Here is a 120,238-nt window from a genome sequence, read left to right as displayed (position 1 = left end):
TTTCAATTTGAGCAAAGCATAGTGAGACAACCAAAGACACTAAATCATTGCATAAAAAAAAAAAGATATTTTACTGCGTAAAAATCCCTATAAACTAAGAACCCTGGTCATGACATGTCCAACACATATCAAATACAGGGAGTAAAACAATCGCACACAATCACACCTACTGACAAGTTCAAATCACAAAATACACATTTATTTGAGAAGGACCCAGACTATCACCACAGTCGTCAGGAAAACTCCACACAATCTCTGTGAAAACACAAACGCCAGTAATAACTTGAGTTGATGCTGACTGTATAACTTTAAATAAAACTCAATGTTCATGGTTCAAGTGTATTCTATGATTAGTTTATATACCTCTTAATGTTCACAAACTGTGTGTTCATAGGTTGTTGGATAACAATGTTTCCTTTACAGACAGACAAAAAATATCCACATGAAACAAAATGTGGAACGAGCTTGCGTCTAAATTTCTGTAAAAAAAACAAAAAGCAATACCACAGCATTCCCTGGTGGCGAGGAGAAGCTTAGTATCGGATCAAGGCTCAGTGATTGAAGTTCAGAACTCTTTCCAGACTGCTTTGCAATATTGCTGCTGTGAGACTCAGTGAAAGCAAGCAAATAGACTCCAGCGCCCTCTGGTGTTCAGTCAAGCAATTTAAAATAATTTCACTTCAGATTTAGATACATCGATATCTATCGGGTTATTTTTGTCGATAGAGAAACAGAGATTGTGAAACACCACTACTGTACAGTCCTGTTGTTTTGAAAGGTAACAAAATGCATCATATTTATTAAACCCAGTCAATGATCAGCTTTTAATCATGCAGGTATTCTTATTCTTATTCTTATTCTTATTCTTATTCTTATTCTTATTCTTATTCTTATTCTTATTTTTATTCTTATTCTTATTCTTATTCTTATTCTTATTCTTATTCTTATTCTTATTCTTATTCTTATTCTTATTCTTATTCTTATTCTTATTCTTATTGGTAAGCATTTCCAAAACCAAGATTGTAAATCTAATCAGGAGCCAACTGGCGCAGACCAGTAAATAGAAATGTCTTCAGAATGAGACAAGAGTTGGTTTTAATGCCCTCTCACCAGCAATAATTTCAAACAGAGAAGGCTAACAAGGTCTCTACTTTTAATATCAGTGCTGGTTCAAGTCACTCTGAACCAATTTCTATATACGTTGCTCTCAGTTTAAGTAGTTGGGGAAACCAGGCCTCTCCCGTCTTGCTCTCCATACATTAATATGCCACTATGGATATGACATGCGGATGTATGGGGAGTGAGATGATGACACCATTCCATGTCACTAACATTCTGCATCCTGCAGTCTGTGCTCTCTCCTCTCTATAATTGCTGCAGGATCTCTGACAGTGGAGCTACAAGTTTGTTATCTGTGCCTTCTGCCACCATCAAGTCTTCATGTAGTTAGCTTGCATTCCGGGGTCAACGTGTTTGTTTGTTTGTTTGTTGCTCTCTGTCCTACACTTTTCTGTCTTTCTCTCCACCAACACCAACCAAAGCAGCAGAAAGCCATCATCTCTGAGCCTGTTTCTATAGCATTTTCTTCCCAGTATAAGGTATTTCCTTTTCATCATTGCCTTGGTATGCTCATAGGATAGTTCTGAAACTAATAGGGCTGCGAGATTTCTCTACTGCATTACTAATGTTTTTTTGGGGGGGGGTTTTGCACTCAAGTATGGTCATTCTGCTGGCAGCATTGGACTGGTTGATGAGCCAGTTTGGGGCCCGGGGGCCATATGATATACTTGATCTAGGCCAGTAACGTGTAGAAAAAAATAGTCCAAATATCTCTATCAACGTATGTAGGTGTCATTAAACGATGGTTAGGCGATTCAAAAGTATAATCATGAACAAAAACCTATGTGTTGAAGTCAATGCGATTCCCCTATTGCTCTGAACTGGGTGCATAAATAAACTCATTGTGTATGAATATATCCTGCTAGGCAATATATTTGATCTGGAATAAACAAAACCTGAAGCAAATATAAAAAAGGTTGGGTGAGAGTGAGGTTATGATCACATCGGATTAGATTAAGTGGAAGGAATTAAAAGTTATAACATTTATTAGAAAAGATTGTGGGCACAAAGGTTTGTGTTTTCTCGAGCAGTTGTTGAGTTGTTTATGTGGCTTAGAGAGTTGATCTTTATGAAGTCCTAAAATCACTCTCACTTTCCTTTTGATTAAACACGCCTCCTTATATTTGGGAAGTTCAGTATTTAAACTCATTTTATTCAGGTTCAAGTTCAACCTGCTGTATAGTTCAAGGAGTAGATACTGTCAATTTGAGTGGAAACAGGGATATTGGAAAGCTTTCTGTTCTGAGAGTGAGAACTTATAGGCTACATGTGTTGATAACGCAACTAATATTGCTCTTTCTCTTTCTCGTTTCTCTTTATTTCATTACGTAGGTGGTGTTTTATTCTGTAGTGTTTCCTCTTGTTCACACAATTCACCTACTGTTATCACATGTAGTATTTGGAAGAAATACCAGTACACTCATCTCACAGCACCTTTTCAGAGAAATACCCAAATTACCCACATTAGCAAACACAGGAAATGGTGTAAAGGAAAAACTCCCTTTCATTAGGCAAAAGCTTCAGCAGAACTAAGCTCAGAGCTGGTGGCATTCTGCAGTTATGAGCAAGGTTAGCTGTCAAATAATTTGTTTGAAAGAATCTGTCAATTATGCAGCGTAATTCACTCATTTCAGTTATCTTAACCTTTCTTTACAACAGTTTCCTATTTATATCTGTGATCACAGTTTATGGATGTGACCTGGTGCAGATGATCATAAAGACAGTCTGGGGGATGAAATGTAATCTGTCTTCCTGATCACTGGTTTAGTTGTAGGCTTGCATCTTGTATTTTTCTTTTCTTGAACACTCTCATATACATTGTTCCCACAATGAGCCAAGTTAACAAGTGTCTGTGTGGCACCTGCACCCAGCACTAATTGTAAAGCTGCTGAAATGTTGGTGAATACAGAGAAACACCAACATTTATCTTGACAGCACTGAATGCTGGAGTGACATTGGGTGGAAATAAAAACAAATATAGATGGCAACAATGTCATTGCAGATGTGCTCCATATTCATAACGTGTTCTCAAACATGTTAGTCTTTATAGTACCATGGTTTGATCATAGGCATGGGGTTCCTACGTAGGTGTTGAAGTAATAGTTCATATTGAAAATACTTCAGATCAGGTGCCACGGTGGCACAGTGTAACGGTGGTTATTGTGGTTGTCTCATTGTAAGAACCTGCATGCATTGGCTTATCTGGGTCAAGCTTGTTTGTTCTTCCTTTAACCAGCATAGAAGACTCTGGTTTCCTCTGACAATGGACATATAGAAGGTAATGGCGGCATATAGATGACCGTGAGGTTCTGTTTTTATGGATATTCAAGTTGTTTTGGGCTTAGCCAGCTGTTTGCTCCCTGGACGGGTGGATGTATGGATGTATGTATGGATGGATGTATGTATGGATGTATGGATGGATGGATGGATGGATGGATGGATGGATGGATGGATGGAAGCATAGAATGAATAATGGAACGAAGTTATGGGTGGATGAATAGTTGAAAGTGGCCACATGTCAACTGAGGTGATTTTTAAGCTTTGACCATGTTTTGGGTTTTTTTTTCTGGACTAACCTGTGTATCACGTGACCTTTATTGAAACTGAGCAAGCGTCCCAGAGAACCACCATGCCGGAGTGTCCAGCATAGTACACCCATACCATCCATCCACCCGTCCACCCCGGGGCCTGCACATCATATAACTATTCCCTGGGGAGAGCAGAGCACTGGATGGATGCCAAAAGGGGGCGTTTGTATCGTGCAGCCCGAGGGGCGGGACCAGAGGTGGGTGTGTGTCTCTCAGCTGATGCGCGTATTAACCGACCGACTCCATCATCAGCATCCGACGCTGACAGCGGTCGAAGACAGCATCCCTGATATTGCCGACCCGCGGCGTCGGCGCGGACTAACAGAGAGCCACGGCCGACCGGGACTGACGTGGCTTGTCTTGTGACAATATTGTTTACTGGAGCTGCCATCTTACGAGCCGCCAAGCTGCAGAATAGTGAGTAGCCTTTGACGATGGACCGCCAGGATGCTACAATCGGTAAATCAAAGCTGCTGCATGATACGTCGTCAATGTCAATGGCGCTGTGCATTTCCATCTGGATGTGTTTGTTTCGGATCGGTGGGGATCGTGAGGGATCTTTTTTTTCCCCCTTTTCTTTTTCTTCTCTCTTTTTTTTTTTTATTATTATTTTGGGAGGAGGGGGGGCTCAGGCCTAGCGAGTAATTGTTTGGGAGCGCAGTCGATTCAGGGCTTGATGCGGATGCTGCTAAAGCCGCCCTTGCCGCCCAGGGATGCAGAGAAAAGGGAGAGAGAGGGAGTCGTGAGGGGAGGGGAATGAGGCAGAGGAGCACATAGCTAGCCAGTGGATTTTACTACTACTACTATTCACCCAAGTGGAAGTGAACCTCTAGTAAATGGGCTGAGGAGGGGAGGTGCACTGGCTTGACTGCGTCTCTGTCTATCTATCTATCTATCTATCTATCTATCTATCTATCTATCTATCTATCTATCTATCTATCTATCTATCTATCTATCTATCTATCTATCTATCTAACTATCTATCTATCTATCTATCTATCTATCTATCTATATGAAGGTAATACCTCTATATGAATTTGGTGACATTGATACGATTATGTGGGAACCAGCTGCAAATAGGTTACATGAATACAAATACAACACCATACATACTTGCACAGCATACATCTAAGCCTCCCACTGTCCTACATACATTGGCAGACTTTTCAATGAACAGAGCTCTGCATTATAACAGCCACTGTCATGAAGGCTTTGCATCTGGTTTCGGATTCAGGTTTTTTTTTTTTTTTTTTTTTTTTGTGGTTGCTTTCGTTTGCTTCGCTTTTAGTGATGTTGAACTGCCCCGTTGTGCTAAAGAGGAAAAGCTGGGTGACGTGCAGCACACAAACTTAAAGAGATGCTTGTGAAACCACAAGGAAATTTCCAAGTTGGGATTCAGATGGTGGTGTTGTTGTTTCCTCCACCGTCGGTGAGTCCATTCCTCACCGATATAGAAGAAACATAACAGAAGCAAAACAGTTCAATACATTGCAAGTGACAGCAGCTGTGCACACACACACACACACACACACACACACACACACACACACACACACACACACACACACACACACACACACACACACACACACACACACACACACACACACACACACTCCATATAGGTACTTGAGATTCCTTCCACAGCCCAAACAGGTACATATTTGATAAATTGGTGTCTCATAATTGAGGTGAAAGTAGTATGAATTCACTAGATAACAAACTATTTAGAAATCCACGTTTTTGAGCAGGGCTATATGAGCTATGGGACAAAGACTCCCGTTCTGGTATACCTCCAAATTTGCCTGCAATCATTATATGCACATTTTGTTTTGTTTCATGAAACACCCATTCACCTGAGAAAATACTCAAACAATAGTTGTGTCAAAATACATTTTGATGCAAGGCATCACTGAGAAGGTGTATCTGAACAGTCCCCTGTTTATTTGCTTGTTTAAATCAGGCTTTTATGAGAATATTGACCAACCAATTAGGATATAATCATATTATCACAGCCTTTGGTCTTTGCAGGTGCCAGCTTTGTCCAGCTGACAATAAAAACCAAAGCATACACATATAACGAAACGAAAAGAAACGAAACACCTCAAATGTAGACAGCAGTGCATAGGAATCAAGAATCAAAGGTAAGATAAAACCGAATAAATATGAATAGTAAGTACACGATATAAAATAATGTATAAAATAGCATTTAGTGCAAAATAGAGTGATTGCACATAAATGGTAGATCATTGTTTTGAGTAGATTTGTGGTTGAGATTTAGATTTTTCGAGTCAGTAACAAGGATGATGTGGATGCCCTTTGCTAAATTATTTACTGCTTTAGTTTATGCTGTGTTTTGGGAGTTTATGGTTTGTTGGGCACATTATGCTTGTGTTTCTGGCCTGAGCCATTTAAGTTACAATCCATCCATCCATCCTACCATTTTCGAAACAGCTTAACCCAAGTTAGAGATGTCAGTTCTAAAGTCAATCCAATGCATATATGGGTGAATGTTCTGGACAAGTTGCCATTCTGTCACAGGTCAATTACTGAATCACACAGTCACACGCAATCATCCAAGGCAAGTCAAAAACAGCTAATAACCAGAAACACATGTTTTTGGTCTGTGGGAGGAAGAGTACTGAAAGAAAACCCACAAACCGGGAGAACATGCAAACTCTTCATGAAATAGGCTCCTCAGTCCAGGTTCATACTGAGGTTATTCCCACTGTGAATCGGGAGTGCAAACCACTTCACCACCATGGGACCCAATATACTGTAAGTTACAAAAACTTAATTCTAAGTTCTGTGAAGGGAATTCTGACCCACTTCATCCAGTTCTTCATATTTGCACTTAATGTATTTGTGAGTACTGCTGTATTACTTCCAATCCAAATCTGGATGCAAGTACACATCAGCTGTTGAGCTGTAAAACATGAATCGATATAATGTTCTATGTTCTTTATCTGTGAATAGTGGATATAGCTTTTTATACCGCACTTCCATAATTCTAAATCTCTAATAGGTCATGCTATCTCCTCCTTTGGTAATTTTACTGACACGCATGTTGGAAGGGATGTACAGCATGTTGGCCTGTAGAATGAGGAAGTACTTGAGCAAAACAGAGGCGATAAAGCCAATCTATTGATAAATGTGTGAAAAATGAACTTAATTGATATGCTCTCTGCAAGAGTGATGTTTTGAGTTGCGCTCGATGTACAGTGTATTCCACCAAAGGAAAAACAAACAAATAATCTGCGTTTTCATATGGTAATGCAGCTTGTGTTTCATCCTTATAAAAAGTGAAAAAACTTTCTCATCCTCATTTTGAAGCTTGTCCAAACAAAATAGAGTTCCATATTAGTATTTTCGCAGTACACGTGTGTATACACAGTAAACAGACAGTAATTGTGTGATTCCTTCTCTCGTGGGAAGACCAAGTCTTATTTTCACATTTTATTTTATTTTATTTATTTCATCAGTTTATTCATAGTTGTCCAGATTTAGTGAACTGACCTTTTTTTTTTTTTAAATCTATTTATTTATTTATTAAATCATGGTGGAAGGATCACGCTGCCCCATATGTGGGTTGTCAACTATTCTGCATCTGTTATTGTATAACTAGTCATTATGCAATTACAATCTTGTATAACTTCTTTCATTTTTCTGTGTTCCTCTAGTGTGTGTGCCCCCACTACCTGCATTAGGTTGTGATGACCCACACTACTTCCAAATGTATCTGTGACCCTCCCCAATCCTGACTCCTAACCTCTAATCCCTGACCTTTGACCCCACTATGGGCAGTGTTGGCAGTGGGGTGGCAGGAGAGCAGGAATTTGCCATGAAGTCTGTGGGCACGAGGACCACCCTGCCCCGCGCACCTCCTCTCTCTCGCCGTTGCCCTGGCGACCGTAGCTGCAGTGCGGAGCGCCTGCCCCGTCCCCCGGCGACTATATCAGACGGGACGGCTTCTAGTGATGAACGTGGGAGTGTTAGTGTCGGGACTGGGACCTGTACCGGAACTGACCGGCCCACCGAAACAGCCTCCTCCACCAACACTGAATGTACCATGACGGCCCCCTCCAACAACAACCAGTTAGACTGTGGCAACGGAGCAGGTCGGAGGGAGAGGGAGTGGGAGAGGGAGAGGGAGAGGCAGCGTGAGAGGGGAAGAGACAGGGACCGGGACCGAGACTGGGACCGGGAGAGGCTGGAGAGGGAGCGAGAAAGGGAGAGAAACCGGGAGAGGGAGCGGGAACGAGTGGAGAGGGAAAGACTGGAGCGAGAGAGAGAACGGGAGAGGGAGAGAGCCAGGGAGAGGGAGAGAGAGAGAATTGAGAGGGAGAAGATAGAAAGGGAGCGAGAGCGAGAGAGAGAAAGAGAAAGGGAACGCGAGAGAGAGAGGCTGGAGAATGAGAGGATGGAGCGAGAGAGGGAGAGGGAAATGCAGGCCGCAGGTCTAGATGTCTGTGGGAACATTGTGGGTCGAGGAGCAGGTGAGAAGAACGGTGTTGGCATGACCCAGCACCAGCACAGAGAGATGGCAGCAGCGAGAACTGACAGCGAGAACAATCCGGTCGGCCACAACCCTCCAAACCACAACCCGCCAAAGATCCTGCCAGTGTCGGGAAAACTGGAGCAGGTACTTAAAGATTAAAGGCAGAGGGGGTCAGGACCATCACGAGGTGTTGTAAAATGCATCTGAAGAATCAGAGGGTGATTGGCATTGTGTGAAGCAGAGGAATGTTAGACATCAAAAAACTCTTGACACGGGTTCGTTACTTTAACTTCTCACAGCTCATAAATGTGCAGAACACAAACAGGTTACAAGCGGAAAAGTTTAGGACACTTCTGGGCTACACTTTAAATTCACACTCAAATAAGTACACGGAAATGTCTCTTTGCCACGGGTAGAGAAAGAGATGCCGACTGCTGTAATATGTCCATTCAAGTACATACATCTCACATAAATAAGCAGGGACACTATGGACAGAACAAAAAAGGCCAAACTGAATAAAAAACTCAGTTCAAATTCTGATGTTGAGTTATCATGGACCATCATGACCATTAGACTTATGCCTGTTTAATCTAAAATATCCTTTTTTATAGAAACAGTGGAGAAGGTGTCCAAACAAAAAGAAGGATTTCTATATGAAGGTATATAGCTCTTAGACTGTATGGTATAGCTTTACATTGCTATCTTTAAAAATTCCAAATGTGGTGGAAGAAAATCTCTATATTTCGCTCTCAGTGACGTTGTAACAAGCTGGTAACAGAAAGGACAGTTTTTCCACAAAAAAAATTATGAAGAGAGATACTTTTTTTCTGAGATTGTTAATGCTTCACAGTAAGCTTTGATGTATTGGTGTTATATAATAAGTTGATAACTGCTAACTTTTCTTGCCTTGCCCTACATGGCAGTCAGAGGTGATTAAAAAAAAAATTTTTTTTTTAATGATAACAATATGTTTTAAAGGGTTTATAATACTCATGAAATACTGACTGTTTCACTTAATATTAAAATTATAAGCTTCGATATTTTTGTGCCGCGCGTTTTCAGTAACAGTAATTCATGTATCTTTCTTACTGTTCTCTCTTCTCTCCGTCTCTTCTGCAGGCGATGCAGAACAACTCAGGCCTCGTTCGTCCCTCCGCCTTCAAGCCAGTGGTTCCCAAGAGCTTCCACTCCATGCAGAACCTGGTGGGCCAGGCAGGAGGGGCCGGGAGCGAGGGAAAGGCTGAGGCAAGGGGTGAAGGGTTCAGTGAGGGCAGAGTAGGCAGGAGAGGCAGGGATGGAGAATGTGGAGGAGAGTCAGGGGAGGTCCCAGAGGCCCTGCTGCTGGACCAGGACAGCCCAGTGAGAGTGAGCAGAAGTGATGGAGGGGGGAATGGTAATGAAGTGGTTCAGGGAGGGATGTCCGATTCAGGGAGAAACTCCTTGACCAGTCTGCCCACGTACACAGGCTCAGGTTCTGGTTGCGGGCCCCCAGCAGTTCTGGGGCCCCTTAGTGCCTCCACCAGCCACATTAACAGGTTGGGCATGGCTGGGGCAACTGCAGGCCTGGATAAACTGGAAAAGCCTGGCTACCAGGTGCAACCATTATCTATATTTACTTTGTTTAGGGATAATTTAGCTTCTCTCTTGTTTTCAACGAATGACAATGTTTTTTTATGTTTAAAAAAAAAAAACATTTTCAGAACGGGCTCAGCGCTTCAGACAGTGGGCGGTCCTCCTCAGGAAAGAGCTCCTCTTCCTATCAGAGGCTGAGCCACCTGAGTGATGCCCCTGCACCTCTACGTCCCTCCCCCTCCTCCGATGACATCATCCAAGACCTCGAGGACCGCTTGTGGGAGAAAGAGCAAGAGGTCAGTGGTCAGACAGGAAAAAACAGCTTTCAAAGGACCATTTTTGATTAATAAAAAAAAATCGAATTCTCGCCTCATAGTGGATTAAATTCTGAGGTGGACCTTTCTCTGTGGCGTTTGGAAGTTAGCCATGTGCATATGTTTCTTCCCACAGTCAATAAATAATAATTTGAGGTTAATTGTTGGGTCTAAATTTCTTGTATGTGTAAATTTGAGTCTGGGTTTGACTCTTTGAGATTGCCCTGTTGTATGCATCCTGACTACACCATGATTACACCCTGGGTTTCCATGGTGTAATCTGTCTTTGCCCAATGTTAACTGGAACAGCTCCAGTGTTATGAATCCCCAAATTGGATAAAGCATATTGCATATAGCGGAAGATGGATGAATAAATCTGCTGATTCTTCACAGGAATTGTGATTCCAATGTTGCTGCTGGTAATGCAGCATGACATGTGTGTCTACATTTTTTTGTCTGATATTTAGCATACTTTTTTTTTTTTTTTTAGACAATTGTGATACAAATGTCATAATAAAAAGCACTGATTGTATTTGTTATTACTGTAAAGAGACTCCTCATGAAAAGTGAAATTAGTTAATTCATTAAGGAATATACAGTAAGTGTCTGATCATGCAAGACTCTTCATTCGCTTAATTCATTCGTTACTCATCATAGTTTGGTGAAATGGCTTTGCAGGTGCCAGCTTTACTGCCTTTAATACCTAAAACTGTTTTATCTGCGTTGGAGAAGTACAAGTACAGTGGTCTGATACCATTCAGCACACAAACAAGACTTAAAACTCAGAGATGCCATAACAAGTATAAAGTAAACTATATTTCTCAAATATAGTTGAATAGAATATTAGCTTTTGATTCTGATATTTGATCATATATCTATGTTGTTGAATTTTTTTTTTTTTTTTTTAAACAAATATGAATTACTATTAAAAGAAGAATTAATGACAATTTCACAATTTCCGATGCAAACTGTAGTTAGTTGCATGTTGTTTATTTATTTATGTTTGCTGTGTTTTTTCCAGTTGTATCTATTTCGGTGGCTACTTTGTGTCCAGACTTCTGTTTTGTTTTCCCCACTAGGTGCAGCATATGCGCAGAAACCTGGACCAAAGTGAGGCAGCGATCATTCAGGTGTTTGAGGAGAAGCAGCGTGTCTGGGAGCGGCAGATGGATGAGCTGAGACAAAACTATGCTTCACGCCTGCAGCAGGTAAGCACTATGAGAAACTGCCGCACTTTGTTTTTTTCCCCGTGTAATGTCCAAAGTAAAGTGACGAGAAATTTTGAAAGGTTAAATGAATGCACTAAACTTTTCTATTTGAAGAAACTGGAAGTAAGTTATTGCACAAGTCAGTTGCAAAGTGGTATCTCGACCAAACAATTCCGATTAGTAAATCCTGGCTCATTGATGATGTGGTTTTGTGATGTGTAACATGTGGCATCATGGTGGTTATGTTGATTTGAACCTAGCTGATGTTGGATTTTTCTGTGGAGTTTTAACGTTGCCTGATACATTTTAAATCAAACAAATACATCACACATTATGGCAAGACTGGCAATAAGACTGAATAATACTGCTTTATCTGTACAACTATGTACCACATTTACCATATACAGATACTGGATGTCAAAGTTTTGCTGGACGTACGTTCTCTCTGCAGGTCACTCGTCGTGCTCAGCGTTCGCAAACGGCCCTGCAAGCACAGATAACCCGTCTGTCACAGGACAAGAGGAGGCTCCAGGAGGAGATGGCAGCCCTTTTAGCTCAAAGGGAGGAACTGGAAAGAAAGTGTCTGGATTACAGGAAGGAGCAGGCTGACATCTTACCACGTCTGGAGGAGACCAAGTGGGAGGTGAGGTTTGAGTACATGACTTGTCAAGCTGCACCCATTAAAAAAATGTCAGGTTAAGGAGAGCACTCAGTAGTGTGTGCACTTGTTTTGCTCTTTTTGCAAGGTCAGATGAATGAAGGACACAATGTTTACATGTTTTCAAGGGCAAAGATGTGACTTCAGGGCTAAGGTTACAGTCAGGCTCGAGTCAGGGTTGATAAAGGGATCAACCAGAAAAACGAGAAACTTAACTTATGCCATAACTTATCTTATCAGGGATTAGGTCAGGGAATGCCTTTTCTCAACAAGAAGTTCTGACAGAAACCGTGTGCGTGCGTGCATACCATTCAACCATTCACATGTTAACAAAAATCCAGGTTAAATGACAGCGGAGAGAAGGTGATCATCAATGTAACGATCAAATAGTGTTTGATTGGCCTTGACCCAGATCATATTTGTGACACATCACTTCATTGCTGTAAATTTCAACTTTAAGATAACAGTTTCATAGAAATTCAACGAGTGGCCTGCAGGGTGGAGCAGTGGTTAGTACTGCCGCCTCACAACAGGACACATGCAGTTTCAAATATGGCCTGGCCTAATTTGAATGTTGTCCCTGTGCATGAATGTGAGGTTATTTGATGTATGCAAATTGGCATCATTGCTCATGAACAAGATAAAGTGCTATATATGATGGATTGTCTTACTTTTGTATGAACATTTTAAGGAACAGTATGTATATCACGCTTTAAGTCAAATAATACTAATTAATCAGGCTTTTTCTGTACCTCTACAAGCCACAGTAACTCACTGCTCCACTTGTGTGTGTGTCAGGTGTGTCAAAAAGCAGGAGAGATCTCCCTGCTGAAGCAGCAGCTGAGGGAGAGTCAAGCTGAAGTGACGCAGCGAGCTGGAGAGATGGTGGCCCTGAGAGGCCAGCTGAAGGAGCTTAATGCCCAACTACGTGAGAGGGAGGAGATCATGCTGGGCCTCAAGGACTCCTACAGCACCAAGAGTCTGGAGCTGGAGAAGTGCGAGGGAGAACTGAGGAGAACCCTGTCTGAGGTAGGTTAAGTAATTACTCTAAATCAAACAATTTGTCAGATCATTAAACAGATATCTCACAATAGACAAAACACCTCAACTGATTACTTAAAACCATGTTTTATGCTTTTGACACATCAGAATAAGTACTACATATCATGTAATGAGAACGTATGATAGTCGCCAACCAAGTATTCCATGCTTTCATATTTTTACAAACATTTTATACTTTTGTGTCCACTGTGGGCTCAGAGGATTATAGAGGGTGACAGGAGCAGAATTAATTTAGTTTCCAACACAACATAAAAGCCTGGTCTTACATAAATATTCTGTAAGGTTTAGGATCATATGCTGTGATGCTGTCATATAAGTGAGATTGCAGGATTGGGATGTTTACCATAAAAACCTAGATTTTTGAACGTTTAATCCTGTAGAGGGATTTTTCGAACAGTCAGTGAGGAAACCTGGACAAATTGTGGATTGGGCAACATTATATATAGCATGTGCAATGATACTTTTTTCTTTTGTGCTAGTTTAGCCCATAAGCAACTTATAACCATGTAATGACTTTTTATACTAGATATTCAATTATTAAAGAGACAGCAAGTTTATTAACAGCATTTTTCAAATGAAATTTGATCAGAGGCTGTCATGTCACAACACAGTTACTGCTTCTAAAAGTGTGTTGCAGATTGTCTTATATATGTCCCTTTCTCTTTTACTGCAGGTGTCCATACTTCGAGAGAAGCTGGGAGTATTTGAGGCAGAGGTGCTAAGTCTAAAGCGAGCTTTAAGTGAAGTGAGCAGAGGTGCAGAAGTGGTTGTGAGCCCGAACTTAGCTGCTGCAGGGCTGTTGCCACCATGGGGAGCTGTCCACTGCCCTCGAAACCCAACTGAGCCCTCAACCAACTCCCTCACTCCCACAGCTGACACCCTGCTGAGTCTTCAGAGTGATGAAGCCAAAGCCCAAAGGCAGGAGGCTCAGAGACAAGAGAGGCAGCAACGTGAAGAAGCTCAGTGGCGGGACGTACAGCAGCGGCAGGATGCTCAAATGCACCAGGACATCCAAATGCGTCAGGATGCCCAGCTTCGTCCAGAGGCCCAACTTCGCCAGGAGGCTCACCTCCGTCATGAGGCCCAATTACGCCAAGAAGCACAGCTGCGTCAAGAAGTGCAGCTCCGCCAGGAGGCCCAGCTCCGCCACGAGGTCCAAATGCGGCAAGAGGCCCAGCTACGTCACGAGTCCCAACTCTGCCAGGATAACCATCAGCCGCAGCGGATCCAGGAGGGTCAATGGGATGAAGCAGGGGAGCTGCGACGGCAGCTGGAGCAGCTGCAGGCCGCACTACGCCTGGAGCGGCAGCAACGGGAACGGCAGGCCCTCAATTTTGACCAGGAGCGGCACACCTGGCAGGACGAGAAGGAGAGGGTTCTGAAGTACCAGGCACAGCTGCAGCTCAGTTACGTGGAAACACTGCAGAAAAACCAAGCTTTGGAAAAACGCATGAGCCAACTTGGAGCCAAACCAACAACAACCTCCCCCACCACCACTGTCACCACGACCACCACCACTTCCCCCACCTCCTCCAATTCTCCACCTCCTCCACCTGCTCTCTCACCTCTGTCTCCTCAGCAGCCAACCTCCCTCTCTGGCCCCATCGCCCTCACGCTCTCCCCACCCTGTGAAGACCAAAAGGGCCCCCCTTCCCTCCATCAGCTTGCCCCTCCGTGGGCTGGACCCTCACGACTGGAGAGGATAGAGTCCACGGAAATTTAAAGATAGCTCCATGAAGCTAATTTTTCATTATACCACATGCACAGTGACAAGGCCTCTCACTCTACACCACTTCAGCATACAGTGGGACAACACTCAGTCTACAATAGAATATATCGGTAAAGTCTGACATACTTTTCAATTCAACTGCGGGCAGCAACAGCAAAAAAGGCCGACTGAAAAATGCAACATCATCAGATAGTATATCATCTCAACAGGGGTTGATCGACATACATTCACAAAGATTTTTCAACCTCCTGAACAGCCTTTCTCACACTAGTTGCACATCTCTACATCCTACCTAATCAGTGTTTGTGAAAAGTGTGCCACACTGATGAATGGCAGAAAAACAAAATGTTGAATGACAATGTTTAGAAGACAGCACTAGTACATGAGTCATTTGATACCCAGGTTAGAAAAGGACCAAGACAATCAGGGATATTGTCAGAAATGATCAACAGGAAAAAAAAAAGCGATATTTATTCATTGTAAGTCTGTGTCACTGGTCATGTAAAAGTAGAATTAGTGGTCACAGTGTGTGATGTTATCTTGCATTTTTGGCCAGAGAGCGCCTTACTTCATGCCATCCAGCGTGTATAAAAGAAAAACAAATGCTGGAAATCGATTTTATTTGTTTTTTTAATCGAGAGTGTAATTATCATTTTGGGTGCTTTAAGTATGATATCAGCAACACGTTAGTACACATGGCAGGACTATTACATTGAAATCTGAGCAGATATTTGCATCAAAGAGAACACAGACTGTTTCTTAATTCAGTTTTGAAGTCATTTCATGCACAGGGTCTCACATACTTGACCCAATGAAACACATTATTAAGACCAACAGAGTTTATATTTTCTACAAATTGAATTTAAATAGATATGTTTAGCAGATAATCAATCCCAACTGAATATAGATTAAGATTTAGGACATAGGAGAACTAGGTTCTCCTTCACTTCAGATCTTCTGTGGTGACTAAATATGGACACTAGGGGTCAGTGGAGAGCTTTCACAACTCAAATTTCTTCTCATCGAACTGCAAAGAATGTGAATGGGAGCGCACAATTTGAATTTGGTTATTATGACAATTGTGTCATTCGCTTTATGCATTCACAGCCAAGTATCCGAGGAAGCAGTCAACATGCCCAAAGTGAAAACAATTTTATAGAATGTATTATATAATAGAGAAAGAAATACTTATAATAGTTATAGATTGTAAATGTGTGTGCGTGTGTGTGAGAGAGAGAGGGAGTATGCAAGTGAGTGTGTGCATGTGTGTGTATACATATGAAAAGCTTCAGCTTATGAGATTGAGGATAGAGGGACTAGTGGCAATACAGCAAGTGGAGTTATATTAAAAAACAAAGGGATTGTCTTTATGTACAGTAACATGTACATCAAAGCTTGTGGGATGGAAAATCAAACGGAGGGAGTGTGTATATCATGGAAAACTTTCACTTTCTTCTGTATAGTTCATATCCACAAAGCAGGAGAGACTGAAGTTTTTAAAGATCAGAAAAAGTGTTAAATCTGCCTCTTAAAAATGAGCATTCAGGCCAACTGCACTATGTAGGGTCCTACACACAAGTTATGATGTACAGTAGACTCAGATGTGAATATCATGGCTTTTATATGTGTTGTTTATGCCAGCATACAAAGATGTTGCTCAAGAATATTAACTTATCTCTAAGGTATTACATAGTATTATCATCTTTATTACTGTTATTATATTATAGCGAACTGACAGAGAAAAATAATGTGCCATTTGAGCTTTCCTTTATGTGTTTTTTTTCAATTGTGTAGATAGCCTATTGGCCGACCATAATGGTGCAATCATAGCAACCCTGTCCAAAAATGATGTTCCTTTTGATGTAGGTGATAAATGTAGTTCCAGTAATGCATTGTTTAGAGAACAAAATGCTACTGATTTTATACATGTTTCAAATCTATTGTTTGCATTTATGTTATTAGTACTGCTCTGGCTTGATTAAAACCACCCCTTTGTTAAAATTCAGCAGAAATAATAAAGATATGTGAATAATTCAGAATGTATAGTCTTTGAGCAGTTACTTTGTTTCTGTGGTTCTTTGTGACAAGATTTCACAGAAGGGTTTGCTTATTCTGCAGTTGTGAGTGAGATTTGCACGTCAGTAAAAACCAGACAAAGACAACGATCAGCCTCTCGACCACGCCTGGAAAACGGTCAGTTGCTTAAATTTTCTGTTGCGTGAGAGCGGGTGTTGAGGAATTTGAGGACTAGTTGTGCATGTGTGTGTGTGTGTGTGCATGTATGCATTTGTGCACGTTTGGGTTTATTGATACTGTTTATTTACTATAGATAATTATTTGTGTTTTGATTTTAACCATGTTCAAATCAATACAAGCCTCCAGAGGGTCACAAATACAGTCTGGAAAATCATCAGCGCCAGATGTCTGAAAAGGACCACTGCACTCCTCAAAGACAACTTCCAGCCACCCAGCTCATCGCCTGTTTGAACTGATGCCTTCTGGTAAGCACCATAGGTTGATGATGGCCTGCACATCCAGATTATCAGTAATAGTAATAGTAATAGTAATAGTAATAGTAATAGTATTAGCATCAACATCTCATCAGCAGGGTAGAACTAACTGAAGCAAGCATTGGATTGTTCACACACTAATAGGCGGTATGTGCAATTTGTTTAAGTTTCACAATTCATATTGATGCACAAAGGGAGCAGCACTTGTAATTTTGTTGTTTCATGCTGGGGCAGCAGGCTGAGGGTTGTTGACACCAACAGGCTCGACAAACACATCAGAAAGACATGTGCTGTGGTGGGAGTAAAGATGAGCTCTGTAAAAGTGGTCTCAGAGAGGAGAATGCCGTCCAAACTGAGGTTCATCACAATCAAAATACTTTCATCCCTCCATGATGTCCTGGTCATCAACAGGAGAAGAACATTCGGCAACAGACTCATACAGAGCACCCGATCTAGATTTATTGTACATATGAATAGGCATTTCCTTCTGAAATGAATTATATATTTCTATTCTATTCTATTCTATTCTATTCTATATCAACTGTGTTATGTCAGTTTATTGGCAACAACAGTAAACTCATATATTACACTTGTAATTAGAATAGGATAATACGTATTTAAATTTTTTATACGATTGTTTTTCTTGTAAGATTTCTGATGACCAGAGGCGCATTCAAGTACCTGCACTAATGTCCGCCCAAAAATGACCGCATAATCTATAAGTGACAAATGATTTAAAAATGCTTTAATTGTACCTCTCAATGTATCCTCTCATACTAATCAGCTGGTTGACTCTGGGAGATTACTTCGGACCTCCCTTCGACGTCGTGACCACGCTGACCTTCTTCTGTTATCACTGGTCTTTCCTGCAGGTAATGAACGCAGCAGGACAACGCCCTCTTATTCTGTAGACACGGTTTGATCGAAGCTGATTGGTCGAAACCAACGTCAATCAATGTCTTGTTTCGCTGTGTTCCAGTAATCCCGGCGGCTCGGCCCACTCGGGATCATTTGGGAATGGTGATGGTGAAACCGCGGAGGATGCGTGCGCGACCGTGAGGAAACCGACCTGTTAAAAATATTTACGACATTTTTAAGAAGCTGTTTTGACTGGATACACAGTCGTAAAGACACAGAGGACGGTTCACCACTAAAACAGAGGTAATTGTTGTGTTTCTTCTGTATTTTTGAAACTAGTTTCGATGAAGGGAGTTGGTGGATGGCACCACTCGAGCTAGCACTGTTTTTTTTCCAAACATTACTGGCCTGCCTTCGTGTGTTTGTGTGCTTACGACGGCTGTTCGGTGAATTTACAATACCCGTCATCTGTCTGTGTGACTGTTTCAAATAGTGACATGGCGCAGACAATTCACATTTAGTTAGCTCTCATGTCGTCGTATAGACCCGACTTTTCTGTAACGGTATCCTTCATGACGCTAATGCTAATGCTAATGATGAAAGTCGTCTTGTGATGATGCAGATTGTCATGGTTGCTGTAATAGACACGTTTTTCTCAGAAAAGCTGTCACAAACACTTAACAACAGCTGCACGGGGAATTATGAAAGGTGTGGAGAAGATGTGTGGTGTTTACGCATGTTTGATTGTATCTGCGTGTTGGGGACCCCAGGGTGGGATGTCATGCGCGTGACGTCATGATGGTTGTTTGTCCCACACTTTGAAGAAGGTCACATCAGCTTTTATTTCTTCTCCAATTTCTTCTTGAATTTAACAATTTACTCAACCAGTCTGTGTCTGTATGGATACATCTCATCTGTTCGATCTGTCACAAGGATATTTAAATCACACCGTTCCCATTTTTACACGAAGCTTCGAACGAATGTATATAAAAAAAGAGACTTTCTTCTTCTTGTAAAGACACTACATAATGTCACAAAATGCTCCTGCAGAATGTATGCAAATGCTTTTATTCAGAAATTATAACTACTGGTCCAAAATGACGTATTCCACTGAATAGCAGGTTAGTATCAAAGTGCATAATATAAACCTAGAAACTAGTATATTAAATGTAAAATAGACATGACCTATAAAGGAGACAGATGCTTATGACTGTTACAGTGTTTGCAACTGCAGGTGATCCTTCATGAACATGGTCTTTAAACCTTTTCAAATAGTGTGCCCCTTTATGAAAATCTTTTAAAAAATGGAAATCCTAAAAAAATACACTAGTGCATTGTAAATATGTCACTATATTCATTACAATTAATTTTTAAAATACAATACTCTCTAACAACATAACTTTGATCATTTTAATCAATGTGACTGATTTTCATTTTACTTGCAGTCTTCTTCTGTGATGTTGATGATAATCGTTGATATCAAACTGAGCTCAGTGAACTGACCTCACATTTTTCAAATATTTTATTGCATTGCAGTGTAATAAAACGATACCAGCACATCTGTTACAAACCTTTAGGTGTACCTCATGTATCTCATCTGTACTTTGTCTTGTCAGTAATATATTGGCTTTCTTAAATAACATTGAACTATAAAAACAGTTGGTTATTTTTCACAGTAAATTCTGTCATTCACTCTGAGAAGCACAGAACAGTAGTCACCATAAAGAGCTCGATAAATAAAGCACTACTTGTACCTGGCAGGACAGTAGCTGCCCTGTTGGTATGTTTTCTTTATAAATATCGTCTTTGACACAGTTTGTGCCAGGAAAGAAAGAGCTAATATGTGTATTTCAAATCAAGGGTTATAACACTAACTGCTGTGCTGTGTTACTGTGGGTGTTTATATTATTAAGAATTAAACTGAGACACAGACTTCTGAAAAGCTGTATATTTTTAAAGTGAGTTTTTCCTAGCTTCTTGTCGCTTCCAGTATTTGTATTTAGTGTTCATGGAAGATTACAGTGAGGAAAGGAAGGAAGAAAGGAAGGAAATGATATTTGGTTGAACGCCAACAGCTAGACACAGAGGACTGAATGTCCCCTCTCTAGTGAGGTCAGCGCACTGACTTTTCACACAGACACTGCCATTTTTATTTTTTTATTTTTTAAAGCTCCCTGATTTTTTTGCTTTTTCTTTTTGGAGCATCCGGTCCTCTCGTCGTGTTCAAAGGTCAGCCATAACTAGCTGCAACTTCAGCTCGCGTTTCAAAATGTCACCACACTTATGAAGTACACTAGAGAAGCTGTGTGCTTCTTTTTGTGGTCCTGGCGGTCATTGTATGACAGGGTAATGACAGCGTTGCAGAGCGTAGGCTGAGGACCGGCGCACCAGTTTTCCTGGATTTGAACTGCAAAAAAAGAAAAATCTGCAAGGATTCTGAATGTTGCTTTAAAGCGCGAGTGTAATTGTAACGTGCATCAGTATGTGCATACAAGTGGACAAACAGACGTGCTTTGATTAGATCAACAACAAAAAAAATGCATGATCTTTGCAGCTTTATATAGCTGTTTAGTTTTTACACATAATTTTCACACAATCCCCAGTCATTGTAGTGTTCAGGTTTTGCAGTTTAACATGCAATCTTCACAGCTTATGGAAGGTAGGGATTAGACACTTCTGAAACCATTTTGAAGTGTTTTCAACAAGAAGTTACTCGCTCTCCAAGCAATGCTTGTGGAGCGTAACTTTGGCTTTGGCTCCATTTCATTTTTATTTCTGTCCTGTTTTAAGTGGTTTCAGTGTGGTTAGCAGTTACTTTTATCCCTAAAAATCTTGAAACCAGCTACAGATGAGTAAATAGGCCAAATGTTACCCAATAAAATTGTGTGTGTGTAGATATATATATATATATATATAATATATATGTTTGATCAAAACAAACAAAAAAAAACCAAGCTCAATGACATCATTGACATGCCCCCCAACACACAAACACACACACACACACACACAGGAATTGGTGCATGATATGACGGTAAATCCTGCCTAATATTTGTTGAGTTGGTGCACTGAGAGCATTTTAAATGGTGCAATCCTAAATGTTTTCTTGTGAGGCTGCATCGTCAAACACAACGGTGGCAAAGTCTGGTGTGGACAAAGGTGGTAACCTGAGCGCTAATGCTGCGTTTTACTTAAGTCTATCCTTCCTTAAATAGTGCAGCTGCAGGCACTAAGACGGGATCTGTTTTTAGGTAACAATAATATCCTTGTGGTTTTTCCAGCTTATGGCCACATTCATTACAGCTGCTAGGACAGGGACCAGAGAGAGGTATTGATCTGTGTGTTGTGTGCATTTGTAGCTATCAGTTTCTTGATAAGATTTCCCAGAATGTACAGCTGTTTTTCCCATTTCCCATCAGTACTTTTTTTGTTTACTTTCTTTTTTTTCCCCTTCTGGTCCACAAGGAGGTGGAGGATATTTTAAACGTTGTAAAACATTACAGTTGGATGCCAACGTTTGAGAAAGGATCTTCGTTTGAATCAAGAGTCACTAAAACTGAGACATTTTCTCTTCACGTCTGAACCCACAAGGCTCAGAAAGATTTTTATTTTGGTAAGTGTGTGCAACTGCCACAGCACACAGCTGTATTTACATTGAGCCATGCCTCTGAATTTCACACAAAGGTGAGGTTTTTTTTTTTTTAAGCAGGAAGGTTGTTTTTTTTAAGTTGTAGCTGACTGTGAAAAGTGTCAGCGTTGCACAAAGTGTTCACAATTTCCTCTTAATTGATTTACACTCCAGAAACCCAATTTAATCTTGAAACATTTATAGTGTTTTTCTTTCTTTTTTTTACTGCAGAAGTGGCTTGTTTGAGATTCTGTCATCTTTCTAATTTTTTGTCGTTATCTTACCATGAACACACACAGGAAATATCAGCCGGTGTGCATACAAAACAAACCACTATGCCATGGCCTTGGTTCTATCCTTGTAGGCTCCGCATTTAAATGGCAGCACCATGAAAACATGTGTGAAACCACTTCAGGAGCCAGATGGAAACACACAGCTGAGATATGACTTTCTTCCTGCAGACGCAACATCATACAGATGAAGGAAAGACAGAGAATTCTTGATAAGTGAACATCAAGATGTTGTCTATTGATTGCTACACACTCAATAGCAGCAAGCATGATAAGCAATATATCAGATTAGAGTTTGCTTCACTTCCTTTATAGTCGTTTACTCCCATGCCAAAAGATGGATAGATTTGCTCCAATTTCCAGATGCTGCTTTGACTGTTTTACCGTTGTGAAAGCGAGAAAAAATATGTAATGTAAAAATTAAAGTGCGCTAAATAGCAGTTTACAAAGAAACACTGCACCAAACCTAAAACAATGTAGTAATGTGGTTTGTTCCTACTTTCTGGATGAATAAATACATTTTTGTGGAACAAATTATGTTTAAGTCCTACATTTTGCAGCAGTCACATCACCGATGGTAAATGGACGTCACATATATAGCAGATGAATTAAAAAAAAAAAAAAAAAAAAAAATCACACTATTGGGCTCTGCTGTCACGCTGGTTTGCCTTGTAGTTCGCCAAGCTGGTTTCACAATAATTCTTAGGGGTTGGGTTGTGACTCGTTGCCTGAAACTGGTTTATCTCGTGTGTTTGTGTCTCTGTGCAGTTTGTTTGGCTTGTGCTGTTGCCCCGTAATGGGCTCGGTAGATATTGACAGTACTGTTTTATCAGCCTGCCCAAGCTTGTCTCGAGGGAAACCAGAAGAACTGCTCTGCACTGTTACTGTGGCAGTTCCACACACAAAACCGAGATTTATTCACACACACTAGCAGGCCTATCAACACCAAGTTGCAACATCTTACGTTGTGCCTTGAGGTGTGCCTATCTGCTGTTTTTACAGAGTAACATTCACTTATTGCAGACACAGTGTTGAATTGTGCATTCCACATTTGGATATTTTTTTCAGATTGCCAATATTAAATATTTTCAGAACTTGGGTCAATTGCACCTGCGTTGTTATAATTGTGCAAAATTACTGATGTAGATTATGTTTTCCATTTGGGCCATTTATCCCAGTTTGTCTGTGAGAAAAGGTTGGTACAGTTTATTCACATTGTGAAATGCCAATGGACGGTCCAGTGGAGTGTAGAAAGAAAACGTTAAGAAAATGTCTCTTGGGCAGACATGGAGTAAGAACGAGTAATGAAAGTTCCTATAAGACATGTGTGAACCACTCCTCTATATACTCCTTCATAATCCCAATATGCTTTCCATCAATTGCATTTTACTTGTGAAACCTTTTGTAAAAGTTCGCTTGCAGAATTAATTAATTTACTTATCCAAGGAAGCACAAGGAAACCTTCCCCTTTCAGAAGAGGAAAACCGCATCTCATTTTATTTACATTTTCCTATTCTATCCTAAAATTCAGCTGCATAAACACTGAGAGGTCAATTTTAATCCTCTAGCAGAAAATGTAAATCTTTCCATTTCTGCCAGGTTATTATTCTCATATTTAGCCAAACAACTATATATGGATGTGGTGAGTAGCCTCTAAATAAGATGCTCATTTTGCCTTTACCCTGAATCTGGCCAGCTCTTGGTACTCAAATGTAGATTTCTTACTGTATGTGTCGCTGCTAAAACAAGGTGCTGAGACGTGTGAGACAAACGTATTTATATGGTGCCTTTTTATGCACAGATCCATTTACAGCTGTTGTATCTAAGGTTTCATTTGTGACTTCATCGTGTCAGTTCCGCAGCTGTCAGCTGTCTTTGTGTTCCAGCTTTACTGTACGGGGTAGATGGGCCTCCTCTCTGTCTGGCTATTCACAGCAGCACAAGATAGGAACATTGTTTATGGATAGGCAACAAAAACAAGCAGTCAGTGTTCAGAAGGTACACAAATGTCAACAGTCCATAAGCAGAGAACAGGTGAACTGGAATAGCAGATATTTTGGGCATTATAAAAACCATACTTATTTACACAAGCTTATGTTTATTTTCACATTGAATCTGAAAAGTAGCTTGTAGCAGTGAAGCATTGATGTAACATTAGTTTTTTTTTCTGGCTGTGGTAGTTCCCTGACATTGACGGTCAATCATGAGGGAATCATAGCAGAGCTTGAAAAAAGTTTTACACATTTACTTTTACCGTACACATGGGTAATGCCAGGAAACTTGATGAATACAACTATCATCAAGCACGCCGGCAAGAGAAAGTTCCTTCAAATATATGTAAAAACGTACTTTATTTTTGGTTGTGTATGCGTCTTTACAACTCCTAAAAGAAGTGACTCTTTCGTTAACCATTTGTTTCCCTCTCTGTCTCGGTCTCTCCACAGGATCCCCTCTGTTGGTTGCCTTTGAGGATGTGCAGCACGGTGGTGCTGTAGTGAGGACGAGCATCATTTCAAAGTCAACAGAGAGGCTTGGAGCGTTAATCATCATGTCTGGTTTAAGTGTCGGTACTCGGCCGAGGGCGAGCTGCAGCCTCGTGTGGCTCCTATGGGTTCTCCATGGTCTCTTGGCGACACGCGCTCATGCGACAATGGGTAAAAACAAGACTTTATCAAACCAGAGTTGTCTGCAATGTTAACTCTTCATCAGTCAGCCAATCTTCTCTATGTATCGATTTTCATAAAAATTTTAATGTCACGAAGTTCTTTACAAAATGAAAAAATTATACATGTATGTAATAATGATCAATATGAGTGTAGTGTAGAAAGACTGTAATGGGGAAATTCAATTTTTTTCCCCCCAAACATACTGTAATAGCTAAATGCTGATTACAATTTTTTGTTCTTTTTTTGGGTAGTTCTTACTGTACCTGACCAGGTGACTTTGTCAGGCAACACTGAAGTCCAACAACTTTCCATTTCCTGGCTGGGAGGAGCTGCCTCGACCTTTGACCTGATCATTCTTCGAACTGAATTCAACGAAACTGTCTTCTATGTAAGTGCACTTCTTTCTGAGGCTACGTTAACGTTGCCGGTCAATTCCGATTTCTTGCTGACATCTGATGTCGTTGCGTGATTGCTACATTTTAAACACCCTCCCATCGGACTGCAGTGTGAATGTTATCTGAGCTGAGTGACCCTCATGCACAGAATGAAGGCATGATGTCACCCCAAGCTCAATGTTTATGGAAATAAATATGGATGCTACACTGGTCAACACACCCTCTGACCCACATGGTCAGAGGGTTGCCAGATCTGACTCACTGTTTCCAGCTCAAACACATCGTTAAACCCAACCATCTCGATAAAAACCAGCCCAAATCCAGCCGACAAAATCCAGACAAAATGACAAGGAAAAGAAGGAGATTAAGAAAAAAGAGAGCACAATTTTTTACATTTTTACATTCCTCTGGCGCAGATTCGGGACTCAGTCTCGTATCAAAGACATGGAAGTTGCACGCATGCGTTCAGAATTGGGTGGCATTTGCCTGCTTAAGTCAGTTGTATATTTTTTCATGATAAAAGAGGTGTGTGGTGATGGCTTATGGATAATTAGCGGATTTAATAAAGCATACAGATGTATTGACTCAGTTTTATACACCTGGAGGAGGCATTGTTATTTTGTGAATGATTGCAGCAAATTGAAAAATGAGCCTTAGTATTTTATCATTACAATGTCCATGTTTCTTTCTTTTGCTGCAACATTCTGCAAGTTTGCTTTGGATTATTGCCACCACAAATTTTTTTCCCTCCCGTTTGTGTTGTCTTTAGGACACGGTGTCTCCAACAGTGAATGCGGTGAGCGGTCGACACCAGTGGAACTGGACCTCAGCTGAACCACTGGAGTGCACCTCGCTATCGGTTCAGATTCGCTCAAGATACGAACAGACGACAAGTGAATGGAGCAAGACTCAGATACTTAAAGGTCTAATACTTAGAATGATGATTTAGTAAAGCTGTAATGGAAATCATATTCTCCTTGACATCGCAGTTATTAAGACATTTTGCATTTTGTCATCGTTTTTTCTTTTTCTTTTTAGGAAAGGATATCCCTGGCACGAAGAGTGATGGGATGTACCCCATTGATAAAATAGTCCCCGTTGGGGCCAACACCACTTTCTGTTGCATCGTGGCCGAGGGAAAGGCCTTTGAAAGCATCTACTACAACGGCACACAGATGAATGTGAAGCGACTGAGTAGACGGACTTACGCAGCAACAGCATACAATCAGAGGCACTCTGAGACAAGTGGAACCAACATACCTTGCTACTCGAACTCGCCCAGAAGAGTGAACAGTGGAACAGTCGTGTTTGTTGGATGTAAGGAAAATGTAAAAAGAAAAATAATAAGAGTGTGATTGTCAATCCTCACTAATCACAGGTGCATCTAAAAAAAACTTGGAATTTAATGGCATTTTTTGGTTGATAAATGACTGATTGATAGTCCATCACATAGCAAACACGTAGACACAGACACACCTACAGGTTGTTTTGAGACTTCGTTTAACTTCAATTGTATGATTTTTGGAAAACAAAAGGAAACAAGTCCACAGACAAAACTTGGCAACTCTGCATAAAAAGACTCCAAAGCTCAGAGTAGAACCAGGGATGTTTCACTGTGAGACAAGAGTGCTGACCACTACACTGTGTTATCAAGTCGTGACAATCAGATTTTTACTTGTAGTCGGTTGTGATCATTTAGTTTATGTTATGATTTAGGAAGTGAACTTTTCAATAATATTTTAGTTATTAGAGATGTGCCTATGAAAGTGTGGAGTTGTTCAATAGACAAAATGAAGTGTCACATATTCTTCATCTTTACATTTATAGACCTTTACATTTATTATGAGATTGTTTCTTGGAAATTTTTCTTTAGATAATTGGTGAGATAATAGGTCAATTGGTGGTGAAATAGTTTTTTTTTCTGCTAATGCAGGGAAAGTGCATAGATTGCTCATGTGTATACTGTGGATAACCGGCATCCATGTCCCTACGTGTTTTGTCCTCTTCCCTTAGATGCACCTGGACCAAGTGACCTCGTGTGCGAGACTCACGACCTGACTTCAGCTGTTTGCCAGTGGAACGAAGGACGAGACACTCACTTATCTGGGAAACGGGCAACACGCTACTCATTAAACAAACGGTATGTTTAATATTATGTATATAAATCTATTCTGTGGTATTGGTATTTTAACTTCTATATATTTATTTTGTGTTGTTTTTTTGTGTGGAGCTATGTTATAAGAATTTCCCAGTGGGATTACTAAAACCATTCTATTCTATTACTGTGATGCCGGTCTCATCATTCAAGCAAAAATATGAGTTGAGAAAAACAATATGACGGCTCACAGTCATAGCTGAATTCTCTTTTAATTCGCTACTATTGCAACTAAATATTAATCTCAGTCCATGTTGACTCACACAGAAAGATTCACAACAAATGCCACTTTTGATGTTTTTGACATGGTTGTGTTATGACTCGTGTTCTCAGTGGTAGAGTGGGTCGTCCAACACCCGAAGGTTTGGCGGTTCGAATCTTGCTCTATCCAAGTCATTGTCGTCGTGTCCTTGGGCAAGGCACTTTACCCACATTGCGCGAAATGGCAGCCACACCTCTATCAGCATGGCCCGGGGCAGCTGTGGCCACAACCTAGCTTACCACCACTGGTGTGACCGAATAATGGTTTTTCTATGTGCGTTGAGTCACCTCGAAAAAAAGTGCTATATATATCTAAATTAATATTATAGATGTCATACTCACCCCCGCTGTACATCAACATGTTCTTGAGTGGTACACGATCTTCCAGCACGACTGACATACATGTGATAATCTTCAAAAATAACATCCTACGTCTGAACAGATTTTTTTTCAATTGTGTTAAATTTAAAGAAACTTGCAAATCTTGCTTGGATCTTGCATCATGTGTCTGTATCTTGTAACGTGCAGAAACAGAAGTGAAAATAAACGTTTTTCGTATTTTTTTTTGCCACCGTTACTGTATCTGAGATGATATTGCTGAATTATTTACGATAAGCCTATCTTCCTTTTTCAAAAAAGTGTTTTCTGTCCAGAAAAGCATAAACCAGCACAGGGAGAGATGAGAAAAAGCAACAAGAAGCACTTAGTCTAAGTAACCACTTGCCTCTATGTCCATTTGATAGTGGCTTGGCTGTCTTCCAGAGTCGTTACAGGAATGGTCAGAAGGCTGACCAGAATTCATATTCGAGGATGTGTCTTTTGTCTATTTGAGCATTTGAAGTGGTTATAGATTATCTTAATTGAGTTCGATCCCTTCGATTGTTGTGCTTTTGGCTAATCTGAAGTTGATTTTTGACTGCTTTTGCGTTGTTTGTAGGAACTGTCCTGGAAGCAGCGCAATGCAGAAAAAGCAGTGTGAGGTGGCGCAATGGGAAGGGAACTGGACTCTGGTGGCTGTGAACCTTCTTGGTCAGTACAGCCTCACTGACGCTGCTGAACTCGCACATAGAGGTGGGTGTCTCTTTACCGCACACCAGCGACAACTAAAACATTAAGAAAGGAAATCATAAATTGAAATTTCTATCCAATTTGCCAATGTAGATTTCTCCCCTCTTCCTTAGTGTCTCCCGTCGCACCGTACAAGCTGAGCTCTGTTGTGTACGCCTGGAATGCCACTGTGCTGTGGGAGTGGAAGTACGACGGTTTTTCCTCCCTTGCTCTTGTCTGCCAGGTTGAGCTGACTGCCGATGGGTACAAAACAAAGGTGTGTGTGTGTGTATTTATATTTTCATTGTTACTCAAGGCCTTAACATGCTCTCCGTAGTGTACGTGTGCACTATGACGTCAATGTCATCATCCATTTGTCTCCACCATACAGTGTGCAAGTTGATTTCTGTTTGTGTGGCTCATTAATATGCATTAAGTCTAATGTGTGTTTGTGTCCAGCGCATCTACTCTGGTGTGGGGCTGCGGTCTGTTACCATCCCGGGCCTGAATCCTGATGAGCATTACATTGTTCAAGTCCGCTGTGGTTCCCAAAAGAATTTCTGGAAATGGGGAAGTTGGAGTGAACCAATTGCCTTCAAAACCAACACTTATGGTAAAGCATGCCTTGTATGGCAACTCCTTTTAGCTAAAGCCTTCCCAGAAAGTGGGTTGGGGGTTTTTTTTTGCCACATCTTTTTTTTCTTAATTGTAATAGAGAATAGTGAAAATACTGAAAACTATCGTCACCAACTTTTACAGATTTTCACTAAAGGTAGAAGAATAGGCACTGAAATGTCTCAATGAAACATTGATGATATTTTTCTGTTCATTTGAACACGTTTCTCTTTTCAGTTCCAGATGCCCTTGATGTTTGGATGTGGATGAACGGGGACAACACGGCACAGGTGTTTTGGAAGGTGTGTTAGATATATATCATATACCATATTAAATTAGGTATTACTGGTACATTGTGCACCACCTGTTTTTTTCTTTAATCTCCTTCTTCCCATCTACTTTTATGATGCTTTTTTTTGTTCCTTGTCTTGTTTTGTTAAACTTAGACTCTGTAAGTGAAAAATCTGTTTAACATAATCTTTGTGGGTTTTTTTCCCCCCTTCCTCTCTTTGCCCTAAATTGCTTTTAGCCCCTCACACATGCACAAAGTCATGGTCAAATCACAAATTATGAAGTAACTCTGTGGAACCCTGAAGAAAACCGACAGCACACAGAAATCTTGCCCCCAACAGTCTACACGGTGTCAGTCAACCTCACACAAATGGCTTCGACCAGCAACGAGAGCAAGATCGTAGCGACTGTTCTTGCAAAGAATACTGACGGAGGGTCTCAACCTGCAAGCGTAACTCTGCATCACACAGGTTCGTAGAAATACAAAGGAATGTGAAAAAAAAATTGAGAGTGGCTGGATAAGTTTTCATTTTCCGATGGCTTTTTCTATTATGATATACTTTCCTCACTTCAAACACTCTTAAGCAGCCAGTCCAGACAGACAGATGCAAACCTGTGACGTTGCTGTGTGTTTGTGCTTTTCTTTCCAGATGTGGACTCTCTTGCTGTGTCCAGGACAGATTCTTCAGACGGAAGTTTCCCTCTATCCTGGCAGAGCAACACCACATGTAGTTTTGTGGTAGAATGGCATGATGCCACCTGTGTCCATGACTGCCCGGTAGAATGGATGAAAGTTGCTGCTGGAGGCACTAATGCCTCCATTGAATCAGGTACTGCAGTCTAGAAGGAACACGATTTCTGCCATCGGTGCTTTGCTAAAACCCTCAATAATCATTCCAGCTTATGTCATTATTTGTTGTGGGTACTCATTTCATTTGTAGGAGTTTACACTCCTTCATACTTAAATATAGGCCGCGGGATCTTACACAATGCCCTACTTTGTTTGTTAATAGCCAACTTCCAGCCGGGTGTGAGGTACAGCTTTTCCCTGTACAGCTGCCCTTCAGAGTTCCCCGAAGTGCTGCAGCGCTGGCAGGGCTACATTCAGGAGCTGGGTGAGGGCAATACTGCATTTGGAATGCTGCTCCCTTTACAAAAACTGTTTCCTTCGGAAAATGGACTCTGCATTATCGTTGCTGACTGGATGTTTTTTGCTCTGCCTGTTCTTTCTTCAATCTTTGCGGCATCCGCAGTTCCTTCCAGCTCCGTCCCTCTGTCAATCACACAGCAGCAGTCTGATGTTGTCCTCACCTGGGGAGAGATTCCCATGGCGTACAGAAGAGGCTTCCTCCTGGGCTACAATGTTTACATCAGTAATGGTTCCCAGCTTACCCTTCTCGGTAAATGTGACGACGTTCCGCATTTGTTGACGATGACACTCGTGTTTGGAACGCGAGAGTGTTTATGACCGGCTCACGCTATTTTACTGCTCTCACTTTTTTAATGTGCGACTCTTTGTTCTTTTCTCCCATCTCGTTGTATGAACAGCCAAGCTGTCAGACCAGAAGACGAGGAACTACACAGTAAAGGGCCTCTCTCAGGGCACCTATAAATTTACTGTGAGGGCCTACACTTCAGCAGGCGAGGACACGGGCACCACTGCTTCCATTATCTTCGAGCCATACAGTATGTGAATATTAGTACACAATTAAAGTTTATGTCTGTTGCCTCTCTGTTGGGCAGTATTCATGTATTCATAATTGCTTCCAAAAATAAGTATACACTTGAATTTAAAATGGATTACCCAAGATGTTTTTTTTTTGCAAATGTAGCATTCTTAACATTTGTATTTGTTCTCTCCTGACAGCTGATTGGCTAATCCTGGAACTCTTGGCTTCTTTGGGAATGGTTTTCTTGTTGCTGGTTGTTGTCACTTTCATTTGCTACAAGAAAAGGAAGTGGTAAGAGATATATTATTTTATTTTTGTGTATTTTCAGTCAGTTAAGCTGCATTGCAAAGATATCTGTAAAAAAACCAAACATTTGCAGACCTTTAAATTTGTTGTATAATATTTGCCTACGTTTCTTTTTGCAGGGTAAAAAAGGCATTCTATCCAGACATACCTGAGCCCAAGCTGCCTGGTGACTGGTCCAGGACACAGGTACGGCGTCATCTTCACCTGACTAAAGCCACTATCCATCGATCCACGATCCATGTGTTTATTTTTTGTTGAATCTTAACAGTTCACTGACTTAATTGAAATGGATGAAAGGCATTCACATCTCCGTGGCTCTTACAGGGACCGTTGGATGTAAAGCCATCGCCTCACAATATGGTCCATATTGTCGAAAAGCCCGAGTGGGATTCGAGTAAAGAAGCGCTTGTTGCCATTCCTGAAGAAGATGAGGATCACGATGGTCAGGGCATGGGCGATGAGCCTGTTGACGCAGACGAGCCAACGTCATTGCGGTATTACAACCAGGTCGTAGATGAGCGACCCATACGGCCGCGTTTTCCCGACTCAACATCTTCTGCATCCTCGTTGGACTCGGCACAGACAGATGTGACATACACAGGTATCCAAACCTCAGGGTCGTCCCTGGTCTTCCAGCTGGATCAGCAGGGTTCCTGTGAGGGCCACCAAATACAGGATGATCATCCTGTCAACTCTGGAGGAAGGGGCTACTGGCCTCAAATGCAACAAAGTGCAGCATGCAGTGAAGTAGGTCTGGCTTCACCAGAGCCTTTACTCGAGCCCCAGGCTGCAAATAGTGGAGGCTATAAACCTCAGACCTCCTGGCATTTGGACTCTCCTGGGGACGCGGTGGAAAGGGGCAGCCTGGCACCCTCTCTAGGATCCCCCACCTCTGTTGCGTCTACTCAGTTCCTCCTCCCTGAAGGAGAAGAGCAGGATGAGGAGAAACGACAGTCGTCAGCATCTACCTGGTTCACCAACCTGCTGTCATCTACAAAACAATAGTCTCTCACCCGCCCAAACAGCCAGACCAGAGGGGATTCACATAGCATCTTCTAAACCAATACTATAACAACAAACCTCACCCATGTAGAATAAATGAAAGTCCCCTTTGATCTAGCTTTACATTGTCATTGATGTATTTTGATCACAGGTCAGTAATACCTTGCAAGGTGCATAAGTAGTTATTTTTTCTGCCATGCAACTATCAAAAATTAAATTCCATATATATATATATATACACACACACACACACACACACACACCCTGTGGTCATATGATCGCTTTCACCACATTGTACCACTGGAACACTGGTGGCTGTTGGATCCCCTCACTGCCGCTTTTCTGATGCTCTTTCAAAACTGCATATCTTTAGGTCATGGCCGTCTGTTAGCTTTGTGATGTGAACAACACTACACCACAGGACACCACACATCATAAAAAGAACACCACAAAAGACAATTTCCACTGAATCGGTCTCTTCCAATACAGTATCAATGTCTTCTATTGGTCCGTCATTGGGGTTGTCTTGTTGCCTTTGTTACTGTTTTGTAACAGTTGATGAGCCACTGAAAGGAAACTTGATCTGTAACAGAAAGAACAATATGGTCTCCTCCATCTGTACCAAGGTAGCGTTCATTCTTTTTGACAGGATCTATATTTCAGTTTACTGTCCGAAAGATGCAACAGAAAAACAAGCGGTGCTTTCTCTCATGGTCTGGAAATATGTGGGAAATAAGCCCACTGGATATACACTGATATAAGCTAGGTTGTAAACTAATGTAATTTAAATGACGAACACTATCATCTTACGATTAAATGTATTTAGTTTTGTCTCCAATAGCCTGTAGAATTTATTTTTGTTTTGCCTTTTATTTTTTTAATACACTTTAAAGTCAGGCCAGTGCTTGTTTTAATGCTATGTTTCATCAAAGTGATGACGAATATTACACTCTGTAGTCAAAATTACCTGGATGGGTTTAATTACCTTGATAATTATAATGCTTTCAATAATTTGTGACGTATCACCTTTCACACACTGCCTTATTCCCAGAAATTAGCGTATCTTTCGGTAATGCAGCTCAGTCGTGATCAGGTGTGTTGTACTGGACTTCAGAAGCCACTAGCACTCGGTATAATGTACCAAGAACGTCTGTTTTTATCAGGTGGTTTGTTAGACTACATTATTATTGCTGCTCATCTCTCTGTGTGTTTGTGTGGATGTTAAAAATGTTTAGAGTTTTGTTTTAAGAAAATACAATTCTAAATACACTACTTTTTTTTATGTGACTACATTTCTAGTGTCTTTTCTTTTTTCTTTTTTTTTTGAAGCCATCTATTAGGATTGTCTAAGGGACCAAAGAGACGGCATATATTGTAAATGATTTTTAGAAAATCATTTTAATTTAAGTAAGAAAAAAAGGAGGGGTCATGTTTAATCTGATCACTTGGGTACTGCGTGTATGCGTGTGTCTGTGTGAGGTTACACCATTGGCTAGGCTTCCAAAAGCCTGGGTATGCAAAGTGTTTGCTTTGACCCCGTCATCCAGTAAACGGGATGTTTTATTTCAATGTATCTGTAGAGCCAGGCTCAGGGTTGCCTGTGTGGGTAGCCCCCCGTCTGTTATTGTGCCTCCAGCCAACAAGCTTTAAAGTACAACTACTGTGACAAGAATGATGACTTTAGATTTAACTATGATATATGTTTCTCACAGATGAACTGATAACAGACAGGCAGTCGTTCGGCTTTGACTACTGAGAAAAAAAACGTGTTCTCCTTTTCTTTGTCTTGCAAAGCAGATCTGAAAGACCCTTCATAAAAATCATCTAAACTCTGTAAAGATTGAACCACCTAATTTCCATTTTGTGAAGTCAGTCATTGCTCTAAGGCAGTTGAAAGGGTTGATGTAGTTTTTAAGTATTTAAGCATGACTGCAGACATTGTTTTCATTTGAAGTATCCCTTTTTTTCTTTAAAAAAAAGAGCAGGGCTTCAAAGATATTGTGTTACATGATTTGTGTTGATTGAGAACAAATTGCACCTTTTTACCTTGTTTTTATGCAACTAACTGTACATAATTGTTCTTTATCTAATTTTTCCTTTCCAATTTGCATTATGAAAGCATGTTGTTTTAAATGAGAATATATTGTATTATTTGTGCTATTCTACCATGCTGACTAATCAATTTTTGCCAGAGAAAAAGAGTGAAGAGTCCTGGTAAAATGTATTATTGTGTTCAAACACATTGTTTATGAATAACTATGTAAACTGATTAAAATTGTGATCTTACTGCCTTAGTTTAGCCTGCTTTGCAATTGCTATGATTACACAGCAGCGATGCTTCGCCCGAGACAATAGGAAGGAGAGAAAGATTAGTCACCTTGCATAAATGGCAACTGTTGACATGTAGTTTTCTTTATTTCATTGCTTTGTCCGTATGTCCACCAACATTTTCAATCGGAGCCTGTTTACTCTGTTAAAAATCACGTTTGTGGTTTATACACATGCATCTTCCTGCCCGGCAATGGGTGTTTTTCTCAAAATCATTGCATGTTACATACATACTATAGAAGGCTTGTAAACCCCCAAATTCGTATTTTTTTGTTTATTACTATGTGGCTTTAAAACACTAACACTGACTAATGTTGCGCATGATGGCACGACTGAAGAATTGTACATCCGAAAGGAAAAAAAAAAAGTCCTTCAGCTTTAAAATTCAGAATACTTTGCTGGTGGTTTGGTTATTGATTGACTTATTGAAGTGAATTGCCTCTTAAGTGAATAATGTTAACGCTAACAACACAAAGTGATATGCTACTTGTTTAAAGGCAATAAAGTTATTTGTCTGAAAGCGTCTCTGTGTTTTTGAGTCGTTCGTACATTTCCACCCGACACAAAGTCTTGATTAGGAGGTTTTGTTTTATTTTCCCGTGAAGTATGACAACAAGTGACGCTAAAAATACTCCCACCTCACACACCACGCGCCCTCTGGAGGGGTCTCGGGTAACCGTGGTGACGTGTCGCCATGGCAACCGGTCACCTCTGGGTTTACCGCCGCCGTGTGTTTTCCGGAGTCCCACCGTCCCGCGCCATGTATTAGCGTCCCAATTCCAATTCAGCAAAACCAGAGACATTATGTCTGATGTGTTGTGTCGGTGGCTCAACCAGGAGCTCCAGTTGTCCATAGCTGTCGGTAAGTGATTCTAGAATGACTGCATATGGCGGTTTCTCCTCGCCATGTCGAGCTAACAGCAACTGCTTTATTAAAACTACTTTAGGTCGCTGCTAAGCAAATTAGTCTTACTTTGTTTGGATAGGTGTTTTTTTTTTGTTTGTTTTTTTGCGACATAGTTATTAAAATGTAACGTTTTGCCTGACAAACTGGGTAATACATTAACTCGTACTCTCTCCAATCGTGCAATCGTTTTTAAACTAAATATACGTACGTGATATTGCAGTTAGCCAAATCCAAACATCTGAATCAGCTGTACAGCAAAACCAACAACCTTTTTAGAAGCTTTTTTTTTTCTTTAAATGGTAATGATGTAGTTATTCTGAGATTTCTGATGATAGTCATTAACTATAGGAAGCGTGTGTTTTGATGAATATAAGGGACTCTTAACTATTTGAATTGTTGAACAACATTAACTCTATAACAATGGCATTATTAGGTTTGATTAAAAAAAAAAAAAAAAGAAGTTGCATACCTTTCTTTACAGAGCCCACAAGCTTTGCCAAGGATTTCTCCAATGGTTATCTGATTGGAGAAGTGCTGCATAAATACCAGCTGCAGAAAGACTTCAGGCTGTTCCTGAAGAAAAAGTGAGTTGACACACTTTTATTTCACTGTCCTTGCTTCGATCGTGATCTTTGTTAAAAGCCTCGATGGCTATATGCTAATGTTGGGTCATAGATTTGACTGAAGAAATACAATTTAATGTTGTTTACTTAACCACGTGCAGCCAAAAACATGAAAGGTGAGCCAAAGAGATCTATGACTGGCAAACTGAAACAGACCGAAATCTCCTCAACACATCCCTTTAAATTAATCCCACATGGATGTGTTTGCTATTTTATGAGATCTGAACACTGTTTGTGTCCTCTCAGAGTGTTTATTATTTTAATGACTTTTTCTTTTGTCATAGCACCTCCATTTCCAAAGTAAATAATTGCATGCGTCTTGAGCCAACTCTCAAGCTACTGGGGATCTCCTTCGACTTAAATACAGCCCAAGCCTTGATGCAGGAGAAGCAGGGTGTTGCAACACACCTCGTTTACCAACTTTATCACTCACTTGAAAAGATGAAGAAAGCAGAACTCAGTGGAAAAATGATGGAAATCAGGCAGCCTGCTGCCATTGCAAATCTGCACAAGAAGGAACATGAGAACAACACTGATGTAAGGGAAATTGTATAGCTTTATGTGCTGTATGTGAAGGCTGAACAACATTTAAGTGATATTTGGCAACTCTCGTGTCTTTTAGTTGTTGTCATTGCCTCGGTGGCAAGGTGCAACGATTGCTATCAGAGGCAACTGTTTTTATGTTTGTTTGGTTGGGGTTTTTTTTTTTTCATTTTTTCTTCCATTGTTTTTTTGGTGCCTAACCTCTCCCACACTGTTAGGAGCGTGGACACAAAAAGCACAGAACTTAGGGAATTTCTGTGCTACATCTTTTGTTAATGATTCGGCTAACCATTTTCAAATAAATCACAAAAAAACATATTCCCAGAAATGTGTTATTCATTGATTTAATCGATTAGTTGATTGATTGTACTTTTATTTATCCCACAAAGGGGAAATTCACAATGTTATGTTAAAGCCTCACATCAAAAGTTGACCTAAGGCCAATACTGACCAAACTCGGTATTTTCAAGCATCTTTTCTTTTGCGCAGAGACTGCATCAAGAGGTGAGACATGTTGCAGATATTAAGTTTCCGAAAATATCTCTGCACAATCAAGAAAGATACCAGTTGAATGACAGGCCTGTGAACCACCCGATTCAGCAAAAGAGGACAAAAATCCAGGACGTGAAAGGAATGATGAACACTGACAAGGTACTGGAAAACAAGGAAAGTTACATTTTGTAAGGACACAGTTCTTTCTCAAGTCACTTGTGCATTGCTGTGCCACTGGATATGAATATTATTCAAGGTATCATATAATTATATGATTATTCAATATCATATAAGGTATCCTTGTTGGCAGTGTTAAACATTGGATGTATGTTGCAGGTGTATGTATCCTCTGAGGCACATCTGAGGATGATGCAATAAATTCATCAAAAGTAAATCCAGTGCAACATCCAGCACATTTTTGTGATGCATTTTGGCAATTTATTACTATTTAGCGTGTGCGTGTTGTTGTTTTTTTTTTATATGCATATTTTATTGTTTTGTTTTGAGGCACTTTTTAAAAGCCTTCAGTGTGAGCCTTTTGCAAATAAGTTTCATTCATGTATGGTGTATATTTTCTAAATGGCTAATAACTATCAGGGTCCAGAGTGTACCCTGCCCTCGCCCACAGTAGGCTGGGATTGGCTCCAGTGCCCCGCAACCCCAAACTGGATAAGCAGGATAGAAGATGGATTGATGGCTGGATAATAAGTATCATCATCTAATCTTGTACCCAGGCCACATATAGGCACGTGCCAAAGCCTCCTCCCTACCCTTCACATCTCAATCTGAAGAAGCGACAGCAACATAAGCAGCTCCACCGCAAAGAACAAGAAGCAAAGGTTTGACTTAGATTGAAGCGTTGCTGTGGTCATTTACCAATACCCAAAGGGAATTCAAGTTTACACTCGCTGACATTTCTAGTATTGTTTGACTTTTTAATATATATTTTAATCTATTTTGTTCCTACAGGTTGTCCAAGCTGAAATAGCCCATTTTGAGACAAACAGAAGGAAACTTGTGACTTCTAGTTTTGCTTCTTCTTTAAGGTGAACAAAGAAAACATTGAGGGAATTACTATTCCACCTGTGCTTATATTACTTGTTTGTTGGCTTTTTGCCATAACGTCATATGTAATTTGCACCTCTTCAGTGCTAGTGGTCAACCCATTTCTCTAAATGGTCCCTTTGGTGGCAGCAACCAGGGCTGCAAAGTCCCTGGAGGTGGAACTCAGCTGGTACTACAGTCCAACAGCAAGTACATACAGGAGATTCGACATAGGCTGGAGGAAAATGCTGCGACTCTTGAGCAAAGACGAAAAAGACGCGACAGATTCCTGGTGGAGCAACTCAAAGCCCATGAAACTCTGGAGGTGTAACTTTTAGCTCAAAAATTTTACCTGTAAAATTTGAACTTACACTGTCTCATAAAATTGCTCATTTTTAGGTTATTTTTTAAAGTGTCTATTCGTTTGTCAATAAGAAGTGTTCCCCAGCTTCTCACATTTAATTTTCTATCGTCCATAAACATAATTTGGAGAATGAATTAGAAAAAAACCTTACACATTTCCCTCACTTCATAATGTTTTCTGTTTTTTGTTTTCACATTTATGTATTTTATCCGCATTCAGTTACCTGACCAGCTACATATTTTCACCACCCCTTCAGGAAGCCAAGCGAGATGATCAGCTGGTGAAGCGTCTGACACGTCAGACTCGACAAGAGCAACGCTTGGCAGCTCAGCTTCTCCAGATACGTATGCAGAAGGAGGTGATTCGAAAGAACCGCCTGTTCAGAGAGCAGCAGTACCAGCAGCGCAGAGAGAGGGACTTCCAGGAGGCTCTGGACAGGGAGGCGGTGAGAACAGGATAACTCAAGACAACAAAGAATCTTTTTTGTTTTGTTTTGTTTTGTGTTAGGATTTTATTACGAGTGCTCATAGCTATAGACTAGAATTTCAGACTTTGGATGGCATGAAAAAGGTATTTGGTGTTGTACAAAAGAGGGCAACTTAGAATAATGTGCTATAAACACATTGTTTATTGTGGCGTGATCACATAGTGCAGTTTTCTAGAAGATCCTTAATTTGTATGTTGTATGTTGAATATAGATTAGCCAGGGTCATTGTGCTGTCCCTCTTTCTCTCATGTAAACTTCCGGCATGGTGCTTGGTATAGTCTTTGGCTCAGCAGGCGAAGTTGGAACGTGCAGAAGAGATCAAGATGGAGCTGGAGTTCTCCAACAGGATGGTCGCTGAGCGAGCACAATGCAGACACCAAAAGCACTTCAATAGCTGCAAGGACATTTTGGAGCAGATAGTGGACTTGGCAACCAAGATGGGAGAATATCGACTGCTCACTGGGAAGTATGTAACATAACTGCATCAGGATGCAGTAAAAACACGACAATGGTATTAGTCAGTCATTCATCATTAACCCATAATTCTCACACGTGTGTTTATTATCAGAAAATGTAAATATGCTTTGTAAAATATTTCATTCATGGCTTGATTTGTTTGAAAAATATCAGTGAAGAAATTAGAAGTCAAATCCACAGTTGTTTAATTTATGATCAATAAAGATAGAATTCAAATTAAAAAAATAGGCAGATCTTTTAAAGAAAGTGGAAAAAAAAGTCATTATGAATCATTATGTATTGTGTATTAGGAAAGTTTTTTTCGAGGTTATTTTACATGAAGACCTAAATGCTCTTTGTAACACTTACATTACAAATGTAAGCGTTGGGGTGCAGTGGCTCTTTGTCGTGGCAATAACCTGTGGGAAAGTCACAATATTGGGAACATACTTGTACAAGTGACCAGTGGTCAAATAAAATCAGGAGTTGTCAGTATTATGTCTGCTTCTTCTCATGATCAAATCCATCCTAACTGCATCTGTGTATATTGTATACAATGCCACCAGATCATTACAATTACATGTCCTCTATAATATCCTTCACACTCATGGACGGAGTCAAACTGAACAAACAAATGAACTTAGATTCAACTATTCTCAGATATATGGTCCAGTTTTGAATTCTTACTTAATGTCCACCCCTTAAGCGTGGCTTTCTCTAATTTTCTGCCTATGTGTCAAGTCTGATTCCAGAGAAGCAGATGAGGGATTGGAAGGAGTTGTTTTTCAGTGGTTTGCCGCTCTATGAGCCAGGAACAGACCACCAGCCAGGGTTTGACGGCTCGGCCACACTAGACCCTGTAGAGCTTGAGAAGCAGGAGATACTCAACAGCCTGGACTATGATCGATATACTGTGAGTTTAAAACAAAGAGTGCAGTGAGTTTTGAAATCTTTTTTTGTTTTTTTTTAATGGATTAACTTCATAAAAAGACAATTTGGCCTGAGGAATTATAACTGTGTGTCTTTTTTTATCCTGATGAAGTACGTATTGTCTATGAATGTAAGCCGCAAGCTTTGGAGAAAACCAGAAATTCCTTTCGTCTCAGCAATATGATGTGTGTGTCAGGATATGGTAGGTGAATGGGCATGGCAAGAGGATGCAGGGGAGATGAAGTTGCCTCTGACCAACAACAACATCCTTGGTCATGTTGTCCACCGACTGAAGAACATTCTGAATCCTCTCATCGAAAGGTCTTCACCTTTATTTCCCCCCTTCACCATCAAGGCCTGTACCCTGGGCAAACTGTGTGCTGTACAGACTACCTGCCTGTCCAAGACTGCTGAAGGCATGTGAACGCACAATGAAGCGCACGCACATATTATCATTATTCAAATTAAAGATTGAAAATGCATTTTTAGTAAGATTGCATGGCTCATGTGAGCATGTCTGCTGTTTTCTGATTCAGCACTTGGCATCTGTGTCTTAATGCTTGATATGTTGGTTAAGGAGGCACTGAACGCTTACAAGAATGAAGAGGTCAGTCAGACACAAGGAAATAGTATTATAACTTTTCTGCAGTCCACAAAAAACACACTTTATGAATCTCAACATTTTTGAATGTAAGGTGCAGGTCAGAGAGATGCGGGAAGATATAGACAGCCAGGAGCTGCTCCCATCCAACCCATCCCAAACACCTGGTGAGTTATTGAAGGCATCCTTGCTTTTTATGCTGTATGTTAGTGATAAAAAGTGAAAAAGTATGCTTCACAGCTTCCCGTTTGAACAAATATATCACTTGCATTGTATTTTAGATCCTGATACTGAAGGGAGAACGACACAAAGGGATGTTAAAGTAGGTGTGGCGTGTATTTAGGTGGAGACTACCAACAACATGTGGCTTTCTTAATGATAAATATGCAAATTGGGAAAGTATTTCCTGGTCAGTTGAGTGCCTATTAGAAACGAAGACTTTCTGATCCATTATCTCACTGTCCACTCAGGCCATGCTCGGAGCCAAAGCAGCAGAAGACCTCAGAAATGGAAAAACGATCTCTAATGAGCTTTTAGTGGATATTATAGTCGAGGCCATCCGGTAAACATTCTATGTTGCTATAAATTACAGTATTTAGGGTATGGCATGTCATTGTACAGTAATATTTCAGAAATGCATTATTTAAGAAATATTTTGATACGGATTAGTTAATATTTGTGGTGATTTGAAGAAAACACTTAATGTCATATACAATGTGGGTAAATGTAACAACCTAAACTGCAGAGAATATTGATGTTTTGAAAAGTAGACTCAAAACATTCCTTTTTAATAAGGCTTTTAACTAATGAACTATTTACATGTTGTAGGATTTTAGACTTTTTATTTATTCATTGACTTGTCTTTGATATGTATGCACACTGGTGGGTGTGTATCTGTTTGGGGGGGGGAGCAGTTTGATTTGATTTGATTTGATTTGATTTGATTTGATTTGATTTGATTGCTGTGTCCTCAGTGGTCAGGTTCCGGCTCAGTCAGGCTGGATTCTGGTTGGTTTTCCGATGGACATCACTCAGGCTCACCTACTGGAGAAAGCCCTGGGTGGGTCAGTAGGTGTAGGAAGCGAAGTTGTAGACAACAGGACAAACCTTGCTGCTGATCCTGATCCACCCAAGCCTATACCTTCCATGCCTGTGTTGGACTTGGCTCTGCTGCTGGATGTCCCTGATGAGCAACTGGTCACACATGCTGTCAGTCAGATGGGTATGCTTCATCAGTCTTATTGCTGTCTGCAGTAGATACCTGAGGTATGTGCTCATGTTCTCGTCTTGTCGATAAGGGACAGACACAGATCCTGACGCTGCTACAACTTCCCAAACCAGAGACGAGCTCTTGTATCTGGCACAGATTCCACACAGGTAAAATAGTATAATGAAGTGGGTAAGGGAAGCTAAAAAGGATGCATTACATTTCATAATTCCCATATTTTCAATGTCTTATGTGGTTTCCAATATCAAGGATTGCACATTTCTGGGATACTTGGCCAGACTTGGAGGAATGGTTTGGAACAAAGCAGGACATATTGGTTCGTGTTGACTCGGATGAAAATGACGAGGAGCTCTGCAGTAGGATTCACTTTGTCCTGCAGCAAGTGATGCAGAAAGAAAGAAAAGGTAATATATAGGAGTGAAATTATTTGCACCAATTTTTGTTTCTGTATGATTTGATGAAAGCCTCTTTTAAATTAGCGAGATGTCAAGAAATCGCCTTTTCTTTACAGTTCATGTTAACATGCCTTTTCTAAAAATATTGGGACATTTTCCCTCCTCAGCTCCTCCTACTCCTCCTGCTGAAGATGCAATGCGAGAGAATGTAAAAAACCCTGAGACTTCCTTGACGTCGTTGGCCCCTGTAGAGCGCACCCTCAAAGAGGAAAATGACCAATCGATGACGTCTGTTTCCACATCCAACCCACACTCCCCTAGAGGTAACTACATCATTAATTTGTCAGTGAGACAAGTATTTCATTTGTTGCCACTTCTGATTACAAAAGCTTTTCTCGATGCAAAAAAGCAGGATTCAGGAATTATCTACAACTCATCATGATGTTTTGTTTTCTTGATAATGAATTGGCACATTTTAAATGTATCGAACAGTTTGTGATTGAACACACGAGTTTAGTTTGAGTTTGAAAAGTAAGACCAAAATAAGTTAAATTAACATTAAACTAAAATAAATACATTTGAACGTGTTTCAGTGGTAATCGTCTTTGTGTTGTTCTCCTTGTCAACAACTAGAACAGTCAGGGAGTGCATCATCTTCCTCAGTGTCCAAAGATCCCACCAGTTCTGCCACATTCAACTCAGCTTCATCCAGCCAGGGCTACATGGACGAACACCTTCATCCAGTAGGATTTCATTTCTGTTCATATTTATTTTACTTCTTACAGTCGGGATCGCAAGCGTGGTCTTAATCTTTCAATGTGAGATGATGTAGTGATCGTGACTAACCACAAGGTGACATGAAGGAATTTCTGTTTTCAGCCAACTGTGTGTTGTTGTTTTTTTACATTTCTGTCTGTTCGAAAAAAGAAAAAAACTAACTGATTACTTTATACTGTGCTTTCATTTCTTTTGTGCCCTTTGTCACACACCACTGCTTTTTTATTTGTCGTCCCTTTCTTCTCCCACTACCTCTAGGAGATTCCAAAGCATCTCTGTCCATACTGGGATGCAGTGTGTGATTCTTATGTGAGCAATGTAAAGAGAGTAATGGAGCAGCTGCGCTCACAACAAACTCTAATTAACAATCACTTCTTCCACTTCAGGTATTGTGCCATCAAGACGTTTGCTCGGTTCTGTCACCTACCTTATTGCTGAAGATTCACTATGAACGTTGAAAAATCTATCATTGTCCTGTAATACAGTAAATGGGATATGTTAAAAAAAAATACCACCTCTGATATATATTTCATTATTCACATTGTATATCATTGTTTTGGTTTTTCAGGGAAAGGTATAAGCATTATTTGGATCGTCCAGATTTGAAGCAGGAAATAGTGTCTCAGTGGCAGAAGGACTTCAACAGTGTCCATGATGAGATGAGAGAAGACGGAGATACTAAAGCAGAGCTACATTTGAGACTGGATGTAGGCTAAATAAATGAAAAATATATATATATATACAAACAGCCTTAAAATGACAAAATGGCATATATCCGATTTACTTTTCTGGAATGTGTCCAGGAACTTCGAGAACGTTTGTGGGACATCAGCGATAAGCGTAAGGAAGAGGACGAGCAGGAGAAGGCTTGTCTCATGTGTGATATCTGGCTGGAGAATCACTCTTTTTTTCTGCTCAACTGCCACTGTGTACTTATACAGGTATTGTATAGAGTCTGTGTGACAGCTCGGCGATCTCTTCACTCGGTGTGTGTGTTTGTGTGTGTGTGTGTGTGTGTGTGTGTGTGTGAGTCACGTGCTGTCATGAATTTTCAATGTGCTTATTGGAGAAATTCTTTCTGTGTTTATTTTCTCAACATGACTTTGGTAGGAAAAAATCTCTCCTATTTCATTTTGTATAGATGGAGTTGATCCGTTTTCAAGAGACACTCTGTCTTCTCAGAGTCTACTATTTGAGCATGTCCAGCCAGACACTGCCCGAACTGCCCTCCAAATTGTTCTATGCACCCCTATTAAGTACCAGAGGAGCAGAGAAGGAGAATGAAAGGCAAGATGTGTTCAATGAATAAGCAAAGTGACAGTATTAATGAACATTAGTAAAACAAAATGGAAAAATCTGGTATAATTTATGGATAATACATGCAAAAAATAAAATACTGATTTTGCTTCACTAGTAGTAACCACCGGGCCGCTAGTGCGATGGACAAGATGGATGATGAAGAAGACGAAAAGAGGATTAAATTGTAAGAAAGAAACATCATTGTTCATATTATTTGTTATTTTTGCTGATCATCCCAAATCCTCCCAAGCATACCTAGTACAAAATCAGCTGTATCGTCTTTTGCAGCACTCCTCTCTTGAAACGTTCTGAATCCACCGAATCGTCTGAGGTGAGACTGGAGATACACTGTTGCCTCTCGTTCTGTGTGTTTCATTTACTTGGATTCAGATTCGGCTTAATTCAGAACACATTTTATAACGCGAACACGAAAGAGCAAAGTACCGGCTTCAATGTCGACAATGAAATAAATCAAATACACAATAGTATATTGTCATATACAAGAATTGTATTTGTGTAAGGATAGTGTTATATACAAATAACAAATAAAAAGAATGCATAGAACAGATAACTTTGAGCTCTAATGGCAGCAGCAGACACTAATTTAAAAAAGCTATAATCTGATAAGGTCATATACATTTCAAAGACATTATAACATATAAGAAAGACATTTATGATAGGCTTGTCTGGTTATTTTACATCAAGGTTTACAAGAGACTTCATTTGTTGTGGGGAATACTGTTTTAATGAAACATTATGTTGACATGCTGATACAGTGACCATATTAACTATTTACTTTTAATACTTTAGCCCCGTGAGAAACTCATCAATGGCTACAAGGAATCTATCATGGCCATCTCCAACATGGTAACGTGTTCTGAGTCTGTGTTTCAGCTTACATGAACATATTATGGAGCATATGTGTCTTTTTGGTCTTGACTTGCATGGTTTGACACACTTCTGTAGGTTTCAGCAGAAGCCCACCAGATGGAGACAAAAGAGCAGAAGGAGAGTGTACAGGAGAAGGAAAAGAAGGACAGGAAGAATACTGCAGGCAAAAACAAAAAACAAAAAAAGCCACCCCAAAAACAGAAAGGCACGTCTGTGTAATCTATAAAGATTAGAGTGAAAGCGGATTCTTGCATGCACTGTATGTTTAAGGATGTCACCTTCATCATCACTTTTCTCTACAATTTGTTCCTCCAGGCCCTTCCTCTCCATCCCCAGCAGCCAGCCCTGCACCGACTGACAGTCAAATCTTGGAGAATACCCATGATAAAGAAATAAGGAAAAAAATACTTGAGGAGTATGCAGTTGCACTGAAGCACGAAGGTACTGCACATAATCTCCCACACTGATTTTGATTTTTTTTTTTTCAAATTTACCATATATAGTGAAAGCAGAATAAGTTTAATCACACTATTATTAGCAGTTAAGTTGCACAGTTGTGAAACAAAGTAGTAAAGTGATATTTCAAATACAGCCGTGTTTCTTATTATCTCTTCATGTGTATTTGCTTAGAATCAAGGCTCAGCATGCATTTCACGGTTTTGTTCTTCTGTTATTGTGCATTTGTGTGCATGTGCATTTATGTTCTCCAGAGAATGCAGCAAAGGTTCGGATTGCACTGGTGAAAAGTCATGGACTGGCGATGGTCGAGTCCCTGCAAGGCAGAGCTCAAGAGTATTTTAGTACCATGGAAGAGTGGTTACAAACACGCTACCTTGCAGAAATGAAGAGGTGTGGGGTTTTGTTTGTTCTGGCTAAGCTTTGTTTTAGTAGAATTGTGTGTAAGACTGCATAGTAGTGTAATGGTTTATACTCTCCCTTCATGATGACTATCCCCAATTTGATCATGTGTTTGAGGTCATTTCTGAATATTCCATGATCTCCCCGTGTGTGCATACATACTACAGGTACTTTGTTTTCCTCCGACAGAACAAAATTGTGTATTTAAGGTCAATTGGTGTAAATGTGATTGACCTGTGAGGAACGATAGTGAAAGGTTGACAAGATGAGATTTACCACATCAAAGGATGATTAATGACACATTATGGCACAGAATATACACAGAGGAACTCACTTATTTCTTTTTTATTTTGTCAAGCATTGACCAAATCGCAGATGTCATTGGCCACCACATTGAGGCTGGCATTGCGCTGCAGAATGAGCTTGTATTGGTATGTTATGTTGAATGTTTTTCATGACAATGTTTTTCATCATTGAATCCCAATATCTATTCATTCGATTCATTTTGATTGTGCCATTTAAAATCATACTTCCTTTCCTTGTACAGGAATCTTCCGACTTCTACGTGAACGCAGACTGCCACATGGTGCATCGTCCCGCTCCTGTGACACTCCCACCTCCGTTCAAAAAACCCACACCTTCCACTTCGGCTATTGCTCACCTGCAGTCACTTTTCCAGCAGCTATACACCATTGCTCCATCAGGTTCAAAAAGATGAAACATTGATTTGACCTTATGAATCAATCCTCCTTCCCAGTGGCTCATCCATAATTCCTGTTCCTGTCTTCTTCTTTTTTTTTAAAATTCAGGCTTCCTGTGCAGTTCTGACTTCTTCAGTTTTCTTGAAGATCTTGTCTCGGTTGACATGAGCAAAGACGCCTTGCCGATAACTTGGGGAGGCACGAATGAAATGCAGGTACACGCTCCAAAGCAAACCAGTTTGAAGTTACAAAGTTGTCCAATCATGGCTTTTGTTTTCATCTCAGGTTTGACAGATTAAAAAAAAACAACTTGATTAAATCTGTCAAGTAAAATACACATTGCAAACATTTATTTCCACTTTTTGCCAGTTGATGGAGATTGTTTCCTCGCTGACTAATGACCACAACCTGGTAGACTGGCGTCGGTTTCTGCTCAGTGCTGCTCTTCCTTGGCCTTTTCCCACCGTAACGCAGCTGTTGGATGTGCTTAAACATTTCAAGGACGCTGACAGAGAACACACTGGTTACATAAATGAAGAACAATACTCACAGGTTTGTCCTTTTATAGATTCTTACACTCTGATGAGATGTTTCAACTGTATCAGTTCTTGTCTTATGAACAACCATGTCTGATCTCCCCAATGGGCTCTCTTGTGACATTTGTTCCGTTAATGTGTTTGACTAAACAGAAGGTCAAGCTGATGTGGTGGCACATTTATCACAGTCTTGATTTGTTGTGTTTGCTTTATTTCACGGCAGACAGAGTTGTGGTTTTCCACTGAGAACATTGAGACTGTTTCTGAGGACCCTTCTGAGGTTCTATCTGAGGACCCTCTGGCTTATCTACCCAAGGTAACAGCCTACAAATCCAGGCAAATACATTTTTGTGACTAAAATTTGTAATTTCATAGTACATAAATAAGAGTAAAGACAAACAATGTGAAATCCAGCATATTTACGTGACTATAAATTACAGCACAATGGACAATGATGTCTTGAAATGTTTTGGTTTGCGTAAAAGGACACCACACTTTTTATTTAACCGAACAGACGAGTAGGAAAACTGGTTCACATCAATCAAAACACATTTTCTGTTTTATACCATGAAGTGATGTTTTAATTGTTCAAATGAACTGCACTGAAAATATTAAATTACGAGAAATTAACAGTGACACTTGCCTGTATCGTACCCTTTTAGTTCATCTTCCAGCTGTTTGCGGACCACAACAACTCTCCCCCTCAACTGGATTATGTGTCCATGTTGCTGTACTTTGCAGCCGACTCAAACCCCAGACAGGGTTTCATTAGAGCGCTCGGTGTTGTTCTGGGACAACACATTAAGCACTCTTCACTAGGCCATCTGGTAAAGGTGAATATAATCTATTGCGAGCACATTTGGCTTCATTTGTCAGAAGCCTTTAATCTCTGCTTCCACCCTTTCAGGTGGTTGAGACTTGAAATAGAAACCAACGAATTGTATTTTAGTGAAGCAAAACAATGATCATTTTGTGTTGTTTTCAGTCCATGCCCAGCATTGAAGAGACCTCTGAGCTTGATGGAGACTTCCAGAAAAACGACAGTCCGTGTACATCAACAGGTCATTTGGGGGAGCAGGAAGTGTCGATCCCTGCTCTTATTGCAGTGGTCTGCCACAAAATTACCAAGATCAAGGAAAGCAGCTTTCAACTTTCCGACTGCCCAAGTCAAGAGGAATACACTGAGGTACAACATGGCTTGAATAAAACCGATAGCAGGATGATTAAATGATTCAGTGAAAGACATGTTGACCAAATGTAGACAGTTATGTAAATAAAACATGTCTTTCCTCTGTACACATTTATTCTCACTGCATTTATTAAATCTGAAATGGCTTTATTTATACTTTAAAATTCAAAGCAGGAGTCTCATTTGCGTCTCATTTTTCTTTTTGATGGAGCCTGTGGGGAGCTGCTGACCATCTCAAAGTATATGAAAGACTATAAGGCGTGTCAAAACAATGTTTGTGAGCTAAGTATTTCTTTCTCCCGTGGTTTCAACAACTATTTTTTGCTCAACTTCAGGACCTCACACAGTTATTCAGAGAGCTGGGCTATGACCCTGAGGATGGAGTTCCCTTCTCCATTCTCTCACAGCACCCATTCATCCAGGCACTCATGGATGGATCAACGCAGTACCAGCTTGTAGTAAGTTTCTCTCTACACATATTGTACTTTATGTATTTTATTCTGATTCGTTTTATTATTAAAAATCAGAAAATTATGTTTATTTTCTGCTGCTATAAACAGTCAAACCCAAATCCCCTCAAAACGTTTCATCTTAAACTTCTTATTTTTAAATCATCATCTCTAAAATTGTCTCTTTCTGTTCAATGTTTTATTTCCCAGAATATTCATAGAATTTTACAGGCACGTCAGGATGATGAAGATAACAGTGTGACGGTTTCAGGATGAAGTTGGATGATCGTATACATGTATACACGCAGGAAGTGAACTGTGTTGCTCACAGTGGCGCCAGCGGGCCCCCTGGACACAGAAGCAGACATTTATTTTAATAAAATATATTAATAAACTATGATAATGTCTAATCATGTTTATGCCAACAAACTAACAATGAGCCCTGAAACTGTATGTGCTGTGAAAACTACCCAGAGGAGGCGGGGCTTAGTCGTTGGTTATCACCAATTACTGATTGGTGAAATTAAACCAATCAGTGTCGTTTGCTGTCCAAGATTTGAGGCGCTTTTTTAATCGCCTTTGGCCAGACCTGCTTGGTGATTGGCTTAAAGCCAGTTCTGGTTTGTTCTTGAGTGTTTCTACAAGATGTAGTGATGTCGATAACGACCATTGAGTCCCTGATTATTAATGATAGAACGCTTCTAAATTAACTGTCTGAGACATTTGGCTGAAAAGCTGCAGGCCAGCTTCAACTTTCTCCATTCTAGTTTTTTTTTTTTAAATGCACACTAACAGAAATGTGTTCAAAATTATGCAAAGGTGTCCACATTTGTTTATGTTTATAAATGTTTGGATATACTCATATTTATTAATGACTAAAAATGTAAGAGCTTAAAAAAAGCACCGGGTTTATCTTGCAAGTCTTATTTAAGGTACAATTTTAAAATGCTTTAAAAGATAGATTGATGTGTTGGTGAGTAATCCAGTACTCCAGTAATCCAGACCCAAAACACATTCATTTTCTAAAAGGACTCATCAAGCATCTACTTGTATTTGTTTACAACTATGTTAATAAAATAGTCATATTAATATAAGCTCTCCTCTCCATTTCTTTTGCATTCTCGTTGCTTTCATCTTTGAAATGTCCATGCACATTTCAGTGTTCAATGAACATGTTTGCAACTCTCACTTGATTCAGTCTGCCATAATGACGAACTGATGCAGGCTGAAATGAGGAACTATTTGAAGTAACAACAGTCACGTCAGTGGTGGCGGGATTGACCCTTCTGACTCGCCTTTTTTTTTTTCCCCCTCGACACACTCCAGCAGTTTTTCTGACTAACTTGTTTTTCTAATGACCTCTCTGACACAGAAAGGCATCAGTTGCAGTTACAATGAGTGCATTGTCCAGGATAACCTACATGTCAAGCCTGACTTGCCAGTCACTGCCCGCCGGGACACCCTCAGTCTTATCAGAGTTCGCCGATGTGTATTATAGCTTTCCTATATAACAGTCACTGCTACACCGCCAACCAGCCAAGGCTGTGTACATGCTGTTCACAAACTAAAGGTACACACGTATATAAATCAAAATGACTGAATTTTATGTTATTAGTCTTTATGCTCTGATAGAAAAAAACTAGAATATCAATCCATCATTAAAGAGTCACTGTTAATGTATCAAACTTTTTTTAAGCATATTCCTGCATCCACAGATGGAGGTGGTTCTATTCTGTTAGGAGGCGGGAGAAGATGAAGTTCATACAAACGTTTCCATTTGCCTTAATTTAATAGAATGGGGGCTTGGGAACCCCCTCCCAATTCCACCACCCTTTCTCTCCCTCCCTTTCATTATCACTGCAGATCCAGAGCTCTTGGTCATACCAGGGTCTGACTTTTAGAGAGAAAATCAGAGCCGCTCACATGTGACACGTCGACAGAATCATACGGACAAATTTACATCCAAAACTTCTTTGATGATATGGAATAAACCTTTTTACTTTGTTGCAAGACAAAGTCTACGTTTTACGATCCGTACTGAGGATTTTGGGACGTCGCTTTTATCAACTTCACACTCCTGGCTCCAATGGATCTGAGATCAAAAAGAGGACTTTCAGTTTTTAATTCGGTAAAAGGATAATGTGAAAATGCCACTTTTGGTAAAGTAATGTTGGTACCTCTAATTTGTTCCATTAATTTACACACCTTTTTTTTCAGAAGCCGGCCACAACACTGTACTTCTTCTAACTTTAATGTTGCATTGGTAAACACAGACTTACTGTTCAAGCAGGACGGTTTTGATTCCAGATTAATTTTAACAACTTCAACTTCTGGTCAGCACGCAGTGCTCTAACAACGGCATGGGAATTATACTTTGGACCTTTTTTCTGCTGGCTCCTCCACTGCTTCAATCTGCCAAGATCTTGACTGTCTGCCTGATTGGTGAGTGGTGATTTTTAAAAAGGCTTTTCACTCATGACAAAAATACTGACTATAGTTGTTTGAGTCTTGCACGACTGACGCTTAAGTAAGTCCACAAAGCACCTCAGTAGTTTCTGAAGAAATAGTGTAGGCAATTTTATCACGACAGTGTAATCTTTATTTCACACAGTATGCACTACATTTCTATCTTTAATTGTTTGTAATGTCACCCTCTCTCAGGAGGGAGCCACTACTTGTTATTTGATGAAATTTCTCATAACTTACACCAGCACGGCCATGAAGTCCGCATGCTGTTTCAACTTGGAAACCCTGTTATTACAGGTAACATAGTTCCAACACACACATGCATTAAGATATTTAATTCACTCTTATTCATGTTCACATTTCCTTCCTCTCAGGTTTTTCCTATCAAGGTCGCACAGACAGTTATAAGAGGAGTCTTTGGTCTTTAGGAAAGCAATACATCAAAGAATATAATGACTGGTTCCGGGAGCAGCAAACACAGTTTTTCCTGGGAAGGTATCAAGAAGATTTTAAAGGAAACACCCACGTTAATCGTGTTTCAGACTTTCAAACCATCATGATTGTATGTAAACAGAAGATAACTACCCCAAACAACCCCATATATTTGAATTGTTTCTCTCTTGCTCTTCCTTTTCTTGTTCTGCTTCATCGATCTTTCCCTCAGGAATGATTTTAATGACTTTTTGAACTTCATGGAGCACCTGTCCTTCCAGTGTGACAAGCTGTTGGGAGACAAAGACATGATAACTTCCCTCCAGAGGGAACGCTACAGCATCGTGATCCTGGATGCTTTCAATCCCTGTTCCTTCATCCTGGCACATAAACTTGGTTGGCATGTCTGCTGTCATTTCATTAAAAAAAAAAACCCAAAAGCATTTCAAATGTAACATTAAAACAATGTAGTAAGCATCAATAATTTTGTTTGTGGAGATATTTTCAATCTTATTTTCTGTCAACAGTGAAATTTATTTAAATCAGGAGCCAAAAGGTTTAACTCATGTCACTCATGATTTACGGCAGGTGTCCCCTACATTGCCTTCTACCCTGGCACTCTGAATGGCCCCCTGTCTATTGCATTGCCCAGCCCTGTCTCCTACATTCCTGTTTTCGGCTCCCAGCTATCCCACCACATGGACCTCTGGGAACGTGCAAAGAACCTCTTCTTTTCTCTCCTGGCTCCTGTTGGTAAGGAAGTTTTTACACTGAATGTCACATTGCTGCATGTATTGTTTTGGATTAATTAACATCACACAAATTAACTACTTTAAAATTAACTCCCTATACATGTCAATATTGTGACTGAACACAATTATAGATCATTAATGCAGTAGGACTGCAGTTTATCTGTTTTAGTTTTGTTTTAATTTGACCTCTTTTGTTTCAAATGAAGGCCAGGAAATTGTGTGGCTGAAATTTAAACACGTAGCCGAACGCCATCTTGACTCGGGTCCGCCCCCTGGTGGTCTGACCGAGTTACACCAAGGGGCTGAACTCTGGGCCTTCAACACTGACTTTTCACTGGAGTTCCCCCAACCTCTCATGCCCTACACTGTGCTGGTGGGAGGTCTGCTGAATAAACCCCCAAATCCATTGGAGCAGGTATCTTCCTTTGATTGTCAAATCTAAAAAAAAAAAACATATCTGTGTTCCAAACCCTTTTTTTGAATGATCTCTTTTGCCCCCTTCTTCTCGTGCACATCAACGTTCCTCTCAACCTTTATTTTTTATTTATCACTATAAATGTCCCTGTTCCTTTTTTTTATTTTCCCTGTTCTGTGTAACTCTTGCAATTGTTTAGGATATTGAGCTTTGGATCTCCAGCTTTGGAGAGGCAGGCTTCATTATTGTGACTCTGGGATCAATGATCTCTTCAGTCTCTGTGGCTCCTCTGCTTACTGAACTGGTGGCCGGCTTCTCCATGATCCCCCAGGGGGTGCTCTGGAGGTAAAACGTGACATAGGCATACGAATACCTTGCTTGAATGTTACGTATGAATCTTTCATAAAGTTAGGGGCTTTACCTGTATCTGCACTGTTTCCTTTCAGGTATGACTCCCATCGATGGCCTCCTCATGTTGACAGACCAAGCAATGTCAGGCTTGTGGACTGGCTGCCCATAAATGACCTGTTAGGTAGGAACAGCTGCTTCTACTGAACTATTCTTCACAAACAAGGAGCAATTGGAGTGTACTGTGGAGACATATATGGAAAAAAAACAAACAAAAAGCAAAACAGTTTGAGGATGGATCCCTGTCAAACTCTGAACTGACGCTGAATATGGCAGCAAGGAAAAAAAAAAAGAGCACCGATGCCATGCTTATTGGTGTTGTTTTCATCCCTTCATATCTGTGATTTGATGAGAGTAATACAGCAGAAGGTATAGTTTGGTCCCTGTGCCCCAAGCTGTAAGAAATAACCATGTCCTTGAGAGCTTACCCATCATTCTTTGCCAAAATTAGTTTAGCAGAGGTTAAAGCTAAGATTGTTTGACAAAGTGCTCTCAACTGTTTTGTTTCATCAATTTGTACCAGACCTGCTGTTTCTCAGTAATGATGTTTCCCCTCGTTTTCTGTTTACCCCATGCAGGACACAAAAAAGCTCGTGTTTTCATCACCCATGGTGGACAAAACAGCCTGCTCCAGGCAGTGTACCATGCTGTCCCTGTGCTGGGAATCCCTCTGTTTGGAGACCAATTTGATAATGTGGTGAGAGCCGAAACAAAGGGACTTGGCCTCTCCATCAACCCCACACACATTACCAGGGAGCTGCTCAACACCACCATTCAGACACTCGTACAGGACGCCGGGTATGCAGATGGAAAATAGGCAGCCCACATGATGCCGTTAGAGTACGAAAATGTGTAACAACTGCTTGTTCTTTCCAGTTATTGAATATCAAATTTCTTTTTTCTTTTAGGTTCAAGTCATCAACTCTATCCCTCAGCAAGATTCACAGATCCCACCCTGTCCCTCCTGCCCCGCGACTCGTCCAGTGGGTGGAGCACATTCTGCACAGTGGAGGTGGAAGTCATTTAAGGCCAGTGTCATTAGAGCAACCTTGGTACCAGAGGTACCTGTTGGACTTGGTGTTTCTTCTCTTCCTAGGGCTTCTTGTACCGGCTCTTCTCTGTTGGAACATGCGTGGTAAAACAAATAGCACTGATAAAGACAAAAAGATACAGTAACTGTAGAGATACTATTGCATTTGGTTTGTTTTTTTTAATTTAGAACCATTTCACAGACAGTACCAATATGTGACTGTGTAAACCTGTCGTCACTAAAGCTGCAGAAATTCAATAAATAAGCCGGGATTGTTTCAACAGATGCATGTGGCTCATCTTCAAATACACTTTTATTTTTGTTATTTATTCCAATCTAATCCAACTTTATTTGAATAGCATATTTTAACACAACAGGCCAAAGTGCTTCACAGTTAAAAGTAATAATAAAACTGAATAAAATTGTTTTAATTATTATTATTATTAAATTATTAAAAAGCTATTTCATTTATAACCACATTAAACTCTCAAATATGTAGTAGTATTGCACAAAGATACCAGAAAAAAGGCTTCACTGTATGAGCTTGTACCAAAAGGATTCAGATTGCTTTCATGTAATTATATAGTCATATTTTAAGTCTACTAATTGATGTACGCTTCTGTACTTCTAATTACACATTAGAGTAACAACTTAATGCCAAGTGTCCTGCCCTCTCCCCTTCCAGTGCCATCATGTCTACCAGACGTCTCTTTTGTGCGTCAGCGTCATGTTTTCCAACACCTCCGTGCTGCTTCAACTTGACTGTGCTGCATGCAGGGGGCCATGGCGGCATGCGCGTGCACACACACACACACACACACACACACACACACACACACACACACACACACACACACACACACACACACACACACACACACACACACACACACACACACACACACGCTTTCCAATCAAGCCATTTTCGTTTTATTGCATTCTTGCAAATGACTAAATGTTGAAGCAGAGGGGACAAAATAGGTACTGTAGTGCAGGCAGTGTCCGTTGGGTCATATGCGACTCCTCATTTCTCAAAGAAACTACCCCACCTGCGAAAAATGTGTATCTGTTCATGCGTGTGTTTTGAGACAGTGTTATGGTCTACTGGCTCTTAACCACCAGCACCACCTGCAAGTCTTAACCCTGACCCCTCCACCCTCCTCTGCTGGTTTCCACTGAGCCTCCTTCCCTTTCCTAAACAAGACACAAAAGCACACTGCAGTCTTCACGGTCAGTGCTCAAGCCGCTGTTGAGAACAGACCAGGCCTCAGAGGACCCCCTCCTCCTCTGCTCCGTCCTCCCACCCACCGCTCACATCTGTGTTGGGGGTAAGCAGGGAGGAAAATATAGATTATCAGGAAAATAATGACCAATTAGGACGGCTTGTTCTCTGTCCATTCATCTGTCCATTCCTTCATTACTTTCCTGCATTTCATTTGTCTGTTTGTCTGGCAGTTGTCGGTGCCAATGAGTCGTCCTCTGTCTCGCACGCAATCCCCCCCCCCCACCTCCAAAAAAAAAAGCTAGTGCAGAGCAGCCAAACCATGACTGGACAAAAAAATAATAATTACTAAATAAAAAAGCAGATGAAGCAGACAAGCAAAACACTACAGAGAAAATCCACACAGCAGGGAAAAAAGGCATTCTGAGTAAATGAAAGTTGAAATATGAACATCCTCACAATGTGATACTTTGTTTTAGCTCTTTTAATACCGAATTTTAATATAGTTTACCAATATCATGACTGTTTGTAAAAAAAACAATAACTAAAAAAACACTAAAGTTATTGCAATGTAATGGTTATTGTAACACAATGAATTCAACAAATTGACATAATGACAGTGGTTGGTCTTTGTGGGGACAGAATTGTCAGACAGAAAACTGCAGCCTCCTACTGCATGAACATACAGCATGCAGTAGTGGTAATATGCGTTCGAGCCCCATCTAGTGGCTCGAGAAGGGGAGTGATGATCATTGCTCTGGCATCACTCAACAGTGACACCGTTTCTGGTTTGAGTGGTCAGTATAATAATAATAATAATAATAATAATAATAATCTTCAACAAATATACACTAAATCTTATGTGTGGAACTTCACATGCAATGATATTGTTTCCCTATGAAAGATGTGAGGTTTGATACAATATGGATAACAATGGAAAAACGGATATTGTGAATAATGACAACATTTCTTTATCATTCTTACACAGGACTGTTTCTTTCAGTGGATAATACAAGTGTTTATTGCAGAGACTATTTTTATTGCTTCATTCGAAGCTCTACAAAAACAATGAAAAGACGTTAGGGGTCTTCAAAAACATCTGTTATTTGCACCAGTTTTGATTTGTACCTAAGTTGAGGACTGGACGTCTACAGTGTGATATGTGTCATCCTCAGCAGCAGTGAGGGCGCAATGTGTTTTTGATGATTCTGCGCCTGAAAAGCTTCCTGACGCACTCGATGCTGATTGGCTGGAACGCTGCGCCCTGATTGAACAGTGTTGATACGGGGGCGTGGCTATCTGTCAATGTTTATGTAGCCCGCTCTCCGCGTATGTAACCGCACCAAGGACTCGGCAATGTGATTTTACCGACAGCGATTTGCTTTCAAATCGTTCTGAAAGCGCCGTTTCCACCGCGTTATGCACCGGGCTCCGACATGGGAGGCCGCTAGCAGGTGAAACACGGACGAAACGGAGGAAACCGCCGGGATGGCGGGCGCCTTTGGCTTCAAAGGCTGCCAGAAAATCCGAGGTTCGCAGATCCGGAGTCTGCTGGAGGCGAAGGACTTCTTCCTGTTCGACTGCGACGGGGTGATCTGGCACGGGGAGAACGCGATCACCGGGGCGGCCAAGGTGGTGAGCTCGCTCATCCGGCAGGGCAAGAACGTGGTGTTCGTCACCAACAACTGCACCAGGCCGCGGGAGAATTATGTGAGCAAGTTCTCCCGGCTGGGCTTCACCGACGTGATGCTGGAGCAGATCTTCAGCTCGTCGTACTGCTCGGCTCTCTACCTGCGGGACGTGGTCAAGATCCGCGGCCAGGTGTTCGTCATCGGCTGCGACGGGCTGCGCAGAGAGCTGCAGGAGGCGGGCATCCCCTGCGTGGAGGAGGCGGACGACCCGGACGCCACCATCTACGACTGCGCCCTGGCTCCGGACGTCAAGGCGGTGCTGGTGGGACACGACGACAAACTGACTTTTCTCAAACTGGCCAAAGCGTCGTGTTACCTGAAGGACCCGGAGTGCCTGTTCCTGGCCACCGACAACGACCCCTGGCACCCCTTGTCAGGGGGGAGGATACTGCCAGGTATGGCTCCTCATCACCCCCCCCCCCCCCCCCCCCACCCTCCACCCCTCCACTCAGTACAGATCATCATCTCCTTGTGTTTCTCAATGTCTCTGCAAAGTCTGACCCAAGAGCTTCAAGTCATCCCCTCCATGTCGACCATCCTGTACTAGTTTCTGTGATATTTAGTGTGTTGTTATGATAAAGTTTTGCCTGTTTAAAATTCTAGCTTCTTCTCCGCTGCCCTGTGCTCTCTATTTTGTCAAAGGTGCAGGTAAATGTGGGGGCCACAGGGGAGGGGCCATCTGTGACTGCATCAGGCCCCTGCTGATTTCCATTCCCCCCGTCCTCTCTGCATTGTTGTGCACCCCTCCATGTAAAATGCCAACTTGGCAGACTCTAAATGGCAGCTTTGTTACAGTACATTTAGTCTAGAAGCTGTGACGCTAAAACCGAATTCAGAAATGCCACCTGGCGTCAGGCGTGCCACTCTCTGCTAATGGGACTGAATTGAATTTTGAGTATTGTGGGTGGTTTCACAAAGACTGTAAAGTCTACCTGAGTGGCTGGAGCTTTAGCATTTATTACTGTCAACAAAAGGAGAAATGGAAGGAAACTGCTGCAAGTCAACTGGCAAAACGACTTACTGAAGTCTCTCGTGGCTGAGGTGAAGTGAGGCTGTGCTTCGCTCAAGTGTGGAGCAACCAATTTGGACATTTGGTATGAGTTTCAAGCTGTACAAGAGATGACTAAAACTGTGGATCTATAGAAAAGGCCAATACCGTCATTTGTATGATGTAGGCACTAAACAATACGTGTGAAACAGTCCACACCGATACGAATCGACGCGATGTTTGCGAGTTAAATCGCCGATCTTCCTTATCGCCGAAGCTGTTTGGAATAGGGTTAGAGAAGCTGATCTGATTTCACTCTTATCTTGACGCCCTGACAGGCTCCGGCTCTCTCACCGCAGCCTTGGAGGTGTCCTCGGGCCGCAAAGCCACTGTGATCGGCAAACCCAGCCGTTTTATGTTCGAGTGCATCTCCAGTCAGTTCAGCGGAGTGGATCCCGCGCAGTGCCTGATGGTCGGGGACCGCCTCGAGACGGATATGCTGTTCGGGTCCAACTGCGGGCTGGACACCATGCTCACTCTCACCGGCGTGTCTCAGATCGAAGAGGCCCAGGAGTACAGGAATAGCGACCAGGCCACCAACCACAGCCTGGTGCCGGACTACGTGGTGGACACCATCGCCGATTTCCTACCGGCCTTCGAGGAACTGGACGAACAGAGCAACTGACATGTTCATTTGCTTCCAGTAACTGAGGACTTGACTGCTTTGACTACATTTCAAGTGCAAAGTTGAGCCTGGCGTTTGCAAAACAAAACAAAATGTTGCTCTCCACAATGATCAAATGGCAAAGCTCATGTTGTGACGGAGACACGTGTAGGATGACTATTCTCCACCCAACTAAGCAAGAGTACTCCAATACATACCTCGGTGTTTCTTCTAGTATTGTGCCCATTTGTGACTTGACCGTTCCTTGTTGCTGTGTTTATTACATATAAATATACTGCACTCTCGTCATAGACGTTTCATATCAGATTTTGACCATTCAGAGATATTTTTGTAAATCCATGAATTGCTCTAAATTCATGTGTTGAAAATGTGCTTCTTTTTTTTGGCCAAAAGGCAAACATTGACCTATTAAGGATAGGATAGAAGCAAACGGGCAAAATAAACTAGAGTGACTTTAACTCTGGTCTCATAGAGACGAAGCAGACAATCTACTCTCAGACAGGTGAAGTGTTCATTCGCTTCAGGGTTTTTTTTTTCTCATCTCTGTACTACCCATACCAATATTCAGCTTACAGGTAGATGACCAGTTCACCCATACTGCACTGTTGTGAAGTTTCAATGTTGTTAATGTTTATTATAGAGCATGCCACCGGCGGTGACAAATAACCTGAAGTTCAATAAAACCTTGTTAATCAGTTGCCTGCTACTGCAAACGTCCCGGTTGTCTGCTTGTTACCCGTTTCGGCATTGCTCATAAGAACACCACAATCAAAATACAATATTCGTTTAATTTAAATCCATCAGTTCACACAATAGCAACACGGTTTCATGTTGCGCCTTGGTATTCGCCATCTCTTTATCTTCATTAGTTCCCCCAAGACAGTTCAGTTTACTGCAGAGAAAGACACGGAAAGCAAAGTATGCCGGAGCCTCCTGCTTTGACTTAAACATGAAAGTACTGCAGGTCAATCTCAAAGAATTTGAAATAATGCGATGATTTCAGTCAGGATGTGGATTATTTCATCTGCCAGCACTGTAGTGAGACAACTCCAGCTTCTGCTTTGCAGCGTGACGCAATGAAAACCTCCCTCGATGACAAACAATACACTTGAGATTAGCATCTAAAAAAAAAATAAACATAATGTACATTTCAAAAGGATTTATGCAATACTTTATTCTACATATTCTTGTGGCATTAGCTTGTGCGGAGGAACAGAATTAAATACACATGCTGATCTCCATCAGATAAGGACTTTGGCTGCAGTGACTCGAGTCGCTTTCACGTCATTCAGGTCCGCCACGCTGTGACCAAAAGAAAAAAAAACAAAAAGACATGAAGTCAGACACGCCAATAAGTTACCGCTAACTTCCATCTATTTCTAATACAACAGATTTGTTGTTTTGGAGCACGAGACTAAAAAAAAAAAAACCCCGACAATTTTCACAATGAGTTTACGATAAAGGAGGACATGTGGTTGAGCTTTCGGAATGCTGTCGGTTGTGCCCCTCACCTGGATGTAGTCCATTTCGTCGGCTGTCAGCGGTCTCCTGCGGTACCTCGCTGGGAGGAGCTGAATAGACGCCAGCGTGTCCGGTGAGCCCGGGATTGCTGTCAGAGGTACATGAGGTCTTGAGAGTGAAGGTGCCGCTGCTGCAGCCGACGGGGAGCTGACAGCACTGTGTTGTGGAAGGCTCTCTACGAGCGATTTCAATGCCTCGAGAGCTGGAAGAGGAAAGACAAGAGGATTTAAGTAAAGCTGGAAATTATTCATCAACTCTTATCGCTGCATGCAGATACAACCAGAGATCACGGTGTTCTGGAGTTGCTGAATCAGATTTGTAGCAATTTTGAAAATAATAATAATACGAATCGGATTTGGGAAAAAAAATAATCATTTCTTGAGGCGCCTGCTGTTTACAATATTGACTATAAACGAGCAATAAAATATCTAAAATAACATGACAAGTTTCACCACTCCGATGTGTTTTAAGACTCACCGTTGGGTTTTGGGGCGCCTTGTCTGTTGGGAAACTTGATCAGAGGCGCATGAGGCCGCACAGCCTGTAAAAGAGGATACGTGCACAATTCCATAGTTTAAAAGCCAACATCACAAATCAATGACTCTTAGATTTGAATGATTCTAGTTTCAACTTCTACTTTTGATGGTACACACACAACACGTGTGTGAATCGAAACCTTTATATTTATGAGGGCCGCAGGAACGTTTCAATGGCCGAGGGAAATAAAAAGACAAGTCAAAAACGACGCAGGACAGAGTCGGAATCCAGTCAAGGCCTTATTCCTGCATGTTTTCAATATCCCCCTGCTCCAACACACTTGAATAATGAATGTGTCATGATGAGATGCTGTGGAAAGCTTGAGAAGCATCACTTCATCTCGATCTGTTGCGCAGGGATACCGGATAGGGATGATTTAAACACCTACCTCCGATTTAATCAACAGACCGATCAGCTCTTACGGAATCTACAAAGAGCCTCTGAACTCTCTGATTATTCTCTGCCTTCTCTTTAGAACAAAGATCTAATTCAACGGCCTCTTCTTATTTTCCGCCGTGGAGGCATGAAGGCTCCACAGATGAGTATTTCTCTGACAAATCTCACATTACAGCTCTGTAACCCTTTGTAATACTAAACAGCCACAGTTCCCAGGCTACATCTAAGCACTAACTTCTACCCACATCCAAAAAAAAACCAAAACACGCACATCAAATCCCTGAACAAGACCCTCGGCCTCCACCAGCTCCCCCACCGAGCGCTGCGCTGTGTTGGCTGCCAACCGACCGGTCAACTCGGGAAGCAAAGGAATTTCCCCCAAGGCGTATCAATATAGTATGGTAAATAAAAATAAATAAATCAGGTCACTCTAAATCAGTTCCAGGGCCACATGCAAAACAATTTGATTATAATAGTTAATTTGATTGCGAAACAAGATACAAACGTATTGCGGCACTAAAAGATTTAGTGCAATAACACAAGATTGCACCTTGAAAATATATACATTTATTGGCAGTCTCTCTTTCTATCTTTCTTTCTTACCTGGAATGTTTGTGCAAACTGAAATCCTGCATAAAAACTGTTTTTTTTTTCTTCCTTTGAAAATGTCTGTAACTTTTGCACGCACATTCTCACAGACCCACCCTAATATAGTACGAATGCTAATGCTACATTGCTAACAATGTGTGAGGACATTCCTAATAAAAACAGGGCACTTTTTCATTGACAAATTCAGAACAGTCATTGCTTCTTTTGAAAAATTGCAACTAATGCCACGTTTAGAATTAAAAAAAAAAAAAAAAGCAATTCGCTGGGATCCTCTTGTAGGCTGGTTTTGACCGTTTGGCAGTACTGTAATCCTGACCAGTCCAGATGTTAACGTCACTTTTATGACCTGGGTTGGAGTCACATCTTCAACAGTATGTGGAGTTTGTATGTTCTCTGTGTATCTATGCATTTTCCTCAGAGCAAGTGTTTCTTGCTTCTTAGGTTATCAGATGACTCTAAATAGTCCGTAGGTATGCGTGTGTCTCTGGGTCTTCCCCCTGCAATGACCTGGCAACCTGATGAGGTGACACCCTGTCCTTTGCCCTCAGTGTCAGCAGGGATCAGCTCCAGTCCGGGACCCTCATTTCAATAAAGTAGACTTTGAATCTATTTACGGGCTGATCTTTCACCGTTTCTTATGACCCAATTCATTAACCAAGCGGTAGTAAACTATAACTAATAGATGAACAATAAAAGTCAGTATTTTCACACTGCAGATTTTGTGCAACATGCCATCACATTTTAACAGTTGTTTTAGCAGAAAGAACCATCATCAGTACATTGTTATGCAGAAATTAAGAACCTTTCATAATTTTCACATACTTTTTTTCACCACTGTGCCTGCATTTCTTTAATTTATTGTACCACCTTGCAGTTTGTGTAGCTGCATGTTAAAGCTAAACATGGGTTTTTGTCCAAGTTTAACTTATTCTACATAATTATAAGGATAGGCTTTTATAAGCGGAAGCCACTGGCTTCAGCTTACTTCTTAACTTTGTCATTCAAAGTGAAGAGTATTTTGTTCGCGTTTGGATCATCCTATGCTGTGAACTATGACCAGAAATAAATAATTCAAAGCCTCATTTATATTATCCCTATGGACAGCTACTTAAATTAGCATTCAAAATCCAAAAGGACGCATAACTAATCAATACTGTTGGAACAACTGAAAGCAAATGCAGCTGTTGACATGAAAACATTTGGCAACAAATCCCTTGTCAATAAGTTTAGCTCAATGTTTCCAGTCCAACAGTTCATTTCAGGTGAACTTTGCCTTCAAAACATCTCAGGAGCAGCTCGTTAAACCGACCACACTTTAACGCAATCTGATCACTGACTTTACCAGTGGATTCAACGAGCTAAAAACACGAGACTGTTTGTTTTACGCTTTAAGAAGGACACTAGTAACAAGGGGGACGCGGATTTCTGTCACCTTGAAATGCCTTGCGCGAAACGCACCGGAAACAATTTCAGGAAAAACCGGAGGTGGGGAAAAAAAGAGCAACATTGTAAAGTTCGGAGGGTGTTGTGATCGGAGATGTGAGAGATCGAGCAGTTAGATCGGAGGAGATGTGGTTACCTGGATCACACGGGCGGCGGGGGCTGCCATTTTGGAGCTGACTTTGCTCCCCATGACGACCTCGCGACTTAACTTCCGGGATGGGAGCTGTGCTTGTAGCGACGGGGTCCGGCCACGCGGGGGCGCTACTGCCTTCGACACCGGGCCAATCTATACCATGAGACCCTCTGCGGTCCACAGGATGCGGCTTTATGCTGATGGAGCAGGTGGACAGTCTTCCTGCCTACATGAGCAGACCGTTAATGACGCGGGAGGGATGTTCAGCGCAGTGCAGAAAGGTTATTCATAACGGCATCTACTGTGAGTGGAAAAGATAAACAAGACAAATATAGCTTGAATGCTAAGCTCATGATGATCTTACCTTCAGCTCTGCCTCTTCGTCTCAGTGGATGTGAGCTCGCAGCCTCTGATGTCAGTCAGTGACGGTCCATCTAGGTCAAATGTTCAGGTCATACTACAGCGTCTTGTCAGCCTTATGTCTGAAAAACAGTCCAACAAACACGTTTCGTCTTCAGAGCTGATGTCCAGCGAGTCTCCGAATACGCCGTTCACCCCCCCTTAAAGCGGCGTAAGTCTTTGTAACGACAGATACAGTCAATGCGAGGCCTCCCAGTGAGGCAATGACAAATATTAGACCTATCTTTAATTTCACTCCGCCTCGGAAAACAAGGACGGAAAAGGATAACTTGGTCACGTGGTACGAGCGCGTCCAATCAGAATCACCCTGGAACTCGGCGGAGATCGTCTATAAGTGAAGATGTGTCACAGATGGAAAAGACGCAGTGCGCAAACCCAAAAGAAAAAGAAGACGAAGAAGTAGTGAACAGGTGTAACACGAGCCACGTCTTCCATTGTAATATATAATACTGTGAATTAATTTTATTAATGTCACTCATTTGAATTGCAGATTAAATGGGAAGAATTATTATAAATTAGGGTTTAAAATGTATCTAATATCCCAACGATATAACATATTAGATATACTTAATGTGAAGTACTAATAAAAATAAAATAATCAATCAACCAATCAATTGATCTGTCTGTCTGTCTGTATCTATCTATCTATCTATCTGTCTCTCTATCTAATTATTTCAGCTGCTCACTTTATCATTTTCTTCATTTTAATCAGTCTCTCAGAATCTCAGTATCTTCATCAATTTTGAATTGAATGGCATAATAAAACATCCTAACCTAAATTGGGTAATGCCATAACATGGAAGAGATGGGTGAACTAACAGCCTATATTTTATGTTTTTATTGCATGTTAGAACTATTTGTAAAGCCTTTATTTTTAAGAAACTGTTGCCAATATTATTTTAAATGTGTCCACGGTGGTGTATTGATAGTTTTGCCTTATATCAGCTTGGCATTGTTTATGCATGCATGCATTGACATTAAGTGAATGGCACAGGTGTGTGATATCAAGGTTGCATACATATGAACTAATAAAGAGAACGAGACAGCAACAATAACACACCCTCCTCTACCCTCTGCTTCACAGCATGAGTCAACATCTCAACAATGAAATAACCAATTCGTATTTTATCAGCTCTTGTTTTATTAAACAAACTGGTGCAGGGTCATGGAAAAAGACAAAAAAACAGGTGCCAACCTTAGCATGGGCTTATTGTTAACTCGAGACACTGTGGCTTTAGCTTTACAAAACACAGAACAGCCTCATCCACAGACTAACTGGAGCCTCTTCACATTATGTTTGTCAGTGTAACACCGTATAAAGACCACCGTGCTTCAGTGGCTCTACAGCACAGCCGTTTGACTCCTGTCTGTCACCAGGTCTGAGGGTGACGGATTGACTCAGTGGCCCGTTGACCTGTCGAACAGCTGCTTCAGTTGGTCCTGAGAGGTGGCTTCTTTCTGTTGCAAGAGGGCAGTGTCTCCCTTGGTAACCCCCCAGCTGTCAGGGTGAGACATGGAGGGGCACTGGGGACGACCAGAGGCCGGATGCAGATTCTCCCAGTAAGTGCGACGGGCTCTAAAAGAATAAACATAGATAGATATACTATTAAAAGTAATACTTGTGATCTATTTTATGCTGAGATTTGGTGGATACTCGTAGTATTTTGTGAGAAATTGACAGATATTTTTTCACTGACCTGGCTCTGACCCAGGGCTTGGTGTGCATCTCCAGACCAGCTCCCCAGCTGCCATGTTTCTCTGATGCAGCAGGGAGGATTCCCCTCTCAGTGGCGAGCTCCTCAGCCACAGCCCTGATGTGATAAGGCTCATAGCCACAGCAACCACCAATGAAGCGGATGCCAACATTGTAGGCCTCTCTGGCGTACTTGTGCATGTCCCAGCGGGTCAGGATCCTGGGCTCCAGACCTGGAAACAAAATCAGTTTTTGAATGCAGAGGAGTTGCTTGTGGTGAAAATGTGACTACGCTGTAATGCGGCGTTGTGCACCAGCAGAGGGTGCAAAGAAGGTACTTCATTTTAGTGAACTCATAAATGAGAATTGCAGTGCAGAGTTAAAATATATAATATGTTATTACCAAAGGGGAACTCTGGCAGATCGATGAATCCCTGACAGTTGCAGTCAGGAGTGTGGAATGCCAGCGGCTGCACCATGTAGTGAGCCTTCAGCCCGGCCTTCTCCACTCCCTCCTTCATCAGCTTGACAGCTTTGACGCAGGTCATTGGGTCAAAGTGGCAGTTGACTCCCACAATCTGGGCACCTACAAATAAGACGAACACCAACTTTGGTTTGCAGTTGTGGTCTTGAGATCATCAAATCATCAAACTGTTCATACATTGTAAAAGCCCTGACCACAACACTACAAGGTTATATGAGGGCTCGATAGATGACACTGAGTAAAAACAATACCCCCCCAAAAAAAATTCCCTTTCATTTTTTTGTATCACACAGACCAAAGTTGTACTAATATGTAATAAAAAAAAAAAAAAAATTCAAACAGCAGAATACCCACCAGCTTTAACCAGCCTGACAGCGCACTCTGCAGCAGAGACGCCGTGCATGTCTCCCTCTGGTCCGATACACAGGGAAGCAGCCACAGGTTTCCCTGTCTCCTTCAGCACCTCCACAGCCCACACGGCCTCTTCAACATGCTCAAAGTACTGCAGGAAAGAAGGAGCATTAGCTCCGCATGAGGAAAAAGCAATACGACAATACTTCCTCGGAAATGTTACGCATGACATGTGTTTTGTTTTGTTTTTTCTTTTTAATTTACCTCAGCAATGAGGAAGTCCACATTCTTCTTGATGAACACATCCAGCTGCTTCTTGAAGATGGCCTTCACCTCCGTCTCGCTCTTGCAGCTCAGGTAGGATGGAGTCTGGGACACTCCTCCAGCAACCAGAGCGTCGCCCTCATTGGCGACCTCACGGGCCAGATCGCAGGCGGCCTCATTGATCTGAGTTCCCTGCAGAACAACAGAACCAAGGTGAGAAGAAATAAGCTATCTCAACACAAAATATATACACGTATGGGGAAAATTGATAGCGTATGGTCTGTCCACTTTGTGATTTCCTTTGAAATCTGTGTGACATGCCATCCAACGTACAGTGAAGGTGAGCTTGTTGCCTCTGTTCTCCAGCTTGTCATCACTGGCGTAGAAGGTGAAGGTCTGCATAACGTTTGCCCCGGCCCTCAGGAACTCCCTGTGCAGCTGTCGCACTGAAAGTGATCAAGAGATTACATGAGAGAGCAAACATACATCAAGGGAATGTACAGGGAAAAACTCCATGAACAATACATTGTAAAAGCCTGGTCTGTACCTGCTTCAGGGTACTCTGCAGCAGCTTCAGGAGTCCAGGGTCCGGCCTTAACATACCCTCTCTTCTCCAGAGCAAACACGAAGCCTCCATCACCGATAACCACCTCCCCGGCGTTAAGACGCTCCAAGATTCCCTGTGACCATGGGTCAGTTATTCAATAGCACAGTTTAACTATATCATTCAAACTCCAAGTGTGAGCCACACTCCATGGAAGCCAAAATGCGTTTAAGATGTTTGCTTCAAACTGAGCAAAAAGCAAGTGCTATAATTCTATATCAGTTCATCTTGAGTCATCATGTGAGCAACATGTGTGTTAACAGCTGCCTTGCTGATAACAGCTATGCCACTCTCATCTTTTTTTCCAAACTGTTTAAAACCTGTGTGAAATTCTCACTTTTTGCGGCTCTTTTATTACAGTTTACACATATGAATTGAGACAATTAATAAAGTATCTTATCAAAGTGAGGAAAAGTGAGGAGGCTCAGTGGTCAGAGAAATGTGACCTGACATGGCGGGTTCACAGCAGCTGCTGTAGAAACATGGAAATATGCAGTTTCCACAACTGTTCCCCTCATGTGTAATATTTGGGATGGGAGAAGAAATCTCAGAAAAATATTGCATATAAACATCACAACTTATTGCAATTGAAGATAATCTACTAAACATGTTTGATTAGGAAACATTATTTCAGTTGGGTTTTTTTCAAACAACTAAGTGTAACTAGAACATTTGAGTTCAAATGTTTTTAGTCGCTGACAAGCATCCACTTCTTTTACTGTTTTTCACTAAAATCTCCTACTTCGATTGGCAACGTTTTGCCAAATCATTAACAAAAGTCATAGCACATTTTTTCTAAAGTTTTCACACAATATTTATGTGCAGGCGTAAAAAAAATAATATATTAACAAAATTAAATGGGCCCAATAGTATAGTGCTATATGCGGCTGGCCTCTTAAAGAGACAGGCACACATAATTACTTGAAGGAGATTCTGCAGAACGGCCCTGAAAGCTCAGATCAAACTCAAACGCATACCTTCTTTCCTGGTGCCATAATCCTTCAGCCGTGTGGACCCCTGACTGCTCAGACTTTGAGAAGTGGAAGTGACATTAGATTGAAGCTGAGGGCTTCAATAAATCTCCCTGGACAAGGGGAGGGGTCTTGGTGAGAGCTGCTCTGATTGGCAAGGAATGAGTTACACAACAACGATGTTTACTCCTTCCCCTCACCTCATCCTCTGAATGGAAGTATTGTGAGTGTGTGATACTAGTTTGGGCCGGATTACTTACGGTGCTTGGTGTGTTTGACAGTTTATGGTTTGTGGTCTATTGAACCCAGAGGAAAGATGTAAATGGAATCTTAGACCTAGTACATATGAAATGTGTTGAATATTTATGAATGATATCAATGTTTTGAATGGTTGGTGTTTGTTTCAGCAGTCAAATATCAAGTACACCAGATTGATGACACACAACTGTTAAATTGAAGTTACAATTTCAGATTTTATTATTTTGGGGTTTACTTTAAAATACTCCACAAACTGGAGCATCGCTGTTACAAATACTTTAACTCCAAACTGAACTGGGATAGTGCTTCACCACCTCATCCCTCTCTTGCTGAAGGAGGGGATTGGTTAGTTTTCTTGCTGTCTCATGCTTTATGCTGAGGTCTTGGCTTTCTTCTGCATGTCCAGAACATGCTTCATCTCCTGTGCGGTGGTGGCTTCCTTGTGCTGCAGCAGATCTGCATGGCCCTTAGTGACTCCCCAGCCCTCTGGTGCGGACATGGAGGAACACAGTGGACGACCGGATGCTGGTCTGAGGTTCTCCCAGTAATCACGACGAGCTCTAAAAAGAACAACAAGATGGATTATGTGAAGAAGGAGCAGAAGGTGTAGGAAAACTTCTCAGTTCTTACATGATTTGGAATGTTTTAAATGGTTTACCTTGCTCTGACCCAAGGTTTGGTGTGCATCTCCAGACCAGCACCCCACATTCCGTGTTTGTCTGACCCAGGGCACGTTATTCCCCTCTCAGTGGCGAGCTCCTCAGCAATAGCCCTGATGTGATAAGGCTCAAACCCACAGCAACCACCAATGAACCGAATGCCAACTTTGTAGGCCTCTCTGGCGTACTTGTGCATGTCCCAGCGGGTGAGGATCCTGGGCTCCAGACCTCAAAGCAGCAGAACAAAGAGGATAAATGTAAAAAAAACCCAAAAAACCCAAAAAAAACTTCCACAAACCACAGTGTATTTTTCAATCTTTTGATAGGCTCAAGAAATATTACCGAAGGGGAACTCTGGCAGGTCGATGAATCCCTGACAGTTGCAGTCAGGAGTGTGGAATGCCAGCGGCTGCACCATGTAGTGAGCCTTCAGCCCGGCCTTCTCCACTCCTTCCTTCATCAGCTTGACAGCTTGGACGCAGGTCATTGGGTCAAAGTGGCAGTTGACTCCCACGATCTGGGCACCTGGGTAAGGCAGAGATTTCAGTATTATTGTGATGTTAAAACCAAAGTCATGAAAATCAAAAACAACCAAAGAGGAACAATCTACTGTAGAATAACACCTACCGGCCTTCACCAGCCTGACTGCGCACTCTTGAGGTGAGATGCCGTGCATGTCTCCCTCTGGCCCGATGCACATGGAGGCTGCGACTGGCTTGCCGCTGGTCTTCAGGACCTGCACAGCCCACTCAGCCTCCTCAACATGCTCAAAGTACTGCAATGATGGAAAACATCACCTGTCAACTCTGAGGCACTTTTGACCCGTGCGGCTTCCTCAGATCAAAATACTTTTAAACATCACATGAAAACCACCTCTGCAATCATGAAGTCCACATTCTTCTTGATGAACACATCCAGCTGCTTCTTGAAGATGGCCTTCACCTCCGTCTCGCTCTTGCAGCTCAGATAGGATGGAGTCTGGCACACTCCTCCTGCAACCAGAGCGTCGCCCTCATTGGCGACCTCACGGGCCAAATCGCAGGCGGCCTCATTGATCTTACTTCCCTGTAAGAAAAATGAAAAAGAGGATGACAATTTTACTTCAACAAGCATGATGAAGTAATAAAAACTACGATTCGGGTACTGCTGGCATTTCTTTCATGCAAATACAACATGAGGATTGGGATGAATTTACTGAAACTGTGCAACAAATGAGAACACATTAGCAGTTTGCTCATCATCCAGTTTTGTTCATGTAGGAAGTGAAGTGCGTTGGGTACTCACAGAAATTTGCAGTGACTGACCCCTGTTCTCCAGCTTGTCATCACTGGCGTAGAACGTAAATGTCTGCATGACATTAGCTCCAGCCCTCAGGAACTCCCTGTGCAGCTGTCGCACTGAAGAAAAAAATGTTGTCTCCTTAAATTTCAAACATCATGAGTTTGTTCATCTTCTGTCTGTCTACAATATGTGTGTGTTGTGCTGTCAGTCCTACCAGCCTCAGGATGTGTGACCGTAGCCTCGGGGGTCCACGGTCCAGCCTTCACGTAGCCTCTCTTCTCCAGAGCAAACACAAACCCTCCATCGCCAATCACTACCTCGCCGCCACTCAGGCGTTCAAGGATTCCCTTCGAGAGCAGACAAATACATGCTTAGACCTTGCTCTATGCTAAAGTTTAAAACCTTTGCTTCTGATGTCGGTCAGTGCATATTTTTGAAAGGGATCCTCACACAGACAAATGTGCATTTTATATGATGTAGCACAGAAAAGTGATCTAAACTGGGCAAATGACACATTTTCATTCTGGTGCTGCTTGTGTGAGAGAAGCTGCAATTCAGGTACTCAAGTCCAAGATAAAATAAAATAGACTTACAATTACAGAGTTCAGAGCAGTGACAGTGTCCTGCTGTTTCACAATTGACATGCACGAAAACACAAAACCTGCACTGAAAGCATTTTCTTTACAACACAACTTATTGATGAATGATGCATATATGACGGCAGTGGTCACGTATAGTGGCTAGAGGACTTTGAATTGTTGGTTCGCAGGTTCATAGGTTCAGTTCCCCGCAGTGACCAGCTCCTCAGAGCGCCAAATCATGTCCACCCACTGGTGGACCAATTCAGTAAAGAAATTTTCTCCGAGACGATTAACGAAGTATGGTTACTTTGTTAGTTTAAATGTGGCATAAAGTTGTTTAAACTTTCATCCGCAAAATCTCTGTGTGCAGAAGTTATTTTACCTTCTTGGTCGGTGCCATCTCGTCGATCCCTTTTCAGTTGCAGCAAGAAGTACTTTGTAACAGCGAACCCCTCTAGTGAGCCGGAGAGTGCTGAGAGTTACTCGTCCCCCATTTTATACCACTCCACCGGGATGGGAGGATTTCATTTTGCTGCCAGGTTCGTGTGTAATTTCCACATGTCTGTTTGGACATTGTGCAATGTGGCCTGCCTCACAGATCAATGAAGATGGCATGGGTTGAATAGTCACCTGAGGTAGGACCTGGAAAAGGGTTTGGTATAAAGATGTGCCTGACTAATGATATATTATCTATTCAACTGAGAATAACACTTGTTTACCTTTAACCTATCCTCAACTCGTCTGCCATGAAGTCATCGTCGGGGAGTTGTAGGTCAGAATTGAGTCTCACACATAAATTCAGGTGGCGGGCCATTTTATTATACAACCACAGGAGTCTATAGATCTTGTTCTGCTTTAGCTGCAATTTTTTTCTTGACATTACTCTGAGCTTTGATATCCACGTCCACACTCCTCACCTCATTTAAACTTTAAAGGGGTCCAGATTGTGGACTTTCTTACAATCAATCCACTCAGCCGAAAACCACTTGGAAAAGTCTGAGGTCAGGATTGTGTAACTCAAACATTTCTCTTCATCTGAAGACAAACATGTAAGGCTGGTTGAGTTTGAAACGTAAGCCCACTTAAAACGAATAACAAAGAACTGAAGAGAATACATGGTTTTGATTTAAGAAATAAAAAGTTTTGAAAACTGTAGGGATATTAAAGAAACGTGTTTTTTTGAATTTTGTAATTCTGTGAAAGCTATTAAACAGAACCTTTAAAAAAAGTTTTAAAATAGTTTGGCTTATTTTACTCCACTCATTTAGTAGCCACTTTTATTCTATACATTAGTTATCTGAATTTTTTTTAATGGATGTATTGTTTATGCAATATACAGAATATTTATTCTTATAGTATTTGTGATTGTGATAAAAGTTAATTTGTGACCACTGCTTATTGGCATATCAGTGTGACGCATTCGGTGGGTTTCATGGATTGTAATGTGTGGGTGAAAGGCATATGTTTACCACTTTATGCTGTGTGCTGGAGATGAGGATCAAATTTTGTTGTGCTGTCATACTGACATGGGTACAATGACAATAAAAATCTATCTTATCTTATCTTATTTAACATTAAAGCAATAATATGATCCATTCTACTCTAATCAAGGTGCCCCTGATTTAATTCAGCATGTGTACTTCTCATCATCATAAGTTCTTGAGTCTTTGTAATAGAGAATAAATAATAGAGAATTCCAAAAATGCTAGGAGCAGACAAAAATAAAGGTTTGCACAAATACTGGTCATCACAGTGACCTCAGAACTTCCAGAGGCCAATCACAAATAAAAGTCAACAGTGCGGCACACTTTTGCGACTGGACCTTAAACACACAAAGGGAAACTGAAGAATTGCCAGACATTGAAAGTTAAAGATTAGTTATAATTTCTCACTCAACATTATCATTTCCAGCTTTTGACATTTCTGAAATCTAAATAAATCCAGTGATGTATTTCGTAAAAGGATTGAAGGTCCAGAATTGTAAAAGGTATTTAACATTGGGTGGATTTTATGATCGACTGGCAACCTGTCCAGGGTGGATGGATGGTGTACAACTCCATTTGACTCAGGTGGCAGAGAGCTGGAGGCAATCGCAGGCAGGGTACAACTTGGACATATAGTTTACTGAAATTGAATCAGCAAATTTTCAAATAATCAAGTATTTGTTTTCAAATGGAAATGACTGATATTAAAGGTGTCCAGCCATTTACTTTCTTCTGTAAGTGAAACAGTTGCTTAACTCTTGCACCACAACCCTGCTGAACTACGTAACCTCGTCCAGTGGCAACACACACACACACACACACACACACACACACACACACACACACACACACACACACACACACACACACACACACACACACACACACACACACACACACACACACACACACGCCCCACACCCACACACACACACACACACACACACACACACACACACACACACACACACACACACACACACAAACACAGATATGGGGAATTGACCTTCGGCAGAGTGGTGGTGCCCAGTTCTGTCAGTGCTGGGTCTATCCAGTTTCAGGGAGAACGTTGGAGATAGGCCTTCCAACATGTTTATCAACACAGTCAAAGTTCACAAACCTTCTAATCTATAGTTCATCCTATGATTTCATCAGTTTGCAATGAAGCACAGTCACATTTCCTTCTGCTGTGTGTTGTGTTACACAAACAAGTCCCATATCCACAAATTGCCTCCGTCTCTCGGGCTCTTTATTCACATGCTGATCGGTATGCACGTCTGCATTTGTGTGTAAGTAGAGAAATAGCGTGTGTGCGTGTGTGTGTGTGTGTGTGTGTGTGTGTGTGTGTGTGTGTGTGTGTGTGTGTGTGTGTGTGTGTGTGTCACTCAGATGCTGATTCAGTCAGCTGATCTGGACAGTGCAGGATACCTCAAACTGCACGTTGCTCCCTGAGCTGCTCTGAAAGAAGCTCCCGATAGTCCAGTGTGAATTCTGCTCGTCATGTCCAATGTACGCATTGCATGACTGATTAAAGCATTTACGCAACATAATCAAGTCATTGTTAATGCTTCACATTATAAAAAAAAAGATACCAGTGATTAAATTATTTTTGCATTTAGTATTCACATTTTATTGGGAACAAGCTTTACATACTTCCCACTTTGTGCTCATTATTCTTAGAACTGTGGCCCCTCTTCTCTCTTTCCTGTCAGAAAAGTTTAAAAAAAAAAACACCACACCAATCTTTATCCTCATGAGATTGCAGCATACATTCATTTCTTTGATGCCTATTTACATGGTCAACATCTATCATATCAAATTTCTTCCGAGTTCGCCAAGCCATCCCTGTTTGAGTATAATAAGTTGACCAGCAGCTGCACTGACTAACATCCCCCCTCTTGTCGACACAACTAGTTTTTGCAGGCTGAGGCTGGAACTGAGGCCCTCTGTGCAGCTTCAGTGATCAAAGGCTAAAGCGGCATGTGGAAGGCGAAAGAGCGAACGACTGACGGGCAATTGAGGGGGAGGAACTGTTCACGGTGTAATGAAGCCGGAATAGTTAAAGGGGTGAAGCCTGTGTGAGAAAAGCTGAATTTGAGGGATATAAGTACAGAAAAATTCCATATGTGCAAGCTGGCTGAAGGCAAAAACATTTGTTATGTGAATGACCCGAGCTGACACTGATAAAGTTGTGGTTAACTATTGACTCCTAACCAACTGATAAACTGTTGGACACGCTACTCGACAAAGTGGCAACAGAACTAAAACTGAACAGCTGTTGCTGTAACACCACTTACTTCTAATATTGAAATAACATTAGACTTTGTAATGGTAATGTTGCTATGAACACTATCTGGTCTGCTATGATATGTATACACACATTCGTATTTGTGAAAGAGACCAGTGTGTCTGACCCTGCAGAGCTGACATCAAGTGACCTCTTTATGTCTTTTCTCCTGTTAATGTTCACACACGTTCTCCATTTTGTGTTGCTTCACACACTGGTGTCCTGCAGCCTGCTGTTTACCTCCACCCCTTCCTCTGGTCCAATCACAGCTCAGGCTATGGAAGCAACAGTGCTGAAATTGTTTGTTCTTTGTTAATTTTTTTGGGCCACAGAATTAGCAAAAGGGAGGGAGGCACAGAGGGAGAGATGAACTCAAAGTGAGCATATTGTGTGTCCTGATCATGTGGTCCTTTTGGGTCTGTTGACCTGCATAACAGACCCAAACATTGGCAACTCTGTCAAAGAGGGTGGTGTTTTTTTTAAGGTTTTTTTTTAAGTTCAGTTTTACTATTAATGCCACATAACCACAGCTTCTTCACCTGAAGCGACTTTCTGGCTATGATTGGTGAAGATGGCTGCAAGATTTAAAACACGCAAATCTGATACGAGATTTATGGACTCAAGGACGCTCTTGGATCGTTGCCATGTTTGATTTTGCTTTGTGTTTCTTTCCACATGACCTCTATCGGAGGGTACTTGTCTCAGAAATTAACTGGTCGGTGAATTAGTCAGATCGAAGTACTGGCAACACACAGCACTTTGAGCAAACCTTGATGATAGATGCTCACCGGAGAATTGGGGTTGACTGGTACACTGAAAGTATACTGATAATATTCCTGATAAAGGAGGATATATATGCGGTTTGGATACATTTTCTAACTGTACTTTATGTTCATAAATTATCACATAGGCCCAACGTGGGTAACTAGCCCACGTGCCACATGCCACATACCACATACCATGAATTATAGCCTTTTTATTAAATTAGAAGCCATAAAAACTATATTGATTTGTAGTTGAAATGCCCTGCCAATCCTTGACACTTAGTAATGATCAAATTTGAACGAATCGTTCAAAACCCACGAGTCACTATACTGAACGGTGACTCACGAGTTTTCACGCTAATTAACTCGTTCACTGAGTCATTCTTGCTACAGCCTCCAGCCGTAGAGAGGAAAATATAAGTGTCACTGTTCTGCAGCTCGTCTAACTCCATTACTCACTTTAGTCGCCCTGTGAGAAAAGCAGCTGTAATGCTAAAAGAGCTGCTAAAAGCAGCTTGTAGCTGGGCCACTAAGCACAGCAGCTTCCGGCTCCCGACATTCACATGAGGCTTTCAGCACACTCGAGTCAGCATTTCGGTGTAGTTCAGCACGAATGACCGACTCACCTCCCTTCAATCGTTCAGCTCACATGCCCGAGTCAGCTCGCTCCAATCGTTCAGCTCACATGATCGACTCACCTCGGAACTCGAAAGAGTCGTTCACTGAATCGGTCAGTAGCACTTCCGCTGTGTCGTTCACCTCATGAGCGGTGAGCGGTGAGACCTCCGCCCCTCCCTCACCTGAAAATCTCCGAGTGACGGCGGAGAAAAAAACAATACATTGTTTTTTTCACAAAGCTTGTAGAGATAAATACATGAATAATACATGGATAAATACACAATAAACAATGTTAAAATACCACTGTAGCGTGTATTGTGTTACATTTAATATTGTCCCCTATAATTAGTTCTGCCCTATGAACATAACATTATTTATTGATACTAGGAAAAAAAGAAAATCAGAATGTTGGAAGGAAAAAAACCTATAAAAACATATGTATACATTAATATATATTGTATATCTGCCATTCTGGATGCCAAGTATTTATTCAGTTTAATCATTTATCTAATAATTTTCTAATTCAACTAAACCTAAAAAACAACACACATAATCTAGAATAAGGAGACCAGGACCACTAGAAACTAATATGTACTTATTGTTTATTTTCCTCAAAGTGTTTCATCATTTTATTATCAATACATGATTCTCCCCCGTGGTTCATGTCGCAGTTCAGCTGAGCCTCCAGGTCCTGGAGCGGATGGAAATAGTGTACATGCGCAACTGAATCAAATGACTCAGACAACCGATTCACTTGGATGAACGACTCAAAAACCCGTGAGTCCGTTCAAGAAGTCGGGTTTCTCATCACTACTTGACATGTCTTCTCGATGGATCAAATCATGAATCTTCATTGATCCATAATGGGGGGGGGGGGGGGGGGGGGGGGGGGGGGCTTCATTCAACTATAGAAAGTCCCTGTACAAGTATAAAATGAAGGTACTGTACATCCAGACAATGCAACAGTCCAAAGTTTAAACCTATCGATTTGCAAAAACGTATTAACATTTGATTGATTTATTGAGAATTCATACAACCATCTTTATGCTACTTCATCTGACTTAGGGTTAGAGAACTAAAGAGTAAAACAAAGTCCGAGACAACCACATATATTTACAAATACGAGTGATTTGTCAGTAACCAATTAACCTCAAAGGCATGTTTTCAAACTGAGAAAAAAACTAAACAAAACACCATGCAAAATTCACCAAAGCCATGGACTTGAGGCACAATACACACTCTAGAAGAATAGTAGTGTCTCGTATAAAACTCCTCACCGAGGCCTGGACTTTACCTTAAGCTTCAGTGTATTGGGTTTCCTTTTCCCAGTTCTTTCTTTCCACATCCTTTATTCGGGATGATTAAGCACGGTCAATGCACTGACATCCTAAAACAACACAGGGAGCCAAAGCTTCAGTCTCAGCAGGGCATCTGATGAGGCTGTTGTCCTTTGTTTTTTAAGCATGCACATTTCACTTGAGATAATGAAGCTATGATCAGAATGACAGTTTTTATGAATGGGAAATATTTTCCAGTGCAACACTAATGAAAGCATTTCTTGGAAACTTTTACTCACAGCCAAATATCTACAGATGTACACTTTCATGTGTGGCTCGCGGAGTCATTTCCACTGAACATTTCATAATCCTTTTTTGAAATGTTTTGGTTTTAAAAAGTAAATCAAATGTCTATCCAGAATAGCTGCACACAATAACACAAAATAGATTATACATCCTAAATATGGGGACACATATGATAACCGACTCCTGTGCCATAAATACAATTTGACCCATATTATCATGCATTAAAGAGATAGCAGAATCTTAAGCTGGTTGTACATTTGCAATCATTAACAACCTGTTGAGCCTTTAATGTCTGCCGTATGCCTTTAGGGCCTAACTGTACTATCGAAATCAAAGTGACAGAAGGACATCGTGCCATTTAGATAAGATTATATAAATGACCGTTGAAATGTCATTTAAAGATACCATTTCTTGAACTTGTGTATAAACTGATTTTCTAAAAAGTCAGCACACTTGACTTCAGCTCTCCACTGTAGCACGTAGATGAATAATGAATGAATGTGTGGATCTAAAAAAAACCAAAAAACAACGGACCTTTTTTGTTGCTTTGTTGTATTATTTATAATCTCTCTGATAGAGCATAAGGGATAAGCGAATGCTGAAATAAAGCTGAGTTAGACACCAAAACACTTAGCCCCACATTTAATAAAGCAACAAACAAAGAAAACCTTTTAACATATATATATAATTTTTTTTTCTCTTTTTGGTAAAACTTCAGGTTGTAAATTAGTCTAACAACAGGGTTTCTTCACATCACATACTTATGAGTTATGATGCATTGAAATGTTACTCTGCACTGCTGGTGTGGAGTTACAATCCTTAAATCACTCAAAAAAGAGCATAGTGTTTGTGATGCAGATGGAAATGCTTGGTTATTTATGATACATGCACTTTAGGAATAAAGTGTGCAGGAAAACGTGGAGCACTGATGATGACATGGTTTAATATTACTATAGCCCACAAGAGGGCCACATAGCTCACTTTCTGCAGCGAGAGCGGTTTGTAGGGACTGATGGATGGATTTTTTGTTTTTTAATGTACGCAAGGTTTGAACCAATTTCGGTGGGGAAAATGATTTCCAGACAGACCTAAAGCTTTAAACACTCTTATCCATAGTTAAATTAAAGGGTATTACAAATCTATTGAATGAGGAATGTCACTGCTCTAAAGAGTTTCATTTGTTTTTCTGTACTGTTTTCTGTTGTATTCTTATTTGTTGCAGTACTTGCATACTTAAATAAATTTTTTGCATGTTCTATAATTGGCCTTTTTTGCATCTTTGGCCATGTTTACTAATGATTGTTATCTCAATGGTAAAATAAATTATTACTGTTTGTCTGCATGTGTGGTATGAGCGAGTGAGTTTATATACACTGTAGCTTTAGGGATATGGCTGCATAATACATGGACTATGTTATGTCTGTGTACATGTTTGTTAATATGTTTTTAAAAGTTTGGATTTATATTTCTGGAATAAATTAAAATTATAATGGTATTATGAAAAACAAACTACAAAAAAAAAAAAAAGCCATGGCAACAGTCGCTTTGTATTTTATACCTACTCATTTCAAAATGTAGGAACTTTGTGTGAACTCTTTCCCAACAGGTGACCGTAAATTTTGTGACACTTAAAGTAAAGAGAGGGTTGGTTTGAACCAACTATTTTGAAGTTCACTGTCATAAAGTAGCGGAGCAGCTTTTCATTACCTTCTTCTTTTTATTACTTCTCAGAATGAAGACACTGTAAATGTGCAGTCTACAGGGGGTTTACAGTAACTTATCTTTTTAACTGCTCCTTGTAATCTCTCCAGAAGGTCTCGCAGTGTGCATAACCATGCAAGGAAAATAATTAGCTGAAAAAGAAAAAAAAAATTATAAACTAGCAATTTAATATGAAATCTTGGCAGAGTGAGTTTGAAGATCCTGAATCACAAAATAATCTGTACCTCTGCAGGATGATGAAGGGCATCACCAAGGATCACCTCTCTTCAATCAAACACAAAACAATTATTATGTTGTTTATTCTGTTTGTTAGCAACCTCTAATGAGTTGTCCAAATACAATTTGAGATGGTTTCAACTTCCAAGATATTTGCCTTTTTGAAAAACAACCACTGTGGCTGCCATGAATGCTTCATGTGATTTACCAGGAATGTGTCGGGGAAATGGTGCAGTGGTTCAGCTCGATTCCCACGTCTCCAGGTTGATTTATTACTTGAGGTCAGTAGAAGAGAAGAATCTTTGTCAGAAAGATAAAATTTGGACAGAGAGAGGCAAAAATGTTTTTAGAATAATTCCCTGAATCACCATATAAGATCAACAACTTTTCTGTGTGTACAACTATAAATCATTGAGAGATTAAGTCCTTATTTTTATCTATTGGATGAAATTAGATCCAATTTGATGATGCCAATTTTTGAGCTTTTTTTTTTTTTTTTTTTTACTTTTACTGAGTTGTAGCTCAACTCACACACTCCATTCCTATTAGTGGTCCAAAGTATGGTGTCAACTCTTATTTTAGGATCCAAGCGCCAAGTGGAGCAAAGACTATATTGGAATACAAGTTATTATTATTATTATTATTATTATTATTATTATTATTATTATTATTATTATTATTGTTGTTGTTGTTGTTGTTATTATTATTATTATTATTATTATTTCTTCCTTATGGAACTGCTTCATTTTTTTATGATCTAAAGTTATTCAGATTGAAATTACAATTTGCAGCCTCATCACAAGTGGCCACAAATGTGATCCTTTATGGACATTGCGTAAGTCACATGGGTCTGACTTACACAGTCTTTCCAACTTTCCAAAGAAACTATGACAAGCGCGAGGACGTCTGGTGCTCTGCGGAGACACAGTGTTTTATAGCGGCCTAAGCAGAGGATACTGTCCAGCGCATCCTGGATGACTCATAATTGCACACAAGGCTATTTACACAAGTGGCGTAGAGGTGGTGACACAATCCATGCTCAAGTAGTTTGCCTGAAATACATGATAGGACAAGTATAAACAGTCTGCGTCATCACATGCGATCGAATCACCCGAACAGCTTATTAACGCCAGGTCTGCTCTGAACGGACCCTGAAATAGTTTCACAGGCTACCTGCTACCTTCTGAGGAACCTCATACCAGGTCCATTTATAGACCAACCGTGACTGGATGTTTCGCTGGGGGGAGGGTGATTGGGGGATGTTTGCAGAGCGTTGTGTGAGCATGCACACAAACAGCACACAGAGGAAGAAAAGCGATTCAGGAATTTGACAGTTTTGACACTTTGATGTAATATTGCTATCCCACATTTCCATCGCACTCTGGCGTACACCAAACCTCAACATGCACCATGTTCCAACGTGCATGGGCGTGCCAGGACCCATTCAGTGCTGCTTGCAGCTTTAATTTGATTTATTACCCAAAGATATTAAATACTTTGATTCGGATCACGTTGATCTAAAGTTGGTGAGTTATGGGAATTTCAAACCAGAGAAAGGCAAAAACAAATAAACATCTACAAAGGAATGAAATTAGATCCATGCTTCTTGGTATTTTTTTTTTGTTTGTTTTGTTTGAGGTTGTCGTCATCAAGTTCACCTGAGTTTCTGACTCCCAGCTTGACAGTTACTGATGTTTGATTATGTTTGTTTATGTGGAAGGTTTAATGTGTCCTCGGTGAGTGAGAAACAGGAGGAGTTAAAGTACTGTAATGGAAAATGTTCAGAAATAGACCAACCTGCTCATTTTAGTTGGACGAACTGTGCACACGCAGGCGGTACCTTATTCAAAACTTTGCCACAACCGCTCCTATCTTAGTTTCAAACATCTGGCATGATTCATCTTTTTGCTAGTTTTAAGTTTCAGTTTCATTAATGTATGGAACACACTCACTTTTGAGACAGTTATGACAGCGCTTTTTTTTTTACACACACAAACACTTGGAAATCTGTAAACGCATACATCATGAATGGTACCATCATCCTCATCATCATCATAACTTCCTCCCCACAACCTCTAACCATCTATCCCAATTATCTCTCCCAAGGACTCTTAAGTCCTGTCTGCTTTTCCCATGAAGCTGCACTGCAACTCAGAACATCTTCCTGTCTCTGAGTGCCGTTGTGACCGCACTTCTCTATTTACAGACTTTTTCTGCCTCCCACTGTGTTCTCACCAGGATGACACAGTCAGACAGAACTGGCTTAGGAAGAGAGGAAGTCCTGAAGGCAGAGAAAACCAAATGACACGGTGTCCCGGCCTGCAGAGCCAAGGCACCGTGTGAGCCAGACTGCGGGGAAGGTTGGAGGCCGTGAAGAATGTCAGCAGGACGGCGTGACAGAAACTCCCACTGCTGCATCCAAGGGAGGACATGACAGCTGGTGTTAACAAGGTGGAAAGGGGTGGGTTTTTGTTTGTTTGTTTGTTTTTTGCTGTTGCTGTTTCAGTTTTTTTCTGTATGGGTTGTGCAAGAATACCAAACACCATGCAGCAGGAATGCAGTAAATACCAGTGTGGTGAAGTGTGATTTGCAGAGTCACACACACACTGTAAAACAGAGAACCCAGTGCAAAAAATATCATAATTATACATGTGAAGCACACAGGCTAACGTCAACTTCCACTTTACAATCCAAGATAAAAAACTGCACAGTAGTGGTGTCCAATCCTTGTCCTAGATGAGCATTTTCTACTACTACTACTTGCTCCAATATGCACATTCATCTTTTTAAGAAACACCAGCTTCAGAAACACCAATTTATCTCTGTGAAGCTTCCAACTCCACATCAGTAAATAGATTATTGTAAAAGTAAAGAATATTTGTGGAAATCGTACTAAGCATTTTTATGGAGTGGATGCTCAGGCAAGGCCAGGAAGTTCCTGCTTTAATCTCAAGATGCAACATGACTACTCCACTTAGTACAAGAGTAATGGACAACTGGACCTGGACAATGGCAGTAGTAACACGAAGGATACAAGCTGTCATTAAACAACAAGGAATTATTCTGTTGAAGCAGGAAGAACTTTGAAAACATGCAGGATCCTTCCAGGATCAAGACATTTGTCTGCTTTGGAAGGTCACTACATTTAACAGCAACATTTGCTAAAACAGGGTGTATTTTTGTTTTTCTCTTTTTTTTAATGCCGAGGCAAATAAAAAAAAAAAACCTCACACCTTGGATGGAGATCAAACCGCTGCCTGACGCAACCCCCTCAACCACCACAAAGCCTGTTAGAGTACCAAGGCGGAGCAGAAAAGGCTTAAACGACAATAAATAAAACACCATGCGAGCCGTATTAAGTGTTGCTGTTGCCTCCTGATTGTTTCCATCTAACAGGTAAAAGCATGCACATGTTTTTTTCTCTCCAGGTTTGCCAGCAAAAGCTTGTATATTTTACTTTCACTTCGTATTTTAAGAATCAAATGAGTTTCAGATCATTTTGAATCTATGATCTGTAGAGGTATAGAGACCATTTTTTTTCCTTTGAAGAGCTCAACTAAACTTTGAGTGTGATTTGAAAATCTCATAAATATATATATAGATATATAGATAGATACACTTTCCTATTTCTTCGGCCGTGTTGCGTCCATGTGTGGGAACTGGCGCCGACAAAGTTTTAATTAAAACCGCAGAAAAGAAAAAGGCCTGACCTCTGAATGTCATTACTCAGACAAAGAAAGGAGGCTGAAAAGAAAGTCTGAATAAATCACTCTTAACTGGGAGAGAAAACAGGACCTGGTCATCATCTTTCACATCATCTCTGAAACTTCTTCTCGCCCTCCTCTCGCTTTTACGCACGGAGGCTGGGGGATGGTAGCGGGAGGAGGTGGAGGAGAAAGGCCGACGTCAGACGGTGGGAGGATGTCTTTTTGTGGGAGGGAACAGGGCAAAAGAGAAACGTGCAGAAGAAAGAAGAGGGACTGAACTGAATGGGTTTTGGGAAACCGGAGAGCGACCGCGGGACTCGAACCAGCGTCTCTGTGCGCTCGCACTCTTTCACACTTCGCGTAAGTAGACCAGGCGACATAAACACGCGTTATGTTGACAGTAGTGACTCCAAGCTGCTGATGATTCTTTCATTTAGGAGGCAGTTGATTTATAGCTGTACTCACAGTGAGAGACGCGTTTATTTCTTTTGACGATCATTTGGCGTTCTAATTACAAAAGTGGCGTTCTATTAAAGTCTGCATGCGTCTTTAAGTGTCATTGCTACTTTACACACTTCGAAATCTTGCTAAATCCTGTCACATCTTGGCGGCTGTGCATCAGAAAAGAAAAGTAGCAGTGCTGGTTCCAGACTTATCAGCAGATGTGTCCAGATGCAACATGTGGCAGCAGTTTCAAGTCACCTTTCACAAGAACAGTTTTAGATGTGGATTTGCGCGCGCGCGCGCGCACACACACACACACACACACACACACACACACACACACACACACACACACACACACACACACACACACACACACACACACAACCCTGTGTCCTTGATGTGCTGGGAGGGAGGAGGTCCATCTCGATGTGAGAACCACCCATGGAGTCTCTCTGCCTGAGACACAACCCAGCTCAGAGAGGGAAGCGGTTCTCCATCATAAACCAAACAAAACCAGGAACATCTGCACTGTTTGTTTATTCAAACTGACTTCAAGGACAAGCTATTGAAAAGTGATGAGCGGAGGCAATCACCATTTGCTAGCAGAAAAGACTTGTTTGTTTGTTTGTTTTTTAGTTAGTTTGTTTGTTTGCTCTTTTTTAGTTTGGTTCACCTTGGGAAGTGTTGGTATTTTGAGGGGGCTGTTACAAATGATCCTTTGTGATGTCCAACAAATCCCAGGACTTGTTTTATGATGCAGTCACACTGTGATTTACTTTAGTGAGATTGCCCTGACCTGCCTTCTTCTCCCAGTATGAGGTTTGACAAGCGTAAACTTGTTATGTGTCATTGGATGGAGGACTTGCCAAGGTGAGCACGAAGGGAAAGTTTCTTTCAGCGGTGAAAACAAACTACATGTTAGTGAATCCAAAACACTCTCCAATCGCCATACATGAACACCATCTACTGAGAGTTACATATAGTGGTTTGGCTATGTGCTTGGCTTCATCCCGTTGAGTGTAGTTGTGAGCATGAACTGTGAGTTGGGTCAGAGGTTCAGGGATTTATGAGTATCATTTCTTTTCATCCTGTGGTGAAGTCAAGTCTTTGCTATTCTGCTGGTTGCAGTTTTTTGTTGTTGTTATTGTCATATTTTAAGTTGATTCCTGTAAACTATAACTCATTGGTCTTTTAAGATGTGGTGCTTCAGACACAGACATCTGGGACCCCCATGGAAGGGGGGGGGGACTATTTGCCAGTGTGTAAGAAAGCCAGAATAAGGTCCCATTTATACAATGTTTAAAGTGAAAACACATAATTTTAGCATTTTCTTTTCAGAAAAGATTGCCATCTATGTTGCGATGTTTTCAAAAATAGCTAAAGTGCTAAAAATAATGCAGTTTTCATGTAGAACCGCTCGTAGGTGCTGTTGTTTGTTTCTGTAATGAAACCACACTTGCGCAAAGAATAATAGTTCATAAACATTAACAATGGTGAATACACTGACATTCGTATGGACAGAGGATGAAGGATTGTTTTTACAGGTGACTCTCAACTATAAAACTACCAAGTCCCAGGATAATATGGGAGTCATGACAGTGTGGAGGCAAACATTGTTGTTATTGTCCATCTACTCATGCATGTGCAGAAGAACTATTTCATGACGGCTGTGGTGCTCATGTCCAGTAAGAGCAAAGACTGGATGGTCCGCAGCCTTTCCACATGGCAATCTGGGGTTCTCCAGCTGAGAAACATTTTTTTTTCTTCCATAATGCATGCAACAGTTTTGCAGCTTTGTTTTATTTTTAAGTGTTACATAGTGCAATAGTGTGGGTTTACCTTTTGCCTCTGCTGTAATTTTTGAATTTGAATCTGTATTATCGCACAAAACATGTAAAGAACGTGACTGCGGAAACAGTAGTTTATCAAAACTATTAAATACGTCATGTTTTAATGGAGATATGCTTCTCATAAGCATATAGCTCAGCTGTCCCTAACAGTCCTAGTTTTTCATGTGGGCTACTCATAACAATGAATTGCTCTAGTACTTTACAAGTAATCTGATACTCCGATGAAAGATCTTGATGTACCCCTTGGATTCTATTGAAAATAATCCCATTTTCTTTTTTCTCATGTTATTGTTGCCATTCTGTTTTCTGTCAACTTGTTGATGCACTTTTGAATCTAATCTCAGCATCATGTTTGTCTCTGAAACTCATACCTCATTACGGCAGCCTTTTAGAAGAATGCATGTTAATTCCAGCTTAAACAAATTTTTGCAGTCATAAAACGCTCAAGCCACTTTTTAGTTAAATTAACAAGCAAAACCCACCAGTGAGGGTTTTTCAGAAACGCTGTTGAAAGCGTTAAACGAGGTTTATAAGAGGAACAAGAGAGTTCAAGAAAGAGAAAGCTGTGTGTGTATTTGTGATCTTTCCAGGAACAAACTGGAAAGCAGGAGTAAAGAAGGAGTGGAGGGAGGCCATGTCATGCCTGTCTTTGTGTAAGTGAAAAGTGAGGGTCACTGAGGGGCTTTGTGAGTCTGGAGCTGTTGGGGCCGCGGTGGTGTCAGCGCGGGGAGTGAGGGGCCGCGGTTCAGCACAGATTGAATAGGTTAGGGGCCGCTGCGACCTGTCTTTGAGGATTGAAGGACTGAATTCTGGTCTGACGGTGGCACGTCTTTGAGGGCTGGAGTGGGGGGGGGGGCTGTCGGCTCGGCTTTGTGCTTCGCTTTTGTTGAGAGAAGTTTCACCAAATGAAGAGGGCTGATTTTATTCAAACACACACACACACACACACACACACACACACACACACACACACACACACACACACACACACACACACACACACACACACGCACGCACACACACACGGCGGATACTTTTCTCTGGGGAAGTCATGCGTTTTGATGCAATTAAACCCTGGATGAGTGAGCACAGGCTGGCACCTTTCACAGTTTATGAGTGTGCATTTATTTGCTATTTGCATTGTTTTTGTTTTTGTGCATCAGTCAAGTGGGCTGTATTGTTTTGGCGCGACGCTGGAGGCCTTCTCACTATTGACTCCATGTTTACGTTTTGGAGCCCCTCATTGTCTTCGAATCTGGGGGCCTCCGCTGGCTGGGTATGGAAGTTATAACTGCTGGCACCTCTTCAACTCTTCATATGCAGGGTGGGAATACAGTGTGATGGCCTTTCACAGCTTGAAATGTTTTATAGTGTTTAATCTAAGTTTGTCAAATAAATTCTGCTCTGGAGCACCCAACATGCATTTGATGGTGGCCCTTTTTCATGGGATGGAGTTATGAGACAACTTTGAGAGAATGCCTACCCATGGGAAATATTATTTCTGCTCGTATGGCGCTTTCGTTCACTGTTTACTGAGGGAAACAAAAGCTGCGGCTCACATGGTTGTGGTTAGTGAGAAAGAGCTCTTGAAGATAGCTGCTCTGCTTGTTTCATAATATCTTGGACGATTGAGAATGTTTCTTGTAAACCAAAGAAAGCTTACTCACCATTGTGTTTATCTTCTCAGATGCTTTGTATGTTTTATGTGACTCAGTCTGTTGCTGTCGCTCTCTCTCGCCTCTGTATTCATTCAGGAAAAATGCAGTAAAGGGAATTGAATGTTTGCATAGCCGTAGCCCAAGGCCTCAGGTAACCAAAGGAGGTGTTAATGTAAACTCATTAGCTCCTGCTTCAAGTTCTCTCATCTTTGGTAGTTTTGTTTTTTTTTTATTCAAAAGACTACGTCGTCTTTGACATTAAACACGGATGCAGTTACACAACCTCCCAGATTATCTTTTTCACTGACAAATCATGGCACTGATGTGTTGTTGCTCAGCAGTAACAAATGAGCAGTGATTAAAGTTGTAAGTCACGCTGCAGGGCATGTGTGTCTCTGTTCTGGCGGGTCTCGGGACTCTCAGGGAGTCTCGCTAAACAATTCTCTATAAAAATGAACCGAAACTCCCCTGAGTAATTGAAAGTTGAGGTGTAGTATTGTTCTCTGATATTCGGGCAGTGCCTGTTCAGTGTTGCACCCACGTTACTGCGTCATTTCAGGTGGAGCTCAGCCGCTTGCATTCTTTTATGAAGGAGGGATACGTTTGGTCCTGCCTCACTTTGACTTGTGGCTTCCTAGTTACATATCTCTTTGGGTTTTCTACTTTACTGATTGTTACAGATACTGGAGGCACTTTGACCCTCATCAGTGTCTCCCTGTCCACAGATTGTTTGAGGAGCTGTGTAGCCCTGGACATGGTGAGGGACACCCTTCATGTGGTTTTGGTTTTAGTCCCACTCTTCCTGTGTTGTCCACATGCAGGACCAGACTGGAGTGGAGCAGCTTCAGGAACACATTGGTTTGTGGTTTCTGATGAGTTGAGACAACAGAAGTAATGCAGTACTCTCAGCCTATTACAGAGAAACATAAGTATCTATACTGTTTATTAAGTCATGGGTTTTTGTTCAGCTTTCTTTGTTGTAAATCTCAACACAAACCTCTTAGCACCCCATTATGGAGTAATCTGGGTCAACTGTGATCGTTCTGCCACCCACCTTCAGTCCTCATTCACTTTCACCCTTCAGATCTGACTGTGTTGGCCGGCACTCATTACCTCAGCTATCTGGCATGCGACCAGCACTGTTGCTGATATCTCAGACCAATTACTCTAGATTTACTACTCAGTGACCTCCTCTAAGTAACGGCCAGCAGACTGACCCACATATGCCTTTGCTGGCTGCTTTTTCCAGGCCTTTGATTCACACTGATGTTTTCCTTCATTAGTACAATTTTTATTGAGCATGCAGGCTGCTTGGCCAACAGGTTTCACGCCAGAGCTGCAGTCCACATATCTGGCTTTTGGCCTGCAACTTTAGTCCTGTGGAAATTCCAAGAGAGAAAGTTTGTTTGGTTGCTGCAAGGAGACTGTTCATGTTGGCCCGCTCAATGTACGGCTTGATAACTGTGTATAAATTGGCTTCAAGCCCCCACTACATGCATACAAGCCTGTGTGGCGGGCTTGGTTTCTGTCAGGACAGGAGAGCAATGTGGGATAAAGCACTTCCAGATCAGATGTATAACCACATCACTTGTTGAGCGTCTTTCATCTTGTGGCATATCTAACGTAACATCGGTCAAAGTCTGCATCGTGGAGGATTTCTAAAAGAAGCGTGAGACTCCCTGATCTTTGAGTGTAGGTGATGATGCATATCTAGCATAGTGACTTTGCAGACACATGGCGAGCTGCAGAAACAAAGATCTGACAGTGCTGAAGATGAATATCTTTCAAGAGCAACTGGGAGACAGAGATCTCTCACCCATGGTGCCTTGATCGCTGGATCATGAATAAGTCATAATTCAGAGTGTCTGAAGTCCCGTGAAGTGTAAAATACTTTTCCCTCACCGCTCACACAAACACAAAGTAAATCTTGACCTTGCCAAGGAAGTGCTGTTTAAGCAATTTTCCCAGAAGTCTTTTGAACAACCAGAAAACAAGCGGAAAGTATTCATCAGTCTCAGGATGTTGTGACCTTTATGCTCACTAAATGAGGATGCAGCATGCAGTATTTTCTGTATGCAGTCATGATAGCACAAATAAATGATCAGTTACTGAGGCTTGGGTTTTTCTTTTTTTTTCTTCCTGTTTCCCCTTTAAATTCTTAAATCCAGAAGTCCTCTCATGGTCTCACACTACTTTGCTCCCATACCCAGTCAAAAAAGACTTTCATTTAAAAATACTTTTTGTTTAATTTCCCTTTGACTGCAGTCTTTAGTGAGACTTCAGAGTGCCACGATGAGGTATGTGTGTGGAGGTTTCCTGTAAGAGCTGAGGGAGATCACACAAGGTGCCTGCTGACTGCTTTGACAAGGTATGTTGAGGCTCCGTGTCTGTAGTTTGAAGAGGCAGAGCTGCTAATTTGTGGGCATTGTAGTCTTGACAGAAAGCACCATACCTGTTCAGGCTATAATCAGCTGCAAACAGAACACGCAAAACTCTGCAGAGAAACCAGAATTGTCACCTGGGTGGCTGAAAACAAAAAAAAAGCCATGCACACTTGTGGACATGCTGTGTACACAGTTGAAGATTAATGTATATTTACTCAGGAGTCGCACACATTCAACACGTATGTACTTGTAAAAAATGCTTTTAATAGAGCAGCAAGTACGACTGAGTGATTGTTGTGTGAAAGAATGGAGAGTTGGATAAGAATAAGGGGAGTCATTGAATAATTTATAATGGAGCAGGAAACGGCACAACTGTCCTTGGCTTCATCTACAAGCTTCAAATACTTGATAATTCCTTTCTGTGAATTGTTCATACAGCCACCATTTGCTGCATGCAGAATCACAAATGCAAACACAGCTCTTCATACCCTTTTAGCTTTTTTTTTTGCCTGTACATGGGCAGAAACAGGACCTTGACACCCTCACAACATAAAGGCTCTGAGGCCTTCTGCATGGACACTGATGCTTCCTGTTTGCTTCCTGTTTATTTCTGCTGTTTCCGTTGTAGTTGATAATAACCTGTGACGTTACTGCAGCTTTTTTTTTTTATCTACTACTCTAACTTCCTTCAGCTCATTTGTAACTGAAATGTGCCCCCTCTGTTTATCTCCACACTGGATAATTATATGCAGACGGAGTATTTTGCTAGAGGTTTTGTGGAATCTCTAATCAAGATGTGAAACTGTAGAATGAGAACAAAGAAAAGTTCAAGTGTAGTTGTGACCCTGATATCCTGCTCACTTGAATGGGAGATTTAAAGATAGACATTGAACTTAAACCAAAGCAGAGGGGAACACAATATTTTACTATAAAACGAACTGTTGAAAGAACACAACCACCAACTTCAGACTGAACAGAATGACACCCACATCATGACTGTTTTCAATGTTCTACTTCCTCCTCAGATGTTGTCACATCTTCTACTTTGTGATTATGACCTACCTCCTTTGGTTTGCAGTCAACCCCAAAATCAGACGAATCATTCAGCTGTTTAAAAAAAAAAAAAAAAAAACTGCACGAGACAATCCTCATACTTTGTGGCCCTGTGAATGTCTCAGTTTTCTTGGCCATGTGAGACGATATACAGCCTTAGAGCTCACTCCCTACATACGTGTTGACATGATTCACTATCTTCAACCATGGCGTGGTTTTGTATAACCTAATACCACACTTATTCCCCCCAGGCCGTCAGAGTGACTTATGGCTCTCAATGACTGTTTTCCTGCTGAACTTTTCATCACCAGCAAAATGACACATTCAGCAAGAATGGGTGTGATTACACGATAGAACAGTCCACTTCCATCAGTTAAACAAGCCTCCCTTCCTTTTTATGTGAAAGTTATGACTCCAATAAAGTCTGATTTATAGTATATCTCAAAGAGGAGAGAAGCCTTCTTCATACTTAATCTGAAGCCATGCAAATAAAATGTTTGGTTTTATGTTCATCCACGTCAGTCTTTTGGATTTCTCACACTCCTTTAGTACAAAGTATAAAGACTTATACTGGATGAATGATATTAGTCCAGTATAAGTCAAGAGTTACATTCCCACTGGATACTCCACAAACCTGGTTTCAGTTTGGAGGAGTATAAACCATGACAATACATGGAAGGATTATTTCAAAGCCCCCTTGAGGAGGAAAATCATTGTTACAGTTTTCATCTCATGCCTCTGGATGAAATTGAATTGTTTTTCCCAGCTGAGCCAAATAGTTGAGAAAAAAAAATATTTATGAGAATTCAACATTTTCCTTCTGATAAGCAGCCATTCAGATGCAAGGTGAAAATATTGTGTTTACTTGCACAATCAAATCCACAGTGATGACCCAGTGTCACTTGCTTGTTAGGTCAAGGTCAGCATTTAAGGCTGTGGAGGGTGGACACAGAGAAATGACAGGAAACATTCCTAATCTTGTGGAAATTAGTAAAGACAAGTGTAGAATGAGTCATAACCCTAAAATTGTTTTATATAAGGCACGTAATGGGAGGAGTTATCCATTTAAAAAAAAAAAAACCTCACAATTGATATTATTGATTGGCATTTAGGATGATACTTGAGAGAAATTGGGAAACACATGAAGTTTGTTTTCATGGAAACTTTGAACATTGACATTTTAGCTCCTGTGTCTGGAATCATGTGTGATACCTCCGTCTGAGCTAAATGATTGTCAAAGAATTATGATTTTTATGTTTTTTCTCCTTTCGTAAACCTGTTGTCAAATGTCTGATGATTCATCCTGCGCTTGTGGACTAGTGTTCACTAACTTCATACAGAAATGCACATGCAGCTGAGCAGGTCTCAGGGTGGAAACATCTACACCTTCACAAAGACGAGTCTGTGTCTCCTCTGCACTAACGACAGCTTCATCGTGTCACAACTTGCTTTGGTGGTTTTTTTTTTAAGTGCGTCCACAGGTTTTGTGTAAATAGGCTAAATCTGATGTCACTCTAAGATTAGTTTTGTGGTTACGTTCTGAACAGCCTGTTTACGTAACTTTGCTGAATTAAGTTCCATCTCTTCAAGTTGTGCGACACACGATTCAGTCCAACCGACTGATTCAAAGACATTAATCTGACACGCTTTTATTATTAACTTTCTTATGGTGTCATGTAGAAGGTTTCTGCATTTGCTGTGTGTTTTTCATTACATCGTGGATACTCTCAAGTTAGTCTGTGTGTTGATTTTATTTAGAAATGTGCGAATGACTAGCTCTTATGGTGTCAGTAACTGTGGTTTTCAAAGTGTGGGGAGGGGCGTCCCCCTGGAGGGGGACAGAGGCCTTCTGCAAAGTGCAGCAGCAGGAAAAACTTGTATATATTTCGCTAGAGCCGAAACCTTCAGAATATAATTTGTTGTAACTGTGATAGAGACAAATTCAGCCCCTAATCCAGATATGGGTTTACTTTCTAGCTGGCATCTCTTTCTGCTTTAATTTGTCTTAAAATGGAGGATACAAATGGTTCAATATTAGTTTTTTTTAGAGGATAGAAATATTGATTCTTTTTTTAAATACCAGCTTTTTGTCAGAGCTTTTGGACTTATATATGTCAAAGCTTTGACATGTCTTCCACATGTTTGATTGACTTTGTTTTGCTTGGTGTTTAGCTCGATGACATTAGTGTCCAACCAACAATGAAGCAAGCAGTGGTGTTATAGCAGGATTTAGAGTGAAACCTAATTCAAGTACAAAGAAAAAGTGGCTTCAATTATTTGTATTTTTGCACTAACAAACTCTAAATAAGAACTGCAACAGGTCACTTTCCATCTCACTCCAACTTAAACGAGAACAATCTACCAAGAGACTCAAGATGACCTGGCAGCTTCCAAATCAGATCCAACATACTTTTCCCTGTTGGATCATTACATTCAAGAACTTCCTCGACGCTGTGGAGGCCAGTTTGGTCTCAACAAATAAAACACCACTCAGCAATAGCACCACCATGACTCTGATTGTGAGTTGTACACATGAACATTCACAAGAATACAACTTATCCCTGATGATGTCCACCACCCCCACTAATATGTATTTCATCGACTCAGGCTATCATGTGAGCAACAAACTGAGTGATCCGGTTTATGAAGTGCGAACGTGCTGCAACATTGCGGCTCTGGCATGCCGCACTGTGTGTTACTGTCAAATGTGGCATGCTGTAACAAAGCTCTGCACTGATCTGTGTTAACAGCTGCACAGCAAAGCACACAAGGCTCCCGTCATGTTGCAGATAGGATCCAGCACACGGTGGCTTGGCAGTCGTGAGGGAAATAAACTGTGTGTGTGACTCATCGTACCTCCTCAGCAGACATCTGGATGTGTTGCTCATGCTGAACTCACAGCCGGCTGACAACAAGTTTGTGGTGGCATTCAAAAGGGAGGTCTGAGGGTGAATCCTTTTTATGAGAAAAGCACAAATTGAGCTTTCTGTGGGCCATCTAGCAAACACCTATGAACTTAGTTATTCACAATGAAGGGGAAATCATGCACTGATCTTTGTCATGTTTGAAGCTTTTTCACATCTTGTCTGGACAGATTTTGCCTGATTTCATGTGTCTTGTGTTTCGGTAGGTTCGCTCTTCAGGCAACGTTGTGACTAATGGAAGCTCCTTCGGTGCATCATAGCTGTTTTGGATGACCGGAGCTCGCCTCACAGAGGAAGAGAGAAAAACAAAGGAGAGTGACCACATCTGCTCTGAGAGGATAAGATCTGCAGCCCATCTGGACCTGAACAGGGAACCTGCTTGACCCTTTTTTCCCCTCTAAAGAAAGGAATTTCACCTCCCTGTTCACACTGCGTTTGTCACGTTCTCTTTTTAAAAGGCTATTTATTTCATCATCCTTTTTCTTTTTTTTTTAACTTGTTCAGCGTTAACGCAATGTGCCATGTTATCGTGACATGCCGGTCCATGCTCTGGACCCTCCTCAGCATCGTGGTGGCCTTTGCCGAACTCATTGCCTTCATGAGCTCCGACTGGCTCCTCGGATTCCCCCGGTCGGACTCCGTCGTGAGAGAAGTAGGCATGTACTCCCAGGAGTACCGGCCGTCGCTCGGCCTCTACAGCCGCTGCCTCCGTGTGGGGACGCGGGGTGTCGGGGTGAGCTGCGGCCCTTATGCTGGCACCTTTGGAGAAGTGGCCAGTGGATTCTGGCAGGCTGCCATGTTGTTTCTGGCAGCTGGGACAGTAGTCCTCGGATGTGTGGCCTGCATTTCCATCTTCAGCTTGTGTTTTCAGAGCATCCTGAAGAAAAGCATATTCAACATCTGTGGCCTGCTCCAGGCTATTGCAGGTGAGACATTTGTGTGCATTGAAGTTCATATTTACACACATATAAACACAATTATGATCATCATATTATTTATCCGGGTAAACTGCTCCAGATCGAGCGATGCCGGTTTCCTAGAAAAGTTGTGTGCTTTTCTGTCTCTGCATTTTGGACTTTATACTCTTTTATCTCCTGCACGAAGTCTATGATAGAGGTCCGATGGCACAAACTCCAGAAACCTATTAATGTCCTCAAAATCCTCTGCTCTGGTCATTGAGAAAAGGTGTTTTTTCACCAGCGGGTGCATTGTGGAGTCCTCGCACTCCAAAAAGAGTCGAGTCTCTGTCACGACAGATAAACTCCAGAGAAAGCCATTTTTCTTAACCAGAACTGATATATTCATGTACAGTCTCATTAAAGACAACTATGTTTTGATTTACTTTTTTCACAAGTTGGAGGCACAAAGAGGCAATATCCATGCATTATTACCTATGAGCAATACATTTTCCTTGCCGTGTTTCTTCTAGGTTCATATTTTATAGGCTCGGGGGTTAAAAAAAAAAAAAGAAACTTAATGTTCTCAAACTCTATTCCTAATAAAACATTTTCTGAAACAGTCTTGACAAACAATGCTATAAAAGGAAGTATTTCATGTAATCAAACCGCAGTGTTAGTTATTGCTTGCGGGATTCCATGTTGCACCATCTGGCTCTACATGTTGTCGTCAACGCTCATGATGCATCCTACGTTCAAAGTGTGTTTGCATGTTTTCCTAAACAGCAATGTGTCTGCACCGTTATGTGACGCAGAGAGCCGTGTGAACCTTCCCTTTCATCACAAATCAAGAGCTTGTCAGCTGATAAATAGATGTTATCGTTAGCTGAGCTGAGTCACCTACGCTGTGATTTGTTGTGCTTTCAGCTCAGATGTTTACAGGATTTGATCTCCTCGCCTCTCCCTCTCTGTCCCTTCAGGCCTGCTGCTGATGGTGGGTCTCATGCTGTACCCTGCCGGCTGGGGTTCGGAGAAGGTGATCGCCTACTGCGGCCCTGACGCCTCACCTTTCAAGCCAGCTTTGTGCTCGCTCGGCTGGGCGTTCTACGCCGCAATAGGAGGAACTCTGGCAACGTTCCTGTGTGCTGTTTTGTCCGCGCAGGCTGAGATCGCCACCTCCAGTGACAAGGTCCAGGAGGAGATTGAGGAGGGAAAGAGTTTGATTTGCCTACTTTGAGCGTTTGCTAACATCAAGAAACTCCACAAAATCATTGCTGTGGATGAACAGACAATTCTCTGGGGGGGCTGGTTGTTGATCAGAAAGAAGCCTTGGTGAAAACCTTTTTGCTCATTATGTGTTGTCTTTGTAAATCTATAAACAGCAATTAGGAAAAGATTGTCTCAGAAACTTAGCTGCAGCACAAGACAAAGGAATATCGATGTATCCAGTGTTTCTCCCGATTTTTCTACCACTTTTTTTCATGAAAACAAAGCACTGTACGGCCACAGCAGGTGATTATTTAAAGAAATGATACTGTGTATTTACAGTACTGTTATTGGGGCAGTGTGTTGGTCTGTAATATGATGAAACAAATCAATATGACCACTAGTCAGTTTGTCACTTAAATCACACAACAGTTCGATAATGTTCTGTTCAAGACTGTTGCTAACTTTAGATACACAGCTGAAGGGATTGTTTCTTCAAAGGGAGTTCCTCCTACAGCTTTGTGTGTGTGTGTGTGTGTGTGTGTGTGTGTGTGTGTGTGTGTGTGTGTGTGTGTGTGTGTGTGTGTGTGCGTGTGTGGGTGTGGGTGTGGGTGTGTGTGTTTTCATGAGGGGATGTTTGCGCACAGTGAGACAAAGCGGGCTCCACCATTGTTTATCATCTTATGATAATTTCCACTTTGAACATACTCAAAGCTGATTGTTTGACATCCTGCATAGCACCACAGTACTTTTTGGTTTATTTTCATTCTCAAAATGCACCTGATATTGTGTTTTGCACTTGATCCTGTGTTCATTTCTCATTGCTGCATATGTTCAGTCCTCGTATTTTCATGTTTTCTTTCATCTGTGCTCCATTCACCACTGTAAATGTTATTGTTCATGTGACGCTGTGCTTTTATTCATCGTAGATGACGTGCAATAATTCCTGAAAGTGTTGTCCGCTGTGAGTGTGAATAGACCGAGTGTGGCTGAAAGAGAAGTCATGACATGGATTTATATCAGAAAGCATTTCTAGTCTGCCTGTGCTTGAATTGATATTTTGACTGCTATATTTGTTACATTAACAAGAGTAAAACGGCATCTGTGGCATTCAGCGACAGGCTTTGTGTGTGTTGATGTGTGAAGAGTTAGTTTGTAATTAAATAAATCAGTCTTTCTTAAGCACATTCAGGTGTGATAAATGTGGCAAATCTTCAAGCCTCCGCACAATTAAGTGATTTAAATCTTTAACTTTACTTGTTATTCTATCAGCTCTATGTAATGCACATATGGTATAAGTCGAGTAAGCGCTGAACATATTCCTGGGGAATAAAAAAAACCCTACAAAGAATTCTTTCAAATTTTATTTCATGTTAATACCATAAATATACAAAACTCAAACTATTTCACATGCGACAAAGGCCAGACAAGAGTGCATTACTTTTTTTTTCACTTTTTACATGTGATTGATAATGGGGTTCAATTTTTCAATTTTACAAAATATACAGGTGTCCCTTTTTTTTTTTGGGATGAGTTTCTTCTCCGATTCAGTGAAATAACATGGTCACAGGTCAAACACAGGTTTGTGTCAGCAAACTTCAAAAACATCTTGTCCTGTACTGCAGACTGGCTTGCCAAGCACATCAAGAAAAACCCTACAGTGGCATGGCTTCATTTAAACACTGGATTCAAGATGGACATCTTGTGGGTGTGTGCAGCAAAGTGAAAGTTCTATAAAATAAAACATGGAGAGAGAAAACACATCACAAAGTAAGATTTGAAAACAAATCTATATGGACATTTGGTAGATTTCTCACAGCTTTTCAGGACATAGAATAACACTTGAGGGAGACTTTTTTTCTTCTTCTTCTTCTTCTTCTTCCTTTCATACAAATCACACACACACACATCCTTGTACAACAAGCACGTCTCTTGCAGGGTCCAGTCGCAACGATGTCGAACACTTTTTCTTTCTGTTTGAATCTAGCTGATGCTATGATCACGTCGTTACAAATTCGCACACGAGGAAACAATAAAAATGAGACGAACAACCAAATCAAACAAAACAGACAACTTAAATTATACCATAAATAAAGACATGTTTGCACTAAGGTCAACAAATACCAAGAAATGTGCAATCATAGAAAGTAACTCCAGACAAAATCAATACTGTTGAGATTCATTCTTATCTTCACTTGACCCTCGACTTCACGCTCAAAAGAAGCTTTCGTCCAGTCATCATGTAAATCTTTAGACAATCATCACCACCACTATGAGATGCTAAAGCACAAACAATAAAATGTAACTCATATCACACTTCAGTGACAGTAGTCTGTACAATGTAGTGCTGAATAACACTGTTAATATTGTATATAAATTAAAGAACCATAGCGATATAACTGAATGTGCATCAAGCCCAATCCTCTGTAACAGTAATGTTCGTTTTGGCTATAAAACATGAGGCCAGTAATCCTGACCAGAGGGGAATCAATGGAAATGGACTGTTGGCCTATCCAGTGTACATATACACAGGATCAATGCTTTCTTACTATCTCGGGTTAATGTCAAGAGAAATCCGGAGCTTAATCGCTGTCCAGGTCTGCTTCTGTGACGAAAGGCAAGCGAGTTCTCTCTACGTGTGGCGATTCCTCCCTTCTAACAGGAAACAAGACAGCAGAAGGCCGCAGCTGAGCAGCCCACATTTATAGCAGCGTTAGTTTTCAACCAAAGTTTGAAGAGCTACAAAAGAAATAGCAGTATGTTAGTGTCATACGCACAACTCGAAACCAGCACTAACTTATTTCCTCCCCTGGAGCGCATCAGGGCTGAACCATCAGCGTCATTCAAATAGCCACTGGGGACATGCAACTGCTGCTCAGATTAAAACAAACAAACAAACAAAAAATGAGTAAAAACCAGTCGCATCGACCAACTCTGCCAGGGAAATGGCTACCTTCAGTGTGCTAATCATGCATGTCTCCATCATGCAGTCAGATCTAGAGATGCTGCCCACTAAAGTCGCACACAGAGCAGAAGTAACGGCTCCACTGACAAGTTTCACTGGGGGGTCCTTAAATAAGAACAGACATCTTATTTATATGAAACATGTTTTACCATAACCAGAATGGTACTTTTCTCATAATAGAAGCACTGATAGAGGACATGGTACACTTTACCTTCCAGAGCTCAATAGCCAAGTGCTGGATTATTAAAAATATAAAGGAAAACAAAAACAAAACAAAAAAACAATGTCAGAGCCACAATTCTCTCAAACATGAAGCACACATTTGCACAGAGGCCTAACCATTCACACATACATTGTACTTTTAGTACGTGGGCAAGGAAACCGAACTAAGTGCAAACGACCTCGATCAGATTATCACTCTTCATGACACTACACTGGATTCATCAGGCAGGAAGCTGCTTGGAGGTCGTCACCATGACAAAAATAAGGTATGCTAAGACCGTGACCCCTGCCTGACCTCGGGATCACCTCGGGGGGGGGGGGGGGCCAGAGATGAATTCCCCCACACACAGTCTACTTTGAGTCACTTGCGGGATGATTACAGGGATGCTGGCAGACGGTCACCTGACTGAAAAAAGCAGGGTGGATGAAGGAGAGGTTTTGTTTTTCTTACCGTTTTATAGCTTCAGTTGAAGATGCACAACTCTGGTCACTTGTGTATTTTTGTTAAAACTTTACAGTTCTCAAGCAAAGTGCGCAGGGCAATCTTAGCATTGTAACATTCATAAATAGAATTGATTCGATCCGAGAACCGGCAGACCCAGAGCTGTGCATCTCCATCGTTTCAGTGCGTTGGAGTGTGTGTGTGTGTGTGTGTGTGTGTGTGTATGGCTCAGTTTATGGATGAGGTTTAAAGGCCCCACGAGCGGCGTTGGATGCAGCATTAGCGGCGGCGTTGGCCGCCGCGGTCTGAACGGTCTTGTTGGACATGACTCCGGTTGCAAACTCCTGCTGAGCTTTCTCAAAACTGGCACCGGTGGTACGATACAGTGCATGCACCTGGAAGGAGCAGGGAAGAAAATGAGTCATTGAAAACTTAAAGTGAGCACTGCAAGATTACATTAGATATACTTTTTCTTTCCTGGTGGATTGGGAACATTTCCCGTTTCTTTTTTTTTTTTTTACCTAGTATTCACAATAAGCTCATGTCATGCTCGCTTTCATTTAGTCTGAGCTTTACTGAGTCCATGAAGTTGATGACATTGATGCTAAACGTGTGGGTGTGGTACCTTTTTAAACATGATGAGGGAGCCCACAGACAGTGCGGTGAACAGAGCTGCGATCAGCAACATGATGATTCCCACTGGGATACTGGTGTTCAGACCAGTTAAAGCTGCGATCCAACCGCTGGAGACGCACAAACCGACACACGTTCGTCAGTACAAAACTCTTGCAGAGGACGGAAAACAAACCTGTGCAAGCCCAATAAAAACTCCTCACCAGGTTCCCCACCCAGTGATGCCAATAGACTGTAGGACGTGAACTCCGAATTGACAGATGTAGACGAAGAAGAAGACAAAGAAGCGGAACGAACTGTCGCTCCTGTGCAGAGGACAGAGCAGAGCAGCTGAGAGAAAGTTCAACAGCAAACACGCTTAGAGAACACACTTTCATATAAATATATATACATACATATATATATATATATATATATATATATACATATATGATATGCATTTCTCATTTCCCTTTAAGTTTCCAATAAATCTCAAGAGGAATTCAAAATGAAGTTTATGAACAAAATACACATTTTTCGAACTGAATGGAAACATAAAGATAAAATAAAATCAGCAAATTAGGTATAAAGAGCAACCGAAACAGCATTTTAACTAACACGCCTATATGTTTTTCTTGCTTTTGGATCCAACCAGCTCAAACAACAGCAAAATATATAAAGTGAATAAACGATCTGCTTATTTCTGGTATAAACTGACGTGTTTCTACTCACCTGAAAGCCCCATAAAGTGGTCTGTACCAGCAGACGAAAGAACAAGGGGTGAAGAGCAGGAACCACAGCATGGCCAAGCCAAAATCTACTCCACGAGAGGCGTCCACGCAGAACCAGGCCAGGCAGCCGAACATGTTCACAAAGAGCGTGCCTGCGTGGACTGGCACAATTTTTTTTTTACAAAAAAACATCATTAAAAATGAAAACAGTTGTTTTCATTAAAAAAAATACAAATAAAATAAAAATCAAGCAAATGTTTCTGTTCAGTAAAATGAACACATTGTGTGTTGTAATAGGCAATGTGTGAGAAATGAGTCTTCAGGGTGTCAGTGCAGTCTCCATGCAGCTGCTTCTGTTTCTGACATCATGAGTGCTGAATTTGAAGCGTGGCCGGGGATTTATTTTGTTAAAATCCATTGACTGGTATGAATTGACAAGCACAGCATTCCTGTGTCCAACTTCAGCGCAGCTGGACATTTATCTGGCAAATGATTTGATTCCCAAAGAACATTTTGAATATTGTCACACATTTTTATGCCCACAAGTCAGATGATTTGTCTTAAGATATTTGACACAATATTTAATTCATGATCCACTTACACATCCAGAGGTTGTACATAATTTTGACAGTCTTCTGGAACTCTACAGGGATGTCCACTGCGATGTCGTGGTAGAAACACGGTCCGACGGGAAACTTCTCGGGCAGCGGAGGCCAGTTGTTCTTACGCCCTGTGCAGACACAGAAGAACGCTCATAGTATGAATCTTTTTACAGGACAGAGAAAGGTCAGACTATAAAGAATATTTGAGTTGACGAGGGTGAAAACTGCTTATGTAATATATTCAAACAACAACTTAACTTTTTGCTCAAACTCTTTGCTTTTGATTTTCACACAAGTCGTTCTTAAAAGTGAAAAACAAAGCAGAAGAAAGAAAGAGCACTTCTGAGGATAAAAGTTGACAAAGCTTCAGCTTCACGTGTGTATTTAGCATTCAGAGGGTTGAAATGTTCCTTAAATAATACATTTTGAAACAGATTATGTTGCCGCCGTGGTGAAAAGCTGGTTTGTTACCGTATTTTCCACCCTATAAGGCGCACCTAAATACCTCAAATTTTCTCAAAAGCTGCCAGTGTGCCTTATAGCCCGGTGCGCCTTATATATGGACGATTGTTCTACTCAAGACTGCTATTTGACAGCTGAACAACCAGAAGCTTTTATTTTGACAACTCTAACTTCGCAACCGGATCTTCAGAGCGGACCACACTCCGCACAACACCTTAATCACTCATGGTTGCACACCAACATTCTAACAAACCAAAATAAACTAGATGAAATAATTACTCCCTAAACTGGGGAACAAAAACACAGCATAAACACAATCAACACAACACCAAGCCTAACAACGAGCCACAATAACCTCCAACAACACAAAACATGAATTTGTCGCTGCAAGGCATGATGGGACATCATGCCTTGCAGCGACAAATTCAACCTGAGCTCCTCAGTGCAGCCGATAGAAACTCCCATAATTCATTGCAGCTGTTTGTGGTGTTTTAAATGCAATTATTGGGGGTTATATTTGGTTTGTGGTGTCGGTAATAATTGTGTTGTGTTGTGTTTTTGTTGCTTAGTTCATGTAGTTTAGTTTATTATTATTATTATTATTACCGGTAGTTGTAAGTTGTCAACCAGTAGTGAAGTAGGTTTTGTGTGTAGTGTCGTCCTGGCATAGGCTGCAGGTAGACTATTAAAATAATGTGTGTGCACCTCTCTGGGTGTTAGAATCAGTGGAAAATGTAACCTAATGGCTTTGAGCTATAAATGTTGCTGACCACTGGTCTATTCCATGCGCCTTATAGGGGGGTGTGCCTTATATATGAATGAAGTTGTAAATTATGTCAATCAATGTAGGTGCGCCTTATAACCCTGTGCGCCTTATAGGGCAGAAAATACGGTACTCAATGCAGTTGTGGATTACTCTTTGACCGCTCACGCTCCGGTCACTGAGGTGTTGGGGGTGTAAAGTGGGTGACTGACTGACCTCCCGCTGCTCCGTGTGACTGTAACTCCCGCTCCCGGCGGTCGAGCTCTGCTGCCTTCTTCTCCAACTCCTCCTGCCTTCTCAACAACTCAGCCTGAGCGCGCGCTTGATCCTGACACACGCGCGCGCACACACACACACACACACACACACACACACACACACACACACACACACACACACCTTTATAACATCCGCCACACGTCACATCTAGTAGATGTGATATCCAGTCAGGTAAGAAACGAGGGGGTTTTTCCACTCAGCGAGAGTGAATTAGTTTGTGAAGGGGTAAATCACAGGCCAAGATTAGTAAAAGTATTCAGCTACTGAAGCTCAATTGCGCATCTATCAGGAAGTACTAAAGTGGTGCTGAGCCGAATTACTGACACCTTTGATTTTTATTACAGAATCTAGAATATTTTCACAAAAATTCTAATTCATCAGAATTATTAAACCAAAAACATTTGGTAAAATACCTCCAGTTCTTAAAAGAACAAAGGGGTCCTATATGACAGTAAGGGTTCAGAAGACATATATATCGGCACCTATTTAAAAAAACAAGTTCCTGAAACTTAAGGCGAAATCAGACTCACTTAATCTCAATTTTAATCTCTTAATTAATGAATGCTGGTTTATGTATGACTGTGATTGAGTCCAGACAACAATTATTTGTTTGCTTTTTCAAGTATACTACTGTATTTTCATTGTAATTTTTTTGCCCAAAACTTTGTAAATGTAAATAAACTTCAAGAAGCCAGCACAAAAACATTCTGCATGCCAGTCACTCTGGTCAGCACTGTAAGTTGAGAGGGCATCAGGTGAATCCACACTATACATGACAGGGACACAAGGGGGCAGAAGAAACACTAGATAAAAGAGAGTACCTCTTGACGTAGCTGTTGGATAATCAGAAAAACAGAAGCGTGTGAATAAACGAGAGGAAAGGTGAACCTGAGGCAAAGACTGAATCTCTGGAGCGTCATAATGACGTGAAGCCTCAGTGTAGAGCAGAGGTGGGCACTCCTGCAGGACGATGGCCGGCCACCACCACATGTACCCACCTCTGGTCTAATCTATGCAAACACCTTTCCTCCTCAGACTCACTGCTTTAGGACAACATATGTGATGCTTTGAACACATTGTGTTGCACCTCTCTGTCTTCCGTTTGGTCTTCAGCACATGGAGCTCACATTGATTACTATCAACATATAGTTTGTTTCATCAGCCCAAAGAAGTGATGAGCGCTGCCACATTGGTTTATGTGGGTTTTTCTTCTCCTGCAAGTTGGTATAAATGCATGCATTTTATGTATGATGATTATGGTCTCCATCAAAGAAGAAAATATGAAGAACATCTGACCTTAGGAAATATTTAAAGATTTGATTGATATATACGAAGCTAAAATTATGAATGAAAAAAGCTTCAAATAGGACAGTTTATGTGTAATAAATCAGAAATACTGTAAATAAATAAAGAATTTTCACAATTATGTTAAAAATTGACTTTTCATGTGTACTGTACTTTGTGAGATGCAATGATATTTCCGTGTTGTAGCCTGAGAGGCTCACATGTTGTTTTGAATCCTTCAAAGTTGAAAGTATCAAGACGTCTCTTGAATATTGACCAGTCAGCAACTACTGTAAAATTTCTTGAATTAGCTGTTCATGATTTTCATCGTCACACAAATGAAACTCATTCACAGGAACTGTGCTTCCTGGTCTCCTCATTAATTTTTTTCCTAAATGACTTGCAGAAAACAAACAGAAAATGCCATGTTGTGGTCATTTCTGCATCACGTTAGTTCCACTGTAACTGAACTTTGAGGCATTTGATACAGAAAGTCTTAATGCACTATTCATATTTGTAGTTTATTTCTGTCATGCACACTTTTGTTTTCTAGTGACAAAAGGATATAATGCAACACATAGGCATGTGTTCTAACCCAAGTCGCGATACACCGAAGCAAATAAAGATGATGTGATCATCTGCAGTACCTGAGTCTGATGCTGTGAGTACGCTGGCGGCTCTTCTGTGGGCTTCATGATGGCAGGCTGTGTGTTCTGGGAGGGGGGAGGAGCAGATTTGGGGGCATCTCCAGGTGCCGCCTGTAAAACCAGCAGAGATCCTCTGTGTTAACATTTGTCCAACTGAGAGACCAGAAGAACTGTGTCAGTAAAATCCTCTGTGGTGATAAAGAGCGGGAGGCGGGAAAGAGGGGAGTGGGTAAAACGAGGTGACACAGACACTCAGTAAAAAAAAAAAAAAAAAAAAAGCAACAAAACAAACGCTGGTTAAGCTGACCGTTCTGGCGTCTGTGAAGGGGTTATACTCCTCCAGACCACCAGGAGGGGCAGACCGCGTCACCTGGGTCACCGAAGGATCCTACGGGGCACAGAGGTTCACATAGGAATTTAGGGGGTTAAAATTACAACCACAAGATCAAAACCACATATTGTAATGTTTATTAGTAAGAAGAAGTGCCACACATTTGGTGGGTCTGCTAATTCTTATGTTATAATGAACAAATAAAGAAGAGACCACCACAAACATGCAACATTTGCATTGCAAATATTTCCTTAAAAAATGACAGGAAGATAAAATGTAACAATCATGTACAAAGATTAATAATCATTGAAATATATAATTAAGGTAAAATAAATAATCAGTTGGATTTCATATTTGGTAAGATATACAGGCTCTGTCTTGGAGTGGCCAGTACTGGAAGCCTTCATTGGATGGGCTGATTATTAATAGAATTGCTGATTGGTTAATGTGAGAATATCTGGATAACTGACACTGTTTTTCTGTTTGCAAACATGATCAGATACAACTATTCAATCTTACCAATCAAAAGTGCTACCTGATGCTTAACACTAGATTAAACATATTAGCTGCAACCACAACAGCCAAATGATGTTCACAGTGAAAAAAAGACATTTCCCAGACCAATTTAAAGAATAGATTTGCTATTTATATGACATGATGCATGAATGTTTTCTTGAAATTGGGGAACTTGGAATACTTTGAATAATTTAACATGCAGGGGGAACTGAAAGAGACCATTAATGACAGACTTGCAGGGCAGGATTGCCAGACAAGCAAACAGTGTGCAGGTTTTCAATCAAGCCAATCTCCACCCACAGCAAAGTGAAAGGAGTCAGCAGTAAAACCTCCTGCTGAGGTGATGAGAGCCAGCACACGAGCAGCCTGTGGGCAGCTCGACTGAACAATGAAACACGGTGATTGTCAAATGATCACCTCACAGTAAGACGAGGAAGCAGTCCAACAGCAATATAATTGTCTTTACTCAATGCGACGTTAGTAGGTGCAGTGTCAATCTGTGGCATGCAAGCTAAGTATGTTTACATCGGCCTGATACAAAAAAAAAACACGAATGTAATACGTCTAAATCTCCAGGACCAACACGTCAAATATATTTACAAACGGCTGTAATTTAGTCACACAAACACCCCAGTGTGATGCTAAGCAGCCAGTCCAGCAGTGGTGTTTGCTGACGGGGAACACAGGCTAATGCAACACCGAGCTAACATCAGGTGTCTTTGTTTCCATAGTGTTTCATATGTTACGAATAACAACCACGCGTTGAAGCTGTTAGATATTTCCTTCTCGGTTTATCTTCGTATATTTTGGCCACACGAAGACAGGGGACCACCATAAATGAAGAGGTAGATGATTAGCCCTTCCTGCTAAATAACGGGGCCACCAGGCTAACAACTAGCCGACTGAGCTACCTGGAATGGATTGCTGAAATCCGGGTCTGCGAACGGGTTGCTGTCAAAATCGGACATTGTACAGGCTTTTGGATCACGCTTTCCCGTGTGTGAGAGCTCCCCGGTTCTCCAGGGAAGGGTCAGTCCTCTGCTCTGACTGCTTCTCTCTGCCGCCCGCAGTCTTCTCCGCCTCCTTGTGATGGAGACCCCTCGCTTAGCACACTAGCTCGTAGCACAAAGATGGCAGCGGAGGAGAGGTGGACGTGATGGGCGGCGCGCTGACGTCACCGTTTCAGCACCTCGGACAGCGAGACGTCCGCTCAGGTACACTGATACGCACGCACAGGAGCGTCTCTGCTGAGCACGTGCATCTCATAAAACCTTTAAACACGAGCCACACACGACATCTTTCGATTGAATGAACTACAATTAAGAACATTTTGTTCGCTGTCAGTATTGCGATAAGATTTCTGTGAAATACAAATACTTGAATATATGATGTTAATGTGCTATTTCTCTCGGCCTTAATTCACATTAGCTGTGTGCCCTCTGGTTTTATTTTCTCCTTTCTTCATCGCATGCCAGTCTGCAGTCCCTACCAGCAGTATTTCAGATTTTCTTTTGGCCATTTTCCTTTAGTGCTTCTGGCTTCTGACGTGAGGCCACCAGGTATGAAATAATTGATGATGATAAGCCAAAAATACTGTCATTAGTTCATCATTGTTATTTTGTGTGCATGTTTTGCAATTGATTTGTTTGACAATCCGAAAGCTCTCGATTTGAATTTGCGGTGTATGACACAGTGAATAGAAACGTATTGGTAACGTTTATGGTATTCCTGTTTGTCTTTGTAATAAGCATACTGTGACTGTACCCTTCATTACCGCGTGAATGAATGCTTTTCAATCTATTGTGCAACTCAATGTTCAAGATACATTTTTTTTTTGTTGTTTGGCAATTTCTCCCCAGATATCAGATAACTAAGGCAGCATTGTCAGCAGGGAAATTGGGGAAACTTTCGACTCCGAGCTAAATAGTCAGAGTTTCCTTTGAGACTTTTCTTTTTCTGGATCTCTTCATGGTTCTGGTAATGAGGGCTGGGCCCACCTGCAGTAAAAAAAAGTTGTGCTTCACAAGGAACACAGTAGGATCTAATATGTAATATAACATTCTTTAGTAAAAGATTTTGGAGTCATATTTTTTTGACAAGAAGTGCTAAGATAGTTGTCTCTCTGGATTGTCAACATAGGAACGAGATTGTAGAAAACCTACATTATTACAAAGTTTTGTAAAAGCTATCAGGAGCCATGAGTCTGAAGAGTCATACATTGCAGAATTATGTGATAGATCTTGAAAGTTTAACTGATTGCACAATCAGGTTTTTAAGCTCTATACTTTTTTGTTTTATTATAATGCTACTACTACTACAATGTGTTTGCCAACATTTCAAGGAAAAAAGATTGTTCAGAAATGTATCTATATCAGCAGCAATTACTTTAATAATTATATAGGTACAAAATAAACTGAAAACTCTTGAGTTGAAAAAATAACTAAACAAACTTGTCATCACATGGATCAGCAAAGAGTGAGATGAAGAGCAGGCACAATTTATGTTAACAAAATATTTATACAAAGTATATGTACAGCATGTCAATTTCACTAAAGTGGTGAGATTGAGTGATTTAGTTTATGCTGATGAGCACGAGGGACAAATAAGATGAATTTCACTTACTTGTGCAGACAACAAGCACATTTCATAACTTCCACTAAAACCACTGACGTGTTAAATCACATCAGACCTGCTCCCAAAGTTTAAAGGGGAAATGGGACTCTCCTCACTTCCCAATTACCGGTACTCATGAGTGTCATTTATGTGTACTTCATTTATCAGGAACCCCAACCTTTAACTTTTGTGTTCAGGTATTTTTTCGATACTAATTTCAATGTAAATATCTTTACATTGAATCGTACACTAACAATTTGAACTATAAAGAACCCAGTTAACAACCTCAGACACAGGCTCTGAGGTTGTAAAAAAAAAAAAAAAAAAACCCACAGAGAACAAAATATATTATTTTAATTCATCTCTGTTCGTTCAGTCATCTGTTGGCACACTCTGTGATATCTGAGCTCCGGTAGGTCAAATACCACAGCCACCTCCTCGGCTTGATGATTATGATGATTACGTTAATGATGTAATGATGGTGGGGACTATGATGTATGGAAGCGTCTGCTCTTCACTTGGTTGCTCGTGCCTGTGTGCAAGAACCGGTGAGTCTGCCTATTCCCTAATATGTAACACTGACCTCTTTCTCTCGAGCATTCCCAGACAATTTAGCAGAAATCATTTTATCTCACTTGTCCATATAGGAAGTATCAGGCCCCCCGAGAGCTCCTGTGGTGACTGTGTGTGCCTTTTCCCTCACTGCCCTCAAAATTGTGTTATTTCCCAGAAATGCCCACTTGGGGGAGCTACGATCCAATAGGTCCTCTTCAGGCCCCCGTTTTACAGAATCCTTTCTCATTTGCCGTCAATTTATTTTCATTCAAACGAAGGGTGACCATGTGAAGAACATCAGATCAGTTGACAGCCTGTAAATGTGATTTAAACATTTAAGCACCATTTACCCAGATTAACTTTCAATTGGAGAACAAATGCTATTAGGTTGAAATCTTACAGTATGAGGTAAATGGTGGTTAAAATATTCCCTTTTATTGTTTGACTTCTACTGCTCTAGTTTAAGCAAAGGCACCACGTCACTGTAGTTTTATAGGAGCCTCACATATAACACCTTTAAATAAAACTAATGTACTTTTGTCAATGAGTAACTAAACACCTTCATACCCTGCTAATGCCCCTCACCCTCCTCCGCCTTATATACTGTACCTATAATGTTTTGCATTGATGGACTCTTGATAAACACAAACTGTGAATTCATTACAATTCAACTCCAGTCCACAAACACTCTCACATACACATGCACACAAAATGAGCATCGGTTCCTTCCCTAATCTTGTATTAATGGACCCAATCACAGACTCTATGAATAATCAATGGCCAGTGGTCTGCAACCGCAGTGCTGAGACCTTGAGTGAAACTGAATTTTCCTAATAAGACACACACACACACACACACACACACACACACACACACACACACACACACACACACACACACACACACACACACACACACACACACACACACACACACACACACACACACACACACACACACACACACCTTGAGGCCCTAATAAGCTCTAATGCACAGTAGGTTGAAAATACGTCACATGGTTTGTTTGCTGCAGAATGTGAAAGATAAACATGCCGTACCCGGCTGTGCACACTTATGCATATACTGTATGTGGTATGTGTGTGAGGAGAATAACAGGGGGGGGAAAAAAGAAAAAGAACAGGGATCTGTCTGTCCTTGCACACTCTCTGCCTTTTCTCTGATGACTCTTTGTGGAAGCAACCGCTTTATTGCTAATAGGTGCTACATTAGTCTTTTAACCAGCTGGTCATGGCCATTTAGAAATGTTCATTAGGTCGCAGACCGGAGTAGAAAGGTGTGATAGTTCACTCCCCACTGTTGACTGTAGTAAGACAGAAAGCAAGGGAGAGGAAGGCAGACAGACAGGCAGATGGACGGATACAGAGGGAAGCAGAAGCAATTTACCAGCCAAAATGACAACCAAGTGTAAAAAGCTACAGATGCAATTATCATCATATTGCCCTGAATAAGAACCTTGTGCATAATTAGATCTCATTAAGGTCTATGAGTGTTATTTTAGGGCTCTGAAAGGTTGGATAAGCAGGACTTGATATTATGGGTTGTTAATGCTGCAACATCTGGTGCCATCCTGGCAATTGCCTGGCAGCGTTTGCACGGGCGGGAAAATTTAGTGTAGCACTGCTGTTATGACTAGATAGTAAAATAAAACACAGATTGTGTTATTGTTACATGAATGTCTGGATGCAGGTGTACTGTATATAGTGTGTATAGCTTCATATATGGCGCTTGTATTCGTGTGAGTTTGTTTTGTGCTGATGACCAGTCAGAACACATTAGACATCGCTGAGGGAAACAGCCCTCTGTCGCCGGAAAAGCGATTGATTCCCCATTTCCATATTAATGAGCAGATTTGTTAAGAGCCTGCAGGAGAGGGAGAAAATAACAGGGTCTTCATAGGGCACGACATTTATAAATAAAGCTGATGCAGAGAAAAATGGAAATTAAACCTTTTAGTTTAATAAATTTGAGGCGTCCGCAGCAAAGCGAGCGATTTGCATTTCCATTTGTGGCCAAATAATGAGAGTGCGGGTCCATGATGAGCCTGCTAGTGCTGCGTTTGGGTCTCAGACAGTCAGACAATCACACTGGTGTGCAGCCCTCCACATCAATGTCATTAGCTCAGGCCTGTTAACTCTGCTGCTTGGCTTTCTGAGATTATTTGGTGAACTGGAGATTCTTATTGTCACTTTGAATGAGGGATAGGATTGCACACAAAGTAATATTTATTCACTTCTATGTTCCTTGCATTTCCCCACTGTGATGTGGCTATATCTTTTTTCCTTTGAATATTCACTTTTATCTATACATGCGTGTGTCACTTTGAAATGATCTTTTGTTGTTCTAAAACAACCCTGTCAGAGATGGTCTCCGTCCGTCTCTCTGCTTGTGTCAAACACGCGCACGCGCACGCACGCGCACACACACACACACGCACACACACACACACACACACACACACACACACACACACACACACACACACACACACACACACACACACACACACACACACACACACACACACACACACACACACACACACACACACACACACACACACACAGAGAAAGCATCACTGATTGAATTTATTGGGGAATGGATGTTGACTAGACCACTCCAAGTAGGCTAGATTGTTGTTGTTCCCAGATTGACAGACAGACCCAGAGCGGCTGATTGAAAGTGCCTTTTAGCTTGCTCTCACTGTATATTTGATTTGGCAAAATGGAAGGGGAGTCCAGTCTTCTCCCGGGATGCAAACGCAAGTCCTTGTGTTTGTGTGGGAGTATGTGCATGTTTGTGTATTCGTGTGTGCTCTGTGTACATTGACGAGTGGATGCTTTAGTAAATGCTGCATAAAATGTACCCTTTCAGGTATTAATTGAATAATGCAAGCACTCCTCTTGTCAGCTATCAAGTGGGCCACTTTCTCAGTGGCCTGCGCTACTCTCCCTGCCAGTGAATTGACGAGATTTATCTGTGTTGTTCCAGCCAATGGATGCCATTTGTTCCAAATATTTGACATAAACATGCAAAGAGCAAAGGCGTGCGCTCATAAAATAAGCTTCTAGGCTGTTTTTTTACAGCCCAAAGGGCCCAACTGGGAGCTCTCAGCCTATCAAATCACGTAAAGCTCTTGCTGAGCCAACAGCATGTTAAACTTCTCCTTCAACCAATGATGTGATGAAAAGGAACAAATGCTGCCATAAAGAAAGAAAGGAGGAAAGAGTAGAGAACAGGAAGAAAGGTATGAAGAAGAGAAAATGTGCGCTCTGGGTGCACAAGGAGCACAGTTGAGTTGAGAAATGTTCAGTGTTCTGCTAAATATGCACACTTATCTTCCATGCCTTTAATGGCACACATCTCATTGCGTGCCTTATGTCTGTTTCCAAACTGTTAAAGAAATGTAGCTTCACACCTGCAGGAAATTCCCTATAATAAAGACAACATTGGCATATGGCGCTGAATCTGCTTCTCTGTACTGTGTTTGTAATGCTGTTGGAACAGTGGCAGTAAAGATAAAACTGTTTACCCATGCAGTAAATGTAAATAGAAAAAAAAAGGTGTCAACTTAATAAGGATATCTTTTCTTTAAAAAAAAAAAAAAAAAAAAAAAATTCCTCCTCAGCCTGCATGTTGTTTGTATAGTTATACGCAGGTGTGTGTGTGTGTGTGTGTGTGTGTGTGTGTGTGTGTGTGTGTGTGTGTGTGTGTGTGTGTGTGTGTGTGTGTGTGTGTGTGTGTGTGTGTGTGTGTGTGTGCGTGTGTGTGTTGGCCACGCTCAGGTTTCGATCTGCTGATTTAGCACCTCTCTAATTTTCCACACGGTAATATTTGCCTCACCTGCCTGTCATCCATTTTTATTATCCGGGTGAATATGTTTGTCTAAGGATATCAATAATCATAAACAAAGCCATGACTCTTTCACCTCTCTCTGAAAATACCGCTGTCTGTCTCTGACAGGCGGCTGCTCTCGCTTCTGATTGCATGCAGGCTGCACATTTCTGTTGTAATTGGTGAATACCAAACATTTTTAATTCTAGTTGTAGTCAAAGTAGGTGCACCCATACAGCACATATCCACACACACATAAATTCACACACACTGTGCCCGTGGCTCATGCCTTGACTGAGTGTGTGTGCTCCTATTACAGACAGTAATTACCGTCAGTCACCCTGTGTGTCCATAACAAGCCAGCATAATGCCCTAATCAGGCCTGGATTAATCTAACCCTCTCTCTAATCACTCTAAAAGTGATTTATATTGTTTTTCCTGTTCGGAACAAATGAAATCTGTAGCCTAAATTAATACTGGCTTTTCATCACTGGGAAGCTAAAAAGCCAGTAACCATCACATTCTTGTCATTAAGGCTGCATCTGTGGAGATACACGCACACTCACAGACACAAATACACACACACTCACACATGCTGAGAGACGTATTTAAGTTGCAAGGAAAAAAAACATGTATTATATGGCATTACCTTGGAAATATATTCTGAAAGGCTTTCAGACCAAGAAAATAGACTCATTAGAGGAAAAACTAAAATGTTATTACTACTCTTTCAAATCTCATGTCCTGCATTGATTCAATAATTACAATCAGAAAGTGCCTGGTGATAAATTACTTTTGTTGTGCAGTTGTATAGTGTTTTGTTTTTTTCCCCAAGAACTTTGGGAGCTGTAAATGAAGTGGAGTGTGAGTTTATTGGTCAGCCTCATGTGTGTCAGCACAGGAATAATTTTGCACTGTAATGGACATAAAACCATTTTTTTTATCCATCTACCAATTATTCTGATGAAAAATAGTCTATATCATTCTGTACAAGTCATTTGTCAAATTTTATCAGCTGCAATCTTACAATTTCTTGGTCTCAAGCTTTCATTTAAGATAGCATGCCTCCTGTTTTGGTCCATGCCTCCTACTTTGTTTCATTTCCATTGTTAAACAAATCAATTCCAGCCCTGACTCACTTCCCACTGTTTTTCATTATGAAGAACGAAAGCCGGACACGAATCGTAACAGAACCCTGAAATTTCCTGCTCACCATTCAGTTTGTGCTTGGAATACAAACCAACTCACAAGACACACATTTAACAAATGCAAATTGTGAGCCAATCTGGTGGAGCTATCTGGGCTCCCAGTTCCATATTCATTTCCTCCACCCTGCTGTTCACGAACTCCAGAAACAATCTCAGGGTTAACCCGAAAAGGGGTAGGAAATGAAGATCTGACAGTGTCCAGTGTCTCGCTCTTTTTTTTCTCCTCCTTTATCTCTTTCTCTTCCACACTCTTTCTCACCTTTGCTCCCCTCTCCTTCCTCGCCTCTCCCCCTCTCCGGGTCCCCCTCTCCCCTGTTCTCTTCATGCTGTGTAATTCTCATCTTACACACTCTGTTGCTCTGGACTATGAATAATGCATGGTGTGTGAGAAATCCTCAATCTCATGCTTGGCTCCCAGCGAGCATTACGGAGCTTGCATCTCTATTACAGAGATGAATAGGAGAAAGGGGAATATTGCATAGGATACACTCTAACTTCATTGTTTGTTCTAAGCATTAAAGCCCCAATCTGGGATTTCTTAAAATACATATGAATTATGGAGGTAAGTATACAGGGGAGGCTTGCTTGGAAAGAATAATATTGTCAAAGCCTTCATAATTCATCCTGTTGTCACTGTAGATACATTATTTTGTTGTCACAGTACAAGCAACAAGAACAAACTACTCACAGTTACAAAACAGATATAAAATTCATGCACTCGAATGCTGCCAGCCCTTGAAAAATAATTTATTTGAAGCTAATAAATTTTTATAGATGACTACTTTAAATTCAATCCAATAAATCTATAAAATGCCATAACACTGTTGCTGCAGTGTTTCAGTTCTGTGGGGATTTCATTTTTCCTCTCACTGTGATTTGATTTTATGGAAATGATAAGACGCCAACTTGCAGGGACAATGCATTTATAAATTTCAGGAGTCTGGTTGGGTGCGTGCATAAATGAATCTCTGCCTCACCGTTGCCGATTTGTTTAGTGTTGAAATGGTTCAAAATCAGATGAAGGGCCGATCAGGTTGCTTCTCGTAGAGGGGGAAAAAGATGCACATTTGGAACGGATCAGGTTAAAAGTGTTTTGTTCAGACCACAGGTTCATCACACAGAGAACACATGGCAGCAGACCCGTTGCAAAGTAAAAACCCACAGAAGGCGCTGAGCTTTGTCATATTTGATGTGAATGAAGACATTTTGCGCAGTTTTACAAGCTTTTTCTTTCCTTTTACTGAACTCCAAGCCAAGTTTTTTGACTCACGCTTGATAGTCTTTGAGCTAGTGTTATGTATACATTGTGTGTGTGTGTGCGTGCGTGCGTGCGTGTGTGCCACAAAGACCTATGTTTTATGGGGTGTGTACATGTGATAAAAGCACTCGAGAGTTAAAGTGCTTTTCTACCATGCTCAAAGCCATGTGTCAGCACTAGACCACTAAATCCACACAATTCCCTTGAACAGTTTCCCTTCCGTTGATAGTCTATCATTCCTATGTTTCAGGTGGCTGGACACCGTGGCTGACGGGGCCAAGTCCTTGAGGAGATCATGTGTCTGTGGAAAGTACAGGACAAGCACTGATGTTTGAGCTTTCAAACCAGTGTCCCTGTTGTTGCCTTTCTCCCTGCTATTTACCATTCATAGTGTGACACACATCTACAGTTTGGCAGCAACAGCAATTCATGATTTTGATTGTTTTTGGTTCTTTGAATTGTATACAGTGGAGGGGATCATGTAGCATATTTATTTCAAGTGATCATTAGTGCAATATTAAATTTTTTTCCAAGGGATGTAGAATATCCTCATTACATGTCACTAGACTTTTGTCTTCCATCTTTATGTTCTGCTTCACCCACTATTGTACATCATTTGTAATATAAAGCAGGCATAGAGAGTGTTATAGAATAAAATCCTCCCTATTATTCCATAGTGCTGAAATCGTACAGAAATATGCCTCCCATTCTCATGGACGTGGCTTACTCTTCTGTCTCTTTTCATGTTCATTTTGGATGAACCCCAGATGAATCACACTAACGACCTGGGCCCTGTGCTGCAGCACTGCTCTGAAATTAATATCTAAGGAATGGAGATATAGGGCAAATAGATGAGAATGGGAACCCAATATTCACTCTTGGGTACTACGTGCTCATGTGCAGACACACACATACATGCACTCGCATATACTGCACACAGAGCCTGACAGGCAGGCTATTATCCCTCAGCCCGAGCTGCTGTAATTGGCTATCGCTTTTTACAAATGTGGCTCCGTCTGACTCGCATATCAGCTCCTGTCTCATCAACTGTGTAGGGGTCACCATGTCCGTGTGTGTGTGTGTGTGTGTGTGTGTGTGTGTGTGTGTGTGTGTGTGTGTGTGTGTGTGTGTGTGTGTGTGTGTGTGAGTGTGTGTGCCTGCGTGCATGCGTGCGTGTGTGTGCGTGTGCGTGTGTGTGCGTGTGTGTGCGTGTGTGTGTGTGTGTCTTGTGTTGTGTATCACTCTGTATATGTCCTAGTATATATGTGGGGGTCAGTGGCATGCCCATCCCTCTCACGTCTTCATTTCACACGCTCGTTTATGTCAATGCTAAACGGACCAGCGGATGCCGAGTGTGTCTGGGGCTGGCTCCTCTTTAGCACTGCCAGAGTATTTAGCCATTAGTCTGCTAATAGCACCGAGATCATTCACACGGGCACTAGGTGATGATGAAATATTAGCTTAGCTCAGACTGCCATTAGTTAGTCTGGACTTGCCTTGGAGGTCAGGCTCATCTTATTTCTCACACTCTGTTATCAAACCCAGATTATTAAATGAATGTGTAGATTAATTTTCTAATTTTGTCATTTTATTAAAAAGGCACATTTCGGACCCTTTTCTTTGTGCGCGGGTTGTATTCTTCACCTAATATCTCTGAGTGAAAACCGAAATACAATTACTATATAATACAATTACAGCTTCATGTCACATTTAAGACATCCAAATATCCAAATGTGTTGCATGTCTTTTCACCATTAGTACACAAGCTTTTGTAGATTTGCACACATTTTCATCTTTTGTATTTTTGCGCTTTGGCCATGCTTTTTTTCAATGCATTGATTACATTGCTTAGGGATACAAATATATATATAATAAGAGGCTACTGGTTTATCATTGTTTGTATCTTAGTAGCAGCTGTGATTGCAAAAGCTTAGAAATCTCAACGTTTAATTCTACAACAAAGATGACACATGATGTAAAAGCAGCAGTGTCTGTGTGTTTGTTTTGTAGATCATACAAATAGTGTTGAATTAATCCCATACATTTTTGGTACAGGATACATTTATAAATGATGTCCTTTATTCAGATTTTTGCAATCATAAAACTTTCTCCAGGGTAGTTTTCCCCCTGAAACCGTCACTGAGACCCGTTATTCCCATTACAAAATGAAACCTCTCACCAGTGTAGTTTTGCCACATGTGTACAACTGTCATTCCTTAACCTTGTACCTGTCACACATAATATTAAATATTATCAATATTGAATCAATCAAAACTTAGATCTCAAAATAAGAATACAATATAGCCTACTCCAGGTTCACACCTGACGTATATACATTCACCACTGAATATGAGACCCCCCGCCCCCGCCCACACTCCTCAACACTGCTTTGCTTGGTTGAGCTGGTTTGCATGGAGGCTGTAATGAACTCTGTAAAAGCTATAAATGTGATATAACGCATTCATAAATGTGAAAATTGTCATTTGTTCCCCCATGTATGTGGCACATATATAGAGTCTTTAATATGCGAAGATTAATGTGCACGGTTTACGCAGGCTTAAATCAGTTTGACAAAGATTTGACTGTACGATGGGAGTTTTGTGTTTGTGTGAGGCATGAGAGGAAAAATTAAGGAAGGAGACAAGAAAATGACTGAGTGATGTTTGAACTGTGAGTATCGGCGCACCATTGGTTTGGAATTTTACTTTAAGAAGTGTCCCTGAAGTCACGACGTAATTACTTTCCCACTAGGCGGGGCTCTGGAGCTGAAATTACATCACACATAATGGGGTTGATTTAAATCTATATTCGAGAAGCCAACTGCTTGCCTATCATATTCTTGCACCTTGTTAATCCTTAACCAATGAATTAACCCTCATTACCAGGGTTGGAATATAGATGAACGCATAGTCTCTCTCTCTGTCTCTCTCTCTCTCTCTCTCTCTCTCTCTCTCTCTCTCTCTCTCTCTCTCTGTCTCTCTCTCTCTCTCTCTGTCTCTCTCTCTCTCTCTCTCTCACCTTCTTGCTCTGAATCTTTTCCCTTCTGTCCCTTCTTACCCTCCATCTAGCTTTCTGTGATGGGGGACATCTGGGGTCAGTGATTCTGTCCAGTGTCGCCCCTGATAGTTCCTCCTGCATTCAGATTATTCTGACCTTAGATCAGCCCAATCAGATGACCGTTAAAGCACTTTAGACCCCCAACTCTCCACAAAGCCAGCTGCTCTCCTCAGTGTGAAGATTGCCTCATAACTCTCAGCTTGTTTATCTGCCTCTGTCTTTCTGGTACAAACTGAGTGAACAGTGCAACTAAACGGGGAAGACCATGAGCAAATGCTTTTAGCAATGCTTCAATTTCAAAGTACAGACAGAGAGCTGAGTACTGGTGTGAGATTAGCTTTATGCTCAAGTGTCATTTGGACCTGGCCTCCACTGGGCTGTAAATAACATGCCTCAGCTCCACTTTGCACACAAGAGTCAAGTGCTCTCTGCCGAGATTTGAGTAGGTGTGTGTGTGTGTGTGTGTGTGTGTGTGTGTGTGTGTGTGTGTGTGTGTGTGTGTGTGTGTGTGTGTGGTGTGTGTGTGTGTGTGTGTGTGTGTGTGTGTGTGTGTGTGTGTGTGTGTGTGTGTGTGTGTGTGTGTGAGTTTTGTCCAATGAGACATCAGCACACCAACCATGTGTTTATTTTATTTTTTTGTATTAATAAAAATCAAAAACACAAATCAATCAAGTTCCAAGAATTAGCTCCTGTGGTGAATAGCTGAGTTTTATTCCTTTGTCTTGAAATCCAGTATGCTTTGGGATAACACTTTATTGGATCAAAGATGTATCGTCTCAGTGAAACAGAGTTGTTTTCTAATAATTCTGTGTGACTGGCACCACTCACACAGTTATTGTTTGCTACAACCAATCTTCAAGCTCAAAAATGGGACGCTAATCTGACAAGATGGCATTTCTTAAGCACATTTACAAGGGTATAAAATGTAGACCCTGAACTTATGAACTGTATTTTCTGTATTTCCAGTGTTTTCCTGTCTTTTTGCCCAAGCAGCCTGCGAGAGATGCCATGCCTTTGCTTGAGCATTCAGATGAACGTCCGGTCTTATTGTGTGTGACCTCCGTCTTTCTGGCTGTTTGCTGTCTCAGATAACATTTTGACATTCCAGTCTCCTCTCTCAGACACAGCGATACCTCGGACCGAGGGTAGATGGGGGGGCCCAATGATAAGGCTTCACTCACAATTAGCAGGCAGGAGCAGGGAGGC

General features: G+C 41.2%; 10 protein-coding genes across 10 annotated transcripts; 6 read left to right on the top strand and 4 right to left on the bottom strand.

The window, feature by feature from the left end:
* Positions 1 to 8,127: 8,127 nt before the first annotated feature.
* Positions 8,128 to 14,742, top strand: lzts3b (leucine zipper, putative tumor suppressor family member 3b; the record flags this gene model as incomplete). The annotated part of the gene is made up of 7 exons (XM_080499189.1): positions 8,128 to 8,349; positions 9,325 to 9,798; positions 9,906 to 10,073; positions 11,171 to 11,299; positions 11,751 to 11,942; positions 12,756 to 12,986; positions 13,693 to 14,742. The coding sequence occupies 7 exons, from the start codon at positions 8,128 to 8,130 to the stop codon at positions 14,740 to 14,742; spliced, it is 2,466 nt and encodes an 821-aa protein (XP_080355315.1).
* Positions 14,743 to 17,208: 2,466 nt separating this feature from the next.
* Positions 17,209 to 35,293, top strand: lifra (LIF receptor subunit alpha a). The gene is made up of 20 exons (XM_080499736.1): positions 17,209 to 17,249; positions 18,043 to 18,130; positions 18,238 to 18,419; positions 24,479 to 24,688; positions 24,952 to 25,088; positions 25,865 to 26,018; positions 26,134 to 26,412; positions 27,109 to 27,235; positions 28,449 to 28,582; positions 28,693 to 28,835; positions 29,018 to 29,171; positions 29,411 to 29,475; positions 29,703 to 29,934; positions 30,115 to 30,294; positions 30,478 to 30,579; positions 30,718 to 30,864; positions 31,013 to 31,150; positions 31,332 to 31,425; positions 31,560 to 31,626; positions 31,765 to 35,293. The coding sequence occupies exons 4-20, from the start codon at positions 24,583 to 24,585 to the stop codon at positions 32,443 to 32,445; spliced, it is 2,940 nt and encodes a 979-aa protein (XP_080355862.1). The 5' UTR covers positions 17,209 to 17,249; positions 18,043 to 18,130; positions 18,238 to 18,419; positions 24,479 to 24,582; the 3' UTR covers positions 32,446 to 35,293.
* A 255-nt stretch (positions 35,294 to 35,548) lies between these two features.
* spef2 (sperm flagellar 2) lies at positions 35,549 to 49,816 on the top strand (the record flags this gene model as incomplete). Its single annotated transcript, XM_080499983.1, has 37 exons — positions 35,549 to 35,632; positions 36,159 to 36,261; positions 36,585 to 36,837; positions 37,333 to 37,494; positions 38,070 to 38,174; positions 38,305 to 38,381; positions 38,491 to 38,704; positions 39,000 to 39,188; positions 39,509 to 39,696; positions 40,428 to 40,599; positions 40,813 to 41,032; positions 41,153 to 41,223; positions 41,318 to 41,384; positions 41,677 to 41,779; positions 42,192 to 42,439; positions 42,516 to 42,594; positions 42,695 to 42,849; positions 43,008 to 43,163; positions 43,474 to 43,583; positions 43,876 to 44,003; positions 44,186 to 44,324; positions 44,421 to 44,558; positions 44,759 to 44,911; positions 45,727 to 45,783; positions 45,883 to 45,970; positions 46,123 to 46,248; positions 46,518 to 46,656; positions 47,024 to 47,096; positions 47,213 to 47,369; positions 47,475 to 47,581; positions 47,736 to 47,918; positions 48,126 to 48,218; positions 48,565 to 48,735; positions 48,888 to 49,098; positions 49,303 to 49,364; positions 49,427 to 49,549; positions 49,751 to 49,816. Exons 1-37 carry the CDS (start codon positions 35,575 to 35,577, stop codon positions 49,814 to 49,816), a joined length of 4,944 nt encoding a protein of 1,647 aa, XP_080356109.1. The 5' UTR covers positions 35,549 to 35,574.
* A 2,084-nt stretch (positions 49,817 to 51,900) lies between these two features.
* On the top strand, positions 51,901 to 56,222 carry LOC308132798 (UDP-glucuronosyltransferase 3A1-like; the record flags this gene model as incomplete). Its single annotated transcript, XM_080499982.1, has 11 exons — positions 51,901 to 51,982; positions 52,202 to 52,303; positions 52,381 to 52,501; positions 52,671 to 52,834; positions 53,027 to 53,191; positions 53,397 to 53,605; positions 53,805 to 53,950; positions 54,052 to 54,137; positions 54,592 to 54,811; positions 54,922 to 55,117; positions 56,136 to 56,222. The coding sequence occupies 11 exons, from the start codon at positions 51,901 to 51,903 to the stop codon at positions 56,220 to 56,222; spliced, it is 1,578 nt and encodes a 525-aa protein (XP_080356108.1).
* Positions 56,223 to 57,596: 1,374 nt separating this feature from the next.
* Positions 57,597 to 60,290, top strand: pdxp (pyridoxal (pyridoxine, vitamin B6) phosphatase). The gene is made up of 2 exons (XM_080499694.1): positions 57,597 to 58,351; positions 59,283 to 60,290. The coding sequence occupies exons 1-2, from the start codon at positions 57,754 to 57,756 to the stop codon at positions 59,627 to 59,629; spliced, it is 945 nt and encodes a 314-aa protein (XP_080355820.1). The 5' UTR covers positions 57,597 to 57,753; the 3' UTR covers positions 59,630 to 60,290.
* A 107-nt stretch (positions 60,291 to 60,397) lies between these two features.
* kgd4 (alpha-ketoglutarate dehydrogenase subunit 4) lies at positions 60,398 to 64,899 on the bottom strand. Its single transcript, XM_080499830.1, has 5 exons — positions 64,633 to 64,899; positions 64,272 to 64,494; positions 61,628 to 61,691; positions 61,141 to 61,352; positions 60,398 to 60,931 (listed from the first exon to the last, which is right to left on the bottom strand). The coding sequence occupies exons 2-5, from the start codon at positions 64,323 to 64,325 to the stop codon at positions 60,914 to 60,916; spliced, it is 348 nt and encodes a 115-aa protein (XP_080355956.1). The 5' UTR covers positions 64,326 to 64,494; positions 64,633 to 64,899; the 3' UTR covers positions 60,398 to 60,913.
* Positions 64,900 to 65,815: 916 nt separating this feature from the next.
* LOC308132001 (betaine--homocysteine S-methyltransferase 1-like) lies at positions 65,816 to 69,169 on the bottom strand. Its single transcript, XM_080498936.1, has 8 exons — positions 69,062 to 69,169; positions 68,028 to 68,160; positions 67,814 to 67,926; positions 67,481 to 67,672; positions 67,220 to 67,367; positions 66,785 to 66,967; positions 66,386 to 66,614; positions 65,816 to 66,264 (listed from the first exon to the last, which is right to left on the bottom strand). The coding sequence occupies exons 1-8, from the start codon at positions 69,077 to 69,079 to the stop codon at positions 66,087 to 66,089; spliced, it is 1,194 nt and encodes a 397-aa protein (XP_080355062.1). The 5' UTR covers positions 69,080 to 69,169; the 3' UTR covers positions 65,816 to 66,086.
* A 426-nt stretch (positions 69,170 to 69,595) lies between these two features.
* On the bottom strand, positions 69,596 to 72,281 carry LOC308132630 (betaine--homocysteine S-methyltransferase 1-like). Its single transcript, XM_080499794.1, has 8 exons — positions 72,217 to 72,281; positions 71,468 to 71,600; positions 71,257 to 71,369; positions 70,846 to 71,037; positions 70,600 to 70,747; positions 70,315 to 70,497; positions 69,972 to 70,200; positions 69,596 to 69,873 (listed from the first exon to the last, which is right to left on the bottom strand). Exons 1-8 carry the CDS (start codon positions 72,232 to 72,234, stop codon positions 69,684 to 69,686), a joined length of 1,206 nt encoding a protein of 401 aa, XP_080355920.1. The 5' UTR covers positions 72,235 to 72,281; the 3' UTR covers positions 69,596 to 69,683.
* A 12,206-nt stretch (positions 72,282 to 84,487) lies between these two features.
* On the top strand, positions 84,488 to 97,853 carry LOC308132440 (LHFPL tetraspan subfamily member 2a protein-like). Its single transcript, XM_080499540.1, has 3 exons — positions 84,488 to 84,575; positions 94,738 to 95,457; positions 96,408 to 97,853. Exons 2-3 carry the CDS (start codon positions 95,046 to 95,048, stop codon positions 96,662 to 96,664), a joined length of 669 nt encoding a protein of 222 aa, XP_080355666.1. The 5' UTR covers positions 84,488 to 84,575; positions 94,738 to 95,045; the 3' UTR covers positions 96,665 to 97,853.
* Positions 97,854 to 98,051: 198 nt separating this feature from the next.
* On the bottom strand, positions 98,052 to 107,558 carry LOC308132948 (secretory carrier-associated membrane protein 1-like). The gene is made up of 9 exons (XM_080500175.1): positions 107,401 to 107,558; positions 105,950 to 106,030; positions 105,643 to 105,753; positions 103,649 to 103,760; positions 102,207 to 102,335; positions 101,607 to 101,766; positions 101,099 to 101,200; positions 100,888 to 101,005; positions 98,052 to 100,657 (listed from the first exon to the last, which is right to left on the bottom strand). The coding sequence occupies exons 1-9, from the start codon at positions 107,455 to 107,457 to the stop codon at positions 100,496 to 100,498; spliced, it is 1,032 nt and encodes a 343-aa protein (XP_080356301.1). The 5' UTR covers positions 107,458 to 107,558; the 3' UTR covers positions 98,052 to 100,495.
* Positions 107,559 to 120,238: the final 12,680 nt, after the last annotated feature.

The sequence above is a fragment of the Blennius ocellaris genome, assembly GCF_963422515.1.
Source record: "Blennius ocellaris genome assembly, chromosome: 7".
Taxonomy (NCBI): domain Eukaryota; kingdom Metazoa; phylum Chordata; class Actinopteri; order Blenniiformes; family Blenniidae; genus Blennius; species Blennius ocellaris.
The sequence above is the reverse complement of the archived record's forward strand: the minus strand, read 5'-3'. Positions and strand labels throughout refer to the sequence as shown.

Bases quoted from the DNA above. Each gene is read 5' to 3' on its own strand.
- LOC308132440 (XM_080499540.1), top strand. From the start codon at position 95,046: ATGTGCCATGTTATCGTGACATGCCGGTCCATGCTCTGGACCCTCCTC. The intron at 95,458-96,407 runs GTGAGACATTTG...CTGTCCCTTCAG, and splicing joins CCTGCTCCAGGCTATTGCAG to GCCTGCTGCTGATGGTGGGT.
- LOC308132001 (XM_080498936.1), bottom strand. The intron at 67,673-67,813 runs GTACGTTGGATG...GTTGTTCTGCAG, and splicing joins GCAACAAGCTCACCTTCACT to GGAACTCAGATCAATGAGGC. The intron at 66,265-66,385 runs GTCAGTGAAAAA...TTATTCTTTTAG, and splicing joins AAGCCCTGGGTCAGAGCCAG to AGCCCGTCGCACTTACTGGG.
- LOC308132630 (XM_080499794.1), bottom strand. The intron at 71,038-71,256 runs GTGAGTACCCAA...TTTTTCTTACAG, and splicing joins GTCAGTCACTGCAAATTTCT to GGAAGTAAGATCAATGAGGC. The intron at 69,874-69,971 runs GTAAACCATTTA...TGTTCTTTTTAG, and splicing joins AAACCTTGGGTCAGAGCAAG to AGCTCGTCGTGATTACTGGG.
- pdxp (XM_080499694.1), top strand. From the start codon at position 57,754: ATGGCGGGCGCCTTTGGCTTCAAAGGCTGCCAGAAAATCCGAGGTTCG. The intron at 58,352-59,282 runs GTATGGCTCCTC...ACGCCCTGACAG, and splicing joins AGGGGGGAGGATACTGCCAG to GCTCCGGCTCTCTCACCGCA.
- LOC308132948 (XM_080500175.1), bottom strand. From the start codon at position 107,457: ATGTCCGATTTTGACAGCAACCCGTTCGCAGACCCGGATTTCAGCAAT. The intron at 101,767-102,206 runs GTAAGTGGATCA...AAATTGTGCCAG, and splicing joins TATGTACAACCTCTGGATGT to TCCACGCAGGCACGCTCTTT. The intron at 101,201-101,606 runs GTGAGTAGAAAC...TCCTCTGCACAG, and splicing joins CCACTTTATGGGGCTTTCAG to GAGCGACAGTTCGTTCCGCT.
- lifra (XM_080499736.1), top strand. From the start codon at position 24,583: ATGTCTGGTTTAAGTGTCGGTACTCGGCCGAGGGCGAGCTGCAGCCTC. The intron at 28,583-28,692 runs GTGGGTGTCTCT...CCTCTTCCTTAG, and splicing joins TGCTGAACTCGCACATAGAG to TGTCTCCCGTCGCACCGTAC. The intron at 30,295-30,477 runs GTACTGCAGTCT...GTTTGTTAATAG, and splicing joins TAATGCCTCCATTGAATCAG to CCAACTTCCAGCCGGGTGTG.
- kgd4 (XM_080499830.1), bottom strand. From the start codon at position 64,325: ATGGGGAGCAAAGTCAGCTCCAAAATGGCAGCCCCCGCCGCCCGTGTG. The intron at 61,692-64,271 runs GTAACCACATCT...CCTCTTTTACAG, and splicing joins CCGCCGCCCGTGTGATCCAG to GCTGTGCGGCCTCATGCGCC. The intron at 61,353-61,627 runs GTGAGTCTTAAA...TTCCTCTTCCAG, and splicing joins AGGCGCCCCAAAACCCAACG to CTCTCGAGGCATTGAAATCG.